At 44.7% G+C, this 143,532-nt stretch overlaps 1 protein-coding gene, 1 long non-coding RNA gene and 2 other non-coding genes across 7 annotated transcripts; 1 reads left to right on the top strand and 3 right to left on the bottom strand.

Moving 5' to 3' along the window:
• Positions 1–49,478: 49,478 nt before the first annotated feature.
• LOC126941594 (U6atac minor spliceosomal RNA) lies at positions 49,479–49,605 on the bottom strand. Its single transcript, XR_007721377.1, has one exon. It is a non-coding gene; the product is annotated as a U6atac minor spliceosomal RNA (small nuclear RNA).
• A 6,403-nt stretch (positions 49,606–56,008) lies between these two features.
• Positions 56,009–85,192, bottom strand: LOC126941282 (uncharacterized). 4 transcript variants are annotated; one of them, XR_007721235.1, is made up of 4 exons: positions 81,523–81,608; positions 62,522–62,628; positions 61,015–61,159; positions 56,009–59,460 (listed from the first exon to the last, which is right to left on the bottom strand). It is a non-coding gene; the product is annotated as an uncharacterized LOC126941282 (long non-coding RNA). The 4 variants fall into 4 exon arrangements; XR_007721234.1 differs by lacking the exons at positions 56,009–59,460; positions 81,523–81,608 and adding exons at positions 59,816–60,706; positions 84,685–85,192; XR_007721232.1 differs by lacking the exon at positions 56,009–59,460 and adding an exon at positions 59,816–60,706.
• Positions 85,193–85,413: 221 nt separating this feature from the next.
• Positions 85,414–118,267, top strand: GATA6 (GATA binding protein 6). Its single transcript, XM_050767621.1, has 7 exons — positions 85,414–85,700; positions 87,132–88,303; positions 93,005–93,171; positions 97,543–97,668; positions 98,863–98,950; positions 99,046–99,149; positions 116,924–118,267. Exons 2-7 carry the CDS (start codon positions 87,169–87,171, stop codon positions 117,089–117,091), a joined length of 1,788 nt encoding a protein of 595 aa, XP_050623578.1. The 5' UTR covers positions 85,414–85,700; positions 87,132–87,168; the 3' UTR covers positions 117,092–118,267.
• Positions 96,161–96,262, bottom strand: LOC126941639 (U6 spliceosomal RNA). The gene has a single exon (XR_007721406.1). It is a non-coding gene; the product is annotated as a U6 spliceosomal RNA (small nuclear RNA).
• Positions 118,268–143,532: the final 25,265 nt, after the last annotated feature.

The raw sequence follows: 143,532 nt of genomic DNA, 5'->3' as shown, positions 1-143,532 counted from the left end.
GTAAAACGTGTTCGAAGCTCAAAATATATCATGTTTTACCTGAGAAAATAAGCGATCATATGAAATGTGTTGGAGAATGCACCCTGCTGCCTCTGCAAAATAGTAGAGTGGAGAGCAAATTCTGTCCATGCCTTGCCAGCTTTCAGGAGGGAGATGCAGGCAGGGAGATCTTTGTTTGCTCAGCACCGCACGCCAGGCCATGCCCGTGACAGCCCCAAATGCGACTGTGAATAGCAAGTCTATCACAAGGGTTCTCAAATACGAAAGTCGAGTTGGAACAAAGAGCAGGCACCAGCCAGACTTCCTCTGTTAAAGATTATCCAACGCGTCACCTGGGTGCCAACATTCCCATAAATCCCAGCAGCTATAAGCAGCTCTCTCACCTAGTGTAACTGAATGGCTTTGAAACCCTGCCGGGGACCTCGTGGCATTCCATGAAACGACCTCATCACAGGGGAATGAACTTTATCTTGAAGGCTGTAAGTGTGTTTGCTTGAAAGATGATTTACCACGCTCGACAATGACCAAATGTCCTGAATTAAACCTGATCCTCGTGTTATAACTCTGAATCTCACAATCTCATCGAGAGGAATAGATCAGCTAGGGAAGTGTAAATCTCTCTGGGATGGCCTTTCAGTGAATTGGAAGGCTGATTCCCAGTTGGGCAGAAGCAAAAACAGGAGGGTTTCTCAGTGGGGACGAGCAGAAAGCAGTGCCTGTCAGAGGGACAGGTTGACGGAAGCTCCCTCCCAAACTCTGCTCCATCTTCCTCCCTCTACGTCCTAAATTTTTGTCTCTTTATCTTTTGGGAAGTGAGGCTTTCAAGGGTTCATGATTTGTGATAGAGAACATTAACACCCCTTTCTCCCCGCCTTTTTTTTTTTCTCACTCTGTTGCCCAGGCTGGAGTGCAGTGGCACGATCTTGGCTCACTGCAATCTCTGCCTCCCAGGTTCAAGCAATTCTCCTGCCTCAGCCTCCCAAGTAGCTGGGACTACAGGCACGCACCACCAAGTCCAGCTTATTTTTGTATGTTTAGTAGAGATGGGGTTTCATCATGTTGGCCAGGCTGGTCTTGAACTCCTGACCTCGTGATCCAGTTGCCTCGGCCTCCCAAAGTGCTGGGATTACAGACGTAAGCCACTATGCCTGGCCCCGCTTCTCCCTTTTCTAGGCCAGTAGGAGAAGCCAGTCACTGTGGGCAGAGCAGCCAGAGCCCTCCCCAGCTCTGTCTTCCTTACTCTCTTTGCTCAGTCCCTAATGGCTTCCAAACATACAGCCTGGTTCTGAGAGGAGAATGGCCCACAACCCTTGCTGAAATGTCTTCCCTTTGCTCTAATTGCTCCAGGGCACTTACAATCCTGTTAAAGGATAGGGGCTAATCCATGGAAACCATTTGGGAACACATAGAAGACAACAGAGTTCAAAAGAGGGCAGGAGGCAGGGTGCTGACACATTCTGAAAGACTGTATGGAAGGTAATCTTTGAGACTCCAGCAGTGAGTATGGCTTGGACAAAGAGAAGGTGTTTTAGATGAGGAACATGTCATGCCATAGATAGGTGGTAGGTACATGCTAGTTTTATAGACCTCGATCTTTTGTGCTGTTTTGTTGAAACTTGTGCCAGGGCTGGGTGGTTTAAAAGTAAGGGTTGGGCACGGTGGCTCACTCCTATAATTCCAGCACTTTGGGAGGCTGAGGCCGACAGATCACTTGAGTCCAGGAGTTTGAAACCAGCCTAGCCAACATAGTGGAACCCTGTCTTTACTAAAAATACAAAATATTAGCCGAATCTGGTAGTGCCTGCCTGTAATCCCAGCTACTCAAGAGGCTCAGGGAGGAGAATCGCTTGAACCAGGGAGGTGGAGGTTGCAGTGAGCCAAGATCGCACCACTGCACTTTAGCCTGGGTAACAGAGGGAGACTCTGTCTCAAAAAAATTTATATTTATATAATAAAATAAAAGGCCGGGTGTGGTGGCTCACAACTGTAATCCCAGCACTATGGAGGCGGGTAGATAACTTGAGGTTGGCAGTTTGAGACCAGCCTGACCAATATGGAGAAACCCCATCTCTACTAAAAATACAAAATTAGCTGAGTGTGGTGGAGCATGCCTGTAATCCCAGCTACTCTGGAGGCTGAGGCAGGAGAATCGCTTGAATCCGGGAGGTGGAGGTTGCAGTGAGCTGAGATCGCGCCACTGCACTCCAGCCTAGGCAACGAGAGCAAAACTCCATCTAAGAAAGAAAGAAAGAAAGAGAGAAAGAGAGAGAGAGAGAGAGAGAGAAAGAAAGAAAGAAAGAAGAAAGAAAGAAAGAAGAAAGAAAGAAAGAAAGAAAGAAAGAAAGAAAGAAAGAAAGAAAGAAAGAAAGAAAGAAAAAGAATCAGGCCAGGTGTGATGGCTCATGCCTGTAATCCCAACACTTTGGGAGGCCAAGGTGGGAGGATTGCTTGAGGCTGGGAGTTTGAGACCAGCCTGAGCAACATAGGGAGACCTCATCTCTTCAAAATCAGCTGGGCATGGTGGTGCGCACCTGCTGTCCCAGCTACGCAGGTGGCTGAGGCAGGAAGATCACTTGAGCCCAGGAGTTTGAGGCTGCAGTGAGCTATGATTACGCCACTGCACTCTAGCCTGGGCAACAGAGCTGGACCCTGCCTCAAAAAATTAAAAAAAGCAAAGAAGAAGAAGGAGAAAAGTAGAATCAAAACGCTGTGCTTCTGGAATTGGGCAGCCGGTCTCAGGGGGAAGCTAGATCTGAGGACCACAGAGGGGTCTTCCAGCTCTAGAACCTTCAACATGCATAGCCATGAGTGTGAGTGGACCCTGGGTGCCCTGTGGACATTCTGCTGACCTGAGGTCACTTACCTTTCTTAGCTGATGAAGCTGTTTGTTACAGAGGACAGCGAGGATTTCAGAGTCAGACACAGCTGGGAGGAAATTCTGACTCTACTCTGACAAGCTTGTGCTATCTTAGATACGTGACCAATTTAAACGCTTTGCAAAATCGGAATAATGACGCCCTCTTTCCAGAGTAAATTTGTGGGAAAATACGAGGTAATATATAAAATTCCAGGGGCCCATAAATGCTGGTTTTCTTTTTTCTTCCCGTTTCACTTTTCTGGAGGGATTTTTTCCTCCTCTAAACCTTTACTTCTCCTAGCTGGAACTTCCTTTCTCACTTCCCCCCCACCCACCCCAAATTGTCCCTGGTCTCCGTCTGAAGGACCCAAGTGTGTGTACGGAAAGATTAAGCTGCCCTTTTTATAAAGGAGAAATGTATTCAAAATGGGGCACATCAAAAGTAAATGTGGGTGACAAATGTTTATATTTGGAAAGTGTTTCTGCTTTGATCCTGGTTTCTACTTTTTTGAGAGTTTGACAAATGTGCCCTCTGTGCCTTGGCGTCAAACATCTTCAGTCAGCAGAGCACTTTACTTGACGGAAAACTCATTTGATCCTGCGCTTGCTGCTCCCTGCAATCCGGGAGATTCGAAGTCACAGAATAGAACTCCCCTTGTCTTCCTGTCGCACAGCCCAGAGCCAGTGTGGCTGGGCCAGGGATGGGCCATGCCTGCTTCTCTAAAGTCTTGCTCCTGGGACTGCAAAGCCAGAGACTGATGGAGGCCATCCCTGGCTCCTTTCTCTGAAGTGTACTTGGCCATCACGAGTGGTTCCCTGACATCCTGTCTCGCTGCCTCCTCCATGAGCTCACATTGAGCTTTTTCTGAAAAACCTCTAACCCAACCCCTTTGGAAGATGCCAAAGGTGATTTCCCAAGGGGAACTTCAGGGGTGGTTGTGTGGCATTGAATGCTGGGGAAAGTCTCCATACAGTCAGCTACGGAATTGATTTTTCCAGGGTTTCTTGCCAAATCTTGCCCAATCTTTGCAGGCAGGTTATAAAGAGGCTCCATGTGTGTGGTGGCTCAGCGTGACAAGGGTGCGCCACAGCCTCATGTTGTTTTCAGTGCTCCGGTCAGGAGCACCTGCGGCCAGCTGCACCGCTGATTTTTACTGGGAGGTCTCCTTGTTCACAAAGTGGTTTCTTTCAGTCCAGACTGATTTCTTCCTACTTTCGGACCTGTGAACTGAACACGGGAAAGAAGGCTACTGGGATGGTATCTATTTCTGCCAGGGTCACTGTCCAACCAGGCAAAACAGGATCCACTCTGAGTATTTCCAACAGAGGGACTTCCATGCCAGGAACTGGCTAGGTGGGTGAAGGAACGGCTGAGAAGACAAACGGGACAGTGAGACAACAGAGAGGTTGGCTACCGTAGGAAGCCACTGCCACGCCAGGCTGGAGGGACAGAGGAGGAGGTGGTACTACTTGGGTGTAGGCCCTGGGGTCACCTAGCAGAGGCTGGGACCACCAGGGGTCCATCTCTCAGCAGCTCGAGCCCTGGACAAGATGCATCCTCTACAGTGGAGACGGAGCAGGGAGAATGGTTCCTCTTTCTCCTCCCCATCTCCCACCATTGGGCATTGCTACATCTGGACAGAAGCCATTGATACAAGTCCTGGGAAACAGCCCGCAGGGGCGGCCACTCACTCCCCAAATAGCAAGAAGTGGTGAGGAGGTTTTTTTGGTTCCTGCTGGTGCTTAGCAGCCTGCTGTTCTTTCTGTCTCTGAAAACCAGAAAGCAGTAGTAGGAGGGGAGAAGGCCGGGATTCTGCAAAGAAAATGGCATAAATGGCCTGTGCACAGCACAGTCAGAGCTACCCTCCGGTGTGGGGGTGCCTGGCAGACCTCACTGTTCTCGCAGCACTGCTCATCCCTAAATAACTCTGGGGCTCTCTCACCAATAGCTGTGGCCTACTGCTCCTTTCTCTGAAGTGCTGGCATAAGCAGGTGGCATTTCCAAGAATGCTCTGGGCTGGGATTAGCAGGCTATGAATTCTCCCAGGGGTCATGGAGAAATGTGCCTCTTACATGCCTCAATAACTAAGAGCCTCCCTTGTTTGGCTCCACATGGTACATGCTAGGTTGTGGTGATGCTCTGGGTATGAGGACATGGCTGATTCTGGAAATCTCCAGCTTAGTCCACAACTCTTACATGATTGCTCTTATGCGGCTTTACAGACACTGCCTTCTTATCTCTATACATCTTGTGAGAATATATATTTTGAAAATTGGAGGTTGCTAAGCAACTCTCTGAAAATGTGGGCCTGCAGATTTTATGCTTCTGGGTCACCTTGGGAAAGATGTACCACTGCCGTGGGCCTCGGTTCTCTCTGACAGATGGGAGAGTTACAGAAGCTTTCATTTCTGCACTTGAAAAATGGGTTGTGGAAATGTAAAATGAGACCAGAGATTTCAAAGTATTTTGTAAATTGCTCATGGTTTTTTTCTTTTTTTTGAGATGGAGTCTTGCTCTGTCGCCCAGGCTAGAGTGCAGTGGCTTGATTTCGGCTCACTGCAAGCTCCACTTCCCGGGTTCACGCAGTTCTCCTGCCTCAGCTGCCTGAGTAGCTGGGACTACAGGCGCCCGCCACCATGCCTGGCTAATTTTTTGTATTTTTCATAGAGACAGGGTTTCACTGTGTTAGCCAGGATGGTCTCTATCTCCTGACCTCGTGATCCGCCTCCCTCGGCCCCCCAAAGTGCTGGGATTACAGGCATGAGCCACCGCGCCCTGCCTGCTCATGCTTTTTAAAAAAATTTGAGATAGGGTATCACTATGTTGCCCAGGCTGGTCTTGAATTCCTGGGTTCAAGCAATCCTCCCACCTCAGCCTCTTAATGTGCTGGGTAAATGCCAATGAATAAATTAACGAATGAATAAACGCATAAAATGTCTGCCCTCAGGAAATAGTCTAGTGGGGGCGGCAGATATGTAGATAGATGGAATCAGAATAAGGCTCCAGGTCTCATCCCATCTCCTGATCCTCGTGCTGGGCTAGGTCCTTGACACATGTGCTAGGTCCACATGGCATCTGATTGAATGGGTGCATTAATGATTCCCATTCTTTCTTGCAAGCAGCTTTGCAACCACTCTTCTATTAATCTTGTGATGGCCTTGAATTGTGGGTAAGCAGACAGAAAGTGGGTTTTTGCATGAAGAAACAGAGACCTTACTAAGTAAGCTAAATGGATTGCCCACTTCACAGCAAATTGAGAGGGAGTCAGGTTGTGGGCTCAGTCTCCTCACCTTGACCAGAGCCACTATCTTTGGTTAAATAACCAAAGTAACAAATGTTGGCTATAAACTCTCTGAATGTATTTGGTTAATTATCGAACTTGCCAACTAAGAGTAGCATCAAAAGTATTTGACACTTTACTGTTAACCTCTCTTGAGAACTCATTTTTGGAAACAAGATGTTAAAACCCTCGGTGGCTAGAGAGAAGAAAAACCAGCTGACATGCAATCTGTGCTTAGGTATTAAAGCTTCTCTTAGTAACTGCCCCCTCTCCACTTTTCTTTTTTTGATGAACAACACATAAATACCAGTAGCAATATGTCTAGGATTAGTAAGTCAATTTTCCATGATAAAAGAAGCATTTAAAAAACAAAAACCAAAACCTGGAAGATTGTTTGAAGAAATAGAAGTGTTAACTTCATGAGGAAAGAGGTCAGTGGTAGTTCTAGGTCTCTACAGAAGGGGAACTAATGTTTTCTTGTTATAAGGAAAAGCAAAAGGAGAATCAAGTTGTGACTGTGCCCCAGAGGGCAGCCAAAAAGCCAGAGCTTATAAAAAAGCAGAGCGAGCAGAATAAACCAGTTGTCCTAGGTCTTAGAAAAGTGCGCTGGTGGCAAGAGAGAGAGAAAAGAATAAAAATCTGTCTCTATAATTTTTTTTTATTTTTTATTTTAATTTTTATTCTTTTGAGACAGAGTCTCGCTCTGTGGCCCAGGCTGGAGTGCTGTGGCCGGATCTCAGCTCATTGCAAGCTCCGCCTCCCAGGTTCCCGCCGTTCTCCTGCCTCAGTCTCCCAAGTAGCTGGGACTACAGGCGCCCGCCACCGCGCCCGGCTAGTTTTTTGTATTTTTTAGTAGAGACGGGGTTTCACCGTGTTAGCCAGGATGGTCTCGATCTCCTGACCTCATGATCCGCCCGTCTCGGCCTCCCAAAGTGCTGGGATTACAGGCTTGAGCCACCACGCCCGGCCTATAATTTTTTTTTTTTTGAAATGGAGTCTCGCTTTGTTGCCCAGGCTGAAGTGCAGTGGCGTGATCTCGGTTCACTGCAACCTCTGTCTCCTGGGTTCAAGCGATTCTCCTGTCTCAGCCTCCTGAGTAGCTGGGATTATAGGCACGTGCCACCACACCTGACTAATTTTTGTATTTTTAGTAGAGACGGGGTTTCATCATGTTGGTCAGGCTGGTCTTAAAATTTTTTTTAAAAAGCCTGGGCACAGCTTTTTCCACAGCTATAATCCCAGCACTTTGAGAGGCTGAGGCAGGAGGATCACTTGAAGCCAGGAGTCCGAGAACAGCCTGGTCAATGTAGTGAGACCCCATCTGTATAAGTAATACCACTAATATACAAATTATTTATAATATCATGTATAACATATAACATGTAATATAAGATATAATATATATCTTATATAATATATGTTATATATGAACTTGCCAACCAGGTTGTGTGTGTTTGAGCACTGGCATGTGGATGGCTAGACAGTGCTGTGGGGAAATGGGAAGCCTCTTTAGGCTGTCATTCTTGGTTCAGGGGACTTCATATAATGAGGTCACCATCACCATACTTTCTGAGATTCTCATACAGGCTGGAGAAGGCTTCAAGGGATGAGGCTTCCTTTTCAATCAGGAGTATGATAGCTTTGATGGACAAGACTCTATACAACCATATTATTATATGTTATATATGTTAACATTATATAAGATATATATTATGCTATATTATTATATGTTTACAATATATAAAATATATTGTTAATATTTTATATTATTATATTATATATGGAAATTTTTTTGTTTGTTTCATAGTATAGAAGTAAGTGGCAATAGAAAGACCCATACATATGAATGACTCAGAATTTTGGACAATAATCAGGAAGCATCCCCATGTCTGGTAGACAATGCATAGCCAGTTGCCTAGAAGAGCCGAGTTGTTCATTTGCTCCCCATCATTTCCCCATCCTGGAAATGATTCCAAGGGGAGCCAGCAGCCATGTGGCCATGGGGATCTCATCACTGTTTGCCTTTTTATTATCAGGTAACATTATGGCCCCCATTTTGCAATTGGTTCTGGCTCTCAGATCTAATAGTTGTGCTTTTTGTGGGGGAAAAAAAAATGTTTAACATCTTTTTTGTGGGAGGGGCTGCAAAATGAACTTTCAAATGGGGATTATAATACAGAAAGGCCGAGAAGCTTTGCACTGTGGTTTTGAAGGCAAACCTTTCACTTCTGCCCTTAAGTCTGCTCATTTTCTTTTCTCTCAGAAGTTCTGCTGCCTGAGAACTAGTCAGTTGGGTCAATAGCCAACACTCTAGCATAGGAGACACAGGTTTGCAAAGAGGGTTCTTCATGATGGTCAAAGCAGAGGAGGCTTGATCTTTTCCCTGCTTTATCAACTTGAGCTGTGTCTGGAGTGGATGTGAACACGTTTCTCAGTGGGGTTGGGCTGGGGGGAAGCTAACTCTTTCCCATGCTCCCACCCCGGGAATGCTGTCAGGGAAAGACTAAGGGCAACATGGCTCCCATGAAACGAAGCTCAGCTCTAAGCTGATATTTTACAACTAAAACCTATTTCCATTCTAAGTTTGTATCTCTTCTCAAAAGTCCTAAGGGCTGTTGACGTCTCTGTGTGTGTTTGTGCATTGAAACGTGGATAGGGGCTAGCTGGCGCTGGCAGAGGGGAACAGGAAGCCTCTTTAGGCTGGTCTTTCTTGGTTCAGGGGACTTCGTATAATGAGGTCACCATCACTTTACTTTCTGAGATTTTCATACAGACTGGAGAAGGCTTCAAGGGATGAGACTTCCTTTTCAATGAAAAGTATGACAGCTTTGATGGGCATGACTCTATACAACTTTTCTTTGACTCACTTGAGCTTTTGTAATAATCCCTTTAGACCAAACTGACTCTATACAACCTTTCTTTGACTCACTTGAGCTTTTGTAATAATCCCTTTAGACCAAACTGAATCTATACAAACTTTCTTTGACTCACTTGAGCTTTGTAATAATCCCTTTAGACCAAACCACCAGCAATGTGGTAGACTAACTTATACACAGGTCAACACCACTGATTTTTATCCTGGACAGCTTATGATGGAATCTTATGTTCCAGAATTAAAACTTAAAAATGAAAGTTCATCATATTCTTCCAACCTACTTAGGAAAACTGGCTTCTTTTCTGGAGTTATTTTTACCTTTTCTTTGATCTTATTTTGTGTCTGGAGATATGAAGTATTGTGTGTGAAATTCAGTTCTTCACTCCTCCCCACACCGCTCCCCCACCCCCCACCAAGATGGAGTCTCATTCTGTCTCCCAGGCTGGAGTGCAGTGGCATGATCTTGGCTCACTGCAACCTCTGCTTCCTGGATTCAAGCAATTCTCCTGTCTCAGCCTCCGAAGTAGCTGGGATTACAGGCATGCATAACCATGCCTGGCTAATTTTTGTATTTTTAGTAGAGATGAGGTTTCACCATATTGGCCAGGCTGGTCCTGAACTCCTGGCTCAAGTGATCCACCCACCTTGGCCTCCCAAAGTGCTGGGATTACAGGCGTGAGACACCGCACCCAGTCTGAAATTCAGTTCCAATGAAAGATGCTATCCAATTAAAAAAGGGGAAGATAATGTTAGAAATCCTCTCACTTCTATAGTTATTTTTGTCCAAGTCTTTTTGAACGTTCTAGCCTTTCAAAAAACCAACACCACAAGAAGAAGACACCTAGGAACCTCTTGTTTCTTGACATTTAAGCCCGTTGTCTCTTTGGGGGTAATTCATATTGAAATTTAATAGTGTGATTTGGATCCCTGGCTTTTCTGTGAGTTTCATGCATACCAGGAATGGGGCTATGGAAAACCATGTGCTGAAACACAATTGTAGACAAGTTGGGTTGGAGAAGCAAACAACAAAAAATGCTTGAGATTTAAATTCTCTTTTTTTCATGGAAAGGTGTGGGCGTATGGGTGGGAAAAAGGTATAATAGTGAGGAATGTGTGGGTATCTAACGAGTAAGTTTAATTTGACCTTTGGGAATTTATTAACTTGTTATTGGGTTGAAGTTCTAACCTGAGATCTAAGAGTCTTCTTCAATAACATGCATGATTTGGAGGCGGGTGAGGTGGGAGCTCCATTAGTCATCCGATTCAGTTATCAAGAAAGCTCAGAATTGGGCAGGGAACAGAATGGGGCTCTGTATGTAAGTGTCTTCTGCTATCTGTCCGCCTGACATTTGGACTTTCTATTGTTCTCCTTGTGAGATTACACCTTCTGGCCCACCCCAGATCACTTTTAAGTTTCTCTGTTCTCAAATTCCTCTGGAAATGAGGTTCCCAGAGGAACAGGCAGGCAGCTACGATGTCTGGATTGCTTGCCTCCACGTTCTCCCCACCAGAAGGTGGTGGAGATAAGAGCAGTGGCCACCCACCCAGCCCTGCCTTGTGGAGCCGGCCAGACTTTGTTGGCTGAGGGGACAGCTGGCCGGTGTCTGGCAAGAACAATAAGGAAGAGGTAGATCAATCAGGTCGTGCAAGCTCTGACCTGCAGAACTCTTTACTGATTGCTCAACTCTTCCCTTTCTTCCACTCCAAGGGACAAAAAGTTTAGGCTTTTCATCACAATATTCCCCTCCAGTCGGTCTCTACCCCCAGGTCCCCTTTATACAGCTGTGGAGTCTCCATGAAGACCCCGAGAGATGTTCCATCTGGATTCCAAGTTTATGACTTTCCTAGGGACTGCCTCCCTTGTAGAGACTGCCTCCCTTGTTGACAAGTCTAATACCCGTGCTGGGTGGAGGTGAGGGGCAAAGATAATAGGGCCAGAGAGAATCCCCCAGAGCCCTTGGAAACTGCAGCTTGCAGCTCAGTGAAGGAGGGAGTTGTTAGCAAAAGCAAGGCCTTATGAAGGCTCTGGGGGTATTTGCCAGATGAAAGGTCCAATGTTCAAAAGGGATTTCATCCTTAAGCAAAAAGCATTTAGCAGCCGTCTGACTGATCATTTGGAGGAGGGGTAGATATTATGCCAATTAAGTCAAGACAATAGCATCTTGTTCCCCTTGCAGTGAGCCCTGACAAAATTGCCTGTCCAGGGGAAGGAAAGTATTTCATTATTTCACCTCTGAGAAAGGATAATCCTTTCTGCGTTTCCTCTCTGGGGGAGGGCGTCCTTTGTTCTTCTGCCTCTGACCCGTAGCTACTTCTCACATTCAGTTTCGGGGGAAAGAACTTGGAATTTTTTTAAAGTGTGTGATTAAGTGACTGAGCTATTAGACAAGGGAGGACCAATCTCAGGGATTCTGTAATCAGTAGAACCAGGAGTGATACCATGGGGACCTCACAGGATTCTCATTCCAGGCTGGAGTTGTGAACACTCTAGAAGCTCCCTCCTGTCCCTGAGGGATTCCCGGGTGGGCCCCTCAGCAATGACTCTTTTTTTTTTTTTTTTGAGACGGAGTCTCGCTCTGTCGCCCAGGCTGGAGTGCAGTGGCGCGATCTCGGCTCACTGCAAGCTCCGCCTCCCGGGTTCACGCCATTCTCCTGCCTCAGCCTCCCGAGTAGCTGGGACTACAGGCACCCACAACTGCGCCCGGCTAATTTTTTGTATTTTTAGTAGAGACGGGGTTTCACCGTGGTCTCGATCTCCTGACCTTGTGATCCGCCCGCCTCGGCCTCCCAAAGTGCTGGGATTACAGGCGTGAGCCACCGCGCCCGGCCAGCAATGACTCTTTTTGTTGTTTGTTTGTTTGTTTTTTGAGACGGAACCTCGTTCTCTCACCCAGGCTGGAGTGCAATGGCACGATCTTGGCTCACTGCAACTTCCGCCCCCCCGGGTTCAAGCGATTCTCCTGCCTCAGCCTTCCAAGTAGGTGGGATTACAAGTGTGCACCACCACCACGCCTGGCTTATTTTTGTGTTTTTAGCAGAGATGGGGTTTCACCATGTTGACCAGGCTGGTCTCGAACTCCTGACCTCAGGTGATCGGCCTGCCTCAGCCTCCCAAAGTGCTGGGATTACAGGTGTGAGACACCACACCCAGCCTCAGCACTGACTCTTGCTCAGCATTGACTCATGGGCAGACGTGAAACTCTGGAGAAGACCTTTTAGATTCAGGAGGCCACCAGCTACCACATCGATGCCCTTACTGCAGGATAGAAAGTAGACAGGGAAGCCATTGCTTTCCAGAATCACTAACCTTGGAAACTGGGAAGGATCTCAAAGCTCGTCAAGCCCAGTGTCTCCATTTTACAGGTGAGGAAGCTGAGGCTGGAGCCACCTAAGTGACTTTCCCAAGATGGAACCACAAGTCAGCTGAATGAGTCTAATACGCCTCGCAGCACACCACGGTGCAAGTCCCCATAGGTGGCAGGCTCCACTGGCCAGGCACAGCGGCTTACGCCTGTAATCCCAATACTTTGGGAGGCTGAGGTGGGAAGATCTCTTGAGCCCAGGAGTTTGATGCCCACTTGGACAACATAGTGAGACCCCTTCTCAGAAGAAACAAAAGTGTTATAGGGCCCAGGAATGTTAGGAAACAAAAGAGAAAGAGGCCAGGTTCCGTGGCTCATGCCTGTAATCCCAGCACTTTGGGAGGCTGAGGTGGGTGGGTTGCTTGAGATCAGGAGTTCGAGATCAGCCTGGGCAACATGGTGAAACCCCGTTTCTACTAAAAATCCTAAAATTAGCTGGATGTGGTGGCACGTGCCTGTAATCCCTAGCTACTTGGGAGGCTGAGGCAGGAGAATTGCTTGAACCTGGGAGGTGGAGGTGGCAGTGAGCCAAGATCGTGCCACTGCATTCCAGTCTGGGTGACAGAGAGAGACTCTGTCTCAAAAAAGTAAATAAATAAAAGGGAAAGTTAGAAACCCTGCCTCACATAGTTCCCCAAGTCATTGTGTTCTTAGCCTGGTCAGGAAGTTCCAAGCATCCTTTTATCAGTCTTCAAAGTTGTTTTAATCATGAACCATCTTTCGCTGAGGAATGACAGTCTTCCTTGTACTAGCGAGGAATGCGTATTTTACTATCCTCCTCCTCTAGGGTGACCTTTTCTTTCAGGTAAAATGCAAGGACCTCGCCTTTTCTTAGAAGGGTAAATGATGAAGAGCATCTTTTCCCGACTTTGGTTATCACCTTGCTATGGTGTCACCTCTAAAGGAGTGGTAGATTCAGGCTTCAGGATTCTCTGCTGGCCATTCTCCTCTCATCATTCTGGGCACTGGGGGGCAGGTGACCCAAAAGGAAAAATGGAAGCTGGTCCTCATCCCACTGCAGAGGGAACCTTTTCTGGGAACAGACTGGGTATATTTTGCTCACTATTGATATTTTAATGGGAGCAACAGCTTTCCTGAGGACCTGACCAGAGGCATCAGTGTCAACTATCACTGTGGTGTGTGAGTGTCCAGAAATGTTGTTTTTTTTGTTTTTTGTTTTGTTTTGTTTTTTTTTGAGATGGAGTCTCACTCTGTTGCCCAGGCTGGAGTACAGTGGTACAATCATAGCTCACCATAGCTTTGAACTCCCGGACTCGAGTGATCCTCCCACCTCAACCTCCCAAGTAGCTGGGACTACAGGCATCTGCCACCATACCCAGCTAATTTTTGTATTTTTTGCAGAGACAAGGTCTCTCAATGTAGCCCAAGCTGTTCTCAGGCTCCTGGGCTCAAGTGATCCTCCTACTTCAGACTCCCAAAGTGCTAGAACTATAGATGTGAGCCACCGTGCCCAGCCAAGGTTAATTTTTGAATATGCAATTGATTGGGAGGCTTAATAATACTAGTGAGGGTGCAGTATGTGTGTGTGTGTGTGTTTGTGTGAGTGTGTGTGTGTTTAGTGGAGAGTAGGGAGGAGGATACTGGCCTGGCCCTAGACTAAATCTTTTGGGAAGGACATTTATTGGAAATGTTAGTGGGATGCATGTGGAGCTTACAGAATTACCTGTCTAATAGCGGAAGTTCTTTGAGCTGACAAGCCCCAGAAATCAAGTCCCTAGGGCTGCCCCACTCAGCCCTCAGTACTTTAGTCACAGCATGCTTGCTGCCCATGATTTGGAGAATATCTTGAGTCCTCCTAGAACATTGATCTACTTCTCACGATTCTGTCTGGCAGTGCACACTTATGCGTTTCCTTGTCCCGAGGTCCTTCTCCTCTGTGTCTGAGATAAAAGGGTTACAGGGGTTGTTAGGCCATGAAGACTTCCCCATCTTTTATTCTTTACTATTCTCTCTCATCAAAAAATGACAAAATATCAGAGATCCCAATTTTACTTTTATTTGCAGTTAAAAATAATTTTGATACTTTTGATATTAAGAGGATAGCAAAGAATAAAAGATGGAGAAGTATTCTTCCTCCCAATTCCCAGATCCCCTTTTGCCTCAGAAGCAGAGTAGCAGGACCCCAAGACAGGGAAATGGGTGAGTGTGTACTGGCACTGCCAGGCAGAATCACAGAGCCGGAGGGAACTCATGCGTGACTGTCCATTCATCATCCTAGCCTTGACCTCTTCATTCCTCAGACTTCTCCAGAAAGGAAAACAGCAGTAGTGGGAAGGGCTGAGGGGAAGTCAAGGGGCAGTTAGGGAAGGGGTTATGAGGGCTTTTTCTTGGACACTCCTAGCACAGGCCGTGGCAAGAGCACCAAATCGCTCTAGTATGGATCGAGCTGTTACCATTCATTAGAGGCTTATGTGAGGATCCAAATAGCCTAACTGGAGTTGATTGACTCTCCTGGCAGATAGAACCACTCCAATTTTCTTTCTTTTCATTCTTTCTTGAGAGCTGGGGCCTGATTCTGTCACCCAGGCTGGAATGCAGTGGCGTGATCATAGCTCACTGCAGCCTCAAATTCCTGGGCTCAAGCAATCCTCCCACCTCAGCCTCCTGAGTAGCTGGGACTACAGGCACATGTCACCATGCCTGGCTATTTTATTTTATTTATTTTATTTTTCGCAGAGATGAGAATCTCTCTATGTTGCCCAGGCTGGTCTCCAACTCCTGACTTCAAGCAATCCTCCTGCCTCAGCTTCAAAGAGCTGGGATTACAGGCATGAGCCACAGTGCCCAGTCCCATTCCCATTTTCTGAATCTTTCAGAGTTTCAGATTGCCTTGAACTGCCAGAAAAAGCTGCTGTAAAACCTCGATATATCACTGCTGCTCAAAACCACCCAAACCATCTTCAACCCTCTGCCCTCTGGCATGTGACTGGCCTGCGTTTCAGGAGGTGAAAGATCAGACCTTTGTGATTTGTTAAAGCACTCAGCAACCCAGAAATAAATGCCGATGTTGATTTGAGAACTAAAGGATATCTTTCAAGTCCAATAAATGTGATAAAAATAAACAACATCCTTTCATAAATTTAATGGAGCATGGCTCTGTGTTTATCTTGTGTCATGTACTTGAGATTACCCCGTTGGAAGAAGAAAACACTTGATGAATGCAGGGAGTCTATTTTGTAATCTGCAGTGGTTGGAAAATATTTTCCTACTTCCTACCTTGCCCTTTTTTGTCTTCTCTAAGGAAGTTATTAATGGTGCACTTTACAGTATTAGAATGCAGCAACTTCTAATGAGAAATCCAACAGATTCCTAGGTTGCAGCCACCCTCCTATTTGGTAGCTGGTTGTAAAAGGATTCCGTGTTCTTTTTTCTTCTACCCAGTGGCTGAAGAGTTTTACTTGGGGTATTACGATATCTGAGAATAACAACAACAGTAGTAATAACAAAAACAATAATACTAACCAATACATCTAATACATATCGAAGTGCTAGACAAAGCACTTTTTAAAACTTTATTTTTTTAAGATAGAGTCTCACTCTGGAGTGCAGTGGCATCATCTTGGCTCACTGAAACCTCTGCCTGCTGGATTTAAGCAGTTCTCCTGCCTCAGCCTCTGAGTAGCTGGGATTACAGGCACCTGCCACCATGCCTGGCTAATTTCTGTATTTTTAGTAGAGATGGGGTTTCACCATGTTGGCAAGGCTGGTCTTGAACTCTTGGCGTCAAGTGATCTGCCTGCCTCAGCCTCCCAAAGTGCTGGGATTACAGGCATGAGCCGCTGAGCCTGGCCTTTATAAACTTATTTAGCCACACAATCTTATGAGGTAGGAACCGTTGTCATTCTCATTTTACTCATCAGAACCTGAGACTCTGAGGTTGTGTCTTGTTACAGGTCATATAGCTGATAAACAGTGGAAGATGGGATTTAAACAGTTCTTACTCCCTCGATTGAATGAATACATCAATTGTGACTCAGTTGTGAAGCATGTCCGTCTTATTCATTCATCTGTTGAGCTTGAATATAAAATGTAATAGAGCATCTACTGGAATCGGGTATTGTTCTAAGCACTGAAGATACTGGGAGAAAGCAGACAAAACCCCTGCCCTGGTGGAGCTTACATTCTAGTGAGGTCTAGTGAGATGAGATCTAAACTCAACAAAACAAAGATCAACTAAATATCAACTGAATGGTGGAGATGATATGGCAAAAAATAAAGAAGTGAACATAGAGGATATGAGAGCAGGGGCTGCAATTTTAATTATGGCTGTCCAGGGAGGCTTCATTAAGAAGGTGAGATTCCAAGAAAGAACTGAAGGAGGTGAGGGAGTGAGCCATATGGCTATCTGGGGACAGAACCATCCAGGGCAGATAGAACATGCAAAGGCCCTGGGATAGAGCTATGCTTGGCGTGTTGGAGGAACCACGAGGAGACCAGTGTGGCTGCAGAAGGACCGAGCAAGGAGGAGCACAACAGATGAGCAGAGAGAGGCTTGAGGGTACAGAGCCTTGCCTTATAGGCCTTATAGAGGCTGCACCTTTTCTCAGGATGGGGTCGGGGGATTGGAGGGTTTTGAGCAGAGAAGTGACATGATCTGGCCTAAGTTTTATTTATTTATTTATTTATTTTTCTGAGATGGAGTTTCACTCTTGTTGCTCAGGCTGGAGTGCAATGGCACCATCTTGGCTCACTGCAACCTCCAACTCCTGGGTTCAAGCCATTCTCCTGCCTCAGCCTCCCTAGTAACTGGGATTACAGGCGTGCACCACCACGCCTGGTTAATTTGTGTATTTTTACTAAAGTCGGGGTTTCGCCATGTTGTCCAGGCTAGTCTCGAACTCCTGACCTCAGGTGATCTGCCTTGGCCTCCCAAAGTGCTGGGATCACAGGTGTGCGCCCCCGCGCCCGGCCTAACCTAAGTTTTAAAAGGATCGCTCTGGCTGCTGTGTGGAGATGGACACCAGAGGGACAGAGCAGAAGCCAGGAGCCCAGTTAGGAGACTTGCAGAAAACCAGGTAGGAGCTAGTGGTGTCTTAGACCAGACCAGGAATGCTGCAAGGGATGAGGAGTAGTTGGGTTCAGAAAATAAATAGAAGCAACCTCGAATTTGCTGATGGATTTGTGAGGTGTGAGATGGAGAGGGGTGTTACAATGTCTCTGAGGTTTTCATTTTAGGTGAATCCAGGACAGGGGTTATGAGGAATGACTTAAAATCAAACTAGGAATGTATTTTACTGAGGAAAAGATCACAGAGGCTTGAGAAGGGAACAGGGGAGGGAGAACACCCACACTTCTATTTCTAATCAGTCTGAAAAATCAACTTTTAGGAAATTCTCAACACGATGAAAAGATAAATGTTTGAGGTGATGGATATACCAGTTGCTTTAATATGTTCATTACACATTGTATGCAGGTATCAAAATATCATGTGCCCCCCATGTGCCCTTTTTTTTTTGGAGACAGAGCCTCACTCTGTCACCAGACTGGAGTGCAGTGGTGCCATCACAGCTCACTGCAGCCTCGACTTCCCAGACTCAGGTGATCCTCTCACCTCAGCCTCCCAAGTAGCTGGGACTACAAGTGTGGCCACTACACTCAGTTAATTTTTTGTAGAGAGGGGTTTCACCATGTTACCCAGGATGGTCTCAAACTCCTGGGCTCAAGTAATCGGCCTGCCTTGGCCTCCCAAAGTGCTGGGATTACAGGAGTGAACCACTGTGATCAGCCAGTACAACTCTTATATGTCAATTTTTTAAAAAAAGAAATGAAAACTGAGACTTCCTTGAGCAACTTAACTTTTGCCAATACAGTCAACTCCCTGACAAGCAGGAGCTCCTGAAGGGGCACGACCAACCGTGTACATGGTGGATGCAAAGGAACAAAAGTTTATCCTGTGTGATAGAACATTCTACAAAAATAAAGTATTTTTCTCGTCTGTTTTCTTCTTGAGAAAATTTAGCCAGAGGAAGAACCGAGCCAGAGAAAATCTAGCCAGAGAAGAACCTAGCCTTGAGAAAACCTAGCCAGAGGGAAGAACATTTGTCACAAATCATCATTCTGCAGGAACCTACAATTGTGACTGAATGGGGACAGGCCAGTTAGTGGATTATGAAGGTGAATATTCTGAGGGTGAGGGTGGATCCTGAGATATGCAAAGTCTGGCTTCTAATGCAGATATGCTTATCAGACCGGAATCCTGCAGGTTCCGAGAGGAAGTAGAAATAAAGGGATAAGGAAGAGTTAGTGGTCTCTGAAGGGGGACAGGAGGTGGGGGGTACTGTTGTCTACTCTGGGAGGCCTAATCTAGGGGCCACTGATGACACCACAGATGAAGACTGCAAAAAACCAAGGCCTGGAGTGAGGGAGGGAGGGCCAGCATCCCTATGGACCAAGGTCGTTTGGGGATTAGAAAATGAAATCATTATAGGATTTCCAGGAAATGCTCTTCTTCTGTCCCCACTCCCCCCCTCACCTACCAAGGTGCTCTAGACTGTCATATTGTTGTTAAAATTAAATTAACCTCTTTGAGGGTATTGGAAGAATTCATTCCTTGACACTTTGTTGGGATAATTGCAAAACTCCTCTGGGGTTTGGAAATCTCTGGGAAGACCAGTGGTCTTTGGTATAATGATAAAAAGAACTACCTTTACAGAATGCTTGTTATAGACCAGGCTCAGGGCAAGCAGCGGAAGTGCATTTCCAGTGTAATCCTCACACAATCTCAGGAGACAGGTACTATTATTGTCCATATTTTGCAAATAAAGAAATAGAGAACCAGGCACAGTGGCGTGCCCCTGTAGTCCCAGCTACTTGGGAGGCTGAGGTGGGAGGATCGATTAAGCCCAGAAGTCTGAGGCTGCAGTCAGCTATGATCATGTTACTGCATGTCAGCCTGGATGACAGAGTGAGACTCTGTCTCTAAAACAAACAAATAATAAATAAATAAGTAAATAAATTTTTTTTTTTTAAAGAGAAGACGACTTGAAGAAGCAGGTAATTTGCCCAATCTCACTGAGCCAGTGAGAGGCAGATCTGAGTGCCTGACCTCCATGCAGTGGACTCTATAACCTGTCCTTTCAGCCAGTGTGGAGTCCAGGCAGGGGGCACATAAAAGGGGGATGAAAGGGCTTTTTGGGAAGGAGGCATTTCTTTGAACTACATTCTCAGAATTGAGCCACAAAGGGCTGCAGCCGGTTAATGTTGATTTCAAATTAGGGAGTCATTCATTTTCTCAACCTCTCACTTACAAAGAAACACCTACATTCTTCCTTCTTGAAGTAATTTGATTTTCACATTATACTTTAAGGGATATCCTCTATTTACCCAATGCTTTCCTGTTCAGTCTTTTCAGACTATGAATCTTGTATATTTTATATACACAAAGGTGACTTTTCCTTCCTTTAATGACCAACGCTTATCAGCTCAAGCAACTGATACTGAGCTCATAAATATGTCACTCCGAGTTCAGTCCCAGCCCTTCTCTTTTTTAAGAGGAATTTTTGCATGGCAATTTTTCTCCCCGCCTCTTTTCCTAACCCTGTACAGATTGCACTTGTGCCCCAGAAACACCCTTGGACTATGTTTTGGTTTTACTCCCCCTTGGCAAATATAAATAAGTGAGGGACTGGTGCTTACACACCAAAATCATTTCAGCAGAAGCCTGTAGACAGTATAAAACCAGGCCCGTGGAGCCAGTGCCTTCCGATTCCAATTAAATATTTCCTGTAAGTCGGTGCCAATTGTGCATCTTGTAAGAACATTGGAAAGCAGAAGTTTGAACTCACAGGGACCCCGTTGCCTTAAAAACCTGTTTCCTGTTTGACAAGACTTTACTAGTAGGAGCAAAGAAGCACATTCAGCAACAAAAGTCATTGTTAGTGGTTCAGATGTGCAAAGGTGGTGGTTTCCTTTCTTGAGTGCCCATTATTACAGCCTCTTTCAGTTGTAGATTTCTCCCTTCCAGATAGTCTCTCTGAACATTAGAACTCTTTGCTAAGGGCCCTAATGACATTTCCAGGGTGACAGGAAATATTTGTTTATCTCCCTATCAGTAGATTCCCCCTCCCTGCCACCCCACCCCCACCGTGTGGTCTTGTGAAGTTGCAAAATCTCTTTGAGACAACCCTGTAGGTATTATCTCCATCTTGCAGATGAGAAAACTGAGGCTCAGGGTCTACATCTTCTTCAGCTTTGTCTGGAGCACAGTAGATTGTTAGGGACTAGGTGTTCTGCTCTGCCTCTTGTGTCATGACTTTGCACAAGTTATTGAAACAAGTGCTTGTCTCAGTGTCCTGATCCATAAAATGGGGCAAATATCAGCAGGAAATGGACATCATAGATATGAAATGCCCTTAAGTTGGTCATAAGAAGGACACTATATTGTAACAACATTGTGCGCCTTAAGGACAGTACGTTAGGAGACTTAAGGCAGACACAGAAAGACAAATACTGTATGATCTCAGTTGTAGGCAGAATCCAAAAACGTGCAACTCATAGAAGCAGAGTAGAATGGTGGTTGCCATGGGCTGTGGGGACGGGAAAATGGGGAAATGTTGGTCAAAGGGTACAAAGTTTCAGCTAAGCAAGATGAAGAAGTAATGGAGATCTAAGTTATAATATAGTACTATAGTTAAAAGACTGGATTGTATGCCTGAAATTCTCTGAGAGAGTAGGTCTTAAATGTTCTCACCATAAAAAATAAAAATAAAAAGTATGTGAGGCGAAGGGTATGTTCGCTTGATTGCGGTGATCATTTCACAATGTGTATGTGTATTGAAACGTCACATTGTACACCTTATATAGTTGTCCCTTGCTTTCTATGGGGGATTTGTTCCAGGAACCCCCAACCCCCACCAAAGATATCAAAATCCGCACATGCTCAAGTCCCTGATATAAAATGGTATAGTCTTTACATATACAATGCACATCCTCCCATGTACTTTTTTTTTTTAAATTTTTTTTTGAGACAGAGTCTCACTCTGTCACCCAGGCTGGAGTGCAGCGGCATGATCTCGGCTCACTGCAAACTCTGCCTCCCAGGTTCAAGTAATTCTCCAGCCTCAGCCTCCAGAGTAGCTGGGATTACACGCGCCTGCCACCACGCCCAGCTAATTTTTGTATTTTTTGGTAGAGATGGAGTTTCACCATGTTGGTCAGGCTGGTCCTCCCGTATACTTTAAATCATCTCTAGATTACTTGTAATACCCAATCTAATGTAAAAGCTGTGTAAATAGTAGTTATACTGTATTGTTTGGGGAATCATGGCAAGAAAAGCAGTCTGTACGTGTTCAATATAAACATAAATGTTTTTCCAAAAGTTTTTGACCTATGGTTAGTTGAATCTGTGGCTGTGGAACCCATAGATACAGAGGGCCTACTTTATACAATATTTATTTTTATTATTTAATCTACTCTATACTTCAATGGATGCAAGATTGTATATTTGTTTTGTTTTGTTTTGTTTTTTGAGACAGGGTCTCATTCTGTCACCCAGTCTGGAGTGCAGTGGCATTATCTTGGTGCACTGCAACCTCCACCTTCCAGGTTCAAGTGATCCTCCCACCTCAGCCTCCCAAGTAGCTGGGACTATAGGTGCACCCCACCATGCCCGGCTAATTTTTGTATTTTTTGTAGAGATGGGGTTCCACCATATTGGCTAGGCTGGTCTTGAACTTCTGGGCTCAAGTGGTCCACCGGCCTCAGTCTCTCAAGGTGTTGGGATTACAGGCATGAGCCACTGTGCCCGGCCAACTGTATACAATTTTTTAAAAAAGCTTTTGAGCTAAGGTCTTCTACTGTCACCCAGGCTAGAGTGCAGTGGTACACTAATGGCTCACTGCAGCCTCAAGCTCCTAGGTTCAAGCAATCCTCCCACCTCCACCTCTCAAACAGCTGGAACTACAGGTGCGTGCCAACATGGCTGGCTAATTTTTAATTTTTTTGTAGAGATGGGGTCTTGTTATGTTGCCCAGGCTGGTCTTGAACTCCTGACATCATGCAATCCTCCCACCTTGGCTTTCCAAAGTACTGAGATTATGGGCGTGAACCACTGCATCTGGTCCTGTATGCAATTTTCATTTGCCAATTACACTTCAATAAGACCGAAAAAATATAAAGGCACTATATAATATTATTATTATAGTTTCATTATCATTATTTAAAAAATAACAATGGACAACAATCTTAGGACTAAAACTCAAAGTACTCTGTGATCTGGCCCTTCCACTCCCCCTTTTTACACACACACACACACACACACACACACACACACACACCTTTGAACCTTTTTCTCTGGATTTTTGTCTACATGATCCCTTCTATCTGGGCACTCAATTCTCCCTACTTGGTCTCTCTGCTTCCATGTGGCCATTTCAGCTCCCTTGGGGATTAGGCTGGTGCAATAAACAGTGTTGGCATCAAAACCAGAAAGGCCTTCATTCGAAGCCTAGTGTTCTATCAGTGTGATTTAGCCAAGTTACCTCACCTCTTCGGGCCTTAGCATGCTCATCTCTAAAGTAGGTTAACACTCTTTTTTTGAGATGGGATCTTGCTATGTTGCCCAGGCTGGTCTTGAACTGCTTGGGCTTAAGCGATACTCCTGCCTCAGCCTTCCAAAGTGCTGGGATTACAGGTATGAGCCCCCATACTCGGCCAACATTCTCTACCTCACTGTATTATGAAGACCAAATGAGCTACCCCGGCCCAGCATGGGTACAGAATAAACCTGCATTCCTGCTTCCCATTCCCTCACATAAAATTCATCTTGTGCTCTTTTGCACCATCAATGTATTTTGCTTCTATCTCTACTATAACATCTGTCAAATTCCAGCTTGTCTTGTTGTCCCTTGTACACGTCTCTGCTGCCCGCATGAAATTGTGAGCTCTTTGAGAGCCAGGAAAACACCTGATTTATGTTTGTATCCACCGTTGTCATTGCCTCATAGTAAGCCTTCAGTGTTTTGATAGAATTCCAGGAATGTTATCAGCTGGCTCTCCTGGATCTGATTACCTTGTGGGCTGGGCTGGTGATTAATACTCACTGGCTAATTTGTAGAGTCTTGGAAGCTGAGCCGTAGACTGGCCAAGTGAGTCAGCAATGAGGTGCTGTCATTCCAGATCTCACCCTGTAGCTCTGCCTCCAAACTGCCTTCTCTTACCTGGCCAGCTTCGCCCAAATCTAATTAAGTATACTTTTGCATGACCGTGTGACTATACTTTTATAAGGCAAGATTTAAGCATTCATTTAACAAACATAACATGAATATTTTTGGTATTATGGAAGCTGATGCTAATGGCTAGGTACTACGTTCTAAGCAGTGTGCTAGGCCCTTATGCATGTAATATTCATCTCATGAAAATGCTGATGGGGAGTAGTTTTTCCCATCTTACGCAAAGTGGTGCTTAAGCTGTCCTTTCAATATCCTATGCTAGATTCTAGAGGTATCCATTAGCAAACACCAAGCTCTTGGTTGTTAAGATCACAGCGTAGTGGCAGAGACAGATGGGCAAACAAATCATTAAATGCATCATCAGACACATATACCGATTAAAAAGTGGAGTCAAAGAGGGGAGAATAGGCCAGGCGCAGTGGCTTATGCCTGTAATCCTAGCACTTTGGGAGGCCAGGGCAGGCGGATCACCTGAGTTCAGGAGTTTGAGACTAGCCTGGCCAACATGGTGAAATCTTGTCTCCATTAAAGACACAAAAATTAGCCGGGCGTGGTGGTACACGCCTGTAGTCCCAGCTACTTGGGAGGCTGAGGCACGAAAATCACTTGAACCTGGGAGGTGGAGGTTGCAGTGATCATGCCACTGCACTCCAGCCTGGGCAACAGAGAGACACCCTGTCTCAAAAAAAAAAAAAAAAAAAGGAGAGAATAATGAACATGATTAGGAATGATAAATTATTATTAGGAAAAGAGGTATTAATAATATTTCAACAGAATCCTAAGGGATGAGAGTTCAGAGGACATCTCATTCTAGGAATGAGATGATGGTTCTCAAGGTTATGGAGGAAAGAACAGGGCCTGCTTCAGTTGTGGTAGAAAGAGGAGTCAAAACTTAGGCTGGGACAGGACCTTGTGCTATGCCAAAGAGCTTGGCCTTTTTCTGTGGGCAATGGGGAGCCATTGAGAGTTCTACACAGGGAGATTACTCTGGACAAGGAAGATGCCCTGAGCCTGTTAGCTATAAAGCTATTTCAACATTAAGAGTTACTCTAATAAAAATATGAATGGATTATCATCAACATTCCAGGACATTAACAAAATTAAGCTTCCTCTATTTCAATGCTTATTTTCTTCTTTGGATAAAGTTAGGAGGAAATGCGCTGTGTATCCAAATACGTCCTTTCTGGGGCAAAGAATTTCAGAGAAAGTTCACTGTGTGGGATGTTTTTTTTTTTTTTTTTTTTTTTTTTTTTTTTTGAGACAGAGTCTCGCTCTGTCGCCCAGGCTGGAGTGCAGTGGCCGGATCTCAGCTCACTGCAAGCTCCGCCTCCCGGGTTTACGCCATTCTCCTGCCTCAGCCTCCCGAGTAGCTGGGACTACAGGCGCCCGCCACCTCACCCGGCTAGTTTTTTGTATTTTTAGTAGAGACGGGGTTTCACCATATTAGCCAGGATGGTCTCGATCTCCTGACCTCGTGATCCGCCCGTCTCGGCCTCCCAAAGTGCTGGGATTACAGGCTTGAGCCACCGCGCCCGGCCATTTTTTTTTTTTTTTTTTTTTTTTTTTTTTTTGAGACAGAGTCTCGCTCTGTCGCCCAGGCTGGAGTGCAGTGGCGCGATCTCGGCTCACTGCAAGCTCCGCCTCCCGGGTTTACGCCATTCTCCTGCCTCAGCCTCCCGAGTAGCTGGGACTACAGGCGCCCGCCACCGCGCCCGGCTAATTTTTTGTATTTTTAGTAGAGACGGGGTTTCACCGTGGTCTCGATCTCCTGACCTTGTGATCCGCCCGTCTCGGCCTCCCAAAGTGCTGGGATTACAGGCGTGAGCCACCGCGCCCGGCCATGTGTGGGATGTTTTGACCCATAGGATGGTAATGGTTAATCTTTTGAATGACTGTTCCTTTCTTTTTTACAATTTTTAAACTCTTTAAAAAATTTTTAAATTTTTTTGGAGACAGGGTCTTGCTCTGTTGTCCAGGCTGGAGTCCAGTGGCACAATCACAGCTCACTGCATCCTCCATCTCCCAGGCTTAAGTGATTTTGCCTTAGCCTCCTGAATAGCTGAGACTACAGGCATGCACCACCACACCTGGCTAATTTTTTGTAGGGGGAGGTCTCACTATATCGCCCAGGCTGTTCTCAAACACTTGAGCTGAAGGGATCTTCCCACCTTGGCCTCCCAAAGTGCTGGGGTTACAGGTGTGAGCCACCATGCCCAGCCTATATATTATTTAAAAGGGAGCAGGGAGGAGTATGTAGGGTGCTGGGGAAAGATAATCTGGAAACTTTAATTGAGCCCAGTTTCCAAAGATTTTCCTTGTGCTGGCTGGCCTAACTCCTACGCAAGCAAAGTCCTGGGCTGCAGAAGACCCTGGTGTCCACAGCTCCAGAACCTTTCTTTGAGGCCATGTGGAGAGAAAGCTGGGGGTAGGGGGTTCCTGCCTTTACCATTCCCCTGTGGCTGTCTCACATCATGAACCCTGCACAAGTGTGCTTGAATAGCTTTTCTTTCTTTTTTTTTTTTTTTTGAGACGGAGTCTCGCTCTGTCGCCCAGGCTGGAGTGCAGTGGCGCGATCTCGGCTCACTGCAAGCTCCGCCTCCCGGGTTCCCGCCATTCTCCTGCCTCAGCCTCCCGAGTAGCTGGGACTACAGGCGCCCACAACCGCGCCCGGCTAATTTTTTGTATTTTTAGTAGAGACGGGGTTTCACCGTGGTCTCGATCTCCTGACCTTGTGATCCGTCCGCCTCGGCCTCCCAAAGTGCTGGGATTACAGGCGTGAGCCACCGCGCCTGGCTGAATAGCTTTTCTTTTAAAACAAGCATCTATTTCCCTGGAAGTGTCCTTAATAAAGTGAGCTCACCAACAGATGGTGCTGCTGGGACTGACCCTTGCACAAACAACCTCCTTGTCACCTAGAAGGTCTGGCTCCTCCCGACGTTCCCTGCCAGGCATAGAACATGCCTCAGTTTTTAAGCTGTGGAGTTCCTGCCCATCTGTGTCTTCTTGCGGCAGGCCTAGGAGGGAAGTCACCATCTGTACAGTGTTAGGGCAGGAGCTCCTTGGGAAGGGGAATTTTCCAGAGTCACATTGGCAGGCTTGCTCCTCCTCGCGGCCCCCCTTCAAACTCCAGTTTCCCCATGTGTGGCCTGAACAAAGCTTCATAAAGTTCTAAAGGTTTCTTCTGAGGATACCAGACATTTGCTGTGGGTCTGTGGAGCTTGCAGAACCTTGGGGTTCTGCCCCTTGGCCTGGTGTCAAGAACTCACCTATCTTATGGGTAAGCGGGATCTGATGCAGGCCTGATGTCTCCACATGGTGAGGGTGAGGAAGGAATTTTTTTTTTTTGAGATGGAGTCTAACTCTGTCGCCCAGGCTGGAGTGTAGTGGTGCAATCTCGGCTCACTGCAACCTCCACCTCTTGGGTTCAAGCTATTCTCCTGGCTCAGTCTCTCAAGTAGCTGGGATTACAGGCATGTGCAACCACACCCAGCTAATTTTTGTATTTTTAGTAGAGACAGGGTTTTACCTTTTGGCCAGGCTGGTCTTGATCTCCTGAACTCAAGTGATCTGCCCGCCTCAGGGTCCCAAAGTGCTGGGATTAGCCCTGCCATGAGGAAGGCCTTTGAGGCGACTGACCACTGTGCTGGACATTGCCCCAGGGCCCGTGGTCCCATCCTGGGGAGATGGGAGCAGGGCTCACATGGAGGCAGTGAGGAGCAGTCCTGTTGATCGCGGCTCCTTCACATGTCTGCCTGTCTTTGGAGGCATCTCACTTCCTCCTGAAATGGAAAGAATGAAAGCTCCCCTGGGGCTGAGGCAAGAGCACCTCTGGCTTCACCCAGATACTTCATCTTCCTCAACTCACTTTGCCTTTTTCAGCCACCATTACAATCAGGAATTACCTATAGAGAGGAAGGAAGAGGAAAGGTGCAAGTGTGCCATCACCTTAGGCTCTAGCTGCTGAAGTAAGAACAGAGATGGGTCGTGGAAGCCTGGGTCCTGTTGCATGCTTTGGATGGAGGGAGCTGGAGTGGGTGACAGAAGAGTGTCAGCGTCCACAGGCAGAATGGGAATCCTGATTTTTCTACTAACAAGCCCTGCAGCCTTGGTAAGTTCCTTGAGCTCTCTGAGCCTCAGTTTCCTTATCTGTACAGTGAGAATGACAGCATTTTCCTCAATGATGGGTAGTAAACATTAAAGGCAATGGTGGGCAGATCATTTCAGGTCACGAGTCTGAGACTAGCCTGGCCAATGTGGCAATACCCCATTTCTACTAAAAATACAAAAATTAGCTGGGCACGATGGTGCATGCCTGTAATCTCAACTACTCGAGAGGCTGAGGTACGAAAATTCCTTGAGCCCGGGAGGCGGAGGTTGCAGTGAGCCGAGATCGCTCCACTGCACTCCAGCCTGGCAACAGAGCAAGACTCCATCTCAAAAATAAAAAAATAAATAAATAGACAAACAAAATAAAGGCAATGGTGGGTGTAAAGCCTCTGGTATATTCCTTCTGTCTCTGGTCCTGGCTCCAGGAAAACCTAGCTCAAAGTCAGCCAGAGCCTCTGAGGGCGTGACTCACGTTGTGGGGGTGGGGGGCAGGAAAGTTCCAACCTCCTCTGGTCTGCCCCAGAGTCTGACAAGGCAGAAAGGATTTCCAGGTCACCTAGTAAACCTCCTGCATTCTGTAAACTGCCCAAGTAACTTGCAAAGGAGCGGTCACAATCCTATTAGAAGGAGGTACGAAAGAGGTAGTTAGCAGTGGAGTGGACTGAACAAACCCTGCGGTGGGAGAGCCGTGTGTGATAATGAGGTTCTTGCTCAGGACCAGACGGAGCATTCCCACCTCACCGCAGGCCCTGCGTTCTCCCCACAGGGGAAATGGAGACTCTTTTACCGTGCTCTCCAGGATAACAACTCAGAAGAATTACTCTCACTCCCATCAGATCTTTCCCATTCCTCAGGGTCCTCTTCATCAGGGCCAGTGCCTTCTTTTGGCTGGTGTATCTTAAGCTTTTAAAGATCTAAAAGGATTTTAAGCATATGAGTATATCTAAATGACAGACACGAATGTGTGTGTACATTCAAGACAAAATTTTTTTGAGATGTGATCTTCCCATGTTGCCCAGGATGGCCTCAAATTTCTAGGCTAAAGTGATCCTCCCACCCCAGCCTCTCAAGTAGCTGGGACTATAGGCATACACCTGGCTTCAAATCTTTCTTAGCTAGAAAAATTGAGTGCAATTGACAGGATAAGAAAAAGACTCACTATTGCATTAGATAATTCATCTTATTTCTTAGAAACCCTAGTCGCTCAACAGCAAAGCCTCAGTGATTGCATGCGTAATCTTGATTTTTAATAAAAAGGCATTCAAATTATAAGCCAATGATCTATAAATGCGTTTTTTATTAAAAAACAAAAACATCATTGCAATGCTCTGATGATATATAAATATCTTACGTGGAAACTGACTTGAACACATTCAAAATATGCCACAAGAAGGTTGTGAAAATAAGATGGGAAACCAGAGGGGCAAAATGAAAATGCTTTTGCCCAGGCAATTTAGATCTGGGAGATATATGTAAACACATTCTTCCCCACACAGCGACCATCCTTTTTTTTTTTTTTTTTTTTTTTTTTTGCGACAGAGTCTCGCTTAGTTGCCCAGGCTGGAGTGCAATGGCGTGATCTCGGCTCACTGCAAGCTCCGCCTCCCAGGTTCACGCCATTCTCCTGCCTCAGCCTCCCGAGTAGCTGGGACTACAGGCGCCCGCCGCCTCGCCCGGCTAATTTTTTGCATTTTTAGTAGAGACGGGGTTTCACCGTGTTAGCCAGGATGGTCTCGATCTCCTGACCTCGTGATCCGCCCGCCTCGGCCTCCCAAAGTGCTGGGATTACAGGCGTGAGCCAACGCGCCCGGCCACAGCGACCATCCTTATCCACAGAGGAAGGTACAGCCAAATGTTCAAACCCAGACGAGTTAATAACTGCTCTGTAGGATCTATGTGATCTTGCTGTTCCTCTTGTCCTGAACATGTGGATTCTGTACACAAGGAGAGAAACATGATAGACAATAATAATATGACAATGTAATATGACACGATACATATATATACACATATATACACACATATATATATGTGGCAGAGCAAGACTCCGTCTCAAAAAAAAGTAAACTAGAGAAAGAAGAAACTTTTATTTCTTAAGCACTTTTTACTAGTACTTACTAGTTGTCAAGCACTTTAAATGATCTTATTTAAGCCTCATAACAGCCCTGAAATGTGGGCTTTCTCACCTCCATTGTATTTATTTAATTTATTTTTTTGAGACAGAGTTTCACTCTTGTTGCCCAGGCTGGAATGCAGTGGCGTGATCTCGGCTCACTGCCACCTTCACCTCCTGGGTTCAAGCGATTCTCCTGTGTCAGCCTCCTGAGTAGCTGGGATTACAGCTGCTCGCCACCACCTTTGGCTAATTTTTGTATTTTTAGTAGAGACGGGGTTTCGACATGTTGACCAGGGTGGTCTTGAACTCCTGACCTAAGGTGATCCACCTGCCTTGGCCTCCCAAAGTGCTGGTATTACAGGCATGAGCCACTGCGCCCGCCCTCATCTCTATTTTACATGCGTAAAATGTCCAGTCCAGGACTCAGAGGGCTTAAGTAATTTGCATGAAGATGGGGAATCATAGAGCAGGATTTGAATTCAGGCCTGCCCAGCTCCGAGGTCTGTGCTCCTTCATATCACCCTGCTGACAAGGCAGAATGCTGACAAAAGCCATGGCTAGGTGGGGTGAACCTGGGGACACAGGCATTTTTCTTTCTTTCTTTTTAGTTTTTTGAGATGGAGTTTTGCTCTTGTTGCCCAGGCTGAAGTGCAATGGCATGATCTCAGCTCACTGCAACCTCTGGCTCCCAGGTTCAAGCGATTCTCCTGCCTCAGCCTCCCAAGTAGCTGGGATTATAGGCATGTGCCACCATGCTCGGCTAATTTGTATTTTTAGTAGAGACAGGGTTTCTCCATGTAGGTCAGGCTGGTCTCAAACTCCTGACCTCAGGTGATCCGCCCGCCTTGGCCTCCCAAAGTGCTGGGATTACAGGCGTGAGCCACCGTGCCCGGCCAATACAGGCATTTTTCTGACCCTCAGTGTCCTCAGATGGGGTTGAATTGAATACATCTCAAATTGTTTTCAAGACATGAAACTATTGCCTATGTAGGTCCTCAGTAAATGTTGAGCGAACCACATTGTATATATCCAAAATTCTATCACTGACATTAGGTGAGATGGGCAAGGCCCAGAAGGCAGGGAAAGGAAATAATGAAATGTTGTCTATACATGTGGATCTTAGGTATAAAAGTATTTGTCAGTTTTAACATATATTTGGTTGTTTTAAAAACACATTTTTACAAAAGTAGAGCTTTGGCATATTTTTCTATAAACAAATATGTCTACCTCCTTTGTTATACTTTTTTGTTGTTGTTTCTTGAGACAGAGTCTTGCTCTGTTGCCCAGGCTGGAGTGCAGTGGTGCGATCTCGGCTCACCACAATCTCCACATCCCGGGTTCAAGTGATTCTCCTGCCTCGGCCTCCTGCGTAGCTGGGATTACAGGTGTGCGCCACCATGCCAGGCTGATTTTTGTATTTTCAGCAGACACTGGGTTTTACTATGTTGGCCAGGCTGGTCTCAAACTCCTGACCTCATTATCTGCCCGCCTTGGCCTCCCAAAGTGTTGGGATTACAGGCGTGAGCCACCGCACCCGGCCTGTTATACTTTTAAATACATGTTGGGGGTTGACATTATGCATCAGACTGACTTTTCTTCAGGTGTATATCTTCAGCAGTTTCTATTTCCACCAATGATTAAAAGGTTTCTAGGCTCGTGTTGACCTGATGTTTAGTACTGTATGTGTGTACACCTGCTTTATAAATACACTGGGAATTTCCCCATCTGTCTGAGATCCATGGCTGCTCTGCTGGGGGCATTTTCTTCACTCTGCTATGGCTTACTGTGTATGAACTGCTGCCACACTTATGTTATCTAGAGTTATCTGGAACATTTGAGCCTCCTTGATTTATGTGAGTGAATGAAAAAAACAAAACAAAACAAAACTATGAGTATAGCTAAACAATAAAAAGATAGTGGGTGAGATAGCTGAGCCCAGTAGTGAGGAGACCAGATTCCTGCAGCATTTCCTGCCTGTCATGAACACCCTGGAGGTGGCCCTGCGCCAGGGTGACCTGCCTCACCCCTGGGTCATCCGTCCAGGGCCCTCGGGACGTGCAGCCTGAGGCTGGGGAAACTGCTCCAGCAGAAAAGCACTGAGAGGGCACGTGGCTTTGGGGGATGTGGTGGCTCATTCTCTCTGCAGGGTTAAGTAGTACCTGGCTTCCCTGGGGTCTACAGAAGATCACATAATTATCTGGACCTTTGTCATTAAGCTTGGGAGGAAAAAATACACCAAAAAAGGAGAATGAAATCCTGAGGTTTCTTTGCCTGGTGGGTCATCTGAAACCCCACCCAGGAAGTAACTTAGAAAGAGAAAATTCTGTGGCTCCAAATGATGGATTCTCTGTAAAAGTCCTATAACCTGTACACATGGTGTCATCCCATAATAATCAGCCCCGGTCAAGGGGGTCAGGGATGGGGGGCAAATGCCCTTCTCTTCTTTAAACCTCCCTAGTGTGGTGGTGTTTTTCTGAGACATCTTTCCTCGTTTGGCCAGCGTCCACTTTCAACACATGCAAGGGAAGGGGGATGTGGGTGCCCAGTACCCCACTGGGGACAGCTGCCTCTTCACAATGGCCCTAAGGTTGGGACTGAGTTTCCAGATGTAGCTATTTGAATAAGTCAAGGCATATGGACCAATTTGGTGCTCTTTCATCAAGGATCTATAAAAGCCTTATTAATAGAATGATTCCTGTTTGGTAGGTATAGATCAGTGGTTCTCAACTCTGACTGTTAGAACCCTCTGGAGAGCTCAAAATCTCAGGGATTTTATCATTCCTTTGATGAACCGGAAACAGAAAAAAATGATTCTGACAGACTATTTATTTCTGACGCCAACCTCCAGGGCCTCTCTTTCCTTTCATTAATTTTGTTGGAGTTTACCCAAATAAAAAACATATCTCATCTTATCCACCTCCCTTATCTGCAAGCTGCCCAGCAAGGAAGGTGAAGGTGTTTGGAAGCAGAACTCGCATCCTGCATACCTGGTGACACATAAACCAGTGACAGGAAGATGATCTGACAAACCAGGAGCAGCACTGGGGATTCTTCCTGCAGGGCCTGTGGTGCCAGTATTTCCCTCCCTCCCTCCCTCCCTCCCTCCCTCCCTCCCTCATCTCTCTCTCCCTCCCTCCCTCCCTCCCTGCCTCCCTCCCTCTCTCCATCCCTTCCTTACTTCCTTCCCTCCCTCTTTCCTTCTTCTTCCTTCCCTCTTCCTTCCTTCTTCTTTCCTTCCTTCCCTCTCTCTGTCTTTCTTGCTTTCTTTTCTTCTTTCTTTTTCTTTCTCTCCCTCTCTTTTTTTTTGAGATAGGATCTTGCTTTGTCACCCAGGCTGGAGTGCAGTGGCACAACCATGGCTCACTGCAGCCTCAGACTCCTGGGTTCAAGCAATCCACCTATCTTGGCCTCCCAAATAGCTGGGACTACAGACACACGCCACCATGCCCAGCTGATTTTTTGATTTTTTGGTAGGGACAGAGTCTTACCATGTTTCCCGGGCTGGTCTCGAACCCTCAAGCGATCCTCCCGCCTTGGCCTCTCAAAGTGCTGGGATTGCAGGCACGAGCCACCATGCCAGGCCAACACTTAGGTCTTGAGAGAATGAGAAGCTCAAGCAATTACTTTTTTATTGTTGATACTACAGGCTGTTTGTTTTACAGTTGGTCCATAAAAGAAGACAAGGAAATTTAAACTCCTACGCTTCTAGTTTTCTGAACAGCCTAATTTGAGTGACACTTTCGCTGCATGGGAAGGCATAGCCCAGAGATAATATATGGGGAATGCTCTTTCTGATGTCCTTGGGATTCCTGTGTTGCGTGGGGTTTTTTTTTTTTCACTCCAAAATATATCTGTTGTCATCCCTCTAAGTAACTGTAGTTTGATAGATGTTTTGATGGTAATGTGATAAAGTAAAACCTTAGAGACAAACTTCAGCATCATTGCTGCCAGTATACATGTGTACAACATTTAGGAAAATCTTAATTTAAGTAACAAAGTGAGTTTCATACTCTGTCCTCTAGGGCTGGCTGAGCCTATTATTGACAAGGTTTGATCTCCAACCATTTACAGAGATATTATAAAAAGAAAAGAAAAAAACAAGCAAAACAAAAACAAAACAAACTTCAGAGTGGACTTCAGAAGGAATATAGAAGGGTTGCAGGCACTGTGATCTACGGTCATGTGACTTTCCAGCTTCCAAAGTCTGTGCTTTGGTAGGAAGGAAGGGTTTGGTCAGGCGGAGGGAGAAGAGAGGAAAGGAGGGGGGAGCTGCTCCTCGTTCTGGGAACAGGAGAGGCGAGCCTGGCCAGCACCTCCTAGGCTGGCACGGGGAAGTGAAGACAAAACCCGGGTGCAGGCACAGGTGTTTGTTTTCTTGAAACCCCTGTACAGCACTCCTGAGTAGGGGATTCACCCTGTGAATCGTGTGAAGCTGGACCAGAAGCTTTGCTAGTTGATGTGAGAGACAGTGGCCCTTTCCTGAGGGCGGGGTAATCTGGACCTTTCTCAAACATTTTCCAAGTTCAAAAATGAATACTTTAGCCGGGCGCGGTTGTGGGCGCCTGTAGTCCCAGCTACTCGGGAGGCTGAGGCGGGAGAATGGCGTGAACCCGGGAGGCGGAGCTTGCAGTGAGCCGAGATCGCGCCACTGCACTCCAGCCTGGGCGACAGAGCGAGACTCCGTCTCAAAAAAAAAAAAAAAAAAAAAAAAAGCAATAAAAAAAAAAAAAATGAATACTTTCCCCAGCTATTCAGGAGGCTGAGGTGGGAAGAGTGCTCAAAGCCAGGAGTTTAAGGCTGCAGTGAGCTATGAATACACCACTGCATTCCAGCCTGGGTGACAAAGTGAGACCCTGTTTCCAAAAAAAAAAAAGAATATTTTCAAAGATATGTTAACACATTTGGGGTACAAAATTGAACTTTACTTTTTTAAACATGGTAACTTTGAGAAACGTATTACTGTGATCATAGATGCAGAGGAAAGGTGGCCTTAAGAATCTTCATGAATCATTCAAAGTTATCTCTTGCTCTCTGCTTTACACTGGAAACTGTAGATTTAGATGGCAAGAAAATATTAAATAAGGAAATCCATGAGCCTCTTCAAGTGTTTAAGGTGGGGAACAGAACACAACAGAATTACTACATTTCTTAGCAGTCAGCAGCACAGTTTGCAAAACTCCACTAGGTCATATTGTCATATTAAAAAAAAAAAAAGAGATTTTCCAGGTCAAGGATACATTCTTAGAGCTATGAAGCAATCTAGGGAAATCATTGTGTCCCCAAAAAACAACTCTATTCCAAAGAAGAAGTAAAAATACCCTTTGGGAATGGCACAGGAAGGAAGCTGTGCCTTGTGTCCAAGCACAAACGGACAAGATGAGCATGATTAGAAATCACCGCTAAGGGAAGAGGGTGGCACACCACACATCCACAGAGTTTCCATTTCCATTAGTTTTCTCCTCAATAATCGGACTTCCTTCTTTCTTTTTTTTTTTTGAGACAGAGTCTCGCTGTGTCGCCCAGGCTGGAATGCAGTGGTGTGATCTTGGCTCACTGCAACTTCTGCCTCCCGGGTTCAAGCGATTCTCTTGCCTCAGCCTCGTAAGTAGCTGGGATTACAGATGCACGCCACCACACCCAGCTAATTTTTGTATTTTTAGTAGAGATGGACTTTCACTATGTTGGTCAGGCTGGTCTCGAACTCCTGATCTCATGATCCACTCACCTCGACCTCCCAAAGTGCTGGAATTACAGGCATAAACCACTGCGCCCAGCCAATAATCAGACTTTCTAATGCATTTCAGGAAAGAAAAGTGAAAGTAGACGTTGTAACTAAATTTTTGTTTTTAAATTTTTAAAAAATTTTTTCCTACATGGTGAGATATCAAGCAACTAAATTTTATTATTATTATTATTATTATTATTATTTGAGACGGAGTCTTGCTCTGTCACCTAGGCTGGAGTGCAGTGGCACAATCTTGGCTCACTGCAACCTCTGCTTCCCGGGTTCAAGCGATTCTCCTGCCTCAGCCTTCCGAGTAGCTGGGACTATAGGCGCCTGCCACCAAGCCTGGCTAATTTTTATATTTTTAGTAGAGAGGGGTTTCACTATGTTGGCCGGGCTGGTCTCAAACTCCTGACCTCAAGTGATCCACCCGCCTCGGCCTCCCAACGTTCTGGGATTACAGGCGTGAACCACCGCCCCTGGCCAATTAAATTATTTTAAACTCACAGTTCCATGCTCCAACTGAGATCTCTAATACTGAAGATGACAAATGGGTTCACCCTGTGTTCTAACACAGGAGGGCTCTTACCCACTGGCTTGTCCTGGAGCTGCCACTCACTTTAGTTCCTTCTAGTCCCAAGAAGGACACAGTAACTTCCAGGCTTCCTGAAGCACCTGACCGTCATGTCACACAAGTGATGCCAACATGCGCCTCTTTTGTAGGGAAAATGGAAGAAGTTGGGAGCACCACAATCTCCCTAGACAGACGCCATCTTCTTTCCTTCAAGCTTCTCTCTTCCAGTTTATAGTAGTATCTCCGGAGCACTTTCTAGTGAAATTCTAGGGACACTATCTTAATTTTTGTTTTCTAATAATAAGCATCGAAACTCTTTCATTTCAAATGATAAAATCAAATCTGATTCCTGGATTTTTTTCCTTCTAACTTCTCATCAACACTACTATATAAGGGTTTAGTCATTGATCTAATATAATTACTTTAATCGTAATTTTAGTATTTTACAGTGAGAAATTAAAATTTAGGAAAATATGGCCAGGCTTGGTGGCTCACACCTGTAATCCTAGCACTTTGGGAGGCTGAGACAGGTGGATCCTCTGAGGTCAAGAGTTCGAGACCAGCATGGCCAACATGGTGAAACCTCATCTCTACTAAAAATACAAAAAATTAGCTGCGTGTGGTGGTGTGTGCCTGTAATCCCAGCTACTCGGGAGGCTGAGGCAGGAGAATCACTTGAACCCAGGAGGCAGAGGTTGCAGTCAGCCGAGATCATGCCATTGCACTCCAGCCTGGGCTACGGAGCAAGACTCCATCTCAAAACAAACAAACAAACAAACAGAAATGTAGGAAAACATTAATAAGTAAAAATAAGAGGAAATGCCATAAATATTTCCACTAATCAAAACGTCAATGAGCACTGTGATGTGTCCTAGCTTCCTAGGAGGCTGAGGTGGGAGCATTGCTCCAGCTTAGGAGACCCAGGCCAGCCTGGGCAACATAGTGTGCCCCCCATCTCTAAAAAACAAAAATAAATAAATGAAATTAAAAAAAATTTTTAAATGATATTTTGAGGTTCTTTATGCTGTCTTTATTCCACATAATGATTATCAAAACCCAATATAGATGTAATATGGAGAATGAAAAGGTAAGATACATACATTCTTTTTTTAAACTGATAAATAATAATTGTACATATTTATGGGGTCCATCTGTTATTTTGATACATGAATACAATGAGTAGTGATCAAATTGGGGCAATTAGGATATCCATCACCTCAACCTTTTTTATTTTTTTATTTATTTTATTTTATTTTTTTTGAGACGGAGTCTCGCTCTGTCGCCCAGGCGGGAGTGCAGTGGCCGGATCTCAGCTCACTGCAAGCTCCGCCTCCCGGGTTTACGCCATTCTCCTGCCTCAGCCTCCCGAGTAGCTGGGACTACAGGCGCCCGCCACCTCGCCCGGCTAATTTTTTTGTATTTTTAGTAGAGACAGGGTTTCACCGTGTTAGCCAGGATGGTCTCGATCTCCTGACCTCGTGATCCGCCCGTCTCGGCCTCCCAAAGTGCTGGGATTACAGGCTTGAGCCACCGCGCCCGGCCAACCTTTTTTATTTTTATTTTTTTTTGAGATAGAGTCTCGCTGTGTCGCCCAGGCTGGAGTGCAGTGGCGCGATCTCGGCTCACTACAAGCTCTGCCTCCCGGGTTCACACCATTCTCCTGCCTCAGCCTCCTGAGGAGCTGGAACTATGGGCCCTGCCACCACGATCGGCTAATTTTTTGTATTTTTTTAGTACCGACGGGGTTTCACCGTGTTAGCCACAATGGTCTTGATCTCCTGACCTCACGATCCACCCGCCTCGGCCTCCAAAAGTGCTGGGATTACACCTCAAACATTTATCATTATTTTTGTATTGAGAACATTTCAAATCTTTGAAATATTTTCTTTTCTTTCTGCGACGGAGTCTCACTGTGTCGCCCAGGCTGGAGTGCAGTGGTGTGGTCTCAGCTCACTATAACCTCCCCCTCCCAGGTTCAAGGGATGCTCCTGGCTCAGCCTCCAGAGCAGCTGGCTAATTGTATTTTTAGTAGAGATGAGCTTTCACCATGCTGGCCAGGCTAGTCTTGAATTCCTGACCTCAGGTGATCTGCCCGCCTCAGCCTCCCAAAGAGCTGGGATTACAGGCATGAGCCACCGCACCTGGCCTCAAATCTTTTCTTCTAGCTGTTTTGAAATATATAATAAATTACTATTAACATAATCACCTTACTGTGCTTCCCAACACTAGAACTTATTGCTTCTATCTAACTGTATGTTTGTACCCATTAACCAATCTGTCTTCATCCCTGTTCCTCACCTTTTCTAGCCTTTAGTATCTCTCACTCTATTTTCTACCTCCATGAGATTAACTTTTTTAGCCACACATATGAGTGAGAGCATGCAATATCTGTCTTTCTATACCTGGGCTTATTTTACCTAACATAATGATCTTCAGTTCCATCCGTGTTGCTGCAAATGACGGGATTTTATTATTTTTTAATGACTGAATAGCTTTGCATTGTGTATATATATCATGTTTTTCTTTATCCATTCATCTGTTGATAATTAGAATGATTCCATATCTTGGCTATTGTGAATAGTGTTGTAATAAATATGAGGGTGCAGGTATCCCTTTGACATATAGATTTGCTTTTCTTTGGATAAATACCTAGTAGTAATTACTGAATCATATGGTATTCTAATTTTAGTTTTTTTGAGAAACCTCCATACTGTTTTCCATAATGGCTGTACTAATTTACATTCCCACCAACAGTGTATGAGTTCCATTTTCTCTACATCCTTGCCAGCATTTATTTGTCTTTTTGATGATAGCCATTCTAACTAGGGCGAGGTGAAAATCTACGGTTCTGATTTGCATTTCTCTGTTGATTAATGATGCTGAATATTTTTTCACGTATCTTTTGGTCATTTGTATGTCTTTTCTTGAGAAATATCTATTCAGATCTTTGCCCACCTTTTAATGGTTGTTTTGTTTTGCTGTTGAGTTGTTTGAGTTCCTTGTATATTTTGGATATTAGTCCCTTGTCAGATGAATAGTTTGCAAATATTTTCTCCCATACAACAGATTGTCTCTTTGCTCTGTTGTTTCTTTTACTGTGCAGAAGCCTTTTAGTTTGATATAGTCCTATTTGTCTATTTTTTTTTTTTTTTTTTTTTTTGAGACAGAGTCTCGCTCTGTCGCCCAGGCTGGAGTGCAGTGGCCGGATCTCAGCTCACTGCAAGCTCCACCTCCCGGGTTTACGCCATTCTCCTGCCTCAGCCTCCCAAGCAGCTGGGACTACAGGCACCCGCCACCTCGCCCTGCTAGTTTTTTGTATTTTTTAGTAGAGACGGGGTTTCACCTTGTTAGCCAGGATGGTCTTGATCTCCTGACCTTGTGATCCGCCCGTCTTGGCCTCCCAAAGTGCTGGGATTACAGGCTTGAGCCACCACGCCCGGCCCTATTTGTCTATTTTTGTTGTTGTTGCCTGTGTTTTTGAAGTCTTAGCCACAAAATCTTTGCCTAGACCAGCGTCTTGAAGCATTTTCCCTGTTTTCTTCTGATAGCTTTATGGTTTTGGGTCTTACATTTAAGCTTTAATCTATTTAAAGTTGATTTTTGTATATGATGAAAGATAGGTGGCTCTAGTTTTATTTTTCTGCATATGAATATCTAGTTTTCTCAGCACCATTTACTGAAGAAGGTATTCTTTTTCCAAAGTATGTTCTTGGTGCCTTTGTTGAAAATCAGTTGGCTATAAGTACATTAACTTACTTCCGGGCTCTCTACCTGTTCCATTGGTCTATATATCTGTCTTTAATACTAGTACCACCCTGTTTTGATTACTATAGCTCTGTAGTATATTTTGAAGTCAGATAATGTGATGCCTCCAGCTTTGTTCTTTTTTTTTTTTTTTAATTTTTTGAGACAGGGTCTCTCTCTGTTGTGAAGGTTGGAGTGCAGGGTGTGATCATGGCTCACTGCAAACTCCACCTCCCAGACTCAAGCAATTCTCCTGCCTCAGCCTCCAGAGTAGCTGAGATTACAGGTGTGAACATCACACCTGGCTAATTTTTGTAGTTTTAGTAGAGATGGGGTTTCACCATGTTGTCCAGGCTGGTCTCAAACTCCTGGGCTCAAGCAATCCTCCCACCTCAGCCTCCCAAAGTGCTGGGATTACAGGCATGAGCCACCATGCCTGCTTTATTATTTTGCTTTGTGTTGTTTTGGCTCTGGTTCTTTTGTGGTTCCATGTGAATTTTAAGATTTTTTTTTCATTTCTGTGAAGAATGTCATTGGTATTTTGATAGAGATTGCACTGGATCTCTAGATTGTTTGGGGTATAAGGTCCTTTTAGAAATATTAATTTTTTTGACCTATGAACATGAGATGTCTTTCCACTGGTTTGTGTCTTTTTCAATTTCTTTCATCAGTGTTTTGTAGTTTTTGTTGTAGAGATTTTTTGTCTTCTTGGTTAAATTTATTTCTCCATATTGGCCAGGCTGGTCTTGAACTCTTGATCTCAAGTGATGCACCCGCCTCAGTCTCCCAAAGTACTAGGATTGCAGGCATGAGCCACCATGCCCAGCCACTACTGTGGTTTTAATTTTCATTTTCCTTATGATTAATGAGGTTGAAAACTTTCATGTGTTTATTGGCCATTTGTGTGTGTGTGTGTGTGTGTGTGTATATATATATACATATATATATATATATATAGTTTGTTTGTTTGTTTTTTGAGATGCAGTCTCACTTTGTCACCAGGCTGGAGTGCAGTGGCATGATCTCAGCTCACTACAAACTCCACCTTCCAGGCTCAAGCCATTCTCCTGCCTCAACCTCCCAAGCAGCTGGGATTATGGATGTGCACCACACCACGCCCGGCTAATTTTTGTAACTTTGTAGAGACAGTGTTTCACCATGTTGGCCAGGCTGGTCTCAAACTCCTGACCTCAAGTAATCTACTCCCCCTTGGCCTCACAAAGTGCTGGGATTACAGGTGTGAGCCACTGCACCCCACATTTGAATATTTTTTGAGTGATGTGCCCATTCATGTCTTTTACACACTTTTCTCTTTATTTGTTATTTTTATCTTTCGAAAAAATTTTTTTTTTTTTTTTTTTTTTTTTTTTTTTTTTTTTTTTTTTTGAGAGGGAGTCTGGCTCTGTCGCCCAGGCTGGAGTGCAGTGGCCGGATCTCAGCTCACTGCAAGCTCCGCCTCCCGGGTTTACGCCATTCTCCTGCCTCAGCCTCCCGAGTAGCTGGGACTACAGGCGCCCGCCACCTCGCCCGGCTAGTTTTTTTTTTGTATTTTTTAGTAGAGATGGGGTTTCACCATGTTAGCCAGGATGGTCTTGATCTCCTGACCTCGTGATCCGCCCGTCTCGGCCTCCCAAAGTGCAGGGATTACAGGCTTGAGCCACCGCGCCCGGCCGAAAAAAATTTTTAAGAAATGGGGTCGCCGGGCGCGGTGGCTCAAGCCTGTAATCCCAGCACTTTGGGAGGCCGAGACGGGCGGATCACGAGGTCAGGAGATCGAGACCATCCTGGCTAACACGGTGAAACCCTGTCTCTACTAAAAATACAAAAAACTAGCCGGGCGAGGTGGCGGGCGCCTGTAGTCCCAGCTACTCGGGAGGCTGAGGCAGGAGAATGGCGTAAACCCGGGAGGCGGAGCTTGCAGTGAGCTGAGATCCGGCCACTGCACTCCCGCCTGGGCGACAGAGCGAGACTCCGTCTCAAAAAAAAAAAAAAAAAAAAGAAATGGGGTCTCCCTATGTTACCCAGGCTGAACTTGAACTCCTGGGCCAACATGGAGAAACCCTGCCTCTATCAAAAATATAAACAATTAGCCTGGTGTGGTGGCATGCACCTATAATCCCAGCTATTCGGGAGGCTGAGGCAGGAGAATCGCTTGAACGCAGGAGGTGGAGGTTGCAGTGAGCCAAGATCTTGCCACTGCACTCCAGCCTGGGTGACAGAGCGAGACTCTGTATGTATAAAACAACAACAACAACAACAAAACCACAGTAGCATACCTAACAAGAACTCCTACCAGAATGACAAAATTATAGTGATTGACAACACCAAGTGGTGGAGCAACTGTAACTCTCCTATACATCTCATACATCTCATGAAAGTGTAAATTGGCACAGCTCCTCAGAAAACTTTTAGTCGGGATTTACTAAAAATGAACACACGCACACCTTACATTCAGCAATTCCTCTCCTAGGCATATACCCAACAGAAATGTGTGTATCTGTGTAAGAAAAGGCACATAGGAAAATATTCATTAAAGCACCATTTTGTGATAGCCAAAAACTAGAAACAATAAAAAGTTCATCAACAGGCTGGGCACAGTGGCTTATGCCTGTAATCCTAGCACTTTGACAGGCCAAGGCAGGTAAATTGCCTGAGCTCAGGAGTTTGAGAGCAGCCAGGGGAACATGGTGAAACTCCGTCTCTACTAAAAATACAAAAAATTAGCCGGGTGTGGCTGCATGCACCTGTAATCCCAGCTACTTGGGAGGCTGAGACAGGAGAATTGCTTGAATCTGGGAAGCAGAGGCTGCAGTGAGCTGAGATTGCACCATTGCACTCCAGCCTGGATGACAGAGCGAGACTCTGTCTCAAAAAAAAAGAAAACAAAAAAAATTCAACAGAACATATAAATATTCTGTATTTATACAATGAAATAGTATACAGCAAGAAGAAGGAACTACTGTTGAAAACAGCAATGTATATGAATCTCACAAATATAACATTAAGCAAAAGATGGACACACACAAAGAGGTACATATGGCATGGTTCCTTTATATGCTTCAAAATTAGGCAAAACTTAATGGTGATGAAAGTTAGGATAATGGTTACTTTTTGTGGGTAGTGATGGAAAGGGGAAAGGGGACTTAAGGGGAATTTAGAGTGTTGACAATTGTTTGATTTCCATTTTGGGTAGTGCTTACATGGCTGTGTTCACTTATTGAACAATAAACCCATGACTTTATACTCTTCTGTGTGTATAAATGTCAAGAAAAGTCTACTCTAAAAAATGTAATTTGACAGAGAAGATATAGTTTTCATGATGCTTGTGAGGAGCTTAAATTTTTTTCTTAAAATGAGTGGGGATAAAAGCAACATTTCTAAATTATCAATTCTTTTATATGTGACTTTAAGTGTGAAATAAAATTAAAATTAAATATTATAAGTAAAAAATACATAGTTGTAAACCTTTTACAAATATTGCATCACCTTCTTTTACTTAACATAAAAAAACATTTTTACATTACTAAAAATCATCATAAATACAATTTCTGATGTGTAATGTAGATTCAAGATTTGTAAACCCTCTCCCACTGCAAGACTGAGTTATTTTAAATTTAGGGATATTATCTAAAATGCTGCAATGAATATCTTGGTGCATAATTTTTTTATAGTTCAAATTATTTCCAGATGTGGAATTACTGGGTTAGAGAGTATAGAAGTTTTTAACTCTTAATATGTATTATCAAATTGCTCTCCTAAGGGGCTGCCGTGATATATGCACCTACCAGTAACGTGTGACTGTGCTTACTTCCTGAAACTTCACTATTTTGTCTGTTTCTTTGATAATTTGTGAAAAATGTGAGACTAACACTTCAAAAATACTGCATGTGCTGAAAATGTCTTGTTTGCATTTGTTTGCACAATGGATTTATAAGCCATATAAGAATGTTTATTACCTAAATAATGTTGACCAGCTTTAAAAATGCCTCTGTTAAGCCAGTGGTTCCATGTACTAGTACCAGCTATTCAGGAGGCTGAGGCAGGTGGATTGCTTATGCCCAGGAGTTCAAGTCCAGTCTGGGCAACATAATAAGACCCTGTCTTTAAGTTAAAACAAACAAAAAAAATCTTCTTGTTTCCAGTTGTATCTTAGAAATAAAAATTATTTGTAAATATTTCAGTATGCATCCTGAAAGATAAGAACTCTTTTTAAAAAATAAACTCTGGGCCGGGTGCGGTGGCTCACACCCATAATCCCAGCACTTTGGGAGGCCAAGGCGGGTGGTCAGGAGACCAGGAGATCGAGACCATCCTGGCTAACACAGTGAAACCCCATAAAAATACAAAACAACTAGCTGGGCGTGGTGGCGGGCGCCTGTAGTCCCAGCTACTAGGGAGGCTGAGGCAGGAGAATGGCGTGAACCCGGCAGTCAGAGTTTGCAGTGAGACGAGATCGTGTGGTTGCACTCCAGCCTGGGTGACAGAGTGAGACTCCGTCTCAAAAAAAAAAAGAACAAAAAAACAAACAAAAAAGAAAAACAAAAAAAGAACTGATCACACCTAAAAAAGATATATTTGATTTCATTAAATACCCAGTCAGCAATCACCTTTTCCCAATTTTCTTATAAATGTGAGGGGCTTTTTTCCTTGATTTTTTCTGTTTTTTGTTTTGTTTGTTTTTTAATTTAGATTTAATATGTCTACATTTATTGTTATGAATGACGCTGAAGAAAGTGGTTGTTAGCCGTGCAGAGTCCCTGTAGTCTGATATCTGATGTATATGTTCACCCATGAACTGTTTTTCCTGTAAGTTGATAGATCTTTAGGCTTGATAAAATTCAGATTTTGTAAAAATCAGTATTTCTTATATACACATATACTTCCTTCAGGAGGAGTATAACGTCTAGCCGTCTGTGTTTTTAAGTTTGTAGCCATTGAGGGTCATTGCCTAGATAACAAATTCATTAGGGCTTGCAAAATGGTGATGAATTTTATCACTTTTTCTTCCTTTGTGAGTTGGAATACCTCAATTAAGAAAATCTTCTTCCTCAACTCTGCAATTACCCTGAGATAGTGTTTATATAGGAAGGGCAGATTAAATGCTTTCTCTACCAGTTTTCAAAATAATGGTTCCTTTGTATTTCCACAGGTGAACTAGTTTTATTTGGTTTTGAGTATCATTATGATTTCAAAGACTTAAACATATTTGATGTGCTTCAATCCAACGTAGTTATTATCCTTTTTAATGTGGAAATGGGTACTTTTTTTGCGGGGGAGGGGGGCAGATTTTTGCTCTGTCACCCAGGCTGGAGTGCAGTGGCGTCATCACAGCTCACTGCAACCTCTGCCTCCAGGGTTCAAGTGATTCTTCTGCTTCAGCCTCCTGAGTAGCTGGGTCTGCAGGTGCCTGCCACTACACTCGGCTAACTTTTTGTATTTTAGTAGAGACAGGGTTTCACCATTATTGCCCAGGGTGGTCTCAAACTCTGGAGCTCAAGCAATCTGAGTGCTCAAGCAATCCACCTGTGTCGGCTGCCCAAAGAGCTAGGATTAAAGGCGTGAGCCACTGTGCTCCACAAAATGGGCATGTTGTTGACAAGTAGGGACTTATTTAAATTGGCTATGTCCTTTTGAGATGAATGCTAATCTTTTTTTTTTTGAGACGGAATTTTGCTTTTGTTGTCAAGGCTGGAGTGCAATGGCGTGATCTCAGCTCATGGCAAACTCTGCCTCCCGGGTTCAAGCGGTTCTCCGGCCTCAGCCTCCCGAGTAGCTGGGATTACAGGTGCATGCCACCACGCCCGGCTAATGTTTTGTATTTTTAGTAAAGACAGGATTTTGGCCAGGCTGGTCTGGAACTCCTGGCCTCAAGCGACCTGCCTGCCTCAGCCTTCCAAAGTGCTGAGATTATAGGTGTCAACCACGGTGCCTGGCCCATTTACTTTAGAATTAATATAAATAAATTGAAAGAAGTTATTTGGGTAAGCAAGAGTGAGAGAAAAAGGCCTGGTGTGGTGGGCTCACGCCTGTAATCCCAGCACTTTGGGAAGCCAAAGTGGGAGGATCACTTGTGGTCAGGAGTTGGAGACCAGCCTCGTCAACATGGTAAAACCTCATCTCTACAAAAAATTTTTTATATATATATAAAATTAGCCCCACATGGTGGCATGCATCTGTAGTCCCAGCTTCACCGGAGGATTGCTTGAGCCTGGAAGGTAGAGGCTGCAGTGAGCTGAGATTGCACCACTGTACTCCAACCTGGAGACAGAGTGAGACTCCATCACCATCACAAAAAAAAAAAAAAAGAAAAAAGAAAAGTAAGAGAAACAAACGCCAACATTTCCAGAACCACACAAAATCCCTGTTAACATGTCTATTTGGGTGACTTGCTGTGCACATATAAATGTAAATGTTGGTTTGGGATTAATATAACCTGTGGCTTATATAACAATGTCTATATACATATTTCAAGATCTATACGATTATTTTTAGTTTTAAAATATTTTTATATTAATTACTGATTTTTAATCCTCCAAATGACTAGCACAACATATAACACAAGTATAGCTAAGGCCATTTGCTAAATTGGGGGCTAAGGAATAGGACAATCAATTTAACTGTGATTTAGTTGACGTCATAGGGCAAATGTCAGAGCTGAGAAGGAAACCTTGAGTTATCTTTTTTTTTTTTTTTTTGAGACGGAGTCTCGCTGTGTCGCCCAGGCTCGAGTGCAGTGGCTGGATCTCAGCTCACTGCAAGCTCTGCCTCCCGGGTTTTTACGCCATTCTCCTGCCTCAGCCTCCCGAGTAGCCGGGACTACAGGCGCCCGCCACCTCGCCCGGCTAGTTTTTTGTATTTTTTAGTAGAGACGGGGTTTCACCGTGTTAGCCAGGATGGTCTCGAACTCCTGACCTCGTGATCCGCCCGTCTCGGCCTCCCAAAGTGCTGGGATTACAGGCTTGAGCCACCGCGCCCGGCCAAGTTATCTATTTTTTTTATTTTTTCTTGAGACAGGGTCTCCCTCTGTGGAGTGCAGTGGCACAATCATGGCTCACTGCAACCTCTGCCTTCCAGGCTCAAGCAATCCTCTGGAGCAGCTGGGACTACAGATGCACGCCACCATGCTGAGCTAATTTTTTTTTTTTTTTTTTTTCATAGAGGCCAAGTTTTGCCATGATGCCCAGGCTGGTCTTGAACTCCTGGGCTCAAGCGATCCGCCCGCCTCAGCCTCCCAAAGTGCTGGGATTATAGGCATAAGCCACCTTGCCTGGCCATCTTTCATTTTATTTTTTCCCTGCCCTATCTTATGGTGCTGAACTTTGAGTTACTTTTTCTCAAACCCATTGTTGACCCCTCCCAGCCATTCTTAATGCCCAGAGCTTTGGGGGAAAACATGCTGGGATTACCTTTATTGGCAGCATTGCATGGTCCTGGAGGTTTGGGGGGCAGCATCACTGGCCTAACCCCTTTAGGATAGTATTAATGCTGCAAGAAAAGGAATAAAATGTGGGCCTCTTCAAGAGAACAGAAACCTCACCCTTTTCAGGAGGTTAAATTTTGCACACTTTTCAACACTGTTTTGAACTTAAACTACTCATCCATTTCAAATTAAATTGCCAAAGAACTCAAGCATAATGTCTAAAGGGCACAATTTTTGGAGACACAGACGTAGCTTCAAATTCTGGTTCTACCGCTTTTGGCGTCTCTGCGTCTCAGTTTTGTTATGTGTAGAATGGAGATAACACTGCTTAGGAACGATCAATATTAGGATTCCATGAGGAAATTTAGATAGCACTAACCGCATACAGCACTCAACAAATATCTAATGCTATTATTAACATTAGTGCTTAGCAGGATATTAGGCTATTGGAACCCAGTAGATGATAGCTAATCGTTTTATTAAGTAAAAATTCTCAGGGTGTTAGGATTCCCCGAGGGTTCCTCTGTGGCTGCTGACACAGACAAAAGAGCGGTGACGATTTAGGGGAGAGAGGTCTTGACTTACTCAGATTAGTAGGCATGGCCTGGTGGCAGAAGAGTCTGAACCTGAGAAAACAATGCTTAGAGACCTACAGAGACCCACTTACGGAGCCAGGTGCCTTGCTGTGGTATCACCAGTGGCCACTTCCAAGGGGCAGGATTTGTACACCTGCTAGCTGTGTATTGAGGTATTGAGTGGGAAGAGTTCTAGATCTCAGATTTTTGCTCTCCAACGTACTAATTCAAGGCTTCCTTGGGCAGATGGGCTGGCAGCCATGGGTGCAGAGAGCAGACCCAAGGCTCGGGAACAACCCCTTTCCTCCTCCCAGAAGCTGGGATATGGTGTTCCAGTAATCCTGCCCTACCCCTTCCAGTCCACACTCACATGTAGACAGAACCCCTTTCCATGGGCCTTTCCATTCCTGGTAGGACTGCTGCCCTTGGGGAAGGACTGAGCTCATCAGATTGAACATACTAAGTACTGTGACATGGAACTCTAGGGACCTATCTTCAAATCATCTTTTTTTGTCACTTTTTTCTACCTCCCTCCCTCCCTCCTTCCCTCCCTCCCTCCCTCTCTTCCTTTCCTTCCTTCCTTCCCTCCTTCCTTCCTTCCTTCTTTCCTTCCTTCCTTCTTTCCTTCCTTCCTTCTTTCCCTCCCTTCCTTCTTTCCTTCCTTTTCTTTCTCTTTCTCTTTTTCTTCCTTTCTTTCTCCCCTTCCCTTACCTTCTCCTTCCTTCCTTTTTTCTCTTTCTCCTTCCTTCCTTCTTTCTCTCCCTCCCTCCCTTTCTTTCTCTCTCTCTCTTTCTTTTCTTTCTCCCTTCCCTTCTTCCCTTCCCTCCCCTCCCCTCCCTTCCCCTCCCCTCCCCTTCCCTTCCCTTCCCTTCCTTCTGAGACAGGGTCTCCCTCTGTTGCCCAGACTGATGTGAACTCCTGGCTTCAAGTGATGCTCCCACTTTGGCCTCTCAAAGTACTAGACATACAGATGTCAGCCACCATGCTCAGACTCTCACCTTTTTTCTTTTTTCTTTTTTTAAATTATACTTCAAGTTCTAGGGACCTGTGCACAACGTGCAAGTTTGTTACATATGTATACATGTGCCATGTTGGTGTGCTGCACCCATTAACTCGTCATTTACATTAGGTATATCTCCTAATGCTATCCCTCCCCGCTCCCCCCACCCCATGACAGGCCCCAGTGTGTGATGTTCCCCACCCTGTGTCCAAGTGATCTCATTGTTCAATTCCCACCTATGAGTGAGAACATGTGGTGTTTGGTTTTCTGTTCTTGCAATAGTTTGCTGAGAATGATGGTTTCCAGCTTCATCCATGTCCCTACAAAGGACATGAACTCATCCTTTTTTATGGCTGCATAGTATTCCATGGTGTATATGTGCCACATTTTCTTAATCCAGTCTATCATTGATGGACATTTGGGTTGGTTCCAAATCTTTGCTACTGGCCTCTCACCTTTTTTCTACATCTTTTTTCTTTTCTAAAAGCTAAAAAAAAAAAAAAAAAAAAAAAAAAAAAAAAAAGAGAGAGAGAGAGAATGATGGGATCTTACCATGTGGCCAGGTTGGTCTTGCCCTCCTGGCCTCAAGCAATCCTCCCACCTTGGTCTCCCAAAGTGCTAGGATTACAGGCGTAGGCCACAGCATCCAGCCTAAAAACGATGCTTTAGATGCCACAAAATAGGTGGCAATGCCTTAACTGCATGTTTGTTGTCAGGCCCAAGGCACTCTTCCATCCTTGTCAAGGGGAGTGCTAACCAGTCTCTCCTTTCATACAACACTCACCTTTGAGAAATGCCAAGCCTACATAAAAGTTGAGAGAATAGCATGCTGGACACCATGATATCCTTCACCTAAAACTCATCAGTTCTTTCAAATGACATTTGAGCACCCACTACGTGCTAGGTGCTGTGACAGCCTTTGGGGTGCACAAAAGGAAGTGAGTCTTGTTTCCTGAGCACAAACTTGCTCAGGCTTATCAGAAAAAGGATACTATAAAACAAAAACCTATAATATGGCCTGATAATATTTTGTTACTGCAGGCATAAGGAACTGTAGGAATAGATGGAGAGGAGTCACTTTCTGATTGGACATCAGAGAATGTCTCCAGTGATGGTAGTGTTCCAGAGAGGCAGACTGTGGGCTCAGGAGCAGCGTGGGTGAAAGCATAGGAATTTGGCAAGCCCTGATAGATTTGGAAAATGGCAACTCAATTCAGAAAGTTCCAGTGCTGGTCCTAGGAGGCCTCAGGGGCATGGGGTTCAGTAGAAGCATCATGGCTATGAGTAGGGACAGCAAGTTCACAATGCTGGCTCTAGATGACAGTGAAGCTGACCACTCTAAAAGCTTAGGCCAAAAATCTTCTCCTATGCTTCTTCAGGAAAGAAAAATAAAATGTTTGCCAGATCTGCTGGCTGTTGGGATCTTGCTTGAAGATTAAGGGCTGTTGAATTATGTAAGGTGACTCAGAGGTATTGGGGTCAGTCCGCATGGACATGTCAGGGGTGGTTCCTGAAACGCACCTGTTGGCCTTAGTGAGATCTTGGGGCCTCTGTCCTTCGGCAATAACTTGCTTCTCACTTCCTGGAATCCATCAGAAGTGAGCCTTTATATAATTACCCTGAATTGTTACAACTCAGATTTTTTGTTTGTTTGTTTGTTTTTGTTTTTGTTTTTGACAGAGTCTTGCTCTGTCACCCAGGCTGGAGTGCAGTGGCGTGATCTTGGCTCACTACAACCTCTGCCTCCTGGGTTCAAGGGATTCTCGTGCCTCAGCCTCCCAAGTAGCTGGGATTACAGGAAACTGCCACCACGCCTGGCTAATTTTTGTATTTTTAGTAGAAACAGGGGTTTCACCATATTGGCTAGGCTGGTCTGGAATTCCTGGCCTCAAGGCAGATTCCTGCCTTGGCCTCCCAAAGTTCTGAGATTATAGGCTTGAGCCACCGAGCCTGGCCAGCAACTCCATTTCGAGTGAAAAGGAATGAACCCTCTTTACTTATTTGAAAAGAAGGAAGGATGACATTAAGGAAGACCTTGGCTGGGTGTGGTGACTCACACCTGTAATCCCAGCACTTTGGGAGGCCAAGGGGAGGGGATCACCTGAGATCAGGAGTTCAAGACCAGCCTGGCCAACATGGCGAAACTCCATCTCTACTAAAAATATAAAAATTAGCCAGGCGTGGTGGTGGGCAACTGTAATCCTAGCTACTTAGGAGGCTGAGGCAGGAGAATCACTTGAACATGGGAGGTGGAGGTTGCAGCGAGCCGAGATCGCGCCACTGCACTCCAGCCTGGGCGAAAAAAAAAAGGAAGGAAGACCTATGAAAGGATGCAGAAGTCATTTGCCTTCCAAGAAGAGCAGCATCTCTCAGTTTTTCCAAATGGCTCTGAAGAGATTGATGGTACAAGCTGGCCTTGGCCGTAACTTCTCATTGCTGAGGTATTCTCATACTGTGGTCAAGAAGGCTAAGCCCTCGCATGTATAACTATATTTGCTTTAACTTTTTCATTTAACCCTTAAGAAAACAACTCATAAGAACCGAAAGCTGTGACCTCTATGACCTCTCCTCAGATATCTAAATTTTATCATCTTACTGTAGAAAGAGCTGGTTTAGCTGGCTTAATTTGTGTAAATAGACTATTGCCTTTTCCTTGGAGTTCTTCAGATAAGATACTGTGGTGGTCTCACTTCAGGAGGGGCTGTGGCAGAGAGGACAGAGATTGCTGGCAGAACCCCCTCTCTTTTTGCTTCTGGGGTCATAAAGAAATTCACCTACACTGGGTGAATTGTGAGATAGGATCCTTTTTCCCACATTTGACATGTGGGTCTGTCAACCAAACTTGGGGTCTCAAGGCTGCGTCGGTGTCTTGCTGGGCAAGGCAGTGGTTTCACTGGTCAGATGGCATGCTCCATGCCTGCAGGGAAGGGTGTCAGAGTGCTCTCTTAGCATTAGAATGCTTTGCGAGAGCCCAAAACTTCTCATGAAGTTTCTCTCTCATTCCCTGTGGCTTCAGGGCAGCAGAGTGAAATAGGAAGAGATGGAGGCTTTACTTCCCTAAAGACATGCTCACACAGCAAAATACAGCTTTTGTTCCCTCGTCTTTTATTCCTAACTGTGGCACTGCAGTACCTTGAGAAAACTGAAGTTGCCCTTTATGTAAAAAATAAAGGAAAAAAACCAAAATGTACTTATGATTTTTTGTCTACTTCCATGTCTAATGGTATATTCAGATGGCAATGGATGATTGCTAGCAGATTTTGGACCAAAGAATTAAATTATTGACACTTTTGACTGGGCGCAGTGGCTCATGCCTGTAATCCCAGTACTTTGGGAGACCGAGACGGGTGGATCACTTGAGGCCAGGGGTTCAAGACCAGCCTGGCCAACATGGTGAAATCCAGTATCTACTAAAAATACAAAACTTAGCCGGGCGTGGTGGTGCAAGCCTGTAATCTCAGCTACTTGGGAGGTTGAGACAGGAGAGTCACTTGAACCCAGAAGCCGTAGACTGCAGTGAGCCGAGGTCTCACCAGTGTACTCCAGCCTGGGCGACAGAGCGAAACTGTCTCAAGAATGCAAAATAAAACAAAACAAAACCAAAAACCAACCAACCAAACAAACAAGCAAAAGTTTAAATAGAATTAAATCATTGACATTTTTGAAGGTCTGTTCTGCGTGACATAGAGGCATTTAAACATGAGTGTTGGTGTGGCGGTGGCTTACGCCTGTAATCCCAACACATTGGGAGGCTGTGGCAGGCAGATTGCTTGAGGTCAGGAGTTCAAGACCAGCCTGGCCAACATGGAGAAACCCTGTCTCTACTAAAAATACAAAAATTAGCCAGGTGTGGTGGTGCATGCCTGTAGTCCCAGCTACTCGGGAGGCTGAAGCAGGAGAATCGCTTGAACCCGGGAGGTGGAGGTTGCAGTGAGCCGAGATCACACCACTGTACTCCACCCTGGGCGACAGAGGGAGACTGCATCTCAAAGGAAACAAACACACAAAAATATGAATGTTATCTTTCTCCAAACAACTTAAAATCTTAACAAACACAAGGTACACAAGAGTTAGCAATGACTTAGTTGATGCTGAAGGTCAGAGGAAAGTCACAAGAGTGACAGCAGGAGCAGCCTGAGAAGGCTTCATGGATCAGAAGCAATGAATTAGCAGGCTTTACATTTGTGAAATGATATAATACATAAAGTGTGTAAAAAGGAGTCTGGAATATCACAAAGTGTTCAATTCTGGAGAAGAGATTGGGATTGGGTGTGAGGGATACTGAAGAGAACAGTTGACTTTGATTATATTCATGCATTACTTATATAATCAGTGGTGTGCTGGTAATTTTTTTTTTTTTTTTTTTTTTTTAGACAGGGTCTTGCTCTGTCACCTAGCCTGGAATGCAGTGGCGTCATCGTCTACCCCTGCAGCCTTGACCTCCCAGGCCCAAGTGATCCTTATAACCTCAATCTCCAGAATAGCTGGGGCCACAGGTGTGCATCATTATGCCAAGCTGATTGAAAAAAACCCTTTTTTTGTCGAGATGGGGTCTCACTATATTGCCTAGGCTGGTCTCCAACTCTTGGTCTCAAGTTATCCTCCTAACTTGGCCTCTCAAGTTCTGGGATTATTGGCGTGTCCAACCAAGTGTTAGTAAACTTTTCAGAAAGTGCTCTTTTCCCATGGTTCCCAAAGTCCCTGTTGCAGTGTTTGTCAACTTCCATCATGTAAATTGTAAATACTTCTTCTGTGGCTGATTTTAAACAACCAATATACGGTCAAGTAGGTCAAACATTTTTGAAAATTTAACAGTTTATGCACTTATCATGTACCGCACTCCAAGTCAAGTGCTAGGGGAAGATTGGAAAAAGATTATGGGCCGGGCATGACGGCTCATGCCTGTAATCCCAGCACTTTGGGAGGCTGAGGCCGGCAGATCACTTGAGGTCTGGTTTCCCAGTCCTCATCACTTGAGAACTGGGAAACCCAGAGAGAGGTTCGAGGGACTTGAAACCCAGAGAGAGGACTGGTTTCAAACTCCTGACCTCGGGTGATCCACCTGCCTCAGCCTCCCAAAGTGTTGGGATTATAGGAGTGAGCCATGGCACCCAGCCAGCTACTTACGGTTTTTGAGAAGCGTCAGGCAATAACTCTGGTGGCAGTACGGAGACTAAGCTGAGACAGAGACCTGTACAAAAGGTCATCTTAATGTTTCAAGCAGAACATAATAAGAGCTTCAATGAAGGCAACGCAGCAGAGATAGAGATGGGATGGATCCAAGAAACGTTGGGGGAGGAAGAATTGATCGAACAATGGATTGACTGAGATGAGTGTTCAGAAGGATGGCCTGCTTGAAGATAATACCTAGGACTTTGAAAAATGATCACCCTTCCTCCCGTGGGGATGAAAGGCTTCATCAGAAAAGAAAGGAGGCATTTCTAAGAGTCTATGAAGTTTAGGACCTGGGAGCCCAGTTGGTTATTTTCTTTGCATCTCACTACTGACGTTTGTAAGTCTGGAAGAGGGAAGGTCTGAGACGTGATTGGCAGGCCATCAAGATGTTTTGTTACTGAATTTGGATTTGTGGATCCTGATTCTGAGTAGCTATGCTATTGAAATGATGGCCTTTTGGTTTGGGATGGAGAGCATCTCACAAAATTGGGAAATAATGATTAACCCAGGAGTTTAGTGTATAAATACTAATTTCTACATGGAGCTTGAAAAGAGTAAGAGAAAGGGAGGAAAATGGCAGGTAAACCTGTGATCCCAGCCACTCTGAAGAGTAATAGGCACAATGCAGAATGGAGAATAGGGAAGCGGGAGGGGCCTTCTGATTCACATCAGAAAACAGCTGGAAGGAGGCCAGAAACAATACTGAGGTTTTAGATGTCTATATACAAACACACAGGGCGTACGTAACAAACAAGGCAAACTGGGGATTATAACACCAGGCAGTAAAACACGATCTCCTTGAAACCTTGTGGGATAGGACCTGAGCCTGACATTCAGTTAGGAAATCGAATTCACATCCTGTTTAAAAGAAACATAGCCATGAGGTGAGGAAGGAGATTGGTGTGTGTTGTAGAGAAACTAAGTGGAAGCCCACTGAAGAGCATAAAGATGAATATTTAGAAGGAGATTTAACGTTAGAGCATTAATGACCAGGCATGGTGGCTCACGCCTGTAATCCTAGCACTTTGGGAGGCCAAGGCGGGTGGATTGTTTGAATCCAGGAGTTTGAGACCAGACTGGGCAACATGGCAAAACTCTGTCTGTACAAAAAAATTACAAACATTAGCCTAGCGTGGTGGCACATGCCTGTAGTCTCAGTTACTCGGGAGGCTGAGGTGGGAGGATGGATCACTTGAGCCTGGGGAGGTCAAGGCTGCAGTGAACTGTGATTGTGCCAGTGCACTCTAGTCTGGCAACAGAGCAAGACTCTATCTCAAATAAAATAAAATAAAGCAATTACTACATGCCACTTGACCAGAGAAAAAATAGGGAAAATATTAAATACAAAATTTATATGACATTCAAAGAAAATCCCTTGAAACATTTAATGAGAAATATGAGTGATTTCATAAATTTTTATACCAATTTTTATACTTGAAATGGCTACATATAGTTCTTGACAAAGACTTTTACAAAATGATCTCTTGAAATTCTCAGTAGTCATCACTGATAAAAAAATGGCTGGGTGCTGAGGCTTATGCCTGTAATTCTAGCACTTTGGGAGGTTGAGGCAGGTGGATCACCTGAACTCTGGGGTTTGAGACCAGCCTGGGCAACATGGCAAAATGCTGTCTCTACTAAAAATATCAAAAAATTAGCCAGGCATGGTGGCACTCCTCTGTAGTCCCAGCTACTCAGGAGTCTGAGGCAGGAGAATCACTTGAACCCGGCTTGAACCTGGGAGGTAGAGGTTGCAGTGAGCAGAGATCATGCCACTGCACTCCAACCTGGGTGACAAAGTGAGACTCTATCTCAAAAAAAAGAAAGAAAAAAAAAAGTAAAATGTTTTTGTAGCTATTAAAAATGTGAAACAATTGAAATACAGGGAGTCTAAGAATACTTCCTTTTTTCACTGACAAATGAAATGTTGAAATTCATGTGATAAGGCAAATAGATTTTTTAAATTTTATTTTATTTTATTATTTTATTTTATTTTTAGATGCATTCTTGCTCTGTTGCCCAGGCAGGAGTGCAATGGCATGATCTCGTTTCACTGCAACCTCCACCTCCCAGGTTCAAGCGATTCTTCTGCCTTAGCCTCCTGAGTAACTGGGATTACAGGCACATGCCACCATGCCTGGCTAATTTTTGTATATTTAGTAGAGCTGGGGTTTCACCATGTTGGCCAAGCTGGTCTCAAACTCCTGACCTCAAGTGATCCACCTGCCTCTGCCTCCTGAAGTACTGGGATTACAGGCATGGGACACCGCGCCTGGTCCCCTTTTTAAAATTTTGTATAAGTTTATGGGGTACAAGTGCAATTTTGTGATATGCTTCCACTGCAGCGAGCTCAGGTCAGGGCTTTTAGGGTATCCAACACCCAAATGACATACATTGTATCTATTAAGTAATTTCTCATCATCCACTCCCCTTCCCATCCTCTCACCCTTCTATCTCTCCATTGTGGATCATTCCACTCTCTGCCTCCTGGGATACACAATTTTTAGTTCCTACTTATGAGTGAGAACATGTGGTATTTGTCTTTCTGGGTCTGACTGGTTTCACTTAAGATAATGACCTCAGTTCCATCCATGTTGCTGCAAAATACATGATGTCATTCTTTTTTATGGCTGAATAGTATTCTATTGTGTATATATACCATGTTTTCTTTATCCCTGTTAATGGACACTTAGGGAGATTCCATATCTTTGCCATTGTGAAAAGTGCTGCTATAAGCATAAGAGCGCATATAACAAACAGATTCTTTATGATGGACAGACACACTCATGTTTTGCCTGTGGGGACAACCCTCCAGCCAGATTAATAACCACCTGTAGCCAAGGATCATGAGGCTGTCCAAAGGACTTTGATAAAAATTCAACAGTAGGAGCATCTAGGAAGTGTCAGGTCAGAGGCACCCTGATGCCCTTGGGTGGTCTATCTCTCTCTCTCTCTTTTTATTTTTTTTGAGACAGAGTTTCGCTCTTGTTGCCCAAGTTGGAGTGCAATGGTGCAATCTTGGCTCACCGCAACCTCCGTCTCCTGGGTTCAAGTGAGTCTCCTGCCTCCCGAGTAGCTGGGATTACAGGCATGCACCACCACGCCTGGCTAATTTTGTATTTTTAGTAGAGACGGGGTTTCTCCATGTTGGTCAGGCTGGTCTCGAACTCCTGACCTCAGGTGATCTGCCTGCCTCGGCCTCCCAAAGTGCTGGGATTACAGGCATGAGTCACTGAGCCCGGCTGGGTGGTCTATCTCTTTTGGAGCAAAGCTCCATTAGCACCTGAGATATGAATGGAATCGTGTCCCCATCCCAACCAAATTCATATGTTGAAGTCCTGACTCCCAGTACCTCAGAATGTGACCTTATTTGGAAATAAGGTCTTTGTAGATGTAATCAAGTTAAGATGAGGAATACTGGGCTAGGGGGGCCCTAATCCAATGAGGAGTGTCCTTATTAAACGAGGGAAATTGGACACACATACACACACAGAGGAGAAACACTGTGAAGAGACAGAGGGAGAAGATGGACATTTATAAGGCAAGGAGAGAGGCCTGGAACAGACAGCCCCTTCACAGCCCTCAGAAGGAACAAGCCCTGCTGATACTGTGAACCTGGACTTCCAGCCTCCAGAACTCACTAATGAGACAATGCATTAGTGTTATTAAGCCTCTCCATCTGTGGTCTTTGTCACAGTGGCCCGGGCAAACTGTTTACAAGGGGAATAGGATTCAGCCCCTGAGAAGAGGAGGAGTACTGGCAAGGCCCAGGCAGGATGTTAGAGTAGCAGCCAAGCAGGGGAGTGAAACTGCACCCTAGGGGAGGAAGAAGAATGAAAAAGAGGCACCAACACAATGCCTGGTAGGCTTTGGGCTAACTCAGTGACATTAAAGCTACACAGCTCAGGGGCTTCCTCAGGACTAGTCTCCCATCATCAAGTTAGGGCAGCAAGACCCTAGGAAGGCTGGCTGCCTCCATGGAGAGGGGCCCAGTGGCTGGGTGAGGTTGGTGTATGTGGAAGCCCCCAGGTACCCATGGTGGAGGGGGTGTAGGTAAGAGGTAGTTATATGGAATAAGGTGAAAATTTTGGCTCAAAATTGGGAAGACTTTTATTTTTCTTTGTGAAAACACTTGAAATTTAAAATGTCATAGGAAATTCGGAAAATAGAAATAGGAAAAAAACCAAAACTCCTACAATCTCACCATGTTAACCAAATTCATCATGTATTTCCTTTGTGTTTCTTCATGTGTGTGTATTTCAAATAGTTGGATTTAGAAAGCGTACCTATGCTTTGTTTTTGTTTTTGTTTTGGAGATGGAGTCTCACTCTGTCGCCCAGGCTAGAGTGCGGTGGCGCAATCTCGGCTCAGTGCAACCTTTGCCTCCTGGGTTCAAGCTTTTCTCCTGCCTCAGCCTCCCAAGTAGCTGGGATTACATGTGTCCCCATACCTAGCTAGTTTTTTGTGTTTTTTGTATTTTTAGTAGAGATAGGGTTTTGTCATGTTGCCCAGGCTGGTCTCAAACCCCTGAGCTCAGCCAGTCTGCCCACCTTGGCCTCCCAATGTGCTAGGATTACAGGCATGAGCCACCAATCCCTGCCAGAAAGTGTACATATACCTTATATCCTGATTTTTAAATAAACGAAATTATAACAAAAACATTTTCCCATTTTGCTACACAATTTCTCATAAGTAGAAACTTTAATGGTTGTATAAGTCTATGGAATGGGTGAACCCTAAAGAATTATTCCTCTGTGGTTGGATGGTAAGGTTGTGGCTGGTTTCTTTCTTTCCAATATTCTCTTTAAGGTTTCTTCCAGTACTGAGATTCTATGTTTGGCAAAGAGAAATGCAAGCCACTTCTCAAATTATCTTCTCTAATTCTTTTTAAGGGGCACCTTGTAAGATGCTCTGATGTGTGTTACATTTAGTTAGATTTCTGTTGTTTCCTCTGAGTATCACTTTCACAAAAATAATTTTAAGAAATTTCTGTATCGTTGCCTATCCTAGATGGTTTTTGTTCAAGTATACAGAAAAAATACGAATGTACAAAAAATACAGGTATAATCTTCACTCAGATTCCCACAAAGTGAATATTTTGCCTTACCATAGTACAATTACCAAAATCAGGAAATTACGTTTAATACATACTCTTATCAAATCTACAGACCTGATTCAGATTTCAGCAACTGTCCCACTGTGTCCTTTTTCTGGCCCAGAATCCAACCGGAGACCCCAGGTTGCATTAGTTGTCATGTCTCCTTGGTCTCCTTTAATCTGGAACAGTCCCTCAATCTTTCCTTGTCTTTTCAAAGCCTTGACGCCTTTGAAAGGTACTAGTCCATTATTTATAGAATGGCCTGAGTTTTGGATTGTCTCATATTTCCTCATGGAATTTTCATGCCACCGCAGAGGCTTTGGGTTCTTCTCAGAACGTCTCAGGAGGCACGTGATATAGGTCTGTCGCATGACAAGTAACGTTAACTTTAATCGCCTGGTTAAGTGGGTATCTGTCAGATTTCTCCACTGTAAACTTAGGATTGTTTCCTCAGTAAGTATTCTAGGGACCTGTTTTGTGACTATGTAAAAATCTTGTTTCTCATCATAATGTGACTGCCTAGATTTCATTGATGAGTCATCTCCTAACCAATTGTTACTGTGGTGTTTTCCAGATGGTAGTTTTCTAGTTTCATTGTTCTATGTTTATTAGTAGTAATTTAACTTGACAAGCTTTATCCTTAACCTAAATAGGCCTAAATGTTCCTTTAGTTAAAGCAAAAGAAGAGAATAGTAATCTATCACTTATTCTGTGCTGTTCCTGTTATGAAAGCACAGAGAAACCACCAAAGGTGAGCTGCCCGGCACACACACCGAGATGAAGGACATCTTCATGTATCTGTATTAATGCGTGACTTTCTGTCTTCCTCAGCTAGGTATAGCTTCTGCCAAAGAATCAGTTCTACAGGTGAGAAAAAATGAAACCTGAGATATAGATACACTGTCTCAGATCAGACAGGGGCACAGCTAGAACTAGTTTCAAGTGCCCAGAGATTTTTAGTTCTTATCTAGGACCTCTCTAAAAATTACATTACTTCTGTTATACAGGTAACATGGTATGTCTTCAAGAAAAGACATTTGCTTTTACAACTATTACCATTTTTAATTTTTATTTTTAGAGCCAGGTCTTGCTGTGTTGCTCAGGCTGGAGTACAGTGGTGCAATTGTAGCTCACTGTAACCTTGAATTCCTGGGCTCAAGTGATCCTTCTGCCTCAGCCTCCCCAGTAGCTGGGACAATAGGCATGAGCCACCATGCTCAGCTATTTGCTTGCTCTTTCATTTTTTATTTCAGTTTTTCCCCCTCATTTGACACCTTTGGTATATTTGCTCTTAAATAAAATCATTATCAATAAGATTACCATTCTTAGGCTGGGCACGGTGGCTCACGCCTATAATCTCAACACTTTGGGAGGTCGAGGCGGGTGGATCACCTGAGGTCGGGAGTTCGAAACCAGCCTGACCAACATGGAGAAACCTCATCTCTACTAAAAATACAAAATTAGTCTGGCGTGGTGGCGCATGCCTGTAAGCCCAGCTACTCAGGAAGGCTGAGGCAGGAGAATCGCTTGAACTCGGGAGGTGGAGGTTGCAGTGAGCCGAGATGGCGCCGCTGCACTTCAGCCTGGGCAACAAGAGTAAAACTCCGTCTCAAAAAAAAAAAAAAAAGATTACCATTCTTTTGGCTAATTATTATATACTTTTTCACCCATTATAATCCAATCTATTATTTGCAAACAACAATAGTAGTTATTTACATAGAAGCTTCTTATAGACATAAATTACAAAATTTATCTTTACCTCAAGCTGAATTCTTAACAACAACTTTAAATTCTGAACACAGAAGCTTCCATTTATCCAGAATAGTGACGAGGTTCTGGTTAATTAACATTCCCATGTATAGCAGGATCTCCACTCTTCAAAGAATCCAAACATAAAACTGGAGGAAAGTATTTACCTTAAAACTGGACAATGTTTCACATCAATGTGAACAGCCACTCTCATTGGGTAGTCCCATTTAAAACCAATGGCCGTCAGCTCTTGTTTTTCAAATTCCTCTTCTTCATTGTCTTGTTTTCTTGTCATTTATCTTTTTGTATTTTCTTTTTTCTTTTTTTTTTTTTTTTGAGGCGGAGTCTTCACTCTGTCGCCCAGGCTGGAGTGCAGTGGCACCATCTCGGCTCACTGCAAGCTCCGCCTCCCGGGTTCGCGCCAGTCTCCTGCCTCAGCCTCCGGAGTAGCTGGGACTACAGGCGCCCGCCACTGCGCCCGGCTAATTTTTTGTATTTTAGTAGAGACGGGGTTTCACCGTGTTAGCCAGGATGGTCTCGATCTACTGACCTCGTGATCCGCCCGCCTCGGCCTCCCAAAGTGCAGGGATTACAGTCGTGAGCCACCGCGCCCGGCCTCTTTTTGTATTTTCTAAAGTGGCATGTAGGAGAAAAAATTTTAGGTTATTTGGACATTCTGGTGATTGATATCTTGCATTTTTAAAGTTATTAATACGTTTGTTTTCATCATAAGCTAAAAAGAGAAAGATATTCTGTAGACAGTTGGGGACACTTCGTTTTTTTTTTTTTTTTGAGATGGAGTCTCTCGCTGTTGCCCAGGCTGGAGTGCAGTGGCGTGATCTCAGCTCACTGCAACTGTCACCTCTTGGGTTCAAGGGATTCTCCTGCCTCAGCCTCCCAAGTAGCTGGGATTATATGCATGCACCACCATACCTGGCTAATTTTGCATTTTTAGTAGGGACGGGGTTTCTCCATGTTGGTCAGGCTGGTTTTGAACTCCCAACCTCAGGTGATCCACCCGCCTCGACCTCCCAAAGTGCTGGGATTACAGGCGTGAACCACCACACCCGGCCAGAATCCGTTATATTTCTAGGGCAGCTATATTTCTCTTTGGCAAGGAAGTAGAGTTGAGAGGAAGACAGAAAACACATAAGATGCTTCTAAATTATGCAGGAAAAATGTATGTTTCTATTGATATTTTTCTTTCTAGTGGTGGTGGCAGATCCTAACGTTTTAAACTGGAGTGAAAGTCTGTGTCACTGGGATTTGAGACAGGGGGTGGGTGTCTATGATCTGGGGCTTCTAAAGGGTGAGGGTAGAGTATACACTAGGGTAGGGTGAACAGAAGTAGAATCCTTCCATTTTCTTCTCTGCTCCCCACATTCGTGTGCCTGCCTGGGATAATCTAGCTTCCTCAGCTCTGCCACCCAATACCTCCCCGCGGTGGTTGGGGATGGGGACTATGGGGAGAGACAGGTTAGTGGACATGGTGGGTTATCTATCCATTCTTCCCTTCACCTATCTCAATGAACTCACATTTTTACTTTAGTTTACATCGTCACCCATGTACTTGGGGAAGAGAAGATCTCAACCTTAACAGTTGGTTGGCTAAACCAATCAGTGCATTCCATTTCCCACTGAAGGCCATTGTTCAGGAGTGGGCATGTGACTTACCAGGTCCAGTCAAGGTGTATCTCAGGACTCCTGCTTGGGAACCTGTGACAGACCGCCGTTCATCTGCATGCCAGGATGTGCAGGAACCATTGTGTTCCTTTTGCCACCTAAGAAAAGCGACTTAAAGATGAAGTCCAAAGAATGACAGAGGCACATGGAAGGGAGTGGCAGAGAAATGCGGCAGGAGGTCCTGGTTAAGGTGATTCTAAAGCCAATTCTGCTCTGAACTTCCAGTTACATGAACACATAAATGTTCTTATTGTTAACCCAGTTAGAGAAGATATTGTTTCTTGGAACCGAAAATATTCTAGCCTTTTACCAAGGGTTGGAGGTGCCTCCGTACACCCATCTCTGGGGGCCATGTTTTCCCTCTGACATGATGTTATGAATGGTAGTTAATTGCTCATATGCACCTAGAATGTAGATTAAATGTATACCCTTGAAGTTAACAATAGCAGAAAACAATGCAGTTCAAGTATACAGCACTGTACAATGAGGAGGAGAAGGGCAGTATTTGAGGCTCTAACCATCATTTATCCCTGCCTTCCTGCCTTCCTGCCTTCCCTCCCTTCTCTCCTTCCCTCCCTCCCTTCCTTTCTTCCTCCCTCCTTCTCTCCCTTTCTCCACCTCCCTTTCTTTCTCTCTTTCTTTCTTTCTTTCTTTCTTTCTTTCTTTCTTTCTTTCTTTCTTTCTTTCTTTCTTTCTTCTTTCTTTCTTTCTTTCTTTCTTTCTTTCTTTCTTTCTTTCTTTCTTTCTGTCTTTCTTTCTTTTTCTTTCCTTCTTTCTTTCTTTTTCTTTCCTTCTTTCTTTCTTTCTTTTCTTTCTTTTCTTTCTCTTTCTTTCTTTTTCTTTCTTTCTCTTTCTTTCCTTCTTTCTCTCTCTCTCTCTTTCTTTTCTTTGTCTCTTTCTTTTTTATTTCAGACAGGGTCTCCCTCTGTCTCCCAGGCTGAAATACAGTAGCACAATCACAGCTCACTGCAGTCTCAACCTACCAAGCTCAAGCCATGCTCCCGCCTCGGCCTCCTGAGTAGCTGGGACCACAGGTGCACACCACCATGCCTGACTGATTTTTGTATTTTTTGTAGAGATGGGTTTTTGCTATGTTGCCCAGGCTGGTATCATATTATTTCTATGGAGAAATCTGTTACAAGTTCCATATAAGCAACTTACAAATGAAATTGTCAGGACTCTGTGGGTCTCAAGTTTCCCATGAGGGTATCATATTAGATGAAGTTTAAGGTATCTTCTAAGTTTAACATTCTATGAATCTTTGTTACTGGTTCATTTTAAGTCAGTTAAATGGAATTCCTGAAATAGGGCAGCATTCTTGAATAATACAGCACTTGAAGATTGTTCATTCCCTGTTCAGCAAGCTGTATCTTGTTTGTTTTCACAGCAGTTGAGGATTTACCATCATTAACTATTTTTGAAATTCTAGCACTCACATCTTGCCACTAAATATTTATACACAAAATACCTTATTTGTTGCAGCAAACTTATTATTTTGATTTGTCAGTTTTTATGGAAACCTGAGAGATCCAAACAGGCTCACATTTCTAAGCAAAAGCAAATAGTAATTTCCTCCACCCATGTGTTAGTCAAAGTAGGGACTTTTTCTAAGAATAGAGACATTGGCCATCTTGAGGTAGTTTCAACACAAAAATGCAGTGGTTCATAATACTTTGGTTCAATATTTAAGTTACAGATTGAAAAATAAGTGGTCTAGGAAGCACAGAGAGTGCCTTGAAATAAAAAGATCCGTGTCTGTGGTCATAATTAGGCAAAACCAACTTTACCTGTAGGTGAGGTCAGTGATTGTCTACCTGGCAGGAATTAAATGTTTCTAAGAGACTCCTCCAAAAACTCTCTCCCATTAGACCACACCAAGAAGTCTAAAATTCTACCAATCACTCTTTAAAGAAACTGTGCTACACAGAGTGTCCACTGGAAAAAAAAAGAAAAAAAATTTTAACCCATTACCTCCCAGTGGCACGCTAGCTGAGATCAGCCTGATGGCCACCTGTTCGGGGGGCGAGTGCTGAGAAAGAGAGGAGGGAAGGACTGAATCTGGGGTACCCTACTGAAAGTCCCTGTTGGGTACACAGCTCTGGGTATGGGAGCAGGGGCCCAAAGACCATCTGGCTCATTTCATGGCTTTTTCTTGGGTGTTCCTATGTATCTTGATTCAAAAGAAGTCAATGGATCTCATTTTCCTTGAGTTTCTGAGGGTTCAGATTGGAAGACAGCTTCCTTCTACGTCATTCCCATTCTCTGTTCGCTTGCTCCTTAATGTATGGTCACCTATCAATAAATCTCACTGGGGCCCCTCTGCTGTGGCCTGGCATTTGTTCTTTGGCAAAAGAACAGCTGTTTGGATGCTGCTTCTCTCCTCAGGATGACTGCCTTAGGATTATATCCAGGAATAATGCCTCTTCAGTGGGCCCCTGATTCGGTGCTTGGAGCGGGGAGGAAGTGAGAGACAATTCCTTTGTTTCCTCCTCATTTCCAGCCCACAGTCCTTGTAGCTGTGTTAGAGATGAAGCAAATAAGGCCGGGCACAGTGGCTTATGCTTGTACTCTCAGCACTGTGGGAGTCCAAGGCAGGCGGCTCACATAAGATAAGGAGTTTGAGACCAGCCTGGCCAACACGGTGAAATCCCGTCTCTACTAAAAATACAAAAAATTAGCCGGGCATGCTGGCGCACACCTGTAATCGCAGCTACTCAGTAGGCTGAGGCAGGAGAATTGCTCAAACCCAGGAGGCAGAGGTTGCAGCGAGCCGAGATCGTGCCACTGCACTCCAGCCTGGGTGACAGAGCGAGACTCCATCTTTTAAAAAAAAAAAAAATGGAGAGAGATATGAAGCAAATAAGAGAAAAGATGGTACTGATGTTTGCTCTTGGTGTTGTGGAACAGAAGGATGGGGAACTGATGTGGGTCTCTGCTGACTCTCTGCTATGGATCTATTTGGGGTGCATCCATTAGGTAAAATATCTGATGGTGACACATTTTTATTTTATTTTATTTTATTTTATTTTATTTTATTTTATTTTTTTGAGGCGGAGTCTTGCTCTGTCTCCCAGGCTGGAGTGCAGTGGTGCGATCTCTGCTCACTGCAAGCTCCATCTCCCGGGTTCCCGCCATTCTCCTGCCTCAGCCTCCCGAGTAGCTGGGACTAGAGGCGCCCGCCACCACGCCCGGCTAAGTTTTTTTGTATTTTCAGTCGAGACGGGGTTTCACAATGTTAGCTAGGATGGTCTCGATCTCCTGACCTCGTGATCCGCCCGCCTCTGCCTCCCAAAGTGCTGGGATTACAGGCGTGAGCCACCGCGTCCAGCGGTGACACATTTTTAAAAAGGATTCTGTAGGGCAGCAACCTCACCTACCTTCTCTTCCTTTCTTTTTTTCAACAGAGATGGGGTTTCGTCACGTTGCCCAGGCTGGTCTCGAACTCCTGGGCTCAAGCAGTCTTCCCCGCTCAGCCTCCCAAAGTGTTGTGATTACAGGCGTGAGCCACTATGCCCAGTCTAGTATTCTTATAAAAGTTCTGCCTTGTGTCTTATGTGAAGTGTGCTTAAACTTTGTTTGCTCGGCAGTCTTGTCCCTCTTTCCCTGTACTGGGGGCTTCCAGGAAGGGAGGAGCACGGTAAGGATGATGGCTGATTTTCAAGTAAGTTACCAGTTCTCACACTATGCATTGCCCTGGCCCCCTAGTCCATGCTGAACAAAGCAGTGGGAAATGTAAGTGACTGTATTCCTTTTATTATTTTTTTTAAATTTTTTATTTTTTGAGACAGATTCTCACTCTGTCGCCAGGCTGGAGTACTGTAGCATGATCTCGGCTCACTGTAACCTCCCCCCACCAGGTTCAAGCGATTCTCCTGCCTCAGCCTCCAGAGGAGCTGGGACTATAGGCACATGCCACCATGTCCTGCTAATATATATATATATTTTTTTGTAGAGATGGGGTTTCACCATGCTCGCCAGGATGGTCTCGATCTCCTGATCTTGTGATCTGCTCGCCTTGGCTTCCCAAAGTGCTAGGATTACAGGCGTGAGCCACGGTGCCTGACCAAGTGATGGTATTCTTAAATTGAGATCAACCAAAAGGAAAACCTTGACATTTTATTTGAATGAGCCCTTCACAGTGACCCTTATTTCTTGTGTACTCTTTTCTCTATATTTTTGGTGTGACTCTTTTTGTTTGTTTTTGTTTTGGCATGTGCCAGTCATCATTCTGTTTCTTTATGTTATACCTAATGGCAAAAGGAAGTTGCTCACTCTCAAGACTGAAATCTGTTCCTTAATATTAAAATGATGAAAACAAGAGAGGAGAATGAGCTGGGTCCTGAAAATGGAAGGTATGCCTACGTTTTACATTCAGGGTGCTGAAGACATTGTTGGCGTTTAATAAATTCATGGTGATTTGTACTTATTAGCCATTAATTCTTTTATTATTATTTTTATATATTTTTGAGACTGAGTCTCGCTGTATTGCCAGGCTGGCGTGTATGGAGTGCAGTGGCACCATCTTAGCTCACTGCAACTTCCACCTCCTGGGTTCAAGCCATTCTCCTCCTCAGCCTCCTGAATAGCTGGGACTACAGGCACATGCCGGCACGCCCAGCTAATATATATATATTTTTTAATAGAGACAGGGTTTCACCATGTTGCCCAGGCTGGTCTTGAACTCCTGAGCTCAGGCAATCCGCCTGCCTTGGCCTCCCAAAGTGCTAGGATTACAGGTGTGAGCCACTGTGCCCGGCCTATTATTATTATTATTATTATTATTATTTTGAGACGGAATCTTGCTCTGTTACCCAGGCTGGAGTGCAGTGGTGCAATCTCGGCTCACTGCAACCTCTGCTTCCCGGGTTCAAACAATTCTCCTGCCTCAGCCTCCCAAGTAACTGGGATCACATGTGTGCACCACTATGCCTGGCTAATTTTTGTATTTTTAGTAAAGACAGGGTTTCACCATGTTATTCAGGCTGGTCTTGAACTCCTGAGGTGATCCACCCACCTCAGCCTCCCACTATTTTTATTTTTTTGAGGCAGGATCTCACTTTGTTGCCCAGGCTGGAGTGCAGTGGTGCAGTCATGACACACTGCAGCTTTGACTTCCAAGACTTAAGCGTCCTCCCACCTCAGCCTCCTGAGGAGCTGGGACCACAGGCACGTGCCACCATACCTGACTTTTTTTTTTTTTTTTTTTTCCCAGAGATGAAGTCTCCCTATGTTGCTGAGGCTGGTCTCAAACTCTTGCCTCAGCAGTTGTTTTAAGAGGCTTAATAAGTTATTGGCCAATTCAGAATTATAAATACAACCAACATAATATTCATAAGTGGCTGAATTCGAGAAAAAATGTGGAGTGTATTTTGAAGTTGGGGGTCTAGAATTGGAGTTGAAGTTGAAGGAGTGGAATGTTGTGAAATATAAAGTTTATAAAAATTCAGTCTGACAAGTACAGGAACAATGCCCAATGCAATAATACCCTCACAATAATAATCCCTTTAAGACCAATTGTACAATGCCTGGGATTAGAAAATTTCCACAGGCTACAGTAAGGATTTGTTTATATTCAGATAATTGGATCAGAAAATGACTTATGATGTCATTTGATCATCAACTCTATTCAATGTGGAATCCTCCCAAAAACGGATGTTCAAACCTTCTGACTTAGAATTCTATTTAGGAGGATGTGAGAGGAAAAAAAAGTTGAAATGTAAAAAGCCATCTGAAGAGATCATTGTCTTTAGTGTGGAATGGTATGCTATGGATAGTGCTGGAATGTATGCTTTGGGCTTGGGGAATTATCTAAAACCTTAGGCAACAACTTGTTCAACCAGCATTTACTGAGTTCTGTGTGCTGGACACTGCGTCGAGGGGAATAAAAAGATGAATGAGACGTAATCGGCCCTCCTTAGATCTCACAGACTCAGGGAGCAAATGGTGCAGTGATGATGAGTGGAAAGTCTGAGTCTTACCCCAATTGTATGACTGGTTTTCAGCACTTGGCTAGTTCCTCGCTTCTGTTCCCTCACCCATAACATAAAGAGAGAGAATAATGAAGGGATCGGCCTCTCGGGCTGGTCAGGCGGTCACGTGGGCTGGAGAACTGGAGTGACGAGCTCTGTGGTTAAGCCTCTGAACTCTTCAGGCCTCAGTTTCTTCATCTCACCCTCAGGATAATAACCGTGCCCACCTTGCGGTGCCATTATGGGAATTATATTGAGACAATCCACATGGAGCGTTTGGCTCACAGAAAGCACTGGGGAGATGTTAGCTGCTGTTAGTACTATTCCTAGGTATTTGGAAGAACATTTCCATATTTGAAATTATTGACATATTTGTCATTGTGTAGACAGCACATTGGAAGGCACATAAAAATGTTTCACTTTTTTGTTTTTTGTTTTTAAGATAGAGTGTCTTCTGTCGCCCAGGCTGGAGTGCAGTGGTGCGATCTCAGCTCACTGCAACCTCTGCCTCCCAGGTTCAAGTTATTCTCCTGCCTTAGCCTCCCGAGTATCTGGGATTACAGGTGCCTGCCACCAGGCCCTGCTAATTTTTGTATTTTTAGTAGAGATGGAGTTTCATCTTGTTGGCCAGGCTGGTCTCGAACTCCTGACTTCAAATGATCCACCCGTCTCAGCCTCCCAAAGTGCTGAAATTACAGGCATGACCACTGCACCCGGCCTGTTTTCACTTTTAAATCAGAAGGTTTGACATCATGGAATCACTGTCTAATGCTGATCCCACACTTTGGTTATCATAGATTATTATTATTGTTATTGTTGCGACGGAGTCTCCCTCTGTCGCCCAGGCTGGAGTGCAGTGGCACAATCTCGGCTCACTGCAACCTCTGCCTCCTGGGTTCAAGCGATTCTTCTGCCTCAGCTTCCTGATTAGCTGGGACTACAGACGTGTGCCACCACACCCAGTTAATTTTAGCATTTTTAGTAGAGACGAGGTTTCACCATATTGGCCAGGCTGGTCTCGAATTGGTGACCTCGTGATCTGCCCACCTCGCCCTCCCGAAGTGCTGGGATTACAGGCGTGAGCCACCATGCCCAGTCTATCATAGATTATTTAAAAAGGGCAAAGAGACTATATAGATGTGATCTTCATTATTGGCAGATTTGATATTTGCAAATTTGCATACTCAATAATGTTTATTGGTAATCCCCAAATCAATACTCACGGTGCTTTCCTGGTCATTCTCAGCTATGTGCAGAGCAGTAAAAAATCTGAGTTGTTCAACATGCTTGTTTCCAGTTGAGGCTGAACAGGACTATGTTCTGCCTTGTTTCAGCACTCATACTGTAAACAAGTGTCCTTTCAAAGTCTCTGTAGTGCCACGTTTTTCACATTTTTGTGCCTTTTGTTGGTGATTTTGCTGTTTGAAATGGCCTCTAAGCATAGTATGAAGGTGCTGTCTAGTGTTCCTAAGTGCAAGAAAGCTATAATGTGCCTTACCCAGAAAATATATGTGTTAGAGAAGCTTCATTCAGGCATGAGTTATAGTGCTATTGGCTGTGAATTCAATGTTAATGAATCAACACTACATATGAAATAAGGTGTCTTTAAACAGAAACACACATAAAACAAGCTTGATGAAAACATGGTGACCAGAGGCTCATAGAAACTTAACCCTCTATTTCCCCTGGGAGCAATGGCTCGGTACTCACCAATTGAGTGTTTGTGGTAACTTTATAGCACATAGCTATCATTAATAATAACAATCAACTGCATGCATGTGTGCATGTGTATATGTGTTTATAAATGTATGTGTGCATACAAATGTGTATATATACTTAGGTATGATTTTTTGTTTTTACAAAATTGCTGATAAATGTGTCAGAGAGTGAATGAATGGGGCTCTTTTGAATTGAGAGTCAGACTTGTGAGTTGGGCTTATTGGAACAAGGCCAGTATGTTGGGGGCCGGAAATCACATTTACAAAGAGATTATTTTAAGTCGTCCATTCAATAAATAATTTTAATACTAGCTCCTTTCTGAGTGGTGGCAAGAAGAGGAACTTGAACTTGTCCTAGTCTCTGTTTTGAGAGATTGGTCTGTAAAGCCTCTCACTGCTGCAAGGAAAAGTCTAGATTTAACAGATGGATTGGATGAAAAAGAAGAATCCACAGCATGATTTTGAAAGTCTTAGGCATAAAAGAAATGACAGTACTGGACTCTAGAACCAGGCTGCTTGTATTTGAAGTTAATCTCTGTCATTCAACTAGCTGAGCGACCTTGGGGAATTTTCTTAGCGTCTCTGTGCCTCCCCCGTAAAATGTGTACCTACCTCAAAGAGTTAGGGAGACAAAATGTAAAAGCTCTTAGAACAATGCCTGGTACAGGCATGTGCTTGTCCAATATTAACTCTTATTAACATTACTAATCTTCAAAGCTTGCCTCAATCTCAATCATAGAACCATGAATTCACTCACTAGACACTGACTGATCATGTTCTACGTCTTAACAACTTGGTAAACTAATAGCTGACTATAGATATATGTAGATAATTTTGTGGATCTGTGGATATATAGATATTTTAAACTCTTCTATGCAGTTACTCCAAGGAAGAGACTGTCAACAATGGATGATACAGTTTCTCATTTTTTGCTTTGCCCGGGGAGCCAAAGGAGAGTGCCATTGGTGAAGGCAGACATGCCACCTGCTGTGTGGGTGAAGGAAACTCTGGCCAGCAGAGATCCAGGAGGAGGGACCCAGCAATGGAATGCAGGGCACCAGGGATTCTGGGCAGGAGCAGCAAGAGTATCTCCTGGGGAGCCTGGGGGTTCTGAGCCCTGGCCTGAAGGGCAGCCTGAAACCTCAAGAGACCACAGTAATATTACCGTTTCCATCAGCACTAACTCTTGCTAAATGCTGACGTGCACAGGGCCTGGTGCCAGGTGCTGCCTGTCAGAAAACTGAGCTATCTATCTGCAGAAACGTTCATGGTATTGATTGCTGCTGGCTGTGGAGATAGTAAGGGGGAAATGACCAAAGAGGTTCACACAAGGGCTTCGGAGATATTGATAATGTCTTTTTAAAATTATTTTTTTTTTTAAAAGTTTCTGAAATAGAGAAGGGGTCTTGCTATGTTGCCCAGGCTGGTCTTGAACTCCTGAGCTCAAGCTATTTGCCTGCCTTGGCCTCTCAAAGTTCTAGGATTATAGGCGTGAGCCACCATGCCTAGCCGATATTGATAATGTTTTATTTCTTAAGCTGGATAATACCTGCACTGGGTTTTGTTTCAGTATTCTTATAGATCACACACACATATATTACATATATTCTTACAAGTGTACATATTTATTTTATTTATTTATTTTTTTGACGGAGTCTCACTCTGTCGCCCAGGCTGGAGTGAGCGGCGCCATCTTGGCTCACTGCAAGCTCCGCCTCCCGGGTTCCCGCCATTCTCCTGCCTCAGTCTCTGGAGTAGCTGGGACTACAGGCGCCCACCACCTCGCCCCGCTAGTTTTTTGCATTTTTAGTAGAGACGGGGTTTCACCGTGTTAGCCAGGATGGTCTCGATCTCCTGACCTCGTGATCCCCCCGCCTCGGCCTCCCAAAGTGCTGGGATTACAGGCGTGAGCCACCGCGTCCGGCCCAAGTGTACATATTTATATGTTTTTGCTGCAAAGATAAATACCAATATTACAGTGACTTAAACAAGTTAAAAGTTATTTCTCTTTTATGGAACAGTCTGAGAATAAGTGATCCTTTTCTAAAGCTCTATGATGTCACAGACTGACACCCTTTACTGCAACTTTGTGCAGTATGTGGCTTCTGTCTCATTGTGGCTGATCCAGTGCCTGCCATCATGTCTAAATTCCAGCCAGTAGTTTGAGCAAAGGTTAGGGGAAAAGCACGTTTCTTAAGGGAATGACCCAGAAGTTACGTTTTTTTGGAGCGGGGGCGGAGGGCATGAGTCTCACTCCACCACGCAGGCTAGAGGGCAGTGGTATGATTTCAGCTCACTGCAATCTCTGCCTTCCAGTTTCAAGTGATTCTCATGCCTCAGCCTCTGGAGTAGCTGGGATTACAGGTGCACGCCACCATGCCCAGCTAATTTTTGTATTTTTAGTAGAGATGGGTTTCTTCATGTTGGCCAGACTGATATTGAACTCCTGGCCTCAAGTGATCCACTGGTCTCAGCTTCCCAAAGTGCTGGGATTGCAGTCATGAGCCACCGCACCCGGTCCAGAAGTTACAATTCTATCTCACATCCCACTATCTAGAACCTGGTCTCTTAGACCCCCTTAATTGCAAAAAAAATCTGGGAAATGTAGTCTTTAGCTGGGCAACAATTAACAGAGCTAAAACATCTTTTCCTGTGTAAGAAAGGAGGGGCTGGGCGCGGTGGCTCATGCCTGTAATCCCAGCACTTTGGGAGGCCGAGGCGGGCGGATCACAAGGTCAGGAGTTCGGGACCAGCCTGGCCAATGTGGTAAAACCCTGTCTCTACTAAAAATACAAAAATTAGCTGGGCATGGTGGCGGGCACCTTTAATCTCAGCTACTCGGGAGGCTGAGGCAGGAGAATCGCTTGAACCCAGGAGGCAGAGGTTGCAGTGAGCTGACATCGTGCCACTTTACTCCAGTCTGCGACAGAGCGAGACGCCATTCCCAAAAAATAAAATACAAAGGAGAGCAAATATTAGAGGCAAAGAGCAGCCTCTGCTACAAATATATAAAAATATATAGGTGATTAATTTAAAGAGCTGAAAGTAAAAACCGTACTTCCCAGTGCATTAACTATGAACTTATTTATTTAAAAAATCATTACAGTCTTGCCTGGGCACGGTGGCTTATACCTGTAATCCCAGCACTTTGGGACGCCAAGGCCAATGGATCACCTGAGGTCAGGAATTCAAGACCAACTTGGGCAACATGGTGAAACCCTGTTTCTACTAAAAAAAAAAAAAAATTAGCCGGGCAGGGAGGCGCATGCTTGTAATCCCAGCTACTCTGGAGGCTGAGGCATGAGAATTGTTTGAACCCAGGAGACAGAGGTTCCATTGAGTCGAGATCCCACCATTGCACTCCATCCTGGGTGACAGAGCAAGACCATCTCAAAAAAAAAAAAAAAAAAAAAAAAAAAAAAAATCATAGTCTTAAAGGAGAGTCAATAGGGAACAGAGAAACATAAACTATAAACATTGGAGGTTACTGCTAATTGATAACTACTTTGAAATGAAGAATTAAAAGCTATAGTGTAAATCAACCAGAAAGTGATTTGATTTTTTTTCTTCACTCAGGGTGGGCTTGAATAATTTGAATTTTAAAAATGCTACATGCCCACAACTCTTCAGAAACATAACTAGCACTTAAAGCATGGGAGGCCTCTTGTATGCCAAGGTTAAATTGGTTCTGGACTATTCATGAGTATTGTTGCCATGGACATGAAGTGATTATGTAGGAACAAAACCCACTGTTCCTCTTCCAGTTTGTCAGGTGAGATCTCATGGAGGAGGTAGAATCTCAGGGACTGGTGGAATAGGAAAGGAGGAAGTTTGAATTTCTCTTTCTTTCTTTTTTCTTTTTTATTTCTTTGAGATGGAGTTTTGTTCTTTTGCCCAGGCTGGAATGAAGTGGTGCGATCTTGGCTCACTGCAAACTCTGCCCCTGGGTTCAAGCGATTCTCCTGCCTCAGCCTCCTGAGAAGCTGGGATTACAGGCGTGTGCCACCACACCCGGCTAATTTTTACATTTTTAGCAAGAGAGTGTTTCGCCATGTTGGCCAGGCTGGTCCTGCTATGGGCCAGGCCCTGCTCTGGGCTCTGGGGAAACCATGGTGAGCAGAATAGACAAGTCTCGCTCTGTCGTCCAGGTTAGAGTGCAGTGGCGCGATCTCACTGCAACCTCCGCCTCCTGGGTTCATGCCATTCTCCTGCCTCAGCCTCCCAAGCAGCTGGGACTACAGGCGTCTGCCATCACACCTGGCTAATTTTTTGTATTTTTAGTAGAGATGGGGTTTCACCGTGCTAGCAAGGATGGTCTCGATCTCCTGACCTCGTGATCCGCCCGCCTTGGCCTCCCAAAGTGCTGGGATTACAGGTGTGAGCCACCGTGTCTGGCTGTGTTGAGCTTACATTCTAGTGTTCCAGCCTAATTTTATTATTTTGAGTTCCACTTTAATGCCCCAAATCTAATTATAATTTACTTTAGGAGACTCAGTCATGACTTGGCCCTCATAGCATGCAACAGTGATCTCTCTGTCTGAAGAGGTTTTCATCCTTGAGGTCAATTTTCCAGTGAATACACTTAGAGATCTGATCATTGCTTCCTCATTGACACTCTTTATCTTTTGCTGTAAAAGGTGTATTTTTGCATCTACAGTTTTGGTATAATTTTGTAGTTAAAAAATCTTTGCATGTATCCGAATCCTGCCAATCTCTCCGCTTTCTTGCTGGCACTTCACACTAAGGCTCCAGTTAATTATCTTTGCTTCTTCTCACTTCCTAAACCTTGTCTGATTAAGTCATTTCTCAAAACTCAGTTTTAAGAGTTTTAAAACTCAGTGAGTTTTAAGACTCCTCCAGGAAGCCTTCCCTGGTTGCACTCCAACAGTCCCTTGATTTCTCTCTACGGTGGCACTTGCCACCTGGTGTGACAATTTTCTGTAACCTTGTCTGCCTCTCCTGACTGTCTGGGAGCAGCTTGAGGGCAGGGCATTGTCACACATCTTTGCACCCCTAGTACCCGCCATAGTGTTTGTCTCAGCAGGATCATGGAGTTTGAATGACCAAATAAAACAAACAAAAACTTACTTGCACTATCAGCTAGGGACAGACAGGGTGAGTTGTTGATTGCAAATAATTCCCTGTAGGAAATGTCCGATGCTCACAAAAGCTTTTTCTTGTCTTTTCTTTTTAGTTTTGATCACCTTCCTACCTCACTTCTTTGAGGCCTTGGTACCTCCTCTCTTCCTCTTAAAAAGTGGCCTGAAATAGAAGTTTGTGTTTTTGCTTATTTATCAAACATCTCAAACAGCCTGTATGGTGAGCCAAACACTCTTCTAAGCATTTGATAAATATTAATTCATTTAATCTTCATGAAAATCATATATATATGTGGTTTTTTTGAGAAGGGTCTTGCTGTGTTGCCCAGGCTGGAGTGCAGTGGCGTGATCTCAGCTCATTGCAACCTCCACCTCCTGGGTTCAAGCGATTCTTATGCCTCGGCCTCCTGGGTAGCTGGGATTACAGGTGCCTGCCACCATGTCCAGCTAATTTTTGTATTTTTAGTAGAGACAGGGTTTCACCATGTTGGCCAGGGAGGTCTTGAGCTCCTGACCTCAGGTGATCCACCTGCCTCGGCTTCCGAAAGTGCTGGGATTACAGGCGTGAGCCACCGTGCCTGGCCAGGAGTAGAGATATTAAGGAACATGCCCAAGATCACACAACTAAAGAGAAACAGCAAGATGCATATCTGGGATTTGAACCCATGCCTCCATAACTGGTGCTTAATCTAGCTCCAGGTGCAGAGGGGCAGGGAGCTGCTGCAGCAGTTGCACTGGGTAGACCCTTTCCTATGCACCTAGCCTTTTGCACTTCTGCCCAAAGCGTGCTGAGCTCTGGACAGAAAGATGACTTTGAAAGGTAGAGGTTGACAGCTTTGTGGATCCACATTGTGGTTTTTGGCTAGAGTTTGCTGGGCACTGGTAGTCAATCTTTAAAAATGGTATAATATTCACACTTTTTTTGGTTGGATAATTGCATGCCTTTAATTTGTGGTATTATAAACAGCAGTAATCTAGCTTAAGAGTAGCCAGAAAAAGTTATTTGATATCCGTTAAGTCAGGTTTCTATCTTTATCTACCTCTGTAGAGGTGAATATTATTATGGCCAGGAAAAAGTAACATTGTAATATACTCTAAAGGGTGTCTCTTGAGTGGATAGATTAAAAATAAAAACCCCTTCTGAAGAAGGTAGGCAACTACTCTGCTTCCTTCCCTAACAGGCTAACACAATTTTCCACTTCGGTATCATGATAATTTGGCTCTCTGTAGGACATGAACATTAAAGGCGGGGGCGGGGGGGGGGAATCATACCTTTCTTAGTCCAGTGACTTAGAACAGTGATTAAAAAAAAAAAAATACCTACTTAAACTGCTGCCACCTAAAATGTTTACCTTAGAAAACTCTGATAGTTCAAGATAAATGAAAACATTAGCTCATGCAAAAGAATTGCTTATTTGGTAAGTATGAAGTCCCCTTAGAGTAATCATTGAGAATAAGGGAGTCCATCCTCAGTGATTGCTTTTGGTCAGCGTTCTGTGGTTCAGTGGGCTTATATTCACAGGCAAAGAATAAATAATTTAGATAGCAACTTCTATCGGAAGACATTTCAGTGGTTTGAAAATCTTGACTCTAAGTTAACTGTTTCAGCCTTTGGAAATGGATCATCCCTTTTGTTTAGCCCACTGGTGTAGTATTTAGATTAAAGTGTAAGTTTGTATTTAACCCGACAGAAACCAAAGAGCCAGATCAGTCACATGCTAGCGGTCTTCCTGGGGCCCTGACAGATGTACATGCAGGAAAGGGGACTGAAGTCATTAGTTTGTGATTAATGTTTGCAGAAAACAATATTTTTACCATTTTATGTATGTAGCAACTGAGTCACGAAGAGGTTAAGTGTCTTGCCCTTGATTATAAGGCTGTTTAGTAGTCCAGGAAAATCTAGCACTCATGCATGCACATTGACCATAATTTTGCATCCAATTATCTCTCTCTCTCTCTCTTTTAAATTGAGACAAGGTCTTACACCCAGGCTGGAGTGCAGTGATCTAGACTCACTGCAACCTCCAACTACCGGGTTCAAGTGATTCTCCCACCTCAGCCTCCCGACTAGCTGGGACTAAAGGCACACGCCACTATGCCTGGCTAATTTTTGCGGTTTTTGTAGAGAGAGGCTTTCACCATGTTGGCCAGGCTGGTCTCGAACTCCTGACCTCAGGTGATCTGCCCGCCTCAACCTACCAAAGTGTTGGGATTAAAAAAAAAAAATACCTACTTAAACTGCTGCCACCTAAAATGTTTACCTTAGTCAGAAAACTCTGATAGTTCAAGATAAATGAAAACATTACAGCCATGAGCCACCGCACCTTGCCTTTTAAAAATTATTGTTTTTATTTTGACAGAGGGTTTTGCTCTGTTGCCCAGGCTGGACTGCAGTGGTGTGATCATAGCTCACTGCTGCCTTGAACTCCTGAGCTCAAGCGATACTCCCATCTCAGCCTCTTGAATTCTCACCAATTCTGTTTTGTGAATTACAGTTTCTGTACTTGCCCACAGGCAGGTTACAGGCTAGAAGTGAGAACTAAAACAAGAGGATGCTGACAATCGCTTTCAAGGGGAAGGGACCTACCCAGGCTTGCTATGGGTAACAGAACTGACACAGGGGCTGACGTTCCCCCTGGGCCTGGCCCTCTTGGACCTTCTGGCTCTCCGCTGATTCCCAAAGGCTTCTGTCCATGAGGATTCAATCAGCCTCAGGACGGCTGGCTGGGCTGGGGGGCAGGAGGGTTGTAAATCTGGGAGAGCTGCAAAGTATTCAGGGTCTTGAACTTTATCAGGTTTGAATGTGTGATTGTGAAAGTAAAGAGCAGAGAAATGACAGCACTCAGTAAATCAAACGTAGAGAAGATCAGAACTGTCAAAGACAAGAGAAAAACAGGCGCTGGGCACAAACCGGGCAGAAAAGCTGCAGGGACGGGAAGACTTTTATGTTCCCTCCAGACTTTGCCTTCTGAAAAACAAATCTCTTTCCCTGTCATTTTATCTAGAGAAGAGTATTATTTGTTATATCCCATAAATTCCTTTTTAAAGTTTTCATTATGAAGGTTTAGATCTTCTTTTAGAAGATAGGGTGCTATAAGAAAAAAAAACAAAACAGAAAATCAGTTGAAAAATGACTGGAATGGCCTAGATTTTTTCCCTATCAATAACGTGTTCCCTAGCTTCTCAGAGATCTTTTTTTCTTCCTTCAAAAAAACAATGTGATTAAAGTATAATAAATCTGCATATATAGCAAAACCACATTGAAGAGTAAAAAGGCATAAGAGAAGTCTAAAGTTAGATGATCAGGTCACTTTAATTAGTTCTCTCCCCCCCTCCCCACCCCTGCTAATATCTAATGCCAGTCCTCAAGGTTACCCTTCTTAGTGATCTGTTAATTCACTCCTGTCTAGTGCCAGAAAGAGGTTCCCAGGAAGGGGTGCTGCTGGGACAGGGATTCTTTTGTTGGAGCAGAGGAGGAGCCTCAAGATTACTGTCTTTGTCCTGTAGAAGACATTGCAGAAGATCTGTTGCTGGCATTTGCAAGGGGAACAACAAGGGATGTCTCCTCTTCAAAGGAACCAGGACAAGTAGAGAACCTAATGTTTGTCTCACCCTTCACCTCCTTTCCTACCATAATGCAATAAATAAAGTCTTCACTGCTAGTACATAGAAAAGGCTTGAGACCTCTGGTCAATCACAGGTCCCAACTGAATGAGTGCTCAAAGAAGTTATTTACTGGGAATTAAGTTTGCTCCTGTTGGGCCAAACAAGAAATCGAAAGTTGGTGTAGTATATGAAAGTCTATTACAATAAATATTAGTAATAATATTCATATAGCGCTTACTATGTGCCAGGTACTATTAGCAGTTTACATGTAAGAAACCTTTTCATCCTCTTAGCAATCCTATAAGGGGAGTACTTTTATTATGCCCATTTTGCAGATGAAGAAACTGTGGCACAGAGAGGTTGGGCTATTTGCCATGATCACATAGCTAGTAAACGGTGGCATCAGGATTGAAACCCAGGCAGGCTGGCTCAGGGTCCTGCGCAGGCCCAATGGCTCCTAGAAATTCCCTCAGTGTATGAGCCACTCCTTTCTTTTCAAACCCACTGGGTTGCCTAGAGGGCAATCTGGACTTGAGTACTTTTTTAGAGAAGGGAAAAAGACTCAGTCATCTCCTTCCATCTTGGAAAGTGGGATTTTGCCCAACCGGCTTTACAGAGGTGCCAACCTTCTAGACTGTAAACACTTCAAAACTAGGAGCTAACTCTTCTCTTTCTTCCTTGTGCAGTGCATACTCAGTATGCACTGGGCAAGTGGCAGGGAGCTGGAGGACGGCAACCTGGTAGACAAGCCTTTGGTCCTAATTCTCTGCATATTTGCAACATAGCTGTATGGAGAGGTCATATTTCTGGGTAATTTTTTTGTTTGTTTCTTGGGCACATTTTGCCCCTTTAATTGACTCAAAGTGGGGCATTTGTAATTTAGCAAGTCTCCAAAAGCTGATTTCCTTCTTTTCCTTGCTTCCTTTTAGCATTCCCTGTCCCACACTTTTTGGTTTTGAAAAAACAAAACCAAAAAACTACTGAACAGTCAGGAAGGTCTTTGAGCTGAGACAGCCCAGGGACAGTGGCATATGGACCCTGGCCCTAGAACTGGCGTGGCCTGCACACCTTGTGATACCAGCAAAATCCAGGAAGAGCCTAGGTCCTGCCTGTCCAGTGGGTTGGACATTTCTCCATCTCTTTCACCTTCTTGGGAGCAGAAATGTTCCCTTTTCCTCTGATGCGCTAATTTTCCCCTCCCCAGAGGCCGGTGGGGTAAGGATTATGTAGGACGGATGATTTTTGGCATTCACCTTATTCGGAAAGATAAAAAAAGAGAAGCATCTTCCACTTCCCAGCCAGTGTGAGGGGGCAGACAGCAGACCCTGGGGTGCCTTTTGGAATTGAGAGTCCTGCCCCCACCATCTGCCAGAGAACACACTGGGGGAGGCAGAAGACTTGGGAAAGCCCCCTGCCGGGAAGCCAAGGGGTCTCGTCTGAAACTTACCCCCACCCCATCACCTCCTTGTCCTATTTCAAAGAGGTAGAAAAGGTTTACGCTGGTCTGGAATATGGACTCCTTTTACTTAAGGGAAGGAGAAAACTTCAAAAACATCACAACTGACTCCCCAATCTCACTTTTTAGTATTCAGGATCAGGAAACTGGATCTTCCCTGCCGTCACCCTTTGGTGAAAGGGAAGGGATCACTCCAGGGGCAGGGCCTCGGCCCAGCTGGCAGCCCTAGGCTTTATGTAGTGATGCCAGTAGCAATTAATAATGATAATAAATACCACACTTCAAACCAAACCCAAGCCGAGGATGACTGAATGATTGGACCTCTGCCTCCCACCTGCGTGCGGTTACTCTGCGAGTCCACACCCTCCCGGGCAGCCTCAGTTCCACCCACCACCTTCAGCCTGGGATTCAAAGGGAGCGCTGCCCCAGGACCAGCGACGTGGACCAGCACACTGCCCCTTAGCAGACCCACAGGGAGTGGGATGGTAGGTGGGGGCGGTTGGCTTTTATCTTTATTATTTAGTGTCAGAAAATAATCAAAACGGGGTGGTAATTTCGGCCCCCTGAGCTCGGTTTAGTTTTTCCGCGAAGTGCAGGGGGGCCGTTTTAAGATCCCCACCTGGAGCTCCAGAGCTCCCGGGGACCCCCGTGTCCACCCCGTCTCCCAGGGCCTGGCACTCCCTGGCCCCGCAGCCCGGGAACCTCCACCTTCCCCAGGCGGCAGCCACAGGTCCCGCTGGGCCCATCTGAGGTCTGCGGCCGCCGAAGTCGGGGTCTTAGGGCGTCAGGGAGCAACCAGGCCTCGGGGAGGGAGGCCGGCGCCGGCGCGGAATTTCTTTATCGGGATTTGAGAGCCGCAAGCTTCTCCTTCGCTGCTTTAAGCGATCACGGAAAGACACCTTTCGATCTTTTGTCAGACATTTTGGCCCTTAATAGCTAAATTTATTTGGTTTAAAGCGGTTACGGGAGAAGCAGGGAGGGAAAATCTTTCGTCGGTCATTGGGTGGCCTAGATAACAGACTTGGAGAGAGAGGGGAGAAGAAAGTAAAAAGGTTAATGGATGAGGGGAGGGCTGGAGGCGCCCGGCGTGGGGCTTTTACGGCGACCCTCCCCCGACCGCCCCCTTATCGCGGCCCGAACTTACCCGCGGCGCAGCGAGTACATTAAGTCACGTAAACAGCGCGGAGAGGAATGCCACCGCGGTGACCTTTCGTGCGCCGCCGCCGCGAGCCCACCTCCGCGCCGTGCTGGCGGCCGCCGGCGGCGCGCGGGGGTCGGCCGGGGGCTGCGCCGGGCGAGGGGCCTCCGGGCCGGGCCTGGCCTGCGTAACGCGCCGGGCCTTGATTCCGACCGCCCGGGGACCCCGGCGCTGGCTCTGCGCGGTCCTTCCCCCGAAGTGGCCGGCGGCGGGGAGCCGGCGCTGGGGGTGGGGGCGACCTTTGAGTTTCCGCCGCCACCACCTGACGTTTCTAAAGAGTGTTTTTGGTTTTCCGAGATTTAAACTTAAAAGAAAGAAAGAAAATCACCGCCAGGACTCTGGTCGACGGCCTACGGTGCAGTGCGACCACTGAGTGGGGGACACGCCGCCTGGAACTCGCCACTGGCCCCAGACGCTGGCAGGGGTGGGGGGCTCTAAGGTGACCCTGGGTCCTTGGGTAAAAGCGTCCCGAGACGGGAAGAAATATGGTATAAGCGAGAAGGCCTCATAAATCTGGGCTGTTAAAAATCTAAGTTAAAAATATGTTTTAAGTCAGAAATGCATTCTTTTTCTTTATGAAACATCGCCGAAGCAGCCAGTTTTGTGACAGGATAGTAAAATGAGCGTGAGTTCGCGGGGGTGGAGGTGCACCGGGACGCGGGTCCTTGCCGGGTCTCGCCGCTCCTCCGGAAGCGGCGCAAGACTGGGTCCCCAAACACCCTTCCCGTTTGGCAGCCAAGCCCCCGCCCCCTGCCCAATTGGCTGCAGTGTTCTGGGTGGATTTGAATCGCGAATAGTGGTGTGGCGCGGCCCAAATAAATCAATCCTGGGGACAGGCCGCGCCCGGGAGCCAGCCCTCTGTGAGGGTAAGGGGAACGACTCGCCCAGGAGGGGCCGCTCATTGGGTCTAAACAGTCCGGAGAGAAACGGTTTCGTTCAAGATTAGCAAATCCCGAAAGAGGAGACAGGCGGGGGTGGAAAAAAAAAAAAGGAAAAGAAGGAAAAGAAAAAATATATATATACCCACGAAGAAAACAGGAACTTTTAAGAGCTGTCCGTGTACTTTGGACACTAGTGGGTGCCTTCTCCCCAGCTCTTGGGTTTCTCCCTAGTTTGGGGTGCACCTCTTCCCTCAGAACTTCCTAATCTGCCGGCCTTCTAGACCAGCTGGGGCGCGCCCAGGAAGCTCCACGAGCGGGCCTGGGGCTCATGGGAGTGGCTTTGAAAACATGCTTGTCTTCCCCAGAGTTGTCCCTAGCGCCAAAGATGCACTGGGGAAAAGGCACATTGGAGAGGTCAGGCAGCTTGGTTTTCTGTCTGAATCAACTGTACGAGTTAAACAGTTTTATTTTGAAATTAACCAACACACACAAAAACAACAACAACATTCACTACCCATTCCCTCGTTTGGTTGGAAAACCAGTCTGAAAAAATAAATACAATCTGTGACCATGAAAAGGAGCAATCACTTATTTTTCCCATTTGTTTTGAACATTATTTTTAAAAATAGATTGGGAATCTGGAGGGTAAAATGCCGGGTCCCTTCCCGAGCCCTTAGAGCCCGAAGGTTGTCGAATCGGTCAATGTCCACCCCGCCGCTCACCTCTGTCCCAGCAGCGCCGGGGCCAGCGCGCCCTTCTGCCGCGTCTGCGGAGCTGCGGGAAAAGCAGGTCCCCGGGGGGTATCGAGTGTCCAGGGATTTCCACGCAGACATCCTTGTACTTGCAAATACAAAGAAACACACAGGACAGAGATCAGGCTCGCGCCAGGGCTCGATCTCCTCGGGGCTCAGGGTTGGAGGCCATTCACAGCCTGGACACAAACTGAGCCAGAAAGTTTATTTTTAGCAAACAAGATAGAGTTTTTAGAAAATTGCTTTTAATAGCAAACCTGAGAAACATTATTTCAAAACGTTGGAATCAAAGGAAATCAAATGTCCACAACACATTTCCGTCACTGCTTACAATTGAGCTTCTGCAGAACCCAGTCCACTTAAACATTTGGTGAAACTCACGAAAAGAACCAAAAGCAAGGCATTCCGGGTCCTGGAGGGGGCTGAGCGGCCGGGCGGACGCCTGGCTATCTCTTCTGGGAGTCGCGCATTCAATCGCACTCAGGTTAAAATTTAAAGCCCCTGGATCCTGCTCCAGTAGCCAACCTCTCCATTCCAGAGTTTTCTACCTTCAGCCTTTTCAAAATGTGGCCACGCTGAAACTGGGAGCCGCCGCAGTGATTGGGGGAGGCAAAGTGGATTGTAATAAAAGTGACTAAATTGGACGAGAACGGTTTCTGGACCTTCTCGGTAGCAATTTAAAATTCAGAAGTGTTTAGAAGCAATTTACAACGAAGAATGAAAAAAGAAGAATTCTCTCCAACTTCCTGAATTCCTCGCCCCTTCCTCCGCACTGCCAGGCCCTGTCCCCGCTCCCCCAGGAGCCACAAGTTCACAACTCACAGTTACATGCAGAGGAAACAACGCTTAGCGACGAGGTCTCACCGTCTCTGGAAACCATACTTTACAACGCACCTCCCCACCCGAGTTCAACTCTGCACAGGCTCCTCTCCCTTCCCTAACTGGGAAAACACGAAAATAAAAACAAAACAAAAAACCAGAGCCCAAACGCTTTCTGGGAGACCGACCTTCAGAAAATCATTTACTTCGATTTACCTGGCGGGGGGGGGGGGGGGGGGGGGGGGGGGGGGGGGGGGGGGGGGGGGGGGGCGGGGGGGAAAGCATAAAAATGCATTCTCACAAAAACAACTCCTCTTGTCCTAAACTCTCCCTCGGCAGCCTTCTGGGGTCACGTCTGTCGGAAGAAATCCTTTCTGTGAGCGAAAGGGAGCGAGACATATATCACGGCTCCTGCAGCGGACGAGCCTGCGGCCGCGCGAGTCGCCGCTGACAGATCGGCGCTGATAACCCCACGACGTTCATTTCCAGTCCCTTTGCCCGCTAGGGACCGTATCAGTTTGTACAGAGTTGTGATAACTGTTTGGAGTGAGCGAAGAGGGGGTGTGTATATGAACGTGGGGGTGGGGAAGCAGCATTCAGCTCTGGGTCCAGGGAAGGTGACACCCCCTCTTCGCAGTGACTTATCTGCGACTTACCTGAAACTCTCCAGGGAAATCTCCGTGCAAACGGGACATCAAAAGTTGGAGAGCGTCCTCGAACACCACTGATGTGGAAGCCCTTTTCCATTCTGCGCACCCCATAGACTACCTTTCCGTACAGGACCACCCGAGTTAAAGTTCCCAAAAGTCAACTGGGGAATTTTGTCGTGAGGTTCCCGAAACCACCACGACCTGAGCCCTAGCATCCCGAGATAGGGTCGGAGAAAGTTTAAGGTCGGTCTCACACAATCGCAGGGCAAAAAGCACATTTGCTGTGAAGGGGCTAGGCGGGGTTGGGGGACGGGGGGGGGGGGCGCAGAGCACATTCCCCCCTCCTTCTGGGGGCGTGCTGACCCAGGGGCTGGAGCGCCCCTCCCGCCGCGGCGGCGGCGCGGGGCTGTGCACTGCGAACTACTCCCGTGCCAAGGCTCCCTCCTCCTCCCTCGTGTGGGTGTGTGTGTGCGACTGCGGGAGCGGGAGGGTGCACAGCCGCTGTGTGGGTGCGGGTCGCCAGCCAGGTCAGGCGTTCTGTGGCCTCCGCCCCTCCCCCGGCATCCCTGGGCTCGGCGCCCCCCGGGTGGACTCGCCCCCACTCCGGGCACAGGGCTCGCGGCTCAGCCCACGCCCGCAGGCAGCGCGGCGCTCATTGTCTGCCTGGGCGGCGCGCTCCCCTCCCCCTCGCCGTCCCTTCCCCACCCTCTTTTCTCTCCTCCCCTAGATCCCTCCTCCTCCTCTTCACCTCCAGCGCCCAGCTGCTCGCTGAGCGCAGTTCCGACCCACAGCCTGGCACCCTTCGGCGAGCGCTGTTTGTTTAGGGCTCGGTGAGTCCAATCAGGAGCGCTGGCTGCAGTTTTCCGGCAGAGCAGTAAGAGGCGCCTCCTCTCTCCTTTTTATTCACCAGCAGCGCGGCGCAGACCCCGGACTCGCGCTCGCCCGCTGGCGCCCTCGGCCTCTCTCCACGCCTGGGAACACCCTCCGCCGCGGCCGTTCTCCATGCGCAGCGCCCGCCCGAGGTTCGGCTGCTTCCTCCTCGCGCGATCTCCCCGCTTCCCTCCCCTCCACCCCTACTCGTCGCGGGCCCCTGGGCCTCCGGCGCTCCGGCCCTCTCCAGGCCGCGTTCGGCTCCAAGGGTGTCTCCCTCCTCCCCTCCGGGCGGGCTGAGGCGGCTCCCAGGCTCCCGGGACACCGCGGACCAACTTCTAGTCTCTTTTCCTCTCCTCGAAGCGCTTATCTGCGCGCAGCCTTATCTCCGAGTTATCTCGGCGCAAAGGGGCGGGAGCCGGTAGTTAGGCAGGCAGAGAAACTTCTTTCTTGCTATCTAGCCAGGTCTGTGTGTGGGCATTAATTTTAGTGTGGTAATCTCCGATGAGCCGAGGCGATTTGGAAGAGCAGCCTAGAGGAGGCCAGCCCGGCTGCATTTCGCCTCCCTCCCCCACTCCTCCGATTCTCCCTGTCATTCTTCCTGCTCTCCCCTTTGGGGTCGCCTCGGCTCTGGGGCAGTCTCACGCCCCCCCCGCCCCCAGCCCCTTGCGTTCCCCCTCCTTTTCTCTGCTCTCCGCTCCACCCCGCTACGTCCGATTCCGGGAGGGTCCGGCCTTTCTGCTGCTGGGGATGACCGCGGGGTGGGCCGGGCTGCCCGGCCGGCGTGAGCGCGCACGCTGGTGGCTGCAGGCGCGGGCCGTGTCTAAGGTGTGCGGCGCCGCGGGGACGCCGGTGGGGCTGGCGATTCCCGCCCCGCGAGCTCCCTGCTCTGCCTCTGCTGGGAAGGACCCGGACTGCTGCCCCCGCCCTGGCGTCCCACTTTCCCTGGGCCGAATGGCATTTCTCTCTGGGGCTCGCGTTCGGGCTGGTCAGCGCAGTCCGGGAAACTCTGGGAGAGCCAGTATAGGAGAACGCGGCGGTTTCGTTTTCGGGGACAGGTTGCCTCCCTTACGCGAACGGTTTTCCCGTGGGGAACCCTCACCCCGAGGCGTTTCGGGAGAGGGGCATCCGCAGAGAGGCGGGATGCTGCGGTGCCAACACGCACAGCTACTTAAATTCTTTTGTGTGTCATCAGCCCGGGGGAGACACTTTAGGGCGGAAGGAAAGCCTCATCCAGCTTCTGCGGATCACCCCTGGGATCTGGCGCGCGCACGGATAAAGGATGCGGCCGAGGGGGTGGGCGGGGAGGACGCGGCGACCGGAGCGGTGCCTTTGAGGGAGGGCTGGTATCCCAGTCCTTCCAGGGCCCTGTGGCGACTCCGCAGGCTCCTTTCCCCTCTCCCTTATTAATCCCCACGCCCCAGGCAGAAATGGGATCTTTGAGAAGTCTCTTCTCAAAGATCCCATTGGAGGTGGATCCCATTTGAACTAGAATAAAGGAGTGGAGGCGAGGTAGTGTGCAGCCTACGCTCTTGGTAACTCGTCTATCTCCTACCATCCCCGTCTCCCCCACCTCGCCTCAGGAGCTAGACGTCAGCTTGCAGCGGCGCCGGACCGTGGATGGCCTTGACTGACGGCGGCTGGTGCTTGCCGAAGCGCTTCGGGGCCGCAGGTGCGGACGCCAGCGACTCCGGAGCCTTTCCAGCGCGGGACCCCTCCACGCCGCCTTCCCCCATCTCTTCCTCGTCCTCCTCCTGCTCCCGGGGCGGAGAGCGGGGCCCCGGCGGCGCCAGCAACTGCGGGACGCCTCAGCTCGACGCGGAGGCAGCGGCTGGACCCCCGGCCCGCTCGCTGCTGCTCAGCTCATACGCTTCGCATCCCTTCGGGGTTCCCCACGGACCTTCGGCGCCTGGGGTCGCGGGCCCCGGGGGCAACCTGTCGAGTTGGGAGGACCTGCTGCTGTTCACTGACCTCGACCAAGCCGCGACCGCCAGCAAGCTGCTGTGGTCCAGCCGCGGCGCCAAGCTGAGCCCCTTCGCACCCGAGCAGCCGGAGGAGATGTACCAGACCCTCGCCGCTCTCTCCAGCCAGGGTCCGGCCGCCTACGATGGTGCGCCCGGCGGCTTCGTGCACTCTGCGGCCGCGGCTGCAGCAGCCGCGGCGGCGGCCAGCTCCCCGGTCTACGTGCCCACCACTCGCGTGGGTTCCATGCTGCCCGGCCTACCGTACCACCTGCAGGGGTCGGGCAGTGGGCCAGCCAACCACGCGGGCGGCGCGGGCGCGCACCCCGGCTGGCCCCAGGCCTCGGCCGACAGCCCCCCGTACGGCGGCGGAGGCGGAGCGGCTGGCGGTGGGGCCGCGGGGCCTGGCGGCGCTGGCTCGGCCGCGGCGCACGTCTCGGCGCGCTTCCCTTACTCGCCCAGCCCGCCCATGGCCAACGGCGCCGCGCGGGAGCCGGGAGGCTACGCGGCCGCGGGTAGTGGGGGCGCGGGAGGCGTGAGCGGCGGCGGCAGCAGCCTGGCGGCCATGGGCGGCCGCGAGCCCCAGTACAGCTCGCTGTCGGCGGCGCGGCCGCTGAACGGGACGTACCATCACCACCACCACCACCACCACCATCATCCGAGCCCCTACTCGCCCTACGTGGGGGCGCCACTGACGCCCGCCTGGCCTGCCGGACCCTTCGAGACCCCGGTGCTGCACAGCCTGCAGAGCCGCGCCGGAGCCCCGCTCCCGGTGCCCCGGGGCCCCAGTGCAGGTAAGGGTCGCGCCTCAGGGTCAGGTTGTGGGTCCAAAGCGCTGGGGCGCACGGGGGACGTGGAGCAGCTACTCCACTCTGTTTTCAGGACTTTGAGGCCCTGTTTTCAGGACTTTCTCGTCCGGGTGCACGGAGGTCGGCCTGGTCCCAGGAAGGATTTGCAGGCCTGTGGCTGGGTGAGGAGAGTCTGGTAGCGCTGAGGCGATTCTCTTGTGCCAAGTTCCTTTCCACGGAAGAGACTAAATGCACATCTGTACCTTTGTGCCTTGGAGAAGCTCAGGGCCTTGATGAGTAGTGAATGGCCTCTGCTACTGGGGAAAAACGAGGCTGGGAGGTAACTAAGAGCGCTTGAGCCTCATCGCAGACCCTACTTTGGGTGAGTGGAAGAGATTCCATGATGGGAGTAAGTCTGGGAGAGTGGCGGACACTTGATCCACCCTCAAACACACATACAAGCACTTGCAGACTCACCCAGTTTAACTCTCCAAAGGGTGTGTGTGTGTTTTCCTAGAGAAGGGTATTTAGAAAAGCACAACAGAAGAGCTTAGATGTTCCTAGGGAAGCTGGTTGGCGTCTTCTCTCCCACAAGGGAGAGAGGGAAAGAAAAGATGAGAGGGCACCTGGAGTGGTCAGACTTGTGACTTTATGCTGAAGGAGAGCTGGTGGATAGGCCCTTTTGCTTGGCATCAGCTGGGCCCTGGTCTGGGACTGCTGCTCACATGGCCAGGCTGCAACTCAGGCATCCTGGAGCTGGGGCACCTATTCTCCCTTCGAAGTTTAGCCCACCAGTTTTTCAGTTTCCAATTTGACTCATACTCTTAATTCCTGTGTCTGGGAGCCATTAGGGGGTAAACCGTGAAAATGCTATTGTCAAAAATACCTGGAAATGCCTCGTTTTGAAAAGTGTTTTGTTTACTCCAGCACAGGAGTGTGTGAGCCCTGTTAGGCTGCTTTTCTCAGATGCAACATTCTGCGTCTTTGGTGCTTTCAGCTGGCTTCTCTTACTATATATTTCACCTGTTTGATAATCTTTCTAAGGAAACAACACCTTTTTTTATTGTTGTTTGTTAGAGGGGAGGTGTGGGGGAGGCCCCTTGAGTCACAGAGGTGGCAGAGTGGAGGAAGGCACATTAATCCAAACAGTCCTACCCCGGTGTCTTGTGTATCCCAGGTCTGTGCTTCTCGTGGGAGCCTCGATGCTGCCTTTAGGGACAGCAAGTCAGTCCTTCTAGGGGCCAGGATTCCTTAGGATAAAATGGGACATTCCCAACCTTGTCTGCAAAAGACACCCTGGAAATGCAAGTGGTCTGAAAGTGAAGGAACAAATTTGAACAGCTCCCTGATAACCTAAGTTCTTTCTGTCTTCTTCCAAGTGCTGCAAGACTTGGTCTCAAAATTCCCTCTTTTTAATTTTGCTCTATCACCCAGTCTGGAGTGCAGTGGTCACTGTAACCTCCACCTCCTGGGTTCAAGTGATTCTCCTGCCTCAGCCTCCCGAGTAGCTGGGATTACAGGAACGTGCCGCCACACCTACTTTTTGTATTTTTAGTAGTTTTTGCCATATTGGTCAGGCTGGTTTTGAACTCTTGACTTCAGGTGATCCACCCACCTCGGCCTCCCAAAGTGCTGGGCTTATTAGGCGTGAGCCACCGCGCCCAGTGAAATTCCCTCTTTTTGCTTCTGCTGCAAAGCTGGCCCTGGAGACCATATTTCCGGTGTGTGGAATGGGATCGGGGACGCTGTTGAGATTTGCACTGTTGGCTTGGAACTTGAGAGTCAAGGGCTCTCTCTTCCTTACCGCTGCATAGGGACCCATGTTTGGCTCCCAGGAGCAGAGATGGAGAGACTGGGAATCTCTAAGGAGGCAATGGTTGGGTGTGAAGCTGCTTTTGTCAGTCGGGGAGTTCTGTAGGGAATGTGCAAGGGTGTGTGAGTTGGGTGAGGGCTAGCTGCAGCTTGAGCCAGCGCCTGCAACTCTGCCTATTTCTTGACATACCTTAGCTTGATCTCCAGGTTCCTTTCCTCCAATCTTCCAGCATTTCATATGGCTGAGAGAGTCTTTAGATGTTTACAGTAACTGGTTCTGTATGCGAAATCCCTTTAGAGGCAGTATGGGGCAGTTGTGGGCAAGTTAATATGTTGCTTTTTGTTTTAAATTTAGCCTATACTTTCCCTAATTTTTTCATCTTCTGGGCACACCACAGTTAGAGAAATTTTCTGTAGACCTAGATGATTTGTTATCTTTTAAGCATTTTTTTAAAAAAATTATGTTTAAAATAATGGGAAGGGATTTGGAAACACCCAGCTTTTGCATAGAGTCTGTTAGGAAATCAGGAAGCGACTGGGACCAAGCCAGTATTGGGGTGAAGGGTGGGGAGTGAGTGACCCTAACTTTGCTTGTCCTCACAGGTTCTCTGGGGCCAGCTTCCTAGCTAGGTTTCCTGTTTCTTAGATTTTTTTTTTTTTTTAAACAAACCGTTTTTGGAGGCAGACACTTTAAACACCAGAGCTAAAACCCGAGTGCTGAACTTGATCAACCCGCACAATCTGGAGGCTTCTGGAAACCCACGCTATACACCTTTTGCTGACTGGGTAGATGGGATGAGCTTACTCTGGGGTGATCTCAGAGTTCTCACACCTCTTTATTTCCTGGGTCCTACACCCTCCTAAGCTCCTGCAGAACTGTGTTTGAGTCCCTGTGTCTTGGTGCCACACACAGAAAGACAGGTGTTGGTGCCCTTCTGCTCGGAATCTATCACTCCCCAAGGGCACCCCAAACAGCCATGTTAGGAGAGAAATGGTGAGTTGAAAAGGGGGAACTTGGTGAGCAAGCCTCCAGCACAATCAGATATACAGACAGCATTTTTTTTTTTTTTTTCCTTTTTAGTCATTTAGAGGATTATAGCTGCTTGGTGGGTTTGGGAAAGAGGTTGGGAGGGAATGAGAGAGATTTTATTTAACTAAAAATAAGCAAACTTCCTAGATTGTATTTATTATTTATTCAAAGTGGACTTTTAATTAAATTTTGTCTTTGGGTTTTCAGATGACTAAATAGTTCTACCTGGGGAGTTCACGCTGTCTTCTATTGGGATTCTTATTGTTCCCAGGCAGAGGACTGGGTTTTCCAGGGAATGCCCCACTCCTCTGTCCAGAGGGGCTCTGATAGGTAACATTTTAAAGTCAACAACAAAGACAAATACCTTGTTTAACTTCAGTGTCCTTGAAGTCCTCAGTATTTTACTGATTACCATAGTCAATAGTGGCTTTTAGAGCGGAGAAGAATAAATCTTTGTGATCTGTTGTGAGTTGCGGTATCCCCATGACAACTTTGAACTCGGGCTGTGTAGGATGCTAGTTTCTTTAAAACTTAATAAGAAATGAGAAAGGAGACTTGTTTTGTAAATAGTATTAATGGAATTAAAGAGTTTTTATGCTAAAGTCATATTTAAATATCGTTACCCCACAGTTGATGGTAGACACAAGCAATAAACTGCAAGGGGATGAGAAAGAACAAAAAGGTTCACTAGCACACAATCTTCAGCTAAAACTCTAAAGTGTAATGTTTATTTACTTTAAAAAGTGATTCAGAAATGCTTCTTCAATAATGCAAAACTAGAACATTTAAACCTTCTATAATCTAAAGAACCTAAATGGTGGTCTATACGTGTTTTTTTTTTTTTTTGGTCTATACTTATAAGTACCTATCTCATTTTTAGAGACATTTATTCTTCCATATTTAACCTTCTTGAGAAGTAATAAATGTTACATTTACTCTTAATTAAGATTTGTTTTATTAGCAGGTTTAGGTTATTGTGAATTCTGAAAACTAACCAAAGAATAATAATAATAAAATTAGGTAAAATAAACACATTTTAAATAGATTGTATAACTCAAAATGATCACTGGGAAGGTCTTGGTAATTTTCTCAATCAGTAAGGTATCAACCTTTTATAAAAAATTTGCGGATAGAAACAGTTGGACCCACTTCTAAATCAGGGGATTTTAGCATTTGATCTTCGTGGCATGAAAATAAACTGTGCTTAACGTTAGTGCATTTTCCCCCTGAAAAGATGAGAGTTAATTTTCTCGTTTCTAGTTTCTAACTAACGTAGGTGCCTAAGAATAGTACTTTTAATTTCACTTGTGTATCTTTAATTGGAGAAGAGGCACATATGGACCGGTGGCAGATGTAGAAAATACTTTTTAAAATTACTTGAGATAAAAGTTAATGCGGCAGCCTCGCTCTGTCCCCGGATATTTGTGGGTTGCAGCGGGGCTCAGTGGTCAGTATTGCTGTGTGGCTTGCTCGGGTTTGGCAACGACGTACCGTAATGATGATGGATTTTAGTCTTTAAAAGCTCCGGGACACCCTGAGAGTAGGGGTCAGGGGACTCAAGCCGACCTCCTCCCCACCGCTCATCTCGGACTCTGACGTCCTCTGCTTCCAGCACTGTCTCTTTCCCGGGGTCTCTACTGGGGCGTCCCAGGTGTGCAGAAGTATTGGACAAATGGTCAGCGGATCGATAGTGACGAAATAAAAACCCTGCTCTTGGCTTTGCGGCCAAGGAGAAAAGCGCAGCCGGGAAGGGTGCGGGCAGGGAAGCCGGGCACCGGGGCTGGGGGCCGGGGTCCCCCGGGTGTCGCGGGGAGGGACGGGTCCGGCGCGGCCTCACCAGCCCTCTCGCCCCGCTGTCGCCGCAGACCTGCTGGAGGACCTGTCCGAGAGCCGCGAGTGCGTGAACTGCGGCTCCATCCAGACGCCGCTGTGGCGGCGGGACGGCACCGGCCACTACCTGTGCAACGCCTGCGGGCTCTACAGCAAGATGAACGGCCTCAGCCGGCCCCTCATCAAGCCGCAGAAGCGCGTGGTGAGTGTGACGTGCCCTGCCCCTGGCTCGCAGCCGGGCCCCCGGCTCTCCTGGCCCTGCCCGCCCCGCCCTGGCTCTGCCTGCCTCCGGCGTCCCCCTCCCCGGGGACAGGTGCTGCCGCCCCGATCCCACCCGAGCGGGGACCCAGCGGTACCATCCTGTCCCGGCTGTTCCAACGCCCACCCGCTGGCGCCCAAGCAGAGGTTACCCCGAAACCGGCGTCTGGGAAGCCAAGATAGCCTTTCCCCATATTTATGCGCAGGGAATGACGTTCCTAAATGACAAAAACAAAAACAAACAAAAAAGGAAGGTGAAAAATGTTACCATGTTTCAAGCAAAGAAAGAAAAAATCTATATATCTCTAGGTGTACTTGCCAAAGCACTGTAATAATTCTGGTAAGATAGGCAAAAAAATTGGTGATGGTAACCAGAGGGGAAAAACAGACCTACCGAGGCTGGACGAAGGAAGACTTTTTTCACTGGGTATGGTTTAGATTTAATCCTTGAAAAACCATGCTCACTTATACCATCCACCCCCCGAATAGAATATGCCAGAAATCCACCCACCCTCTCGCCTCCTCACAGCCATATTCTTTTGGGTGCCTTTTACTTTGTCCTTTCCACCTTCTTGGTCACTTCTACCTCTTATCCTCAGGTGTATCCCCAAATTCCATATCTTGGATTGCCCTTGAACCTGGTGAAAATTTATTTGCTCTAACTTTTGTTATTTCGAAATCAGAGAACCTTGTAGAACTTGAGAAAACGTGTGGTTTGTATGTTCTTAAGTTGAGCGTTTTCACCAATTCGCACACGTTGTACTTTTTATCTATCTATTTATTTTTGAGACGGAGTTTCACTCTTGTTGTCCAGGCTGGAGTGCAATGGCGTGATCTTGGCTCACCGCAGCCTCCGCCTCCACGGTTCAAGCGATTCTCCTGCCTCAGCCTCCCGAGTAGCTGGGATTACAGGCATGCGCCACCACGCCCAGCTATTTTTTTTGTATTTTTAGTAGAGACAGGGTTTCTCCATGTAGGTCAGGCTGGTCTCGAACTCCCGACTTCAGGTGATCCGCCCGCCTCCCGAAGTGCTGGGATTACGGGCGTGAGCCACCGCGCCCGGCCACCATGTTTTAAAGAAAGGGAATCCTGATTTCAGGGATTAGTCTTGTATTGTCATTGTTATGTGTGCTTCTTAGCCGGAGAGAGTATTTACCGCTGTAATGGTTAGAGAAAACAAAGGAAAGCTTTCACCAGCCCCATTGTAAGGCTAACATTTGTTTAGCGAAGTACTCATAATCTAATAACCCTTTAAAGCTAAATATGTTACAGTTAGATGCCAGACGTCTTAAGTATCCCAGTAATTTATTTGTTATACTCTAATTAGCAGGAACAAATGCTACACATGTTGTTTGTGTTAAATAGATTAGAGTGAAATTGCATCACAATGTAAGTCTGACGCCTTAAAGAGAAGCAATTAGTTTTATGGTTGGTTTTGTTTTAATGCATTTAAAATAAAGTGGCCGAGGTTAATTTAATGAATGTATATGCCTTACACTCGTTACAACCTCCCACAGCTTAAAATTTTCTTTAAAGAAATTTTAACTGTAGTGTGTGACTCTCTGTGGGTTTCATTTTTTCTTAAATGCATCATACTAAAGAAGAAAAAGTAGTAAGTGGAAAATATCCCACAGAAGTTCCTTGTTTTCATATAATAGACAACACATGAACAATGAAACTGATTTATTTTTCTGGAAAGGCACATTGAGTTGAGTACTAACTGAACTCTCAAAGGTAACATTTTCTAGAGATTGAGCAAAAATTTGGTGGAAGAGTAGCCATTTAGGTTCCAGTTGCATTATAAATTTGATCTAGTAACATATTTAGATAGTGCCATTTGTTTTGTGCATGTACCAGTAAAAATAACTTAGAAGGAAAAAAAAAAAAAAAAAGAACAGTTTTTAGCATTTCTGAATCAATTAATTTTCTTTGTGCTTAGCAGGTGTCTTGGCCATAACCAAGGTCAGCAAATATGCTTTGTAAATGGGTTATAAATGATACCAATTGAAGGGTGTGTCACTATCAATGAGGTCTCCTTGTGGGCTTCTTATTTATGGTTTTGATGGATCTGGCTTAGTTCTCAGAAACAGAATGTTGAACTCAAGTTTGTTTAGCCAGCAGTATAGAACCAATCACTGTGAATCTGAACTCGCAATACATTGCAAAGTAAGAGATTTATGGTGTAACTTGAATTCCTTGTCAGTGAGGAATATGACTGAGATCGCTTGTTACAAGGAACTTTTATAACCCATTCACCTGCATTTCACATGTTTATGAGGACTGGCTTCACTTATGATCTGCAGTTGACAGTCATAAAGTCCTTTGTTATAATGGCAAATTCTGATAACAAGTTTGCTTCACATTGGCTCCAAATTCCACTGGAAACTGTCATAAATGACTGGTTTATAAAGTGAACCTTCCTGTCCCTCGTTTACTGATTTCACATTTATGAAGAAAAAGGAATCCTTTCCTAAAAAATTATTTTCTTTTAACCACAAAGAAAAAAGAAAAGCCTGGATGTGTAAAGTTTTGTTAATATGTTGTCATGATTTTAGCAAAGCAGTTTCCCAGGTAGCTCTCCTGTAAGCCAAGCATACTCATTTCAACTAAAGGCAAATTGATTCTTAGCGCTGACTTCTTAGAAATGTTATAGTGCTAAAACGTTTGCCGGTGTCTCTTTGTGTTTATAACTTATCTGTAAAGAGTGATGCTAAGTAATGCAGCAGGATGTGAATCCTAAACGCAAATTTTAATTTCATCTTTTAAATTTGCCAGCAAAAATTTTGGAAGTCTCTGTCCTGTAATCTGTGAATATTCGATACATATTCAATTTACATTTCTCTTCTTCATTCTTTACAATTGATTTTTCTTAACTTCGCAAATTTTGTAATTTTCAACTTGGTTTGGTCCCAAATCTTTCTCTAATTTTTTTTTTTAATATGGAAAGCTTCACGAATTTGGGTGTCATTCTTGTGCTGGGGCCATGCTAATCTTCTCTGTATCCTTCCAATTTTACTATGGAAGCAAGCATGCATTTTTTTTTTTTAACTAAAGCTGTGTCACAATTTTTATAGTAATTTACAGCATTTAAAAGGAAATTTAAGCTTGGCAACTTAAAAACAAGTTTTATATTTTGCCATTCTGGGTAGGAAATTATATTAGCTTAAACTCCCATCCTTTATAATTAACATGTAGTAATCTAGAGATAATAAATTCCCTTTAAGGATGTTGTGGGCATAAAGAAAACATGGAAATAGGAGTGACAGTGGCAGACAGGTGGCCTTTTACCTTTTCTGGTAATACCAATTAACCCTTTGTATGAACAAAAGTTGAGAATAATACTGATAGGGCAAATATATTAGTATCACTGCATCTAAGACAATGGCAGCATTAAGATGATGCCATAAAATTTGCTTGTGTCTTTTGTAAAATAGATAAAACAAAAATACAGGCAGCAGGCAATCATGATGGTAATTATGGAATGTGCTCAAAGATATTTTTTTTTTTTTTTTTTTTTTACAAAACATTTACCCCTCTTCTGAAATCCATTTCCATTAATGTACTTTCAAAGTTTCCATTAATCTACTTTCAAAGGCCCTTTCAAAGTTTCTGGTTTACTCCTTTACATATATCTGAGAAACAGACCTGATGATCTCCAGTTTTCAGGGGAAGTGGAGACTGCCCAGAGCCATTTACCACATTGGCAAGTGGCTTGTGATTGCATTTCATGACTTAAATCTCAGACCTGTGATAGTGCACCGCCAACTGCTGTCCACGGTAGGGGGCGGGCCCGGGGGGAGGTGGGGCACTCTCATGTTGATGTCTACCTGTGTTGTTACTTCCGGTGTGTTTTGAATATAACTCTATTTGGCCAACTTTTAGAAAATCTTTTAATTCCCCTAAAAAAGATACCAGGAGTATCTGGGAAACTCTAAATTGGAGAAGAAACCGTGGGTGAAACTCTCCTTGTTAGGACGCTGGTAAAAGCTTTGCATGAAGTTGTTGGCCAACTATATGACTGCTCCCTGGTATTCTTGAATCCATGGAGACAGGGTAGCTGGAGGAGTAAATCAAATCTATAGGGTCTAGCACACTATGCAGACCTCAGATTTCTTGGTCCAGAAAAGTCAGTCTAAGTACACTGCAATTTTTTTTCTTAAGGACCATTTCATTTATAATAAAATAGATACATGCTTGTTGATGACAGGGACAAAATACCTTAATATATGTATGTAGTATATGTGTGTGTGTATATATATATATATATATATATGTCACTTATGTTTTTCCACTTCTGTTCTTGTACTGTTTCTAGCCTTCATCACGGCGGCTTGGATTGTCCTGTGCCAACTGTCACACCACAACTACCACCTTATGGCGCAGAAACGCCGAGGGTGAACCCGTGTGCAATGCTTGTGGACTCTACATGAAACTCCATGGGGTATGCCATGTATTCTGCTCACTTACATATACATTTAGTGTCTGGTTTGTATGTGATTTCAGTTATAAAAAATCAGCAAATGAAAGATACTCAAGTGAAAAATTTGAATGCATATGATTTATTACTGAATATGTTTAATAGATTCAGTGTACATACTGAATATATTTACTTTATTGAATCGAAGGTGCTTTTAATTATAATATGAAATATTATCTTATGCACAAGTAGGAGACAAAAAATGCCACCAATTGAACTATTGCAAACGTTCATTTAAGACACATTCCAGTTTTCAAAATGCGAAAGTGTGAAAAATGTGTATTTTAGAATGGGTAATATGGTAGTAACCATTTTTAAAACTGCACAATTAAGGAAATCAATCAAAAATGCACAATCACTGGTCTATGTATCTTAATAATTTTGAATGTAATCAGACATTTATGCAAAGGAATAATGCATTTAATAGTTACAGTTTGAAATATTTCATAGTTCATTTTAAAGGACTGCACAAAGCATTATAAACACCTCAATCTTAAAAAATAGAAAAATAACCTTGCATCTGTAGGAGGAAGGAGATACATGATCTCTTTGAAATAATTCTTATTCAATGAATAGCTACTCATTTCAAACAATAAACATTAAGTTGAAGGAATTAAATTCTCCTTGACAAATCATCTCATTCTTTCTGAAGGAATCTCTGCATTTGATGAGGAAAGTGTAGTCTTTGTGCACTTGGCATCTCTTGAGTGTGTATAAAAATTGGATTGAAATTTATGCCAAGTTCTTTTTTTTTCTTGTTTCTTTTTTCTTGTTTTGAGATGGAGTCTAACTCTTGTTGCCCAGGCTGGAATGTAGTAGTGCTCTCTCGGCTCACTGCAACCTCCACCTCCTGGGTTCAAGTGATTCTCCTGCCTCAGCCTCCCAAGTAGCTGGGATTACAGGTGCCTGCCACCGTGCCTGGCTAATTTTTGTATATTTAGTAGAGACAGGGTTTCGCCATGTTGGCCAGGCTAGTTTTGAACCCCTGACCTCAGGTGATCCGCCTGCTTCGGCCTCCGAAAGTGCTGGGATTACAGGCATGAGCCACTGCGCCCGGCTGCCAAATTCTTTTAAATGAGGGCTTTTAGTACCAATGTTGGGTCTTTGATTTTTCTTCAATATAATATTAAATTTATGGCCTATGTGAAAATTTTTTAGGTGCCCAGACCACTTGCTATGAAGAAAGAGGGAATTCAAACCAGGAAACGAAAACCTAAGAACATAAATAAATCAAAGACTTGCTCTGGTAAATATACTAAAATGACATTTGGCTGTAAAGTATTTGCCAACCTTAACAGTAGAGCATATGTGTATTTATAAGGTTAATTTTGACTGTTGCAGGTAATAGCAATAATTCCATTCCCATGACTCCAACTTCCACCTCTTCTAACTCAGATGATTGCAGCAAAAATACTTCCCCCACAACACAACCTACAGCCTCAGGGGTAAGTGTTAAAACAGCATAGACTCCTAAATGACTGGGTTGCTCTCTAGTAAATTATCTCAAATTTTATCTTATCTGGTAGTACAATAATCTAAACCAACAGTTCAGTTTAGTTAGTTGATACCTAAGAATAGTTTTCAGAGGAAATTACATTTAAATGTCAACAAAATGACAAACTTAAGTACTTTACAAACCTCTTAATTAAGATCTGTATCATTTTCTTTATGGCTAAATTAACTCAAGTAAAAGCAAGAAGTTTTGGTTTAAAGAGTTTTAAATTGTTTTATTTCCAGGTTTTTATCAGAGTTGCTATATATATTATGTGTATATATTTATGTATTTCTAATGTAGATCAGAAGAACTATGAGGTCAGTGGTGCCATCGATCACAGTGCCTGTAACATTTAAGTAGCTTTTGTTTATCGTATTGATTCCAGCCTTTTTTTAATCATCCACCCAAAGCGAAGCTCATCATAAAGCGTTATGTGCTGCTGTATTCACTGATTTCCTTTGCCCAATTGTGTTCTTGCTGGGAGAGCTTGCCTTCTTCTAATGCACCTTAATTGTACCGGGGTTTATTTCAGCTACGACAAAACCTAGGAGTGATTTGTGCCACTGTGGACAGGAGATGCCTGGGTCTTTGTGAGGATCACAGACTTAGCTTCTTGTAAAGCTGTGACCAAAACTCAGTTTGCCTCAAGTAAAGAGCATCTTCCCATCCTAATGTTTCCCAAATTTACCTGGAATGCCCTTTGAAAAAATACTGGGCCTTCCCTCAGACCTCAGTGAGCTCCAAGGCAGGGCCTCCGGTAAGCAGGACTCTAAAATGTGCCCTTGTGACCCTTGGGACTATACTGAGACTAGATTAGGACTAAACACCAGCATTTAAATGCCTATTTACTTAGTAATTGTTTTCTACATTTAGTTTTATCCTGAAATTATTTGGGGTACTTTAAAATACTAGAGATTCCTGGGCCCCACCCTGGATTTTCCAAGTCAGAGTCTCTGGGTGTGGGGCTTGGATATCTGTTTTTGAACAAGTGCCCCAGGTGAAATTGGAACTACTGCCCCGGAGGTGTTTGGGAACCACAGACCTGGTTTCTTTCCACCGTATTTTTACTGGCTTTAACAAACAAAAATTAACTATTTAAAACAGAATGTTTAAACCGTGCTTAAAATTATATTTGATGTTTTTCTTTGTCCTCCGACCCAAATTCTTTTGAGCTTTTTCTGTAATGAAACAAAACATCTTTTCAGAGTTTCACAAGGGAAGAAACCTTTTAGTTGTTTTTTGTTGCAGACTCATGGTAAAGGATGTTTTTAGGCTTTATAAAGGTGGACTCCATGCCAGGGCGTTGTGTTTTACAGGCAGGTTAGATGTAACTGAGGATTGAAAGTGGTAAATAGAACATGTTTCTTGGGAAATGAAAAGATTATTTAAAAACTTTTTTTTTTCTTTTTTTTGAGGCTGAGTCTTGCTGTCACCCAGGCTGGAGTGTGCAATGGTGCAGTCTCAGCTCACTGCAACCTCCACCTCCTGGATTCAAGCAATCCTCCCACCTCAGCCTCCCGAGAAGTTATGATTATAGGCATACACTACCTCACCCAGCTAATTTTTTTTGAGATGGAGTCTCTGCTTTGTTGCCCAGGCTGGAGTGCAGTGGCACGATCTCAGCTCACTGCAAGCTCCGCCTCCCAGGTTCACGCCATTCTCCTGCCTCAGCCTCCCGAGTAGCTGGGACTACAGGCGCCCGCCACCTCGCCCAGCTAATTTTTTTGTATTTTTAGTAGAAACGGGGTTTCACCGTGTTAGCCGAGATGGTCTCGATCTCCTGACCTCGTGATCTACGCGTCTCGGCCTCCCAAAGTGCTGGGATTACAGGCGTGAGCCACCGCACCCGGCCAATTTTTTTTTTTGTTTGTATTGTTAGTAGAGACGGGATGTTGGCCAGGGTGGTCTCGAACTCCTGACCTCAAGTGATCCACCTACCTAGGTGTCCCAAAGTGCTAGGATTACAGGCGTGAGCCACCGTGCCTGGCCTAAAAATATCCTTTATTATGCCCTAGTCCTCAGGAGCAATTGTGTAGCTAGAGGCAAAACAATTTGGTTTTCTGAAGCAGGGAGGGAGCTGCCTCTCTCCTAACTGAAATGAGGACTGCTGCCAGCTCCAAGTCACTTTTGTTGGTGGTACAGTCCAGCTTAAATGTGGCAAAAAGACTAATTTGAATGATAAATTACACTGAAGTCGATATATACCCAAAGTGGGCTTGGGGACTTGGAACCATTGTGGGTGGAGTCTTGTGATTTTGTGATGTAAAATTTCCAAATTGGCTATTAGCAAGTCCTATCAGTTGCCCTCCAGGGAAAGGAGTGAAAAGGCAGTGGAAAGGGCCAAGGTCTGGCTAGAAGAAAGGCCTTGGGAGTTCTATCTCTGATCCTAGGCTTACTGTCCAAGGATCTCTTGCCAGGGACAGAGCAAATGGAGGTGGCTTGCTGGTCATTGCTCTTCAGAGGAAAGATCAGTTCCCCACCAGGGATGAGGCAAAGCAACAAGGATGTTAACGATGGAGTTTGAGAGTACTAGTTTCATACCAGGTCTTCAGCTGCAAGCTTCCATCCCTTCCGTAGCCTAGGCAGCCTCCATGGGGACTGAGAAGCTGGGAGTGGCTGGTGTGAGCTGCAGCCAGGGGGCATCTCTCCAGCCTCTGGGCTGGGCTGCAGAAACGCTGTCTGACTGCAATTACCTGGGCAGGGGGTAGGGTTGCTGGCCTGCCTACAGACCTCCCCAGTTCCCCGGGGACTGACTCCTGGCCTTGTTCCGAGCACACGACTGGTGCCTGGGCTTGCAGGGTTTTATTTATTTCATGGCTGTCTCCAAAAGCCTCTACCTGCTGTGGCCATTGTGGGGAAACAGCTACTTGTCTGCTGGCTGCCTTTGGAAGCTGTAAGAATACCTGTAGTAGGCTTGAGTGGTTTCCCTAGGTTGTTTTTCATGGCGTGCCCGCATATGGCCGTGGATCCCTTAGCACTTTTTGATGTCCTCTCTGGGTGGGCTGAGCCTTCATGTGTATGGCATGGCCCATGTGGCAGCCGAGTAGCTGTGAAGAGTCTGCTGGAGGAGCCATCTGTGAACAGCTGGTAGAAGCATTTTTAAAAGGTGGCTGTGTTGACAAAGGTGTGTCATTTTCCCATTTTGGTCACAGTGCGTGATGTTAGACGGCAGCTGGCTTTGTGACTGATTGCCTATAGGATTTTGTGAAATGCTGTGCGTGAAGAAAATATCAGATCCACATAGCAAGGTTGTATCTGGTGTTTAGAAAGTATATGTATTACATACACAGCACTGAGGTTGGCTTGGAGTTTAAGCCTCCTAAGGTAATGCGTCCACCCCACGGATCTCCAGCGCTCCCTGTGACTGACTGGTAGAAATTAGTAGTGCAGGGTGACCCTAGTTTGATGGGGCCACGGAGCTACAAAGCAAAGGGCGATCTCAGGCACACTCCCAGCAGAAGACGGAACTGGGGGCCACATATCCCTCCATTTAGAGGTATAAGTAGCAGTATCACTGCCCTTCTTTAATGACTGTAATAGCAAGGAAGTAAAAAACTGTTCCAGAGGCCCATATGAAACATGCTATTTACTTTAATTCCCCCTTGAAAAATCAGTTGTAGATCACCGGTAGGCATTCCCAGCAGGCTTATTTTAACTCCTGGGACATGACAGGAACAGGGTTCTGACCTGCCTTTCATGCGGCCATTTAAGTGACGGCACCGGGGCCTTAGCATGACACCAGTGTCCTGAGCTCTCTTGGCCAGGGTGAAAGGAGCCACAGGAGCTGAGTGTCGTGGAAGGGGTCTATCGTGGTTGTCTGCTTCTGGGAGAGGGGGCTCCAGGGCTCCCCTCCCCTAGCAGGAATGAAGGTGTGGGCGTAATTCCTAGGGCATGGCATTCTTCTGGGATAAGTTGTCCTAATGCCATGAAAATGTTTGTGCTGCTCTGAAACCTCATGTCTTAGCTTTATATACTTGTTAATCTGTGCTTTCATGAGACCTGTGTCTGAGCAGAAAGGAGACATTCCTCCAGATAAGAGTCAGCAAGTCAATGCCCTCGCCACCGGATGACTCAGTTTCTCTTGGTTATATAGGCTGTGCGTGTGCTGCAGGCACAGGGAGGGCCGTGTGTTTCTGTCTGAGATCAGGAGGCCTCATGGCCATGCAGCCCTGCTTAAAATATTGCCTATTTTTTTTCTTTTGAAATTATGTTTGTTTATTAAAAATGTATGTTAAACTTAATTTGTGATAGATGGTTTCTTTCTGTGGCAAAAATAGTCTTTCTTTCTGGCTAAGAATTTTCTTATCTATGCAGATTTACTAAAAAATGTATATTTAGTTGATCTAAATAGATAATCAGATTTTCTTTGGGCTGGGCCCGGTGGCTCACCCCTTTAATCCCAGCACTTTGGGAGGCCGAGGCGGGTTGATCACCTGAGGTCAGGAGTTTGAGATCAGCCTGACCAACATGGAGAAACCCCATCACTACTAAGAATACAAAATTAGCCAGGCACAGTGGTGCATGCCTGTAATCCCAGCTACTCTGGAGGCTGAAGCAAAAGAATCTCTTAAACCCGGGAGTTGCAGGTTGCAGTGACCTGAGATTGCATCGTCGCACCCCAGCCTGGGCAACAAGAGCGAAACTCTGTCTCAGAAAAAAAAAAAAAAAAAAAAAAAAATTTCTTTGGCTTTTGTTCTCTATGGATTGTAAGAATATTAAAATCCTTTTTTCCCTTGAAATTCATTTATTGACTGAATTGTATTTTATAGTTTTTTTTTTTTTTGGTTGTTATTTAGGAGAGAAACATGGTAATGTTCTATTTCTGCAATAAGATTTAATAAGTAGTCCACAAATGGCCCTACTCCTCCTATTTCTCCTCTTATAACTCAAAATTTGTAAAACTGGAGGATACTTTATAGCTCAATCCCCAAATTTTATAGATAAAAAGTTGTCTTCTTAATTTCTTTTGTAATAGGGATTAATTTGGAGATGAAATTAGCAATAATATCTGAAAATGGCAGCTACAGAAAAATTAGCAATAAGACAATGTCTGAGAATGAGAAGTCACTGAACATATTATGCCTGCCTCAAAATAGTTTCTATAAATAATTGTTTTAAAAAATTAGGCCAGGTGCAGTGGCTCATGCCTGGAATCCCAGTTCTTTGGGAGGCTGAGGCTGGAGGATCACTTGAGTCCAGGAGTTAGATCAACCTGCGCAACATAGCAAGACTCCTGTCTCTTTCTATTTCTAAAATAAAATGAAAAAAAAATGTAAACCCTATTTAATATTAAAACTACCCATATAATATTGAAATCATCATTAAACATAAAGTATTGAAGGTAAATGGAGAGAGAAATATATCTGACCAGCCCTTGCTTTACTGGTCCTTGTTCCATTTGAGTAAAACAAAGTGCCACATCTGGAATTGTTTAAAACATGCAGGTGGTAGGGGTGGGTGGAGAGAGACAGGTATAGACATAGATCTTACTACTGGTCAGATTTGGACGTGCTTTAAAGGAATGATAGCTAGAGTTGGAGATGGCTTCACAGAGTAGAGGAAATTATAATTAGTTAGGATTTTTACAAGGAAAAAATTGGGACAGAGGTATCCAGGAAAGAAGAAGGCATGGGAATCTTTGGAGCTGAAGGGAAATAGTTAGTTCATTGTGGCTGGAGTGTAGGGTGTAAGAAGCCAAAGGCAGGAAGTGAGGCTGATAGAACGGGTGGAAAGTAGATAGTTGAAAATATTTCAAATCAACGTCAGGGCCCAAATGATGTGATGGACTTTATTTAAATCCTGCTTTGGTGACAAATGTGTTTTCTGTCTGTACACTTGAGTCCAACAATTGGACCTTCTTACTGGAGGGTTCTGTATTTTGATAATTGATGTAAACAAATGTAGCATGCGCCTGCTTGTCAAGTTTACAAGCAGAGTTTCCTCCTCACAATTAGGGAGGAAAAACATCTCCGGCAGCTGGTTCTATGCGCTGACCTTCTTTAGGCCGGCACTGGATTTCTCTGCCTCCAGGGATTCTGGGGGCCGGGTGGTTGGAGTGGCTGCCTGGTTACCTCTTCTAATGGAAACGTATTAGACATGGCGTGTTAGGGATGGGAAATGTGTGTCCTCACCTTTGTGGGGCATTGCTGGTGATACACAACTTCCACAAAGAGAGGTGGACAATAACCTGAGAGAGAGAGACTCAGGTTCCTCGCTGGCTGCATCTGGGCCTGTTTGGGTGTATCTTAACCACTCTTTTGTTCTGTTTCTTGCTAGTAAATAGGTGTCATCGTTCCCGTCCCCTGTGTGCTTCTAGGATGCTGTGTGCTTAGCTAGACCTATTTCCCTAATGTAGTCACCCCTGAGCTGTGTGGTCGTTTGAAGGAGTTAAGCACCCATAAGTGCTTGTGGCCAACAGCAGTGATCTAGGGACTGACTCAAGTTAAGATTATTTGATGTGCTTTATAAGGCCTCTGAAGAAAGCTTAGGCAGGTAAATATTTTAAACGGTTTTTATAGATTTTATTTCACATATAATATTTGCATCCCGTGGTGGAAATAGAAAAACACCTTAGTAGGTCCTGTAGCTTACTATGCATTTTCCAGTAGAGGGGGAGTCTTTATTAGCAGATTTACACTCCGCTGTCTTTTTCTCCAAGTGATGGAATTATTTTTGATTTACTGTGCACTATGGTTGGTCACAAAATTATAGTTCCTGTGAAAGAGCTGAAAGGAACGTTTGTGAAGGACTTGTGTTGTGCTTATACTGTTAAGTTGCTCCGAGGAACCTATGAAGGCGAGCTCTAATGCAAGAGACTGCTGGGGCTGGAGCAGAAAATTACTGCTTCATTTTTAACTTGAATATGCCACAGAGCTTCTAGAGGACTCCAGAGGCAAACAGTGGTGGATTGGTCTTCGATTTTATCATAGTGCTCTTGCTTTGGAGAAGTTTTTCCTTTTCCTATACTCTCTCACTTATAAGATAGTGAACATAGGGAGGCAGGAAATTAGTTTCTGTCAGGTACCTTTTATGTGCCAGGTGCTTTAGATACATTTTATTTTTTACTCCTCCTTCTAAGTGAGATGCAGAAGGTAAAGAACAGTTCCCGGGTCCGGTGTCAAATTGAGAAGCAATTGGCCGCAGGTCTGGCTGATGCGGTCAATGTTGTTGCCACTACAGCGTGTTAGATTAATATGTGATATCAGTTCATTTCTTTGAAATCTTTAGAGAGAAGAAAGAACGTTTTCTTAAAGAAATTTGACTAACTTTGATGAACAATTTCAGCATCAGATATCCTCCCACTGAAACAGGTGCGAAAACAGTGTGAGAGAAGTTTTTTGCTCTTGACCAAGAATGTATTTAAGGCACTTAATGCAAATTTTCTTATCAGTGTTATACTTAGAAAACAAATGTGTAGTGGTAGGAAGAATATGGCAGTTGGGTAACATTAAGTTAAAAAAAAAAGTAGTAAAAATTAACTTTTGTTGACATAGCTAATGTGGTTATAACAAGGTTCTTTTAAGAGAAACACAGATTGCAGTACTGAAATCTTCTAATGCTACGATTTAAATCCATACACAAGCAAATGCTAAGTTTTGGAACTTTTCAGAATGTTCAAATTATCTTTAATGAATATTTATGAAGAAATCACTGTAAAAGCATTTCTTAATAGGCAAGTACCTATTCTTTTTTTTTTTTTTTCAGAGTCTATCGTCCAAAACACTCGTTTCTAAATGAGTAGCAAAGGGGTTAAAAAATCATTAATCTCCCAAAGGGTCTGTGAGAGAGTTGTGTGGTTAGATATTATTATTGCCTCATTTATAAACCAAGATCCGGAATGACTCCTTAAGGTCACAAAACAAGCCAGTGTTGAAGCCGGGACTGGAACCGACGTCTCCTGCCTCCCAGTCCAGGGCTGTTACCACTCCCAGGGAGTTGACCAATCATCAGAGTTATTAATATCCCACTTGCCACATGCTACAAGCCATGAACATAAATATTTCGTTGGCGTTTTATCTTCATGCTCCCTATGTGCCAGGCTCCCTTTCTTTCTACGTTCACAGCCCCTTCTAATAACTCATGTTCTTGTCTGACCACATTGGCCTTCGCATGAAAGTCACACGTCACCCCAGCAGGGAATGTTCAAGCATGCGGATTTGCATACTTTCATTCTGATCTCAAGGCTTTTTCTAGACTTCCTTTTTTTTTTTTTGAATCCTCTGTGTGTGTGTGTGTGTGTGTGTGTATGACAGGGAGGATGGTAAGAAGTAGTTAAAAAATGCACTGTGTGCTACATCAGTATCCAATGGCTTTGTATGTACATTAGAAAACAGTAAAGCTTTAAATAGTTTGTAACATATGTCCACATAATTTATCACAGAATTGTGGTTTATTTAATAAGTGACTCATTATCACTATCTGATAGCCAGAATACTGGATAAAGAATAAGTATGGGCAGAAGTTATTCACCATTTCTTACAGCCTCATCCCAGAACACAGCTTTTCTTTCAAATTACAGATTCTTTGCAATTTTCTTCCCCCCCCTCCCCGCCACCCCTATAAGATATACAAAATTGTCAGAAAACATGAAATAATGTTACGGGAAAACATGGCCAAATTTAAGAAATCTGGCTTAGATTGCTCTGAAAGGTTATTGCTAAATGAATCTTCGAAGAAAACGAATTCCTTTACTGGAACAAAAGTAATTTATTATGCATTTCATGGGTGTCTGCCAGAAGAGTTACTAGCAGTATGAAGATCCAGTGGATATGAATTAAGTACAATCTGTTAGTTCTGTTCGTGTTTAGACCTACCTGTTAATTTTCTCTGAAATTCTAATAATTTAAAAAAGCATCTCCAAAGACAGGTGTTGGCAGTATGACAATTCACCAGTCAGCTACCCATCACATCAGGCTTTTTAAAAGGCTCGGTACTCGGAATTTGTGAGACTGAGCACAAAGGCATTATTTTATTAACCTCATATTTTAAGAATGATTTGAACAAGTACATAACAAGGCATTGATTTTAATGTCCTGTTGGGGTCTTATGAGTAAACAGTTCCAAGTCAACATCTGACGATGCTTAAATCATGATCCGACTTGATGGTGCGCTGCCTGTTTGGTTGTTGGCCTGGCACGGTTTCACCAGAGCTGGGCCACATGCTGCAGAACCATATTTTAATTTTATTAAACACAAGTATTTTACATTTAAAGCTGTCATTAAATTTAGTTGCTTGATTCGTGGTGAAGCCTGAATATGGTCAAAAGTTTATTCTGGGGGTTCACGGATTAGCAGCTGGGAGGAAACGGATTCCAGCAGCCAGGCGCTAGTTCCAGCTCTGTCTGTGTGAGTATAGTGAGCTGCCAAGGTTCTGTAAATCCTCTGTTTTCCTCCTTCTACTAAAGGGGAAAAGTAATTCCTACCATCTGGTCCTGAGGAGTATTGTGTAGAGTAAGTGGGAGATGCCTGGAGACCTCTTTGAAGTTTAAGAAGAATAGCACTACTTAAATACAGGTCTTGGAAGTTAATAGTGATCAGCTTTATTTGCATGGCATTTTTTTTTTTCATCCCAAGATATTAGAATAAGATCCTCACTTTCTTAACGGGGAAATTTAGAGGTGTAGAGTTATGGTGTTAAGAAAGTAAACACATTTTAGAGATTTGTATTTCTCTGAGAGCAAATTTTTTATTCCTTCTGATACTTAGTTAGTACTTTCCTAATGCTTTCTGTGGTTTAAGTGCATTGTAAATGCTTCTTGGTAGGTTTTCTGTAATTAAGATGGAGAGATTAAGATGCTCATCCATCTCCTGAAAAGTGAGTTTTGTTATAAAAATTAAGATAATAATTCACCAGGTTTTAAATCTTGCCTCAGGATTCTGTCCCACTTAATTTGAAGATTAGTAGTGTGATTCATTCTGATTCATTTAGAAGATAAGCTTTTTCTTTAGGGTGCTCATTGACTTCAAGTTGTGGGACAAACCCTCTCCCTTGCAATTTCTATTTGTACATCAGTGTTTTGGTGATAATCCCAGAATACTTACAGAGTTTCACTGGTGCCTTTCTTCACCACAGCATGCTTGCTGTTGAGTGTGCACAGATACATAAAACAATTTGCTCTTTTGTCCGGAATAGATTATGTGCATAGAATTGCTTTCCTCTTCTTGAAAAGGGCAGTATCCCTTGGTGTGGCTATATCCTTGCCTACTCAGGCCTAGAAGGGGCTAGAGGGTTAGGGGTTGGGGCAGAGTCGGGGAGCAGCTGGTGAAATTTCCAGTAAGGAATTTGTTTGTTGAATTAAAAAAAAATACAAAACTGTTCTGCTGAATAGTTAGGTCATCAGCTGAGGTGACGGTGACTCTCCCTCTAGAGAGAAGTTGTCTGTGTTTTTTTGTTTTATTAAGTTGTTAAGAATTCGAGTTTCATTGTGATTGGTTTTCACATGTCCTGGTGGAGACAGAATCTGTGTGTTCATGTGTCTTTCATGTGTCACCTTCTAAACTATTATTGAGTCACTTTGTGTCTGGTCATCTGTTACCTCCAGCCAAACTGAAATAATCGTAGTTTATATAGTGGAAGTTACGATTTGCAGGAAAGCATTTCCCCTTTGTTGGAATTTATACAAAGTTTTTAATTCCTCTTTTGAGGAAGGCAGCTATAAAGCACCACAGGAGTCTAACCTAGAGGTTACAAAAGCAGAGAAGAGCTTTGGCAGTGAGGGACGGCTGGCTTCCCCTCACACAAGAAAAAGCCGAAAGCACAATCTCACTGAGATGTGTAGGAAGGACGGATCAGAGGCTGGGGGAGCCGACAGTCTGCCTTGCAGTGAAGGAGGCAGTGTGATCACCATCAAAGTCGTCTGCTCTGGGAAGGATCACACGGTCGTCCTTCAGCCTGCCTGGGGCGCCGTGTTTTCTTTCTTCAGACCGAGACTGCATGAAGAGAGATTCCAGCAAGGAAGATAGAGCATGCCCGATACACTCCTCTCTGGTTTTCTTCCTCAAAGGAAATGTATGCATGTAATCCACAAGCCAAAGAACCCATGTTTTTCTCTGGAAAAGGCTACGCCCTTTCAGGGTTTCCTTTTCTCGGCTGTGTTGCCTTCCCATCAGAAGCTGTCTCTCGCCCTCCCCATTATGGGATGTGCGAAATGAAGGAAAACAAAGAGAGACACTGCTGGGCATTTGTCTCCATGAGTTGATCCAATCAGAAATCTTTGACTTTTCAGATATGTGTCCAAAATTGAGTGAAGGCTCCTCACAGGAAAAAAAAAAAAAAAATTCCAGGTGATCTAAAGATGAACTGTGGCTGCTTCTCAGGCTAGCAGATATTTTCCATGTCCCAATCTGTAGCAGCCCAAGCTCTCCCTGAAGTCATTTATTCCTTTTGGAGAGAGTTTTCCAGCCCAGCTGCTCTGCCTGTCTCCCACCTAACCCGGCCAGCTTTCAGTGGTAAGCCCAGGCTGGGTCTGGCCCTGATAACACATTCTTTCAACAGGAAGTACCTCCATTTTCAGTTGTCTGTGGGAGGGTGGAGGGCAGATAAGCCTTGAATGGAAACACAGAGCCGATTTCTGCTCCACCCTCCTTGCACTTTGATCAGGGAGAGAGCAGGGACCTCCGCCTGGCCTGTGCTGCCTGCCGAAAGGAGGGAGGATGGTTGAGCCGTGGGCATTCCGGAGCTCTCCCTCCCTTTTGTTCAGGAACGTTTGTTTAGGTTGGTCTAGGTTAGTGAAGTGCCTGCTTTTGCTGGGTTGCAATGTCTGCAATCTGAACTAAAGTCCTTTGAAGGGTTGAATTATTTGTGGGAAAATATATTAACCAATTGAAATTTATATGTGTGTTTGTATGTGTGTGTATTAGGTCCAGGATCATATTACATTTTTCTCTGATTTCCACCCCCCACGGCCCACATACACACACATTGTACTGATTCTCAGTAGGCAGCTCTTGACTATCATTAGTGAGGGAAAGGGACTTGAAAGATGAACAATAACAGGACAAGCCACTCTTCTTAAGAAGAGTCGTTGTGCCAACTCTGAACGCCTTCTGCTTTTAGAATATTGGTTTTGAGGCCAGGCACGGTGGCTCATGCCTGTAATCCCAGTACTTTGGGAGGCCGAGGCAGGCGGATCACTTGAGGTCAGGAGTTCGAGACCAGCCTGGCCAACATGGTGACACCCAAAGTCTACTAAAAATACAAAAATCAGCCTGGTGTAGTGGTGGGCACTTGTAATCCCAGCTACTCTGGAGACTGAGGCAGGAGAATCACTTGAACTCGGGAGGCGGAGGTTGTAGTGAGCCGAGATCCCACCACTGTACTCCAGCCTGGGTGACAGAGTGAGAGAATATTGGTTTTGAGAGCTGAAGTTACACTGATGCATGGAGTCAACGTGTTGGGTGTTTTAACTTGTATAGAACTGTGTGTTTCACATGTGTGTGGTTGGCCAGGCCCTGTCCTATGCCAGGTGGCAGGGAGATGATTTCAGGGGTGGATGGGAGCCCTTCTGACCCGCCCTTCTGTTAGTGCCCCGACTCTGGTTCCCTCCTATTTTTTCAAGCCACTTTCTGATCCCATCAAGGTTGGCTTGTCCCTCAAGTGCCTTGTGTTTTCTGGTACTCACGTCCTCTATTCATCCCCAAAGTTACTAGGTTGGTGCAAAAGTAGTTGTGGGTTTTGTCATTACTTTCAATGCCAAAAACTGCAATTAATTACTTTGACACCAACCTAAATAGATGTACTATGCAATTCAATTTAAGTATTCAAAGAAAGATATTCAAAGAAAGTTATAGATGCCTAATAGACTTGGCCCTCTCAGCTAGTCCCCTGTTTGTCCCCTCCTCCCAGGGGACCTTTGTAATACTTACACATGTGCATGGATAAATTGCAGTTATGACGTGTCATTAATATCTTGCTGTTTTTTGCTTAACATGGTGTTACAGGATTTTTTTCCATTTTGCTCCATGATCTTATTATTTTTAATAATTGCATAATAGTTCATTGAGCGGATGTACCCTGCTTTTCTAAACCGTTCCCACATTATTAGACATTAGATTGTTTCTATGGTTTCTACTATTAGAAGTAACCTTGCGACGGTTGGCTTCCTTTGCGGAGCCTTTCCCTTCTTTTGAATTATTTCCTTATAATACATTTCCAGAAGTGAAATTACAGGGCGAAGTAGGGTCTAAACTTCTGGATGGCTCTTGACACTGCAGCTAATTGCCTTCTGTAAGGTGGGTGTACCGGAATGTAGCCCTGCTAGCCATGAGTGAGGGAACTGGTGTTATCATGTAACATCAGCCTTTCTTTGCAGTATTTCATGTTTAAATATTACTATATCTACACATAAAATAAGGCTACCAAGCATTGGGCACAAGTACTTGCCCCATTTTTCTTCTGACAGGCTCAGCTATTGCTTTTAATTGCAAATGAGCAGATTCATTTTTAGGAGTGCATCACTCGTGGAATTTGAGGTTTAGCTTAACATTTTGTCTGAAAAAAAGACAGGTTATTTTGGCCAGTTGCTTTTGGGATTGTTACGCAGGTGTAAGAATAACATTCAGGGTGTTCACGTTTCTTTAATGTGGCTTGTTGAAAAAGAGTCAATGAGTGACCAGGTGTGGTGGCTCATGCCTGTAATCCCAGCACTTTGGGGGACCAAGGCAGGTGGATCCCTTGAGCTCAGGAGTTTGAGAATAGCCCGGGTAACATGGTGAAACCCCATCTCTACAAAAAATACAAAAATTGGCTGGGCATGGTGGCACATGTCTGTGGTCCCAGCTATTCGAGAGGCTGAGATGGGAGGATCTCTTCAGCCCAGGAGGCGGAGGTTGCAGTGAGCTGAGATCGCATCCAGCGCACTCCAGCCTGGACAACAGAGCGAGGCTCTATCTCAAAAATAAAAATTAAAAAATAAATAAATAAAAAAGGGAGTCATTGAATGGCTACAGAACACTTTGATTTATTTTTGTGAAGAACTGTCAGTGGTTCTCTTTGAGCTCCGACTATGTTCCCACTGCTTCTACCCCTGCCTGGTGATGGGGTAACATGCCTGGGCTGAAGGATAGAATGAGGAGAATAAATTACATCTAAGCCTCTTAAGCGTAACAATAATAATTAGATAACAAGAGTAGCTTATACTGACATAATCTTTACTGTTCTCAGACACTGTTACAAGGGCTTTACATATATTAATCAATTTAATTTTTTTTTTTTTTTTTTTTTTGAGATGGAGTTTCACTCTTGTTGCCCAGGCTGGAGTGCAATGGCGCAATCTCGGCTCACTGCAGCCTGCCTCAGCCTTCTGAGTAGCTGGGTTTACAAGCATGCTTTACCTTGCCCTGCTAATTTTGTGTATTAGTAGAGATGAGGTTTCACCACGTTGGTCAGGCTGGTCTCAAACTCCTGATCCAAGGTGATCCACCTGCCTCAGCCTCCCAAAGTGCTGGGATTACAGGTGTGGGCCACTGCGCCTGGCCTAGCCAATTTAATTCTTGCAATAACCTTATGACATAGGCGTCTCTTTTTATCCCACTTTATAGGTGTGGACACTGAGGCACACAGAGTTGTATGTCAGGCTTCTGGTTTACCTCTCCCACATGGTCTCTTCACTCTTTTGCTTCATCCTTCTGTTTTTCAGCTGGCTTTTCTTCTGAGCAGGCCAGGTGACCGCCTCTCTTCATCCGTCCTGCCTCCCATTTTGAACATGCTTCTCTCGCCGGTAACAATAGCTTCCGTTTATGGAATGTTTAACATGGCAAGGCACCTTGCCTTCGCTTTTACACACATGAGCTCATTTAATTGTCACAGCCATCCCTGAGGTGGGAAATGTGAGGACCTGGGCACAGAGGAGGCTCGGGGGGACTGCATTCAGCAAGGGACTGAATCAGGACAGGTCTTGAGAGTCCAAGCTGCTTCCCCTCCTCCCCAGGCTCCGGTGCGGGCTGCCTTTGGTTCCTTGCCCAGGAGTCCTTGCCCTCTGCTATTCCTTTTCTGACTCCTGGGCTACCTTCCTGTCTCAGCCATTCATTTGTCATTCATGATAAGCAGCCAACAGTCAACTTTCTAATGTGTACGGATCCTGGCTACCCACATAGCCTGGGAGCTCCTGGGGCGGTGACTATCTTTCAGGCTCCTGGTCTAGTGTCTGGCTGTCAGTTGGTGCTTTGCCAATATTTCTTTTTTTCTTTTCTTTCTTTTTTTTTAATTTTTACTTTTTAGAGACAGGATCTTGCTCTGTCCCTCAGGCTGGAGTGCAGTGATGCAGTCATAGCTCACTGCAGCCTCCATCACGTAGACTCAAGCAATTCTTCCACCTCAGCTCCCCAAATAGCTGGGACTACATGCCCAGCTAACTTTTGTATTTTTTGTAGAGATGGGGTCTCCCTATGTTGCCCAAGCTGGTCTCAAACTCCTGGGCTTAAGTGATCCTCCCTCCTCGGCTTCCCAAAGTGTTGGGATTGAAGGCACGAGCCACCGTGCCCAGCCTGGTTATGTTTCTTGTTGTGGGCTGTGGTGATGGTGACAGACCCCTCTGCTGTCTTGGCATTTCCCTGCCATTTGAGATGGGCTGTTTCCTGGGCCAGTTCAGGAACCTTGTCCATTTCAGAAAATAACACTTGTTGCGGTGAAGTCAGATTTAGTCAGATGCATGCTGATGTGCCAGTTTTGGAATAAGAAAATCAATGCAAAGTTGGACATGACATATATCATTATAAGGAAGCTCACTCTAATAGTTCCTTTCTAAATAACTAATTCTTTTGTAATGGAATATCATCCTTTTGCTTATTTATTTGAGGGTTAAATCTGGATCCACACTGGATTTGCTTCTCGTAGAGTCTGGAATTAAGGGCTAAAGTTAATCACTGTGTTTGTAAGTATAACCACGTTCATGGCATTCAGTTCTTTGGACAGGATTATTTTAGCTCTTTCAGAATTGCCACGAGAATCCATCTGAAGCTTTAGACATCTCACTGATTTTGTGAAATTTGCTTTTTAATGCACCTAAAACCCTCAGTTTAAGTCTTTACACTTGCGTTATGTGAACAGAAGTTTGGGTGTGGGGCCAGTGTTGTTGCTGGATTTTCATAAAACCTTTCTGCTGGGAAAGGGAAGGAGTGGTTACCTGTGGAGGGGTTGGGTTTGGTCTGTCTGGTTGGGAGGAAGGAAGTTTGGGTGTTTAGACTCAGAGGGCTTGCTCCCTGAAGTCCTGCCTCCTCCCAGCCTCATGCGCTTATGGTGAGGGTTGAGAGCAAACCAGATCTTGTTGGAAAAACGAGTAGAGTTGAACCTCATTCACTTGCAGGCCGCAGAGGCTCGGCACACTTCCTTTCTGTTCTGCCTGTGTCTACTGCCAGAGAAATGGCTGTTTTAAGGATTTAATGAGATTATGTATGTAAAAAAGAAATTCTTTGAAAAGTACACAATGTCCTACCTCTGTCAAATAACAAGTATCTGGTAATTTATAGAATGGAACCCTGAAAGCTTGGAAGGAATAAGAGCTCCTGAACTTTTAGAAGGAAAAAGGTGATTTTAAAAAGTACATGATTATGGTGAGATTTTTCAAAAAGCATCTCAAAAGCAAGTTTATTCAAACTGTTGTCTGAACAGATTTTAGTTATTTTGGTTTGATTCTACTAAATTATATGATGTTTCCTATTTGGCCTTTCTCATATGAATAGGAGGAATGGGTGGAAGAGGGGAAAGGTGAACTTGTGCTTCAAGAAATCATTGTGGCTGGGCACAGTGGCTCATGCCTGTAATCCCAGCACCCTGGGAGGCTGAGGCAGGCAGATCACCTGAGGTCAGGAGTTCGAGACCAGCCTGGCCAACATGGTGAAACCCTGTCTCTACTGAAAATGCAAAAATTAGCCGGGCGTGGTGGTGCGTGCCTGTAATCCCAGCTACTCGGGAGGCTGAGGCAGGAGAATCACTTGAACCCAAGTGCCACTGCACTCCAGCCTGGGAGACAGTGAGACTCTTTGTTTCAAAAAAAAAAAAAGAAATCATTGCCATGATCATGCATGGCAGATAGAGGATGTTAGCATTTTCTTTATAATGTGGTCTGCTTCAGAGATGGACTGTTCTTGTAAAGAATTAAGGTAAATGAGGTAGATTTTAAAACCTGTATATGCACGGGCTTATTTTCCATGAAGTCAGTGCTAAAAAATTTCACTTATCAGGGAACGTTGAACTGTGTAGCTTTTCTAAAAAGTCTAAAAGACTTTGCCATCACTGGATAAGCCTTGTTAGAGCTGTGTGTGTGTGTGTGTGTGTGTATGTATGTGTGCACGTGCGCACGTTTCTCTTTGGAAATGATTAGGTTGTGCGAGCATCATTAATGCCTGTTTACCCACACAGTGAGGTTTGTTTCACCGTCAGAGATCTTAGAACTTGGCACTTTTGACAAATAGGATTCCTTCAGTTCCCCTTCCTTTTGTCCAGCTCTGCATCTTGCCAGTGGCTCCTGCCCTGAGTTCTAAAGTTTCCAAGGCTTGAGTGGCCAGGGTCAGGTCAGTGGCACCGCAGTGCAATGCAGGGAAAAGCCCCCGCTTGCTGGGGGCAGGGGATAGTAATGCCGACCTCACTTGCCCTGCCCTGGGTCCGCCCAGGAGCAGCTCTGGCCCTGGCTGCACTGACCCGTTCATTAGTTCTCATGTTCTTAACTAGCAGGATGGTAACCGCCTCTCCCCTTCTCGTCTCTCCTCTCTGTTCCCCTCTTCTGCCAGGCGGGTGCCCCGGTGATGACTGGCGCGGGAGAGAGCACCAATCCCGAGAACAGCGAGCTCAAATATTCGGGTCAAGATGGGCTCTACATAGGCGTCAGTCTGGCCTCGCCGGCCGAAGTCACGTCCTCCGTGCGACAGGATTCCTGGTGCGCCCTGGCCCTGGCCTGAGCCCATGCCGCCAAGAGGCAGGGAGGGCTCCGCCGCGGGCCTCACTCCACTCGTCTCTGCTTTTGTGCAGCAGTCCAGACAGTGGCGACTGCGCTGACAGAACGTGATTCTCGTGCCTTTATTTTGAAAGAGATGTTTTCCCCAGGAGGCTTGCTGAAGAGTGAGAGAAGATGGAAGGGAAGGGCCGGTGCAGCTGGGCGCGTTGCCTCCCTCTCTGGCCAGGGCCACTCCAGCCAGCCCGCCTCCGGGGCGGACCCTGCTCCGCTTCCAGAAACCAGGACTAGGACCTGGGCCTTGCCTGCTAAGGAATATTGAGAGAGATTTTTTAAAAAAGATTTTGCATTTTGTCCAAAATCATGTACTTCTTCTGATCAATTTTGGTTGTTCCAGAATTTCTTCATACCTTTTCCACATCCAGATTTCACGTGCGTTCGTGGAGAAGATCACTTGAGGCCATTTGGTACACATCTCTGGAGGCTGAGTCGGTTCATGAGGTCTCTTGTCAAAAATATTACTCAGTTTGCAAGACTGCATTGTAACTTTAACATACACTGTGACTGACGTTTCTCAAAGTTCGTATTGTGTGGCTGATCTGAAGTCAGTCAGAATTTGTAAACAGGGTAGCAAACAAGATATTTTTCTTCCATGTATACAATAATTTTTTTTAAAAGTGCAATTTGCGTTGCAGCAATCAGTGTTAAATCATTTGCATAAGATTTAACAGCATTTTTTTTATAATGAATGTAAACATTTTAACTTAATGGTACTTAAAATAATTTAAAAGAAAAATGTTAACTTAGACATTCTTATGCTTCTTTTACAACTACATCCCATTTCTATATTTCCAATTGTTAAAGAAAAATATTTCAAGAACAAATCTTCTCTCAGGAAAATTGCCTTTCTCTATTTGTTAAGGATTTTTATACAAGAACACCAATATACCCCCTTTATTTTACTGTGGAATATGTGCTGGAAAAATTGCAACAACACTTTACTACCTAACGGATAGAATTTGTAAATACTCTAGGTATCTGTAAACACTCTGATGAAATCTGTATAGTGTGACTAACCCACAGGCAGGTTGGTTTACATTAATTTTTTTTGAATGGGATGTCCTATGGAAACCTATTTCACCAGAGTTTTAAAAATAAAAAGGGTATTGTTTTGTCTTCTGTACAGTGAGTTCCTTCCCTTTTCAAAGCTTTCTTTTTATGCTCTATGTGGCTATAGATACTCATATAAAACAAGTGCATGTGAAGTTTGCAAAATGCTTTAAGGCCTTCCTTTCAAAGCGTAGTCCTTTTGGAGCTGTTTTATACCTTTTATACCTTGGCTTATTTGAAGTTGACCCATGGGGTTAGTTACCACTCTCCATGTGCATTGGGGACAGTTTTTTTAAGTTGGGAAGGACCCAGTATTAGATTTGAGATGATAAGCATTTTGTTTGGGATCAATGGTTAAAAACATTCTAGAAAGTTCAGATTTTTTTTTCTTTGTGAATGAAATATATTCTGGCCCAAGAACAGAGCGATTTCCTTTCACTTTTTTCCTTTTGCAACGTGCCTTGAAGTCTTAAAGCTCACCTGAGGTTGCAGACGTTACCCTTATCAGAAGATACATAGAAATGATTCCAACAGCCTCTTTGTATTTTCTTCATTGTTGAGTAGATTTCAGGAAATCAGGAGGCTGTTTCACAATACAGAATGGTGGCATATAACTGTGGCTCCCTGAGTCGACAGTATTGTTTACTTCTTGCACTTATTACAGTCATTCTGTGGGGTTCAGTCTGAATCTTTCAAGAGAACGAATGTCTTCCTTAGTCCTGGTGAATGCTACTCTTTGGAGGGACAGTGTCCATAGCCAGTGTGTGTGTGTTTTTCTGGGGAATTCAGTAAGGCCCGCATGCACCCTGATATCATAAGGTGGGCCAGAACTATGGTTAAGAGTGTTGGGTATGCAAGCAGATCACTAGGCTTCAAGTCCCTGCTTGGCAGTGGATGAGCTCTGTGACCTTGGGCAAGTTATCCAGCTCTCATCTTTCTAATCTAAAATACAGGCAAACAGTATATAAATCACAGGATTAAGTGAGATAGTCCATGCCAAGTGCCGAGCACAATACCTGGCACATATTAAGTACTAACTTGACTTGAAAGACAGTGGCATGATTTGCAACAGGTCCTTTGAATAATGTCTGACTACCTGGAATATCAGCAGTTTATGGTCTGTAAGAATCCGATGTCCTATGGGTCACCTGTGCTTCTTCAACAAGGCCAAGAAGAGTGAAATGAGAGACTCCCTCTAATCCAGGGGGTTGCAGAAATGGAGGGAGGATGCATGAGACCTGATTGTTTAATAATAGAACAAGGCTGTTCTGACAACAGAAGAAAATTATTAGCCCCATGAACTGATGTCTGTTTTCCTCCCTCCTTTTATGGTTCTCATTACTTGGAGTGCTTTTTGGTGGGTTGGGAGTTGTTAAAATTAATACGGTTTGATTGGAAAATGAATTTTTCTTATTGGGGCTTCCAAATGACCCTTTTTCTGGGATGATCTCAAATATTGCTCCTTCCAATTCTAAAAATAATTCTAGTTTTTATGAAATAAATTACCGTGGGCAGAGGAAGAGGGTGCTTCTTATAGCCTGTCCTAACACAATGAACTCCACTATCTGAGCTTTTAAATGATTACTTTCTTACCTATGATTGCATAAAGCAGAAGTTTGTTAAATTTGCTCCAGATACACAATTTCAGCACTCCTCCCCCAAAGTATGACACGTGAAACTGAACACGACCTAATCATTTCTCAAAAGGGAATGCATTCAGATAGATGCTGCACCTCAGCTTAAAGAACCCCCAGGCCCTATGCCGTGGACTGTAGAATTTATGTCCTCTGTCACACATGGCTGATTTGAGGCCATCTTAAGTAAGTGAAGACTCTGTCTGGGGTCTCTCTTCAGGGTCACTTAATGTTGTTTCCTGGTGCTTATGGGAGGGTCAGGAAAGCAAAGGGAACCACTCATTTCCCAGTGCAAATAAATTAACTTCTTGCTCATGGGAAATGTTTTTCGCAGTCCTTGGAAATTTGATGTAATTTCAGATCATAGATAAATTGGCTGCTTTGCTGGGAGGGCAACCCAAAGAGTCTTCAGTGCTGTGCCAGATTCCAGGGTGCGTTCAGGTTGGAGCAGTGTAGTGGGGAGCAAGGTGGCAGGCAGAAGCAAATATTTTCAGAATCAGGCAGCGCTGGCTTATTAAGATGCTTTTTTTTCTTTCTTTCTTTCTTTCTTTCTTTCTTTCTTTCTTTTTTCTTTCTTTCTTTCTTTCTTTCTTTCTTTCTTTCTTTCTTTCTTTTTCTTTCTTTTTCTTTCTTTCTTTCTCTTTCTTTCTTCCTTTCTTTCTTTTCTTTCTTTCTTTCTTTCTTTCTTTCTTTCTTTCTTTCTTTCTTTTTTTTCTTTTCTTTTCTTTTCTTTTCTTTTCTTTTCTTTTCTTTCTTTTCTTTCTTTCTCTTCTTTTTTCAGAGTCCAGAGTGCTAACCATTACACCATGGAACCACCCTCTTCTTCTTTTTTTTTTTTTTTTTTTTTTTTGAGTCTGGCTGTCTCACCCAGGCTGGAGAGCAGTGTCACAATCATAGTTCACTTGCAGCCTCAACTTTCTGGGCTCAAGTGATCCTTCCACCTCAGCCTCCCAAATTGCTAGTATTATAGGCGTGAGCCACTGCAGCTGGCTAAAATGCATTTTGTTTCTGGGTTGAAATACTAGCAAGTCAGTGTGGCAATACTAGTTATCTTCTGTTGCTTGGGAGCTCTAATTGGCAGTCAGATATGCTTTGATATTTTAAATGGAAAACATTTTAATAAACTTGCTAGACCAAATCTTTCAAAACAGGGTCTGTGGGAAAAAATGTGGTACCTACAGCTCTGACCGCGTGAGGCCCTTGGATGGATTCTGTGTGGCTGAGCCTTTAGCAGCTGCATTCTGAGAAGGCCACTTTGCTCATGACCTTCTGGTGGGGCTGGGATCAGGCAGGAGAAGGTGACAGACATCAGTAGGACAGGCAGAAGAAGAGTCAAAGGGTATTTTCAGTTGGTTCAACTTAAAGGATGCCAGAAAGTCTTAGTTTATAGGGACTTTGGATAAATATATTGTGGTTGATAGTTCCAAATCGCTTCTAAGGAAAGTTAGGATGTTGCAGGTGCGTGTCTGCACCTCTGAGACTCATGTCAGAGCAAGCACCCATGCTTCTCCGAATATTCTCCAGCATATTCCAAGTATGCACTAGGGAACCAGCGTGACGACGGGTGCTTCACTGCCCCTGCCGCCTGGTAGCTGTCACAGGGAAGTGACCATTCCACAGTTGACGTCACTATTTTGGCTCAAGAGATGCTTATTTTGCTTGGTGGCTTTCTTTTAAAAGAACATTTAAAAATGACTAAAATATAGTGATTAAAGAACATTTAATGAGGAGAAGTGCTTATATTTCAGTTATCAGTGGTCTGTCAAAATAATCATCTACATATCCTATAGCTTTGGGGCAAGTTGATTGCTCTCTCTGGATCTCAGTAGCGAAAAAATGGCGAGATCTGGCAGTTGGGGTCTAGAAGGTCCTTTCTATCTGCGTTTACATCCCACAGTCCCACGGGCAGACTGTATGCAAGGTGATGGCGGCTCTGTGGCCGAGTTTGAGGGGCTCGTAGGGCCCCTCTGTGAGTAAGGAGGCTGGTAGATTTAGTCTCCTCTCTTCCTGTCTCCTCACCACCTCAGATCTGATATCTGGAGGCCAAGTCCTCCCGTAACCTTAGGCTCTAGAGGGTGAGAGTTGCCGTCATATTCACAAACCCAGGGGCTTAGTAAGGGCTGCCACTGCCCCCTAATGCTGAACTATTTGATCTGGGTCCCCCATATGAAACCGAGACAGTGATACGAATCCAGACCGGAAAATGGAAAAGTCTGGCATCGGAGCAGTCCACAGAACAAGGAAAAAACAGCTTTGCTTTGCTTGGCCCATTGCTTCAATATCTTGTAGTTGGTTTTCTATTTCTTGGAAACAATCAACATTTCATTGTTGTTCGCCTTCTGTGTCTTCTCTTTGGCTACTACAGTTTTCCTCTCTGTCTCATCACTCCCTTCCAGGTTTTTACCCTTACTTTTGTGAATTCTATTTCTTTAATGCTCCAAGACTGGTCTGAGATAGGAATAACAAATATTTATATAGCGCTGTGTGCCAGTTTCTATGCAAAATTCTTCATATATACCCATTTATCTCATCTTCATACCAAGTAAAGGGGGTGGTACTATTCCCATCTTAGGGATGTGTCTACGGAGACACAGAGAAGTTAAGTCACTTGCCCAAGTTTGCACTGTGGCAGAGCTAGGATTCGAGCCCCTGCAGTGTGGCTCCAGAGCACATGCCCCTAATCACTACATCATGTTGTCTTTTCATCTTGATTTAAAGGCAAAAAAAAAATAGGAAGGACATGGCAGCCCACACCTGTAATCCCAGCATTTTGGGAGGCTGAGGCGGGTGGATCACCTGAGGTCAGGAGTTCAAGACCAGCCTGGCCAATATGGTGAAACCCCTTCTCTACTAAAAATACAAACATTAGCCAGGGGTTATGGTACACACCTGTAATCCCAGCTACTTGAGAGGCTGGGGCAGGAGAATTGCTTGAACCTGGGAGGCAGAGGTTGCAGTGAGCCGAGATCCTGCCACTGGACTCCAGCCTGGGCAACAGAGTGAGACTCCGTCTCAAAAAATAAAATAAAATAAAATAAAATAAAATAATAGAATAGGTGAAGAAAGAGAAGAACATACAGGGAAGCCATCGCTGTCTGAAAGCGGAGGCTATGCTCTTTCTTTCTCCAGAAATACACAAGTATCATTTGCAACACAGGTATGCCTAGGTTGAAGAAACTGAGTAAACGTGTATTTCTCACAGTTAGTTGTTTCTTTAGAACATACAAGAGAGTGCCTAGTTGTTAGCTGGAAAGTTTAGAGGTATCGTTCTATTTTTGGCGTGAGTCCCTTCCCCTTTTCTTGTAACTTCAAGTGCAGCTTATTATGCTCTTATCTAGCTCAAAAGATTAGGGTAAAGCATTTTGTAAAGTGTAAAAAAGCTGGTGAAATGATGAACAGTGGTTAAAACTGAACACCAGAGGGAACAAGGAATACCTTGTTGTGGTGTAAAATCTCTGTGCTTAACTGTGCCAAAGAATTTTTTCAGGAAAACTTGCGCAAGATCTTGGCAGTGGTGTCTTGGGCTTTATCTTTTTAAATAAGTGTTCATTACTGCTTACATCATTGTTGCTATTATTATTTTGATAAGTGTACATTGCCAGGGATGCGCTGTGTCAGGGGTTCTCCAACTCCCATGCGCACGAGAATCACACACAGGGCTTGTGAAAATGGCAGAGTCCTTAACTTCCCCAGAGAACTGGATTCTGCAGGCCTCGTCTTGGAAGCTGCAGTTTTGGCCTTTGCATTAATTAAAATTTCTTGGCTAGTACAAAATCACAAAGTTATAAGATAGAATGTACTAAAAAAATTGTCCTTTTCACCCCTCTACCTCAGTCAGTCAGTTCCTTTCTCAGATGTTACTTCTTTTTCTCTTTCTTCCTTTCTTCCTTCCTTTCTTTCCCTCCCTCCCTCCCTCTTTTCTTTTCTTTTTTCTTTTTCTCCTCCTCCTCCTTCTTCTTCCTTTCTTTCATTTCCTTCCTTCCTTTCTTCCTTCATTCCTTCCTTCCTTTTTTTTTTTTTTTCTTCTAGAGTCTCCCTCAGTCACCCAGACTGGAGTGCAGTGGCATGATTTTGGCTCACTGCAACCTCCACTTCCCAGGTTCAAGTGATTCTCCTGCCTCAGCCTCCCCAGTAGCTAGGACTACAGGCGAGCGCACCACACCCAGCTAATTTTTGTATTTTTAGTAGAGATGGGGCTTCTCCGTGTTGGTCAGGCTGGTCTTGAACTCCTGGGTGGCCTGCCGGCTGGGCCTCCCAAAGTGCTGGGATTACAGGCGTGAGCTACCGTGCCTAGCCATAACTTCTTATTCCTTGCATAGATTGTATGCATTGACTAGGGATGCACACACAATATATTCCAATTTTTTGACACATAGGGTAGCGCACTATACACATTGCTTTGCATTTTGCTTTCTTCACTTAGTATATTGGGTAGGTCATTATTTAATCAGCACCATATTTAAGTACATTTGTTTCCAGCCTTTGGTTTTTCAAGTAATGCTGCAATTAATATCCGCTATCTGCGTCATTTCACGCAGGTGCAAATATATCTGTAAAATGAATTTATGGAAGTAGCGTTACTGACTCAAGGGTATCTACTTTTCATTTTGATAGATATTGCCAAATTGCTCTCACAGAGGTTTCCCCAATTTGTACTCCCACCAGCAATGGACAGGAGTGTTTTTCTTGGTCACACAAGTCTGATGTCAAACATTCTGATCTTGTCAGTCTTGATTCTCTGAGTTTTGTTTTGCATTCATCTTATTGTGAGTGAAGTCAAACATCTTTTCCTTTGATTAGGAGCCATGTGTAATTCCTTTTATGTGAACTTTTTGCCCATCTCTATACATTTTCTTTACTTATTTTTTTCTGTTGGATTATCAGTCTCATTGATTTGAGAAGTTCTTCGCATGTTAAGGAAAGCAGCCCTGTGTCTGAAATATACTTGACATAAATATATGTATATTTTTTCTTTTTTTTTGTTTTACTTTGTTTATACTTTTTAAAAAGGCATGATAATCTTTTCTTCTAAAAAGTAATTCAATTTATTGGTCTTTTCTTTTATGGCTTTGGAGTTTTATATAATATTAGGAAGGCCTTCCCCACCATTAAGATGATTTTTTAAAAATCCTGTGTTTTCTTCTAGTATTTTTATAGCTTTATTTTTGAGGTTTGCATTGTTTTTTTAATCTGGAACTTTTGTTGTTGATTGTTGTAACATGTAGAGTATATATTCAACATTTGTCCAAATGGCAACCTTATTGTCACAGCATCATTTCCTGAATAATCCATCTCCCTCCCACTGATTGAAATTAGAAAGTTAAAATTATATAAATTCTCATATGTATATGTATTCTTTTATAAATTCTTATGTGGATATATGTTTAATACAAATTTACATATATATTTGGGTCTATTTCTGGGTTTTCTATTTTGTACCAATGATATGTTTATGTATGTATCAATCTTATACATATTTCTTTGATTATTATATAAGCATGCCTCACTTAACGACAAAATACTTTCTGAGAAATATATCAGGCAATTTCATCATTGTGTAAACATCATACAGTGTGGTTACATAAATTTAGATGGTTTAGCCTACCACGTACCTAGGCTATAATGATAACCTATGGCACCTAGGCTACAAACTTGTACAGCATGTGACTCTACTGAATAATGTATGCAATTGTAACACAATGGTAAGTATTTATGTATCTAAACATATCCAGACTTAGATAATATACAGTAGTATCATTTTATGGGACCACTTTCATATATATGCAGTCCATTTTTGACCAAAATGTCATTGTGTGGTGCATGACTATACTTTGCATGTATTTTACTATTTAGAAAGCTAGCTCCTTTTCATTAATCTTATCTTTTAAATAAGAATTTGATCAGTATTCTTGCTCACTTATTTTTCCATACAAATTTTAGAATCAGCTTTTTCCATTTCAAAAAAAAATCCTGTTGGTATTTTTATTGGAATGGTATTAAAATTTTAGATTAGCTTAGGGAGAATTAATATATCTTAATTTTGTTAAGTCTTCCTGTCCAAGATGAAGTAGGTCTTTTTGTTTGTTAAAATTTTTTTCTGTGTCCCTCATAAGCATTTTAACCTTTTCTTCCTATAGATCTTGTGCATGTTTCTGGTTAAGTGTATTCTTAGGTGTTCAATACTTTCTGATGTTAGTTTAACTATTCTAATGGATTGTCATGTTCATTAAGAGTGTAGTAAGCCTCTTTCCCAGAACCATTTAAAATTCTCATATTTTTTTCAGTTGATTCTCTTGTGTTTTCTGAGGGAATAAGCAGTTTCTATTTGTACTGCTGGTGGTTCAGGTGTTGGTGGAAACACTTTTCATGGTGTCGTCTGATTAAGGAAATCTAGATACCTCACACTGCATTTATTCACTTAAATCATCAATTCATATAACTTGAGAGATGTAAGAGACTTGACTGAGGTCCAGCTGAGGAAACTGAGTCTCAGAGAGGGTGGGTTGTGGCTGGTCAGTATAGGGCGTGGGTTTCCAGGCTTGGGGATCCATGACCTTGGTGCTCTGGGCTAGGCTGACAGGTCCCTGAAGGAAATGCGAGAACCAAACACTGTGAGCGAAAGCTTGGACTTTGGCAGATGCTATAACTTCTTTTTACTCTGAGTAATGCTTCATTAATCGGTTTAGGAATTAACAAGATACTGAGACTTGGGCCAATATGGGTTTTCAAAGATTGCATGTGTCTCCAAACACCACCTCTGAGTTCCCTCCAGGAAGTAGCCCACATGACCATTGGTCTCCAGTGAATCACCAGGCCACATTTGCTTGAAGTAAATGGAAGCATTGCAAGAGCAGAAAATCAGGACAGACACCTACACTTGCTAATCCAAACAAGCGCCCTTTTTGAGCCACTGGAGGTCAGTTATCACCAAATGGACAGACACACTCGGCAAAGTTTTTGCAGGCTTCACAGCTTGTAAATAAGAGACTGCATTCTTCATGCTCCCTCTTGTTGAATCTGGCAGAGGGAAGACCTCTGGCTCTAACCAGCTGGGCAATGACCAGTAGCTGGGCTGGCAGGAAACAGTGATGACTCCATTTGAATACACTTTGTGAACCCACTATACTTAATTCAGAGGACCCATATACCAAGAACGCAGGGCTTCTTATTCATGGAGAATCATCCTGGGAACACTGGTTGCATGTTACTTATAATTTATAAAGGCATACCAAATACCAATTGGTCTGTGTGGAATACACTGGCATAGATTTAATAATATTTAACATCTCTGTAATTCGTCATTCTCTTCATTCTTATATTCTTTTTTTTGAGATGGAGTCTCACTGTGTTGCCCAGGCTGGCGTGATCTCGGCTCACTGCAACCTCCACCTCCCAGGTTCATGTGGTTCTCCTGCCTCAGCCTCCTGAGTAGCTGGGACTACAGGCATGAGCTACCACTGCCTGGCTAATTTTTGTATTAATAGAGATGGGGTTTCATCACGTTGGCCAGGCTGGTCTCGAACTCCTGGCCTCAGGTGATCCATCCACGTGGGCCTCCCAAAGTGCTGGGATTACAGGAGTGAGCCTTTCTTATATTCTTATTTTCTTATATTCTTCTTATTATTTCTTATATTCTTATTATTATTTGTACTATTACCAGGACTTCCTTCTTTGTGGCTTTGTTTACCCTATTCTTCCATTTACATTTTGCCGATCGCTTGAGTCTCCAAAAACAATTTCTGACTCTTTGATATCACTAGGTATGATTTCCAGGTGAATCCTTCCAGGAGAAATTTCAGAAGGTGTCTCCTTTTCTTTCTAAATGGGTCAGAGATACCTTTATTTTGGAACTGACCATGGGAAGTCTTCAGTTGTTGTTTATATCTTGGATTAGGGCAGCAGATGGAGCTTTTCTCCCCTGCCCCCAGCACCATCCAACCTTCTTTCCTTGACCTCTTGGAAGCATTTGACATTGTGGGCCTCTCCATCTTACCTGAAGCCTTCTCCCGCTTTGACTCCTGAGATATCGTAGATGAATCAGGGCTGTGGTGAAGTGGAAACACTGTGCCTTCAGAGTCATGCAAATGGGGTTTTGAATCTTGGCTCCACACACCAGTTCTGAGGCTTGAACAAGTTCTGGAACCACTCAAGGCTGCAATGTTCTTATCTCAAAAAGGAGGGTGACATAATCCGCCTCGTCTGCCAGTCTTCAGCCTTGAAGCCTTACTCAACTTCCGCTTTTTGAGGGTAGGGGCAGAGTTTGTACCCCGGGACATGATGCTAGCACAGTGCCTTTCACGAGATAGGCACTCACTAATTTATCTGCTTTTTACTTCCCATGTTCAGCCTAGAGTCACACCATTCATTCATGCTCCTTGTGTTAGGGATTTCTGGGGAAACAGAATCAATAGGATATATATATATAATCTCGGAGGTGGAGGTTGTAGTGAGCCAAGATCATATATGTAAACACATATATATGTGTATATATACACACACATATATATATAAATAATCCATATATTTGATTTTGGATTTTATATATATCCTATTTTACATATATATATATATAGAGAGAGAGAGAGACAGCGTGACAGAGAGAGAGAGTTGGTTTAAGGAATTGGCTCATGTGATTGTGAGGGCTGGCAAGTCTGAAATCTGTAGAGCAGGCCAGTGAGCTGGTGACTCAGGTGAGAGCTGATGTTGGTCTTGAGTCTGAATTCCACAGGGCAGGAGTCTGGAAATGCAGGCAGGGTTTTTTTTTTTTTTTTTTTTTTTTTGAGACTGAATCTTGCTCTGTCGCCCAGGCTGGAGTGCAGTGGTGCAATCTCGGCTCACTGCAAGCTCCGCCTCCCGGGTTCACGCCATTCTCCCGCCTCAGCCTCCCTAGTAGCTGGGCCTACAAGTGCCCACCACCAGGCCTAGCTAATTTTTTTTTTTTTTGTATGTTTCAGTAGAGACGGAGTTTCACCGTGTTAGCCAGGATGGTCTCTGGATCTTTTGACCTCGTGATCCACACGCCTCGGCCTCCCAGAGTGCTGGGATTACAGGTGTGAGCCACTGCGCCCAGCCCACAGGCAGGGTTTTTATGATGCAGTCTTTAAAATAACTTCTTTTTTTTTTTTTTTTTTTTTTTTTTTTGAGACTGAGTCTCACTCTGTCACAAGGCTGGAGTGCACCGGCTTGATCTCAGCTCACTGCAACCTCTGCTTCCCGGGTTCAAGCGATTCTCCTGCCTCAGCCTCCCGAGTAACTGGGATTACAGGCACCTGCCACCATGCCTGGATGATTTTTGCATTTTTAGTAGAGACGGGATATCACTATGTTGGCCAGGCCAGGAAAGAATTTCTTTTGGGGGAAACTTCAATCTTTACTCTTTTAGGGTCTTTTACTGATTGGGTGAGGCCCACTCATATGATGGAGGACAATCTGCTTCAAGTCCACTGATTTCAGTGTTAGTCCCATCTAAAAAATACCTTCACAGTGACACACAGACTGATGTTTGATTTTTTTTTTTAAAGTTGGGTTCTTGCTTGGTTGCCCAGGCTGGAGTACAGCGGTACCACCATAATTCAATGTAGCCTTCAATTCCTGGGCTCAATGATCTTCTGCCTCGGCTTCTTAAGTAGCTCCTAAGTTCAGGCCTGTGCCGCCATGCTCAGCTAATTTTGTTGTTGTTGTTGAGACAGAGTCTCGCTGTGTCACCCAGGCTGGAGTGCAGTGGCGGAATCTCGGCTCACTGCAACCTCTGCCTCCCAGATTCAAGCGATTTTCCTGCCTCAGCCTCCCAAGTAGCTGGGACTACAGGTGTGCACTAGCATGCCTGGCTAATTTTTTTGGATTTTTAGTAGAGACGGGGTTTCACCATGTTGATCAGGCTGGTCTCGAACTCCTGGCCTGAAGTGATCCGCCCACCTCGGCTGGGTTTACAGGTGTGAACCACCACGTCTGGCCGAATTTGTTTTGTTTTGAGACACAGTCTTGTTATGTTGCCCAGACTGGTCTCTAACTCTTCAAGCCATTCTCCCACCTCAGCCTCCCAAAGTGCTGGGATTACAGGCTTGCGCCACCACGCCAAGCTGTGGTGTTTGATCAAACAACTAGGCACCAGAGCCTAGCTAAGTTGACACATAAAATTAACTATCACTCTCCACACGCTTGGCCACTGATCCTTAGCAATTGGGCCTCTGTCCAAAGTTAGAGAGCTTTATTGAAGAGGACATTGTGATGAGGAAGCTTGCCGGGGTCCGTAGGGATCTCTGTTAGAATTCCCTCAGGATTGGAATTCTATATTATTTCTGGAGGCCTCTCTGGGGGTCTTGGGGAAGTTATGTAGAGGGTGCGCTGCCGAAGTCCTGGAGCTGACCACTCCCACCGGCTTGGCTCTGGGCTCAGCTCTGCCATGGTTGAACTGTATGACCCTGGGCAAGTCATGGACTCTTCTGGGCCTCAGTTTATTGTCTATAAAGAGGGGCATTTGGACTTGATGTACATTAAGTTCCCTTCTTGCTTTTAAACAGCTTCTCAGCTCCTTTTGTTTTACCACTAGCTTTGCAGAGACTTGTTAGGAATTTACAGCTTGTGATTGCTTCACCTTTTTGGAAATGGCTCCATAGTTTCAAACAACATTAACGTTAAAAAATTGACAATGCTGGGCATGGTGGCTCACGCCTGTAATCCCAGCACTTTGGGAGGCTGAGGCGGGCGGATCACCTGAGGTCAGGAGTTCGAGACCAACCTGGCTAACATGGTAAAACCCCATCTCTACTAAAATACAAAAATTAGCTGGGCATGGTGGCACATGCCTGTAGTTTCAGCTACTAGGAGGACGAGGCAGGAGAATCACTTGAACCCGGGAGGCGGAGGTTGCAGTGAGCCGAGATTGCACTACTGCACTCCAGCCTGGGAGACACAGTGAGACTCCGTCTCAAAAAAAAAAAAAAAAAAAAAAAAGCAATTGACATCATGTGTTTATTAACCAGATGCTTTTTTTTTTTTTAATCACTGTGATGTCATTCATCTAGTGAGTGCTCAATACATGTTTTTTTGGATTAAAACGTATTTTAAAAATTTATATATCATTAAAAAGACATTTGCACTACAGAAGCTCCTGGGTGATGATAGGTAGACCCACCCTCTCCATTAACTATCTTGTAGTTTAGAGGACTCCAGAGTATATTGGAAAGAACCAAGGCTTTGCAATAATACAGACCTGGACTTAAATCCTGGCTTTTCTACTTGTCAGCTGTGCAACCATGGTCATAATTTTTAATTTCTCTGAGACTCAGTTTATTTATCTGTAGAATTGGAGTAATGGCACATTGTTCAATGACATGTACTTGAACTGCCAAGCATAAGGCTTAATAGAGTAAACCTGAAATAAAAATGAGGTAAACTTGGACTGTGTGTGGAGTCCTGGAGCACTGTAATGCCACTAGGAAGTTTGAGGCAAAAGGCTGTCTTCCAGAGATGTCAACAAACTTACTGCCTTTTTTTTTTTTTTTAAATCACATCAGATGGGTGTGATCACTGTCTGAGCGTGTCCCATCCAACAAAAGAGGGTTAGGCCGTGAAGTGCTTTGCTTTTCTTTTAAAACAGACAGTCCTGTACTCTAGGAATCAACAGTTCTTCCTTTTCAGGAAGAAGCGATGAATCATTACAGGAAATATTGTGTTTTCTTTTCCCCCTCAAGTATCTTACCAATGAAAGTTATTAAAAATAGAAGCTTCAGTTGAGAACAACTTTGGGAGGAGTCAGAGTAGAGATGAATTTACTAGGGTTGAAATCAACATCTTTGAGTGAGTTAATCTGGGGTTTTAATCCCTGTCACTGTCTCTCCAAGGCCTCAAATCTTGGATCTTGAGAAAAAATTAATTGAAATGCTACTTGATTTCAAAAGACTTAGAATACCACTAATGATAGAAATAATGGTAACTTCTAAATAAGTAACCAAAATAGGCCTCTATTGGTAGCTGGGAAAAGCTCTTCCGGCTGCAGAAGACAGCGTGCGGCAGCTTGGGTGCTGGCGGAGGCGCTGATTTGATTGCGGCCATGATCATATCATGTATACGTACATCAAATCATCATGTGCTACATCTTGAATTAGTCAATCTTTATTTGTCAATTAAATATTTTTTAATTAAAAAAAAAAAGCATCCCAGTCACAGTGGCTCACGCCTTTAATCTCAGTACTTTGGGAGGCCGAGGCAGGCGGATCTCCTGAGGTTGAGAGTTCGAGACCAGCCTGGCCAGCATGGTGAAACCCTGTCTCTACTAAAAATACAATTAGCTGGGCGTGGTGGCAGGCGCTGTAAACCCAGCAACTCGGGAAGCTGAAGCAGGAGAATTGCTGGAACCCAGGAGGCAGAGGTTGCAGTGAGCCGAGATCGTGCCATTGCACTCCAGCCTTGGCAACAGAGCGAGACTCCGTCTCAAAACAAAACAAACAAAACAACAACAATAAAACAAACAAAAAAAGCACCACCACCACCACCACAACAAAACAAACAAACAAAAAATTGCAAGCCCAGTGTGGTGGCTCACGTCTGTAATCCCAGACACTTGGGAGGGTAAGGCAGGAGGATTGCTTGAGCCCAGGAGTTCAAGGCTGGTCTGGGCATCGGAGAGAGACCCTATCTCTGATTTGAATGAATGAATAAATAAACTTAAAGAGGAGAAGACAGCAGAGGAGGTGGATGTGTTGCTCAGGAAGTGAGACTGATCCACCCCCGCCCTCCAGCAGCGGTGAGCCCAAGGTGAGGGTCTGACCATCCTTTTTACAACATCATTTGTGCTGGAGCAGAAAGTACTCACTCTGTCATTTCACTGGGTTTCATTCAAACCCTCAATGGCTGTTAATCACCATTAACCAGTTTCTTTAAACTACTTTGCATTTCAAAGAAGATGGGTTCTATAACGTATCTTTCCGTCAATTATGGCTGGCTGGAGGTTACTTTACTACCATCTACATTCTCTTTTCTTTTATCTATTTATTTTTTTGCCCATGACATAGGGAGGTCCTCAAGATGTGTGCCCTCTTTTATTTTATGATTATTACTTTGTGAAACAGTGTCTTGCTCTGTCATCCAGGCTGGAGTGCAGTGATGTGATTAAGGCTCACTGCAGCCTTGACCTCCCTGGTGCAAACCATCCTCCCATCTCATCCTCCCAAGTAGCTGGGACTACAGATGTGCATCATGATGTCCAGCTAATTTTAAATTTTTTGTAGAGACGGGATCTTGCTATGTAGCCCGGGCTGGTCTCAAACTCCTGGACTCAAGGGACCCTCCCGCCTCAGCCTCCCAAAATGCTGAGATTACAGACATAAGCCACCGTGCCTGGCCTCTGTGTGCTATTTTAATTGATACTCCCCAAATACCTGCAGTTGGCACTTGGTGGCATGCATGCCCTTAGCCTCATCTCCTCCAAGTGGATTCCTCCACACCAGCTGAGCTCACACAGCCGTGTCTCAGCTTCACTTTCGCGTGGACTCAACAAAGCTGTTTCCAGCAGGGCTGATTTTAACCAAGGGCTGGGGGTCTCGGGTTCCTGCTCTTCTTTTCCAGAGTGGAAGGTGAGTTCGTTTTTTGCCTCACTTGAGGCCTTTCCCCTGCACCAGATGCTTCCTTACCTATCAAGCCCAAGCAGCTTTTAGAACTGATCGCTGACATTTGTGTTAAGAGAAGAGAGAATGAAAAAGAGAGCAGGCTGCATGTGGTGGCTCATGCCTGTAATCCTAGCACTTTGGGAGGCCGAGGTGGGCAGATCACTTCAGGTCAGGAGTGCAAGACCAGCCTGGCCAACATGGTGAAACCCCGTCTCTACTAAAAATACAATAATTAGCCGGAAATTGCTTGAACCCAGGAGGCGGAGGTTGCACTGAGCCGAGATCGTGCCACTGCACTCCAGCCTGGGCAACAGAGCGAGGTTCCAGCTCAAAAAAAAAAAAAAAAAAAAAAGGCAAGCAAGCACTACAGAGAACTCGAGCAGGCTATTTCTGGAGAACCTGCTCCTTGTCACCCCTTTTAGTGCTGGGCAGGGCTAGAAGAGATTGTCATTTGTTGACTGTCCTTGGGCTCTTGAAACGGAGTCAAACAGCTTCGTGTCTGTGACCCAGGCCTCTGGTGGTGGGTCCCAGGGAGGGATGGCTCTGCTCTGTTCATCTCGTCTGTCTCCACTTCAGGCCATCGAGGGAAGGGAGTCTCTGGCCAGCCTCACTCCTGAACACACCGAGGCTGAGGCAGGCCTAAGTCCTGCGGCAGGTGAGAACTGTTCACAGATTGTGTTCTTGGAGGTTTGCTGCTCACATTCCAGCAGGGTCAGGAAACAGGAAGCCAAACAAAGGAAAGAAACGCAGAGGAAGAGACCTAAAGAGACAGAGACAAGAAGAGGCACACTTTTTTTTTTTTTTTTTTTTTTTTGTGACGGAGTCTCACTCTGTCCCAGGCTGGAGTGCAGTGGCATGATCTCAGCTCACTGCAACCTCCGCCTCCCAGGTTCAAGGGATTCTCCTGCCTCAGCCTCCAGAGTAGCTGGGATTACAGGCGGGCACCACCATGCCCGGCTAATTTTTGTATTTTTAGTAGAGATGGGGTTTCACCATGTTGGCCAGGATGGTCTCGATCTCTTGACATCGTGATCCACCTGCCTCGGCCTCCAAAAGTGCTGGGATTACAGGCATGAGCCACCGTGCCTGGCCAAAAGAGGTCACACTTTCAAATCTGATCCAGAAGGCTTGTCCTACTAACTTGGAGTAGAGATGGCAATGGGAATGGAGACTTTTTAAATTAAATATTTTTATTTTAATGAGACATACAAACAAAGCAGAAGATATATCTTACATATGTACAGTTTAAAGAATAATAATGCAGCCTGGCCAACATGGCAAAACCTTGTCTCTACAAAAAATACAAAAACTAGCTGGGCATGGTGGTGTATGCCTGTAGTCCCAGCTACTTGGGAGGCTGAGGTGGGAGAATCCCTTGAGCCCAGGAGTTCAGGCTGCTGTGAGCCATGATTGTGCCACTGCACTCCAGCCTGGGCAACAGAGTGAGACCCTGTCTCAAAAAGAACACAAATCCTCGGGTCCTCACCACTCAGTTTAAGAAATAAAGCACTACCAGGATCTTAAAACCCCTGTGGGGCTGAAGGGGCCATTTTCAGGTACCTACGGCTATCTAATCCGCTGCCAAATGTCTGAATTTACCTTTCATCTACATTTAAATATGGCAAATTAGCGCCTTTTTTGGCATTCTTGAGAAAAGAATTGGTTTTAATGACTTGAAGGATTCCCTACTTCCCTAACGCGCTATCATTTGCCTTCCCCCAGCCCTGAATCCATTAAGGATTTTCCTCAGCTTTTGTCTGCAAAAAAAGGTTGTGAATGCACCCAGGGAGACCTGTTCCTGTTAATAACATCTGTTTAGCCTACCCCATTCTTCCTCAGTGCTATAGATATTAGAGCCAGGCATCGGTACTGACTTAAGGAAAGAGCAACTGCATCCATTTGCAACACAGCTAAGATATACAGTAAGGTATACTATAAACCACAGTATTTTATGCGGTGGGGGTGAGGAAGGGACAGTAGGTTGCAAATTTGATTTTCTTCTCTTTAATATGCAGGCACTGAAGGCAGGAAGATCTTCCTTCTTCGTTCTCTGGCCTCTCTTCCAGGGGGATATTGTATAACGATTTCCTATGTTCCGAATGATGACCTTGGGAACCACAAGCTGGGGTGGGTGGCTGGATGGTGCAGGCAGGAGTAGATGGAAATTGTCTTTATTGTCTTTTTTTTTTTTTTCTGAGACAGTCTCACTTTGTCACCCAGGCTGGAGTGCAGTGGTGTGATCTTGGTTCCCTGCAGCCTCAACTTCCTGGGCTCAAGTGATCTTCCCACTTCATCCCCCCCAAGTGGTTGGGACTACAGGCATGCACCACCATGCCTGGCTAATTTTTTTTTTTTTTTTTTCTGTGGAGATGGGGTTTTGCCACGTTGCCCAGGTTGGTCTCAAACTCCTGAGCTCAAGCGATCTGCCGGCCTTGGCCTCCCAACGTGCTGGGATTACAGGCGTGAGCCACCTCTCCTGGCCGAGATTGTCTTAAGACAGATGCTGCTGAGAAGCCTTACTGAGCTGTCCCGAGTGTCTGCCGGCAGCTGACAGTCAAGAAGCATCTTACATCTTTGCTTGTTACTCAGAAGCAAGCTGCGATCATGTTGTCATGCACGTATATCATGGTTTGTGTGTACCTGCCAGCTCATCATTTTCTGGATGTCACCAGGCTTTTTTTGGACCAGGAGTTTTAGGTACCTTCCACCCCATTTTTACATCATCGCTCACTAAGCTGGACTTGAGCCAACTTTCATCTCGGCTACCTTTTCCTGCCTCTTTGGCGGGGCCTGGAGAGGAACCGTGAGAGATCCGATGAACTGTCTCCCTTGGCCCGGTTTCAGAGCAGCCCTCCCTCTTCCCGGGCTTACTGCCCAGAATTCTCGCGATCTGACACCACCAGGTGGAGCTTTTTGGTCTTGAACCCAGATGAGCTTCTGGGCTTGGGGCTCTGGGGGATCTTTTTGGATTTGGCAATATCACTGATGGTCAAGGTCTGGGCAAAGGAGAAGAAGCTCCTTCTTAATCTTGTTTATGAAGATTCATGCCACTTTACAGAAGACTAATCCTGAGAGCTTCAGGCCCTGAATGTGGGACCTTTTTCTGAGTCTTTTTATTTTTTTCCCCCTAGAGACAGGGTCCTGCTGTGTTGCCCAGGCTGGAGTGCAGTGGCGCAATCATAGCTCACTGAAGCCTGAAACTCCTGGATTCAAGTGATCTATTCTCATCTCAGCCTCCAGAGTAGTTGAGACACAGGTTCATGCCACCATGCCTAGCTTATTTTTCTTATTTTTAACTTTTTAACTTTTTTCTTCTTCTTCTTCTTTTTTTTAAAACAGAGATGGGGTCTTGCTCTGTTGCCTCAGCTAGATTCTGAGTCTTTTATAGCTTGCACAGGACCTCAGAACAATTAAGGATGACCAGAGGGTGAAGTCACTGGTCAGGCAGAGACTAAGTCATCAGCTAACAGCAGGCGATCTTGACCTCGGGCCTGCAAATGTGTGGACTTACTTGTAAAAGTTTTTATTACATACAATTTTTAAAGTTTTATTTTGGGTTCAGGGGTACATGTGCAGGTTTGTTACATAGATAAACTCATGTCATGGGGGTTCGTTGTATAGATCATTTCATCATTCGGGTACTAGGCCTAGTACCCAATAGTTATTTTTTCTGCTCCTCTCCCTCCTTCCTCTCAGACGCCCCAGTGTCTGTTGCTCCCCTCTTTATGTTCATGTGTTCTCATCATTTAGCTTCACTTATAAGTCAGAACATGCAGTATTTGGTTTTCTGTTCCTACATTAGCTTGCTAAGGATAATGGCCTCCAACTCCATCCATGTCCCTGCAAAGGACATAATCTTGTTCTTCTTTATGGCTGCATAGTATTCCATGGTGTTTATGTCCCACATTTCCTTTATCTAGTCTGTCATTGATGGGCATTCAGGTTGATTCCATGTCTTTGCTATTGTGAATAGTGCTGCAATGAACATATGCGTGCATGTCTCTTTATGGTAGAATGGTTTATATTCCTCTGGGTGTATACCCAGTAATGGGATTGCTGGGTTGAATGGTAGTTCTGTTTTTCGCTTTTTCAGGAATTGATGATACCATTTTCCACAATGGTTGAACTAATTTACACTCCCATCAACAGTGTATAAGTGTTCCCTTTTCTCTGCAACCTTACCAGCTCTGTTATTTTCTGCCTGTTTATTAATAACCATTCTGATTGGTGTGAGATAATATTTTGTATGTATGTAGGTCTGTGCATTTTTCTAGGGAAATGTTCATTGCTTTCATCAGATTCTCAAAGGCATGTGTAATGCAAAGTATGTTAAGAACAAGGGATCACTTCTGATTGCTGGTTTATAATAAAATGAGAAAAATAAGGAGTTATAATTCAGCTTCTCATAAAGCTATAAGAATGCCTTTTATTATGGGATTATGCCCATTCACTGTCTCTCTCTTTTTGCTATTAGGTTTTCTTGTACGGGATGATGGTCTAGTGAATTGTAATTACAAAAAAAAAAAAAAAAAAAAAAAAAAAAAAAAAATTCTCTCTTGACAAAGTCAGAAGTTGGTAAAATCTTCAACTAAAAATTCTTTCTTTTTTTCTGGCTTGTGTAATCCCACATTCTGGAAACGACTAATCTAGAGGGTTGTCTTTCTATCTGCACATGATTTAGGGGTGTGCAGTTCTACATCTTTCTTCCCCCCACACTCCTCCATGTATATGAAGGTTGTCTTTCATTATGTGCAAACCTCTCTTAAAGAAAATGATATAAACCTAACTTTTCCTGGCTCCAAGAAAACATAACTGCCACTTTGGGCAAATCACGTAATCTTCCTGGGCCTCCATTTTCGTATTAAAATGAGGAAGATGGGCTGGGACCTCTGAAGGTTCTGTCCAATCTAACATGATGTTATTGAAGTGAACGCATGTGAGGCCAGACAGGAAAGGCTGAAGTACAGATCAGGGCCTTGAGAGAGGAGATGAGAAGCAGGGGGAGAACCCTGCCTTTTGATTTTCCTCAAAAGCAGGGTGAAAGAAAACATTTTGGATGTATTTAAAATTTTGGTCTACATGATTCAATGAACTCATATGCTAATCTATTTTTTTTTTTTTTTTAAATTTCGGAGCCTAGACCTTACAAGCTAATCTGGTTTTATGAGGTGTTCTTTGTAAGAATATGTAAAATTAATTAAAATTTAATGTAAGATTATCCAAAAGTAGATGATATGCTTTTTGAGACAAAGATGGGCAAAGGAAAATTGATCAAAATCAGATATAAAAAAAATAATGAAGCTGGGCATGGTGGTCACAGCTGTAATACCAGGACTTTGGGAGGCTGAGGTGGGAGGATCACTTAAGGCCAGGAGTTTGAGACTAAAGTGGGCAATATAGGGAGATCCTGTCTCCACAAAAAATTTTAAAAAACTAGCCAGGCATCGTGGCACACACCTGTAGTCTCACCTACTCAGAAGGTTGAAGGGGGGGGATCACTTGAGCCTGGGAGGTTGAGGCTTCAGTGAGCCTTGATTGTGCCACTGTACTCCCACCTGGGCAAGTACAAAAACAACAAGAAGAGTAAAGAAGAGTGATAATAATCATAGTAACAGGCCAGGTGTGGTGGCTCACGCCTGTAATCTCAGCACTTTGGCAGGCCAAGGTGGGTGGATCACTTGAGGTCAGGAGTTCAAGACCAGTCTGGCCAACATGGCAAAACCTCATCTCTACTAAAAATACAAAAATTAGCTGGGCGTGGTGGCGCATGCCTGTAATCCCAGCCACTGGGGAGGCTGAGGCATGAGAATTGCTGGAACCCGGGAGGTGGAGGCTGCAGTGAGCCAAGATCACACCACTGCACTCCAGCCTGGGCAAGAGAGACTCTGCCTAAATAATAATAATAATAAGCAAAAAGGACAATAATAATAGTTACGCTCAGGTCATTGAGTGCCAGCTCAGAACTGAACTTTGCATTCATTGCCCTCTTGAGTCCTGCAAGGTAGGTTTGATCATCAGGTTGTTTTAGATCCAGCCATTGGCAGAGATATGATTTGACCCAATCCACTTACTTGAAAGCTCCCACTCCCTGTGGCACTCCTTTAAAATGGAGGCTTGCTCCTCAAAATACGGTCTGATCACCTGCAGCGTGGGCATCCCCTGGGAGCTTGTTGGAGCAGCTCAGGCCTCCATCCCAGACCTATTCAAGCCAAATCTGGATTTAACAAGACTCTCAAGGGATTTGTATTCAAGTAAAAGTTTGAGAAGCACTAGTTTAGATGATTCTGCTTTAGAAAAAACTTTCTCCACGTGTTGATACTTATCAAGTGTTCCCTTGCTTTATGGTTGAAGAAGAAGAGCGTCACACTAAGGACAGAGAGAAGGCTGTCCTGGTTGGGGAGGGTGGAGTCCTTGCTTTACTGAGGGTGTGCATTTCTGAACTCTCATTGCCTGTTTCTCTCCTTGAAAACTGAATATGTCGTAGGATGTACAACACTAAGGGTGAGCCCTAATATGGACTATGGACTTTGGGGGAGAATCCTCTGTCAATCTAAGCTTATGGATTGTAACCAATGTACCACTCTGGTGCAGCATGTGGGGATGCGGATAGTGGATGGGGCTGTGCGTGTTGGCGAAACAAGGGTCTATGAGAGCTCCACACTTTCTGCCCAGTTTTGCTATGAACCTAAGACTGCCCTAAAAAATAAGGTGTATTCAAACCTGAATACACCTTAGTGTATTCAGGCTGTGGGCCTGGCCGAAAATGGGGCAGCCAGTATGATAATGCCTGTTAAATTCTTTTTTTTTTTTTTTTTTTAAATCATTTGGATAAAAGTGCTTTTGAAAGAGAAGGTTTTGTCAAGTGCTATGATCTCATCATCTGGCAGCCCCGGCGGGCGAGGAGTCCAAGGGAAATCCAGGGCGTTGACAAGTGGGTGACTCAGGTGCTGGCCCTGCTGGCGGTGAGCAGCTGCGGGGTTGGAACCCGTGGGAGGGGCAGGGAGATGTGCTGAGCCCCTTTCTGGCCAGTACTGATGTCGTCAAAGCCCCAGGGCTAAGGCTGTGCTCTCTGCCTGCCCTCAGAAGCACCAGTACTCCTGGTTTCTTATTTATTTATTTATTCTCTTCTTTCTGGTTTTCCGGGTTGCATTTTCCCCTTTGTTCTTAAATAGATGGTTGGGACCTGTGGTAGCTTTTTCAAGGGCTCTGCTAACACAGGACAGCCCTGGACCTTGGTTTCTAGGGACTTTGTGTCCTCATTGTCAGTCCCTGGGGCAGTTAATATGCCTGAAACGCCCTCCACTCCCTCTTAAATGTGTGTGTGTTTTTGGTTTATTTAATACTATTCTGTAGCATAGGTATAAGTCTTTAAAAAAACCTTTTCTGCTGTCCCTCATTTGATTCTCAAGACAGTGTCTGGTCAATGGATGGGTGGTGGTATTAGGAAGACAGGCTGGGTGTCAATCATCCTCCAGTTAATGCAGAAAGAAGGATTCAGTGAGTGAAGTGACTTGCTTAAGGGCACACAGCTCTGTGCAGGTGGGCAACGTGGGAAGGCTCCCAGGACTCTCCCTTACAAATCCCCAGGCATCTGGCTTCCTAAGCCTGGGGGCTTACTTGTCCTTTCTAAATACTACTAGGTCAGCAAAACTTGTTAGCCATAAAGAGAGAACACTAACCCTGTGCGTCACAGGGGATTCAGGATCAGGGTGGTAGAAACCAATAGGGCCATTTTTTTCCTCTGGGCTGTGCTGTTTCTCCCAAGCACCTCAATAAACCTTTCTTGTTTTCATCCGTAATAAAAATAAGTGCTAAGTTTTTCATTTTACTTATTTTTTGGATTTTGTGTTGCTGGAGTGCAATGGTGTGATCATTACTCACTGCAGTCTCGACCTTCCAGGCTCACTACAGCCTCCAGAGCAGCTGAGATTACAGGTGCACATGACCATAGCTGGCTAATTTTTTTTTTTTTTTTTTTTTTTTTTTTTTAAGGATGAGGTCTTGCTGTGTCACCCAGGCTGATCTTGAACTCCTGGCCTCAAGTTATCCTCCAGCTTTAGTCTCTCAAGTTGCTAGGATTATAGGCGTGAGCGACCAAGCTCAGCTGGTGCTAAGTTTTAAGAAATAAAATACCCAGAAAAATAAGGCCAAGTGAAATAGTTCAACTTAGCTTAGCAACGGCAAGCTCAGGTCTTTTCCAAATAATGAGGAAACCACAGTACCCTCAGCGAGCTGTGGCCTTTGCTGACAAGATGGGTGATCAGAATCTGAGGCAAATGATCCAAGTAGCTGTTTAGCGTCTTCAACTTTCACAACTTCCATTCCAAACCAATAACTCACTTCTGGGCCCCGCAAGTGACCTGTGTTCTACACCTCTAGCAATTTTCCCCGAGGTGGCTTATTCACTAGCAAACGTGAGAAATCACTGATTAGCACCCCTTCCATGTGAAAGCAGTCTAGATTATTGGTGGGTTTAAAAAGGAAGACAACTTCTCCTCCCATCCTCTTCCCTTCTGAGATACTTGGATTTACACAGGAAGGATGTCTCCACTAATGAAACTACCACAGCCTTAGAGACTTTTTAAATGGAAAAAGTGGATATAAAAAGAATGCTAAAAAAATTTGAAAAGGCACACTGACAGCAACGAGGTGAAAAAAAAGGTCCGACGAAAACGTAAAAAACCCATAATACTACCATCTTCATATGATAAATGTATATATTTTCATATTTTCTAGTTTTGGTCCACAAATAAAGACACATTTATTTGGCATTGTGGTAAGCTCATTGTAACATACTCACTGAATATGACCCTTTCCTCCCACCTAATATGATATCCCATGTTTATACATTGCTTTCATAATGATCATTTTTGGTGTCTGCGTAATATTGATCTTGTGGACACCCTGAATGTACTAAGCAATCTCTTGATTTAATTTTTTTTTTTTTTGAGACAGGGTCTTGCTCTGTCACCCAGGCTGGAGTGCAGTGGCATAATCATAACTCACTGTAACCTTGAACTCCTGGGCTCGAGGATCCCTCCTCAGCCTCCTGAGTAGCTATCACTACAGGCATGTGCCCTCATGCCCAGCTAAAATATACTCTCTTGGCAAATTACCAGTATGTAATACAATATTATTAATTACAATCTTCATGTTGTACATCAGATCTCTTTAACTTATTTATCCTACATAATTGCAACTTTGTACCTTTTGACCAAAGGAAATGAAATAACCACCTTATAAAGGTATGTGCACTCCCCAGTTCATTGCAGCATTATTCACGATAGCCAAGAACTGGAACCAACCAAAGAGTACATAGACAGATGAGTGGATAAAGAAATTGCAGTACAGCTATCTATCTCTATACACATATAATGGAATATTATTCAGCCTTACAAAAGAAGATGAAATTCTGTCATTTGAGACAAAATGGATGAACTTATAGGACATTATGTTAAGTGACATGAGGCAGGCACAGAAGGAAAAATACTGCATGCTGCCACTTATGTGTGGAATCTGAAAAAACATTAAATATGGGAAGGAGGAGGCAGGAAATGAGAAGGCTTAGGTCTAACCAATCCCTTTGGTGGACATTTTGATTGTTTCTGGATTTTATGTTATTGATGTGACCAGGAACATTTTTGCATGTAGATACTTTGAAATTGTTTTCTTAGGAAACTCTCAGCAGTAGCAAATGAAGACTGGACTTCAGGAAGAGGGGCCACTCTTCTGCCTCCATCCCCTCTGGAGGGAGACACACAGCACGTTCAAGCCATCCCACGGGGGGCGACTGGTTGCGCTTTCTCAGGCCCTTTAAATACGTCTCCTCTGTTCCTTCTGCTTCTGCCTTCATTTCCCCCCACTCTCCTTCGCAGTGTCTTTCCTCAGCCCAAAGCTGTCCCTTGGACTCCTGAACATCTGTCTCCCCGAAAGTCTCTCGTCTGAATGATCCAGCTTTTCACTCCTGGCTCCTTTCTGAAGATCTGCCCTGAAACAGAGGGAGTGGGGAGGGGAACAACACATATTTGAATCCTATCAGCCTCTTGATCTGGTGTCTTATCTAAATATTATTTCTTGTCCTACTTACATCACAAGCC

The sequence above is a fragment of the Macaca thibetana genome, chromosome 18, assembly GCF_024542745.1.
Source record: "Macaca thibetana thibetana isolate TM-01 chromosome 18, ASM2454274v1, whole genome shotgun sequence".
NCBI lineage: Eukaryota > Metazoa > Chordata > Mammalia > Primates > Cercopithecidae > Macaca > Macaca thibetana.
This window is presented reverse-complemented; position numbering and strand designations above follow the sequence as displayed.

Excerpts from the sequence above, each read along its gene's own strand:
- GATA6 (XM_050767621.1), top strand. The coding sequence starts at position 87,169 with ATGGCCTTGACTGACGGCGGCTGGTGCTTGCCGAAGCGCTTCGGGGCC. Across the intron at positions 93,172-97,542 it reads TCAAGCCGCAGAAGCGCGTG|CCTTCATCACGGCGGCTTGG; the intron begins GTGAGTGTGACG and ends TACTGTTTCTAG. Across the intron at positions 97,669-98,862 it reads TCTACATGAAACTCCATGGG|GTGCCCAGACCACTTGCTAT; the intron begins GTATGCCATGTA and ends AAAATTTTTTAG.